The 139,795-nt window shown below is 50.1% G+C and overlaps 5 protein-coding genes across 5 annotated transcripts; 2 read left to right on the top strand and 3 right to left on the bottom strand.

Moving 5' to 3' along the window:
• Positions 1–39,540: 39,540 nt before the first annotated feature.
• LOC131561380 (C-type lectin domain family 2 member B-like) lies at positions 39,541–42,015 on the bottom strand. Its single transcript, XM_058810662.1, has 5 exons — positions 41,910–42,015; positions 40,995–41,093; positions 40,711–40,892; positions 40,410–40,510; positions 39,541–39,655 (listed from the first exon to the last, which is right to left on the bottom strand). The coding sequence occupies exons 1-5, from the start codon at positions 42,013–42,015 to the stop codon at positions 39,541–39,543; spliced, it is 603 nt and encodes a 200-aa protein (XP_058666645.1).
• A 3,918-nt stretch (positions 42,016–45,933) lies between these two features.
• On the top strand, positions 45,934–61,802 carry LOC131561379 (protein ecdysoneless homolog). The gene is made up of 19 exons (XM_058810661.1): positions 45,934–46,239; positions 46,332–46,516; positions 47,469–47,561; positions 48,154–48,276; positions 49,479–49,500; positions 50,188–50,291; positions 51,626–51,677; positions 52,825–52,888; positions 52,972–53,036; positions 53,209–53,330; positions 55,917–56,061; positions 56,971–57,098; positions 57,245–57,371; positions 58,105–58,190; positions 58,888–58,994; positions 59,413–59,590; positions 60,036–60,103; positions 60,181–60,406; positions 60,941–61,802. The coding sequence occupies exons 1-19, from the start codon at positions 45,934–45,936 to the stop codon at positions 61,146–61,148; spliced, it is 2,409 nt and encodes an 802-aa protein (XP_058666644.1). The 3' UTR covers positions 61,149–61,802.
• A 5,212-nt stretch (positions 61,803–67,014) lies between these two features.
• Positions 67,015–68,941, bottom strand: LOC131561378 (C-type lectin domain family 2 member D2-like). Its single transcript, XM_058810660.1, has 5 exons — positions 68,828–68,941; positions 68,284–68,566; positions 67,521–67,702; positions 67,220–67,320; positions 67,015–67,129 (listed from the first exon to the last, which is right to left on the bottom strand). The coding sequence occupies exons 1-5, from the start codon at positions 68,939–68,941 to the stop codon at positions 67,015–67,017; spliced, it is 795 nt and encodes a 264-aa protein (XP_058666643.1).
• Positions 68,942–74,447: 5,506 nt separating this feature from the next.
• LOC131561377 (microsomal triglyceride transfer protein-like) lies at positions 74,448–90,708 on the top strand. The gene is made up of 20 exons (XM_058810659.1): positions 74,448–74,472; positions 76,208–76,301; positions 77,924–77,991; positions 79,956–80,134; positions 81,749–81,892; positions 82,353–82,460; positions 83,004–83,120; positions 83,919–84,058; positions 84,136–84,289; positions 84,457–84,614; positions 84,823–84,988; positions 85,957–86,064; positions 86,177–86,389; positions 86,486–86,700; positions 87,281–87,378; positions 88,022–88,143; positions 88,610–88,837; positions 89,115–89,239; positions 89,449–89,619; positions 90,550–90,708. Exons 1-20 carry the CDS (start codon positions 74,448–74,450, stop codon positions 90,695–90,697), a joined length of 2,781 nt encoding a protein of 926 aa, XP_058666642.1. The 3' UTR covers positions 90,698–90,708.
• A 7,637-nt stretch (positions 90,709–98,345) lies between these two features.
• Positions 98,346–131,246, bottom strand: ADAMTS14 (ADAM metallopeptidase with thrombospondin type 1 motif 14). Its single transcript, XM_058810580.1, has 22 exons — positions 131,174–131,246; positions 130,427–130,839; positions 123,634–123,790; positions 122,756–122,952; positions 113,705–113,788; positions 111,528–111,684; positions 108,553–108,658; positions 108,304–108,447; positions 107,649–107,781; positions 107,414–107,527; positions 107,095–107,243; positions 106,295–106,470; positions 104,945–105,078; positions 103,936–104,059; positions 103,746–103,826; positions 103,432–103,595; positions 102,853–103,018; positions 102,024–102,156; positions 101,686–101,893; positions 100,369–100,495; positions 99,840–99,950; positions 98,346–98,668 (listed from the first exon to the last, which is right to left on the bottom strand). The coding sequence occupies exons 1-22, from the start codon at positions 131,244–131,246 to the stop codon at positions 98,346–98,348; spliced, it is 3,474 nt and encodes a 1,157-aa protein (XP_058666563.1).
• Positions 131,247–139,795: the final 8,549 nt, after the last annotated feature.

Here is a 139,795-nt window from a genome sequence, read left to right as displayed (position 1 = left end):
TTAAAAGCTTTCCTTAACTTCTCAATATCCTAATGTGCTATAGGCTCCCACCGAGGATTAGCATTATTTTCCTTATATCGAACTGGCACAGCCAGGATTTTACTGTATGGTGAATGAAAATTACATGAGTTTAGGTCTAATCTCATCCCAATCAGTCAGTTCCCGTTGTGTGTTCATGGGGCTGGGATGGAACGAGTTAAACTCTTCCTCTGATCCAGAGTCCGTGCCCTGCTTCATTTCCCCATGGAGGAGTTTGCCAATCGCGGGTTTTTCTCTCGTTCCTCTCTCTCCCGCAGTCAGAGCTCGGGTTTTTGCAGCGCTGGCAGAGCAGCCTCGCTCCTTTAGCTGGGCAGAGCTGCCCTCGCTGCCGGCCGGGCAGGGCTGGAAGATGCCGGGCGGGCCGGGGATGGCAGCGGGGGCTGAGCCGGGAGAGCGGCGGGGGCTGCGGGGCAGCGCCGGGGGCAGCGCGGCTCCGCTCGGGCTTGCGGGGCCTCTGGGCAGGGCTGGAGGGAGGGAGGGCTCGGAGACACGGCTGGGGACGCGCAGGGGCTGCACACAAGAGTGGGGAAGGGGAAAGCTTCGCAGGTTCTTCAACAAGTTCATTAAAGTGTTATCTGGAGTTTATAATTTTGTGTTTGCGTGGTTTTGGTTTATGGTAAAAGTTTTGTAGAGTTTGAGTTTAACTGTGTCTCAGAGGGAAGGTGAACATGGCGCTATTATTTATAGTTGGAAACTGCTTTTCGACTTAAGTTAGTACATTTTTAGATTTTGTTTTGAAATATTATAAGAATTAGATCTTTAAGGATCTTTCAGGCTTTTATGAACGTCTTTGGGTTGCTTGGATATTTTGTGCTTGATTATGTTTTTTAAAGCTTGCTTGATTTTGTGTAATAGGAGATAATATTGGTTTCTGTTTGACTTGAACTCATGATGTAGGTAGAAATCTTGACTGTTTTCTGGGTTTTTTGTAGAAGAACTAATTCTTTAGGGTCTTGTTTCTTTGTAGCAGCGCTGAACAAAAAATACTATGAGGTTTTTTTACTGCTTAAAAGATAGTTGAGTTTTTGTTCTTATTCTAATGGAAGTACTGTTCTTTTGGTTTAGTTCCTACAAAGACGGGGTAACTGAGAAGTGTTTTAAAAGATTTTATTATTAGTCTTAATAACGAATGAAACATAACTCAGCGTTATTTTTTTAAAAGCTAACTTCTTTCCTAATTACAATACCTTAAATATGCTTTTCAAGCTACAAGCTTTTACTACACAATACTACTATATTACTTCTAACACCAATCACCTGTATTTTTACGTCACATATTCCTATTACAATGCATCCTTCATGGTTCTAATTCTCTAAAATATCTACTCTTTTTATCAAGCCTCGTTTATATTTATACTCTTTTAAATAAACTTATTGTATTTTAGAACTTGTTTTGAATTCAACCGGACAATAACACCATCTCTATTCCATAGCTTTCCTAAGTCAACACACCTGATCTCAGTATTTCCATACAGATACACAAGACCGTGTGAACTTTCTATCAATGTTTAAAGATTCTGCACAAATCCGTTCCTCGCAGCTCCGGGGCAGCCAAAGCTCGGAGCAGCGCCCGAGGGGCAGCGGGGGCGCGGCAGCGGCAGCCGGGTGTGAGCAGGGCAGGGAGAGGCGAGCTCAGGATCCCGGGCACCCGAGCAGGGGGGACAGGGCCCTGCGGCACTGAGGGGTGACACTGAGGGGCCCGTGCAGGGGCTGCTCTCACCAGCACAGGCTCAGCCCACAGCCCCACAGCAGGAGAAGCAGCTCTGGGCTGGGCTGTGGCGGTGGCAGCGAATTCCCTTCCCCAAGCAGCAGCTCCGACCATCGACCTCTGAACGCGACAGACAAAGAGCCAGCAGCTGACAGACAGACAGATAGACAGACAGACAGAAAGACCCTTCTTCACAGTCAGGTGCCTGATGCCAAAAATGGGATTCCTCCTCAGCATGTGTCAGCGGTTCTTCCTTCTCTTCCAAGGGCACTCCAACAGTGCCACGTTCCGGCCACTTTGTGATGATTTCCGGGAGCCGAGGGAGATCTGGATTTCCCATTGGAGCTCCTTGTGTCAATGCCCTCACTGCAGGCAGCATCGGTGGCAGGATGGATTGCAGAGACTTTTCCTTTGCAGCCCCAGCCCAGCGCTGGCACTGGCGATGAAGAGGCACTGAGGTGACCCTGAGAGGAAGTGCAAGGCACAGGGCGCAGCTGAGGAAGGACAGCGCTGTGCTGGGCTCAGAGGTGAAGCTGGCACTGCCCAGCGTGGAGAAGGTCCTTTCTCGCCAGAACCCCCCGGCCCTCACCGCGGCCCCTCCGCCCGCAGCGAGCCCCGAGCATTGAGCATTGTAAATGCTCAGGCATTTACAATCACTCAAGGTTTAAATTCTACAAGTCAGGAACCACAGGAAATGGATATTTTGGGATCAGTGCCAGGAAATTATTGTTTGTTCTTTGAGTACTACAAAGGTAAAGAGCAGATTAGGGAGAAGTCAGGAAAACCTGGAGATGATAGCGCTTGGATATCTCCTATTTCTTCTTGATATTACAATACCACAGCATACTGTGCCAATTGGACATGGTCTGTGTCCCCAAAACAAAAATCAGCAAGGATGTTACCTCCTGGAGTTTTTCTCATTTGTGGAGATAGAGCTTAGCCTGTGATTCCTCAGAAAGCATGAGGAGGACTGTGCTATATTTTATTTTATATTTTTTGGGAAATTGACACTGTTTGCCCCTAGCATTCAACAGATGCTTGACATCAGGCATAAATTCCAACATCAAAAACAGTGTGCATCTATTAGGCTCAGACTGTAAGGATAATGTAGAATTGTGGAATAGGCCTTTGGTTATGCTGGCATCACTTTTTACACCAGGAGTAGCTTCATCACAGGCCCTTACACAATTCAAAGAATTGGCTTGTTGGACAGGAAAACAAATTAACATGACATCTGCAATACTGAATGAGCTTACCACTGATGTAGGTAGCATACGCCACGCTGTGTTACAGGATAGGTTTGCTATGGACTTTTTGTTGCTAGCACAAGGAGATGGATGTGAATATTTTGAAGGGATGTGTTGCACGAATCTCTCTGACCACTCTGAATCTATTTACAAGAAGCTGTCATTGCTTAAGGAGAATATGAGAAGGCTCACAGTAGAGAATTCTTTTAATGAGTGGCTAAAATCCAGGGGAATAACAGGCTGGCTGAAGGATTTAGTAAGGTTTGGTATTACGATACTTTGTATTCTTTTTTCAATTCTGTTTATAGTGCCTTGCTTACTACACTGTGTAGAGAAAATAATTGACCGTGCATTTAAAACAGTCTAGTTTATGCAAAAACAAAACTGGGAAACTGTTGAGAGTTTTTTGCAGATTGAGGAGTTCTTGCTAGACACTGGCCATATTCAGCCCATGCACAATCCAGCCTGCTTGTACTAATGGAGAATGGACACGTTCACAAACAATGAATAATCGACATATTCAGAAATGAGGTCGGTATATCCTTGAAAAAGATACAAGAAGAAGAGTCATCAGGACTCAGCAAGTTTGTCAGCAGGCTTGGAAAAGTGAGCCATGGGTGGGCCAGACAACCACAGCAAGACATGTGAAAAATTAGGTGATCCTATCAGCATTCTATTTTAGATGTGTGAACAGCCAGGATTAACCAATCATGTATTAGCTAGAGAGACATGGACAGCAGAGATTTATTATAAATAGAGTCTTTTTAGGGATAATGAATTTGGCTTCACTGGATCATATTGGTTATGGTGTGATGTCCCTGAACCTCCACACCCTGCACTCATACACATCCAATCTTTGCACACAAACAGTTCCTGGACTTTTTCTACAACTTTCTGAAGCTCTTCCTCTCAATTTCCTAAGTCATTTAATATGTCCACCATGTCTCCCCAAGATCTAGTACTGGGGTTCATTTCTAAAAGCTAATGCAAACCTCTTAAAAATGTTGCAACAGTTAAAATTCACTACCATCCCCTGGGGACTGTCCTGGAGAATTGCTCCCCACCCTGTTCAGAAATCCCCTTGTTCCTGGGTAACCCTGCGAGCCTCCCTCCTGAGCACTCGCTCCCAGGTACACGATGCCACCTCTCTTGCCCTCGTTTCTGGCAGGTAAATAACCAGGAGTTCCAGGCACCTGGGAAATCCTCACTCACTCTTTTCACTCATGGTTTAATCCCCTCTAATACTTGCTCATCTCTTGCCCCTGCCACTTGCCCCTGCCTGATTCCACTCACCCCAACAAGATCCTGCCTCTCACTCTTTCTGGCTTCAGTCCCCACAATCCTTCTTTCTCACTTACTAAGCCTTGTTTTAATTGCTTTTGCTAAAATTAAACAACACTCACTCACCCTTTATCCATGCACGGCACAGCTGGGTCAGCTCATCTGCTCACCCACTTCTCACAGGAATTACAAAGCCTGGTCAAAACCCTTAACACAACAAAACTGTCACTTCCTTCCTTAGCCAGGACTCTGACATCCTTCTGAGTTACACCCTAAAAATTTAGCTAATGCTGCTCTTGGGGTAATGGTGTTAAGTGTGTAAGAGCAGTTACTGCATATTAGGTTAATAGGCCTAAATTTTTGCTTTTTCCCCTCAAACTACTGCTAAATTACGTTCCTGATTAACTTGTCACCAAGTTTTTAAGTTACACTTTATACAATGAACCTGAAGCCATGGCTTACATGCACAACCATGCAGATAACAAATATATTCTATCTGATTTAGAACTTGTGATGAAAGTGAAGGTAAAAGAAGTCTGTGTATATCTAACCCACGTGTATTAAGCCTATGTGGAGTTGCTCATGCTGCCTCAGCATAGTCCAGCAAACTTGGTAGATATTCCAACCATTGTTCAGCTGTCAGGTGTTGAAGAATCGGATTCAGGGCTGTCTGGAATCGGTGCTTTTGCCAATTCTCAGCCTCTGGACACAGCATGGGTTGATGACGGTGGTTTCAGATAGGGCTTCACCCACGTGGCTGGAATCCAACGAATGCCTTTATCTGTAAGTAAGCACATAGAACTTCCTCCTATTAATTTTACTGTAGCTGGTTCTTCCCACACCCCTGTTTCTTGAGTATTGAACATGACTGGAGTACCATTAGCCAATTTCTCACTTGGGTTACATGTGAGAGCATGATGCACAAGAATAAGTTGATCATCTCTAACTCCTGTTATTCTAAGGTAATTAAGCACAAAAATGGCTTTAGCTGTTTTTTCCTCAGGTATATCCCTGTAGTTCCCCCCTTTTTGTTTTTGCAGCATGCCCTTGAACGTCTGATGGGCACGCTCAATAATTTCCTGACCAGTAGGATTGTGAGAAATACCAGTGTTATGTTGAATACTTCATAAATTACAGAAATGTTTGAATCTTAAGGAAGAGTAAGCAGGGCCATTGTCAGTCTTAATTGCTAAGGGGATACCTAATATAGCAGAGCAATTGTACAAATGTTTCTCAACATGACATGCTGTCTCACCTGTGGAGGGAGTAGCCCATATAACACAAGACTAGGTATCAATGCAAACATGTACAAACTTCTTCTGACCAAGTTCTGCTACATGAGTTACATCCATTTGCCATAATTGCAAGGGTTGAGTACCCCTAGTGTTAACACCATACCTAAACCAATGCCATCTCGTTGACAATCAGGACAGGATCGCACAATACCAGAAGCATCAGCAAGGGGAATTCCAACTTGTTTAACCAATATTTTTGCAGATTGATGAAGAAATGCATGGGAAGTTTCAGCTTGCTGAAATTTATCAGAGTTTGGCATTGACCAGACAATGGCTACCAACCAATGAGCTCGAGTGTTACCTTCAGACAGATCAGGGAGAGCTGGATGACTGCGAACATGAGTAATAAAGTATTCCTGCCATCGTTGATTTAGGTTTCTAAGCAATCAGCTGAAAAGGGAATACAAATGCTCATTACTCACCTCCTTAAGTACTGCTCTTTCAAGGCATTTGACACAGCAACTACATAAAGCGAATCAGAAGCAATGTTAATGGCCACGTTATTCCAATTTTCAAAAGCCCAAATCACAGCTTTTATTTCTAATGTCGCAACGTATCTTTTATCTCTCCAAAAATTACATGCTTTTTCCACATTTTGTCTTGCTGCTGAGTGCAGGCAGCCTTTTTTGATGTTTTACCTGCATCTGTAAATACTGTCTGCCCAGACACCGGACAGTCAGATCTCCAGGGTCTTTCCTCCAGACGCTGATGTTCCAATAAAGATAACACCTGGTGCCGTGGATAAGTATTGTGAACTTTACCATCATATCCAGCCAAAGCTGTCTGTAAAGAAATAGAATGCCTAATTCCCCATTCAAGATACCAGTTAGCCATTTGTGCTACAATTGCATATGGTTCATGTCCCCAGATTTCCAATATTCTCCCTCTGCCCTTCATAATCAACTGAACAAAAAGTTCCAGTTGAGTGATAATAGATATAGATTATTTTACAGGTAAAAATAGCCACTCCAAAACATTTAAAGGATTAGCCCGAGTTTTAACCCATTGACAAATCAAGGCAAAAGGATGCTTGGCATAATTGTCACCCTCCTTGCTCTGATTGATGATCATCAATTGAACTGGAACATCCTCGATCAGACGATGTGCATGCCATGTAGCAACCTTTGTGGCAATGTGATCCTAAAAAGGCTGTGTGACAATGGTAGCTTTGAACTGGCCTAACAGATCCCTGCCAAGCAAACCTAGTAAAGTACCGGGCATTTGCATGACATAAGGCCTTGTAGACACATTCACTCCATCTGGGAAAGTAAAAGTAATTACTGCCCTGCTCATCTGAGTTGCCTGAGTCCCTCCAATACCTGCAATGCCTAAAGCAGGATCTACCAATGCCCAATTTTCTGGCCATATTGTGTTTGAAATGATGGCTACATCTGCTCCAGTGTCAATTATGAGTTTCTTTGAAATAGAATCACCATTAGGATGTGTCAGGCTTACCTGTTTGTCTGGTTTACCTCTTGTGATGTCTGTGGCCCAATATACTTCTGGTCTACCTGTGGAACCAAAGCTTCCTGTTCCCCGTTCCTTGTAGCCTGTACAGGGGACACAAGACTTAAAAGGAACAATTTGTGAACATTTGGGAATAGATACAGGAGGGAAAAATGTTCGAACCATAATTTTAACAACCCCTTGATAGTCTGCAACAATAACCCCAGGAATTACATCCAATCCCTTTTCACTGGCAGATGATCTCCCTCACAGAAAAGCACTAAGCCCATTCCCCCAGGGTCCTTTTACATTGGCATCTATCAGGTGCACAGCAGAGCCCGTGACGGTCACGTCTGCTGCGGTTTCCACGTCCACTCCAGCGCTGCCATTAGTTGATGATCTGAGTGAGTAAAGTCCATCTCCTCCTCCATGGGAGGCTGAGCTCTCCAAGCAGCTCTCTGTACTCGTTTTGTGGCACCTGGAATGAAGGCGCTCTGAGACCCATTTCCCTGGAACCGACATTCTTTAGTATTGTGGTTATCTTTCTTGCAGATAGAAGAATTTGGTTTTTTTCATAGTTGCAGAGTGACACAGACTCCTAACATGTCTGATATTTCCACATCCAAAGCACCTAATGTTCTTTCCTTCAGCTCTTTTACAGTTTAGAAAGCAATGGTTTTACTGCATCCTGTACTGAAGCAGCTACATAGGCAGGCTGCTTTTTCTCTCTCTGTAGTTCTAGCCATAAGTTCCAGCATTTCTGTAACATCAGCTCCCTTCTTTAATGTTCCCAAAATCTGCTGAGTTTTATCATTAGCATTGTCAAAACCAACCATATTAAACAATTGTACCTTTGTGTCTGAATCAAAATCAGGATGATCATAGATAGCTCCATGCAATCTGCCTACAAATTTATCAGAGTCCTCATTCATTCCTTGGCAAATATGTGTAAAAAACTTAGTGTGTAACCCATCTGCAAGTGCAAGGATAGCATTACATGCCAGTTGTTGGCTCATCTGTAAGACTTGATCAATACTCCTAGCTCTTATTAGGATATACACATCAGTGGGAATTAATGTGTTAGATGTAAAAATACACTGCAGAATATACTGCAGAAGTGACTGTGCAAGTTGGGATTATAAACCAAATTGTGAAATTGCAGTTCTTAACCTTTCTAAAGTCTTCCAGTCGAAAGGTTCCCAAACTCTAACAGCAGCATTAGTCACTACAGTAAATGCCTCTACATCATTTGAGAGAAAAGTCCCTTCTACAATAGCTTCTGTAATAACTCCCTTCCACTTCCGTTTCTGAGCTGCTTCTATTTCAGGGCCCCATTCCAACTCTAATTTCACATTTTTTACAGCATGAGAGGGAGGATTTTATTTAACCGGCTCAAATGCTGGCTCAGAGACAAACTGAGAGAGTGGTAACTGCTTTGCTGGTTGTCTATCTGAACCTGCTATCCTTGGCAAATCTGCTTTCTCAAAAGAATAGCCTCTTTTGAGGACAACTGAATCCTTTTGTAGAATCACCAATTTTTGCAAATTGTCCATTAAAATTTCTATATCTTCTTTGATAGAAATATTATTCATAATAACATCTCCTTCCATATCCTTTTCACTTACAGCGTGTTTAGTTTCTAAGTTATGTTATCAACAGTTCCTTCACTCTGAGTACAACTGTCCTTTGGTCCTGCAGGACCAAAGAGGAGTTGTACTCAGAGTGTAATCTCTAAGCTAATCTCCCTGAAGAAGTTTTTTCAGTCTGAGTGCAACTGTCCTTTGGTCTGCAGGCTGACCCCCCCACGGAGGCAGCAGCTTCCTCTTTCTCACTCTGAGCTGGAGGAGCAGTTGGTGTCACGCTCGATTCTGAGCTGAGGGTTTGTTTGCTGTGTAAGGGAATATCTAAGGTGGTAGAAAACAGTTGCTGAACTGAAGTTCCTGGAAATGCCTGCGGCTGTTCTGACTCGGAGGCAAGGGCTGCACAAGCTGCAGCAGCAGCTTTCCTCTCTGCCTTTAAGGCTTGTGACCCCTCAATGATAGTTTTCTACACAGTAGCATATTTAGAAGCCTGTTTTGCCTCACTCCCGCCAGATGCAATGCAGTCCCACAACATCCACCCCACAGCTTCCCATGTTGAAATCTCAAAAGCAACCTGTGCTCCTGCTATGAGATTATGGTCCCAAGCCCAGTGCAATAGTCCCTTCAACTTGGAAGCATCACACTTTAGTTCTCTCTTCGAGAGGATATGTTGGAGGAGTTTCTGAACACCTTCCCTTTCATGTTCAGACCCCATCTCCTCCCCGGCCGCTCACCTTGATCAGGGTGAGATTCAAGTCATCTACGACTGGAGCTCCAGTAACCCTTTCCTCTCCCCGGGGCAGTGAGGATACTTTCGACGGCTTCTCCGCTCCTCGAGGGTTGGCTCTGATCCTCTGCACAGCAGCCAAATTGCCGACCTCGAGTCCCTTTAGTGCTACAGCATTGGGCCTGCCCGCGTTCTCCACCAGAAATGCGGGGTGCAGAGGTTCAGGGACATCACACCATGACCAATATGATCCAGTGAAGCCAAATTCATTATCGCTAAAAAGACTCTATTTATAATAAATCTCTACTGTCCAAGGGTCTCTAGCTAATACATGATTGGTTAATCCTGGCTGTTCTTGCGCGTAAATTAGAATGCTGATTGGATCATCTAAGTTTGAACACATCTTGCTGTGGTCATCTGGCCCACCCATGACTCGCTTTTTTCTTACTTTGCCAAAGTTGCTGACAAACTAGCTGAGCCCTAATGACTCTTCTTTTTTTGTCTTTTTCAAGAATATACCGACCCCATTTCTGAATATGTCCATTATTCATTGTTTGTGAACGTGTCCATTGTCCATTAGTACAGGCAGGCTGGGTTGTGCATTGGCTGAATATGGCCACTGTCTAGCAAGAAGTCCTCAATCTGCAAAAAACTCTCAACATATGAGGGTCAAGCATAGGGGAAGGGAAAGGAGTAGAGAGAGAGAACGTTTTAAAACAATGAGGAAAATGCAGAAGGGTTCATAAAAGGATTGAGACATCAGGGTAATCTAAATTCTACCCCTAATGACTCGAGACCCACCTGTTTTTATTGCCATGACAAGGGACACCTGTGGAAATTTTACAGGAAAAGGAAGCAGGATACAAAGAGGTTTCAGGCGGAGTAGGGGTGTCATGGGCTCTATTTAATGAGGACTGAAACACCACAAGAGCCCTGGATAAAATGAGGAAGTGGTCCTCACAAGGACAAGCACTTTGTGATCATTTTTTTAAAATATTATGGGTATATAGGAATATTTGAAATCAGCAAACAAATTACTCAGGGATGTTTCACATGTTTAAAAGTGAACAAAAAGTGTGGAGGACTCATCCCTCTGGGGGCTGCTATATAGTGGCTGCTATAGGCCACTTCAAAGGATGCAAATTCATTTTGCCAATTACCCAGAGTAGGCAGGTGGAAATATCTATTAATTGACTCAGTGGGTAAAAGCATTCCCTGCAGCTTGGGGTCCAGCTCAAGCAGCAGCCAAAATTTTGTTGAAACCCATTATTCCAAGATTTGGATTAGAATTTGAAATGATAAAAGCAAATAATTTGGGGTAAAAGTTTTTATAGTAATGAATGTATGTTTTATGTAGTTTGGCCAAACTAAGTGTGTGAGTGTTTGATATGTGTGATTTGTTTGTTTGTAATTATGTGTTATAGCAAAGAAAAAATGTGCAATGTGTACCAAAACGTATGGTATATGTCATTCAGATTTTTTTTTTTATACAAGCTACTTATTGTAAGCTTGCAACTACTTGCTTACACTTGTTACTTGAATATGACTATTGTAAGGAGATGTTGTATAAACATTGCCACAGGTGTTATCCACCATCAGGGTTGTGTCTGGAGCATAAACACACTGGTAAGTCATACAGTAGTGAGCTCAGTTGGAACATACAAACAGCTTGACTACAGATGAAAAACTTGGTAATTTTGTAAATGAAATTTTAACCTTTGCTCAAACACCAGCTTGCCATCAATTCTGGAATCATTGGGTTGAGTAACCCTGCTGTGTTTGGAGGCCAAACAACATCACAAAGAACGAATTCAGCATCTCCTGAGACACTGGGATCAGGGACTGATGCCAGCAGCAGAGGTCCAGAAAGAAAGAGAGCACTGGACGTGTGCTGGGCATGGCCTAGGCTGTGCCCCGTGGGCTTGTATTGTCTGTACAGTTTAACTCATGGTGGAAGGTAACCAAAATAGAAGAAGGGGAAATCAACTGCTTTGTTTAACCTGCTTAAATGGCTTATGTGACCAGCTTACAATAGCATGCCTTTTCAGGGAATTTATAGGAACACCTTTAAGTAATAGAGATAGAACCTTTCATGGAGCTGTTCAATGAATAGAAGACAGAGACCAACGAGTTTTATCTGTAACAGCCTATGAACAGGCAAGAGAGCAAGTGTGCCATTCTGTGATAGACAGTTGTGTTATTGCCGATAGCTGTTGGGGGAAGGAAATCTGTGAGTCACACCATAGATTTGTTTCTGCTACAGATAGATGGGCATTGCAGGTGTGTTTACAGGTGGCAAAGATGATTTAGTAATTACACCCAATGTCAAAGTAAATAGCAACCAGTAAGATAGATCTTATAACAATTTTTTTAAATTGCTTAGCGAAATCATATTAGTATTTGTTTTATAGAAAAGAGTGCTAAAACATTCCATGTGGTTGCCACATCTCCGAAGCCCCTTATATTTAATAAAAAAAGAACTGTCAATTAACCCAGGGAAAGTGATAGGACTGTGCCTCCAGGGTGTAAGGATCCTGCACCATCATCCTTGCACTCAGGTGGGCTACAGAGAAATAGTATCCTGTGCTATAATCATTGCATTGAGGGGTGCACACAGCAATAGTATCCTGTGTTATAGTCACTGTATCCAAGGGGTAAGAGTGGAGATTGGCTCAGCAGAAATGGTACCAGCAATGAGGTTCCAGGACACAAACTCTGCTCCCGAGAAGACAATCTCAGCCCTTGGCTGCAGCCCAAGGGGCCGTGAGAGAGGTGGAGAGTCCAGACTCCTGAGGTACCTGCTCCTGACATGGATCCTGGTACCCTGTGCATCTGCAACCCCTGCAATAAATGCTGCCAACTCTTGTGGGATAGCCACAATTCAATGACTGTTTTTGCCGTGCATCACTCTGTTGATGCTGAATGTTACAACCAGACAAGTTTACAAACTTTCCACCAAAATGGCTGAGCCTATTGGGGGGGAGTTAATCTAGGATTGGGCCAATGGACGCCTTCCAGCCCAGACTGCCCCACAGAGGGAGAATTCCTTTGTTTCCCAAAAAGAGAAGAGTGGGGAAATTCAGAGCAAAACCAGCAAGGTAAGAATAAAGAGAAAAATCCAAGGGTGTTGTATAAGCAATGAAGGCAGCAAAATAGTGACTGGGATTTGCCAACTTCAGGTAGAAATCTTTTTGTAGACTTAATGCAAAAAAGGACAGCTGAGTTGGATTTATTAAGATTGGATTTGTGGGAGAACTCAAATGGCTGAAAGATGGTCATGGAGGGGTGAAGGTCTAGCTCCAGAACACTTTTAAAAAGGAAAATGCACCCAAATTTCTGAGAAAGTAAAATGGCCTGAAGGGTGAACTTTAAGTCACCAGGTAATTGGAGCAGTTTGTATAACTTGAGAAGGAAAGAACTATACCAAGAACTATACCAAAGAGGTGGGACATACTCCCTGTGAATCTGCCTTAATTGTAAATTCAGATAATAGAACTATGACCTGGTGGCCAAACAAAACCAATGGGTATTGCAGAACAACAAAGAGAAACGATTGCAAATGGGACAATCAAATTAATCTGCACTGGTATAATCATTCTGTAGCTGGCCCTTACCATTCCATAGAAAATATAGATCCCTATTGGAATCAACCAGACAATATAAGTAGAACATGGAAGGCCCCTGATGGGCTGTATTGGATTTGTGGACAGTGAGTGTGCAGTCAGTTACCCCGGAGATGGAAAGGGACCTGTAGGTTAGGAGTTATCCAACCCTCCTCCTGCACCCTGCCCTGGTCCAAGGGAAATCTACTGGAGAAAGCCCCACTTGATAAAGCCATGGGCAAAAACAAGGCAAACATAAACCTTTTGATAAGGGGCAGCTATAAATGCAGTGAAAATGAAAGGCACTCAGAAAGGATCATAAACATTTCTGATCCAGCTGTTTGGGCTCAAAACAGATCTGGGGAATAGAGAACTCCAAACTATACATTAAATTGCTTGATAAGACTGCAAAAGATAATTGAGGTCAGTTTGAACAAAACAGCTACCCAACAAAGCATGCGCCTGCTACTAACAGTCTATCAGAGCAGATTGGTCTTGGGCTATCTAATGGCTGAAAAAGGAGGAGTTTGTGAAAAACATAACACATCTAAATGCTATCTAAAAATAAATGGCAATGGAAAAACATTGATCAAAAGAAGCTAATTGTACCTGTTAAAAATTGGAACCCCTCCAGGGGGAAATCTGGTGGTTTATACTAGCTGGACTCATTATTGGAATTGTTGCCTACACCATTTTTTTATATCCTGTGTTATGTAAGTGAAAATACCACATATTAAATTTGATCAAAAAGAGAAATGAGGGAATGTGAAAACTTGGATTTTTGGGGATGTAGAAGATACTGAGATTCAGTCTTTTAATAGAAAGCATGAATCAATATGATCAAAACTGATAATGGGAGAAATTGTGCTAAATGGATATGATTCGTGCTAACAATTGTAACTATATTGATATTTTAGAAAATATTTGTTAAAAAGTAATAGAAGAAAAGGATATATAATTAGTGTCATGAAACAGATGTTTTCAGATGTTCATGAGAAAGTAGGATACAGGATGGAGTATTGAGATAAACAATATCCTATAACAGAATTGGTCTTGGGATGAGCAAAGTTGGGATAATTCCAAGTATGGAATCTGAAATACCAATCTTATCTATTAAATAATAAGGCTTAGTTGGAACATAATCCTGACTGATCAAGCACAAAGCTTAATGCACATGCCCAATCTGGCAGGTTATTCAGAGGACAGTGAGGAAGACAGTGAGCCTTCCTCTGAAGAGACCCCCGAAAGGCCAAAAGACCCCTCAGCAACAGGCAGAGCATGCACTGTGCAGTGCAGTGACACAGATTTCAATAATCAAAAACAGGAGGGAATTTATAGGAAATTACAAGTATGTGTTAGCATACAGTATATAAATTGTGTTTGGATCCTTTTGCCTTTTGTACGTGAGGCAGGGTGAGAAAAACCCTCCCCGTACCCTGGGTGATTGGTTTTGCTTATGCTTTATCCAAACCACTGCCAAATTATTTTATATCTGCTTGATTATATTTGATTGTATTATTTTATATAAAATTGCTGTTCAATTAAAATTGGTGCTAAATTCTAATTTTGTGCTGTATAAAATTAGACATATAGAGACCTCATTCATAACAGTGTAGTCACTTTTGTTTTATTCTCTGTGAGAGGACACAAAGTTGGCAAAGCTTTGGCAAGATTCTGCTCCTCCCTCCTCTCCCAGAAAAATCCAAGTCTTACAGTGCCCTGTGTAGTGGTTTTGGTGTGGGTCAATCACTTGTGCACTCATTTCCTGCTGTGAGATAGGGTTAGGACAAAGTTAAAGCAGGCTTAAAACTTTAAAAGGGTATAAAGAAACTTTTATTAATAGCAACTAAAAAAAAAAATACCAAGAATTACAGCAAACCTTTTAGAACACTTCTAAAAGTTTTCCTCCCACAACTTTTTCTTTTACACGGACAATGTAAAGAAACAAAACCAAAAATTTCCACTTAGTTTACTACCTCTATGATAGTCTTTCTTCAGTTCATTTAGGGAGAGAAGTCCCTCTTGGTAATGTTATGGAGACATCTCCATGAGAGGAAAAAGTTTTCTGCTGGTTCTTAATTTCATCACAAATCGCAGCTGCCCGGGAGAAATTTATCATGAAGCTTCTGTCATTTTCTACATCCTTCCTACAGATGACTGGGCTCTCTCAGGGTCCAGAAGTCACTTTTCCTTTTGGATGGATGGCCTGAAGGCACCCAGGGGCTGCAGGCTGGGACTGCTTCAGAAATCCCTTTGGCTTGGAAGGATCCTTCTACCTGAGAGCTGAATGGGCTGTGCCAACCCCAGAGCGAGAGGGACTCACAGCAACAGAATTAAAGGCTGGTGAGAGAACCCAAAGAATAGACTGTAACATGCAGACCAGGTGAGAGAGAACCAAAGACTGAAGATGTCTGAAAAGTGGAGTCAAGCTTCCACCAGCTTGAAGGTTGTTTAACTAACATTTTGGGCAGGGAGTTTGAACTTTATCATTTATTGATGTAGTTGTCCTGTTTTAATAGATGAGAATCAAAAGCATCTGTTGAGGGGAAGTACACAGGGAACCATCAGAGGTGTTGGGGCAGTTCCCTTAAAGACCAACAAGTAGAGTGAAACAAGAAATAGAGGGCAAGACCAGGTTGGCCCCTGTGCTCACCACCGAGATGATTCCATAGCCCTGCTGTGGGCAGCAATCCCATAGGCATGGCAAGGTGGGGGCAAGAAAGGCACCCCAGACCTCTGTCACTGCTCAGCTGTCTTTTAATACAACAGGGAGTAGAAGGCAAGAGTGAGTTGGCCTCTGTACTCACCACTAAGATCCACCTGCTATGAGTAGCAACCCCATGGGCACTGTAGATGGGAGTAAAAAAGCCAAACCAGACCTCTGTGATCCCATTTTGTCCATTCCAAATAAGTGTGGCTAAAGAAAACCAGAGATTTTTTCCTTCTATTCCCACTGTCCTTGCCCACATCAACAGATGCTGGTATGATTCATAAAAAAATGTTTTTGAGAAGAGGAGATTATCAGAATCAAAAATAAGAGCTAACTGTTTGAGAGAAATGACTCATAGGAAAAGAAAAGGGTCATGTGTCATACATGAATGATGAAGTGGTTGGCTCTCACAATTAGGAGGTTATTACATGTATGTGAGGAGAAGTTTTGTAGATGAATATGCTAATAGACATATTAGCACTGCAATATGTCCCCCCCTATTCCCCTTTCCCTCCCCCTTGCAGCAGCCTCAGTTCCCAGGGCATTTGGGGAGGGCCGGCTCATTGCCAGGAGGGGCCACAGGACAACACCTGAGCTCCAGTCAAGGTGTGAGGAAGTGATCTCCACCTGTGGAGGGCAGAGAAGGAGCTGACTGACAAAACTCTGTGAGGGGCTGAGGGTATAAAAGGCAGAGCATCCATTCTGTAAATGAGCATGTGGCTGACAGTCACAGAGACATCCTATTCTGTAACTTTTCCTTATTCAGTCTGTTGTTTTGGTTTTTTTTAAGGTTAAATAAACCTTGAAAAATTTACATGTGAGGGTCCTTTCTCACATGTTCAAAGGACAGTCTCACCTTCAGGCCAGTTCGTGATGATTTCCAAGACTCCAGGGCAATTTGAATTTCCCAACTGAGCCTGTTGCATAATGTAATAAATGATAAATATAGGTATTGGATTTTGCATTTCCATAATAACTTTTGTTTTGCAAGCTATTACTGATCACAAAAACCTTGATATAGTACCATTTCTAATTACTGCATTTGATATTGTATAATCTGTCAGTTTATGTATTTACTCTATAGCTTTAATAAATAGAGGTGTAATAGATACTCTCTTAGACTATAGCATAATAGAGACTGTGAAATGTTGAAATGATTTTTTCATTTGTAAGTAACATAGAAAATGGTGTAAAATAATTAAGTGATTTCCCACATTCAGGGACATCCATATCAAAAAGACAAGATAACAGAAACAAGGGCATGGAAAACAAAATTATTTATTGACCCTCAATTTCAGGGAGTTAAAATAAAAAAATATAGATCAACAAGGAAACATGAAATATACTTGTTGAAAGTACAAAATGTCTTGAAGACAATTCAAAAGTTATAAAAACCCAAAACAATATGTAACTTAAATTAACATGGCAATTCTTAAGAACTCGTATAAATGTTCAAGTAGATCTATAAAGAAACACTACATAGAGATATAAAAAAGTTTCACTTGACCACCCATCACAGGACAGGATTTTAACTCTTAATAAACTCTTAGAAAAAGTGTAAATAGTGAGCCATGTTTCTCACGCGTATTGAGGGCAATGCCCTCACTGCAGGCAGCATCGGTGGCAGGATGGATTGCAGAGACTTTTCCTTTGCAGCCCCAGCCCAGCGCTGGCACTGGGGATGAAGAGGCACTGAGGTGCCCTGAGAGGAAGTGCAAGGCACAGGGCGCAGCTGAGGAAGGACAGCGCTGTGCTGGGCTCAGAGGTGAAGCTGGCACTGCCCAGCGTGGAGAAGGTCCTTTGTGCAGCCCCTGTTACAGGGGAGCTTGGGCCTTGCTGCAGACATACGGCCGCTCATTGGAGCAGTTCTCACTCCTGAATCTCTCATCAGACAGGTACACACACTCAGAATTGCCAAAGACAGGAACCCTGTGCCTTAGGTTCGAAGTAGGGGTATTTTATTCCCATCTGTTAGAGGAGGACCCCCATTATCTTCTGTTAACTGGGCAGCTTTCTTTATGTCCTCCACAATCAATCCTCCCTCCAGGAGAGATATTCTGTTCATGGGCAAGTGAATATCGCTGCATGGCTGATAAAATTCCATCATCCCATTGTGAGATGCTCCACCCAGGGGGAGGAGCCAAGCATTCCTTCCTGGATAGAATCTGAGGTTTGGAACACCACAGCAGCCTTTTCAACTGGATTCCCAGAGGAGAAGCTGTCTTCACTGGATTCCCCTAGAAAGACCAGGCCCATCTACACCATGACTGGACCTTCTGAGGAAAACTCCAACCTTCTACAGGATCACTGATCCAACACAACCACACCTGTCAGTGCAGGAGGGCTGCAGCCACCATTGAATGGGACTGCTACCACCACCCTGACCCAGAGGGTGTCAGGGCATTTTCTGACCCAGGCAGTAGGCCTTTTTTTTGTTCCTATGATTACATTTGTATTTTTAGTTCTCCTAGTCAACAAGTGCTTTTCCTACTCCCATATCTTTGCCAGAGACCCTTTTCATTTCAAAATTATAATACCTCAGAGGGAGGGGGTTTACATTTTCCATTTCAGGGATGGCTTCTGCCTTTCTTAACAGACACCTATCTTGCCAAACCAAGACACCAGGAAAAAGCCTTGTGCCCCTGTGCCCCCAGGCCCTGCCCGGCTCCCCGGCACTCACCGGGAGCTGTAGCTGCTGCCGTCCCCCCAGTGCAGGCGCTCGCCCCGTCTGTGCAGCCCGAGCCAGAAATCGCCGTTCCCGCGGAGGCGGAAGAGCAAATCCTGCCCAGGAGAGAGGAGTGGGAGCTGCCCCGGCCCCTCGGGGGGACACGTGCCCGGGGCTGCCCCCGCACGCCGGGGCTCCTTCCCTGCAAGGCCCCGGCCCAGGGCTGCAGCCCCGGCCCTGCGAGCACCGAGCCCGGCCCAGGAGGGCCCCCAGGCTGCCCTCAGCCACCCCACAGCGCCCGCAGCCCCTCACTCACCATGGCCTCCTCATCCTGGGCAATGGCCAGGGAGGCATTGAGCTCGGAGCACCGTTCCTGACCCTGCTCCCACGTGCTGTAATCCCGTGAGAAGTAGTAGCAGACCCCCTTGTACCCAACCCAGCCATGGGGACAGCCCAGAAGCCAAGAGCCTGGCCACAGGCAGGGACACAGCTGTGGCCACAGGCAGGGACACAGCTATGGGCACAGGCTGCAGCAGGAGAACTGCACAGCCTTGGGGGCAGCTGGGGCTCTTGCTTCCAGCCACGGATGGGGCCCAGCAGAGCACGAGGCCTCTTCCAGACATCGGGAAACAGCCACACACCTGCCAGCCCTGCCCTTGGGAGGGGACACGGGCCCCTGTCTAGAGGGCACAGGGGTGGCCCTGTACTCACCCAGGAGTCTTCTGAGGTTCCTTCTCTGTTCATTGCCCGTTGCTCCTGTGCCCTGGGGAGCCAGGGTCTCCCTCACACTCCCGTCACTGGTGCAGAATCCATTCTCCACATCTGCACTCACTGCACGCTCACAAGTGGCTTATGTCACTTATGCCAAAAGGATTCTTGGGCCCCAGGCAAGTGTGGAACGGCGGCTGCTGGTCCCTCCTGGGGATGCTGGGGCTCATTCGCAACTCTACTCATGGAGTAGAATTCACTCTTCTCCTGCTCACAGGCGCCATCTCTCTGCCCAGAACAAACAGCACCGTGGTGCGGAGACATCAGGAGTGCTGCTGGCAGATCCTTTGGGAGCTCAGCCTCGGGAACAGCTTTGCAGCCGCGCTGATGGCGCCCTGAAAGGGACACGGTGAGAGGTCGCTGCTGGTGCCGGCCGTGCGGGGGCTCAGGAGGGCGGTGGCAGCTGTGGCTGCGCTGTCGCCGCTGCCCAGAGGTGCGGCAGCAGGTGCGGAGACAAGCGCAGCCTCCGGGAGCTCTGCGGTGGCCGCAGCCGCGGCCCCTGTGGCTCTGCAGCCGCTGCAGCCCAGCTCCGTGCCGGGCCGGGCGCTGAGAGCGCCTGCGAGCTGCCGGCTGCTGCTGGCCCGGGGCAGCTGCGGCTCGGAGTCCGCCTGCCGAGGGGCGAGAAGCAGCAGCCCCGGGCTGCTCACCATTGTGCCCCGCATGATTCCCTGCCCCGGCGCCTCGGAGCCCGGGCACACCGAGCGTCGGCACGGCCGCTCTGGGTCTCTGCCTGGGCACATGGAGCGGCCCCCGGCACAGAGGTGTTATAATTATATATTGTCCTTTTTTTGCAAATATTAATAATATATTGTTAAAATAACCTTGCTTTTATTTCTGGTCTTAACAAAAACTTAAACATTTTAGTAATGGTAGCTGATATAATTATGAGTGAAATGTCTGTTTGGTCGGGATAAAATCCCGTGTACATGTAATGCGGACGGTGCTATTGATATGCCTCTTAACAGCATCTGCCGTCTGAAGTAAGCCAAGGTACAAACTGAAAGTGAAATAGACCAATTCAAGAAATATGAAAGCCTTATAAAAGCAGACCCCAAGGAGAGGCTATATAAAATACTTCCTGGATTATGCAGAGAAGTTTATCAGAAAATATGAATATGTGTAAGATCTATGAATATACAACAGGTTGATGTACCGGCAAAAGGTGTATCTCCAAAGGGAAAAGTGTGCTGTTAGCTGAATGCCAAGAACTCGACCTTTTTCAACCCTTTATTTCTGTCTCCTACAGTCTTTTCATTAAACCTTCTAAGTTTTAGCAGCAAAGTGAATCTCGTTTTTCAGAGAGGGCAGCGCTGAGAAGCCTCGGCCCCCGGAGCAGGCAGAATTTCTGCCCACATTCGGCGCCTGCAGCGCTTTGGGCTCTGAGGCACTGGGTTCAAGTTCATGCCGTGCCAGCCCCGAGCCGGGCACGGACACCTCCCGCCCGAGCAGCGGCCCCGAGCCCGGTGCCGCACGGGCGGGAACGGTGCCGGGCACGGAGCAGCCGCCTCCGTCCTAGCGAGAGCAGCCGCGATGAGCCATCGCTGCCGCGGCACCGGCTCCGTGCCGGCCATCCGGGCAAGGAGGAGAGCGCGGGCAGCCGCTCCCTCGGCTGCGATCCCAGCGCAGGGGGCACACGGGGGAAGCCGGCACCAGGAACTCGGCAGAACCCCCCGGCCCTCACCGCGGCCCCTCCGCCCGCAGCGAGCCCCGAGCTGGGGCAGCACCGACCGCGGTCCCACCTGGGCTGCAGCCGCCTCCGAGCTCCGCCGCCGCTGCTCCGGAATGACCCGAACGCGCCGCTGCCGCTCTGGTCCCGGCTTCTGACCAATCAGCGCGCGGGGCAGCAGCGAGGGGCGGTGACGAGAGGGAGACACGGGAGCGTCCAGCGGGGGGGCGGGCATTGCCGGGGGCATCGTTCGGTGCCTGGCGGCGTTTGCCATCCCCAGGGAGAAACTGAGCCCGGCCCGCAGCGCCAGCTCATCCTCACCCTTCTATTGCAATTGCTTTGTTTTGAGTAGAAAAGTTGCCCATTTTTTTAAAAAGTTGCAGAGTTCACAGGTTTGTACAGTTGCTGCCAGGGTGGAGCTCTAACTGTTTGTTGTTATAATCACTTGTGGTTAATAGTTTTTCGCTAACTCCCTGTCGCTGTTGGTTGGGAATTCCCCTTTTAGTTGAGTGGCACTCTGCTGCTTCCTGGAGATGGTGCCCAGGATGGTGAAGAGGAGGGAACATCGGGGTTGGCATGCAAATGAAGAAACCCAGCAGCAAACCCAACAAAAACCCCTAAAAACAACGAGCCAACTGGGAATTGAGGGATCGAAGTGATGTCTAGACGTGAGGAACAGATTCCAGTGTTTGCTAAAGCCTTTTTACCCCTCACCCTAACCTGAGAGACGTTGGCTGGACAGACGACCGCGAATGTCAAACCCAAAATCGGGAATCTCCTGGTGCTCTCCGGAGGACAGAAGCCCCAGCTCCGCCTGCAGACCAGCAGACAAAGCTGCGCTTTTCCTCCTCCTCCTCCTCCTGGCCATTCCCGGGAGCAGCAGCGGCGGCGTGAGTGCGATCCCATCGGTTCTTCCCACCTGAGCTGATTTTTAATAAAGGTATTAAAAAAGGAGAGAGATCTCCTGCCCTATTTACTTCAGCTTCATTAATTAAAACAAGGGAAAACTCCCTCTTGTCGCCAGTTCTAAGCCTTGAATCAAGGGGAGAATGGAGATTCCCTCTTGATTTAGATCCCTAATTTATGCATAAGGAGGGTCTCCTCTCAGTTTAACCCCAAATAAAATGTGAATCAGGGGATTTTCCTCAATTTAGTCTCCTATAACGAGGGGAAATGCAGTTTCCCCTTCAATTTCCCTCCACAAAGATCATTCTGGAGGCTTTTGGACATCTTCGAATGTGAAGGTCCCTTCAAATGAAGGGTCTACCTCGATGGAACTCTTACAGTTGCACATCCAGAGGTTCCTCTCAAGGGAAGCCCTTTCAGACCAGGGACAGCCGTGTTTGCTCCATTTGAACCTGAAGATGATGAAAATGGGGCTCTTTCCCGCAAATCAAACAGCAAAATAAAAGTTTTCTCTTTCCATTTCAACATGAAAATCAAGGGAAACGGTGATTGCCTGCCTAGTGAGACACCCAAAATGATGAAAAAGGTGTGTTTTCCTAAATTGAGACCCTTCAAATCACAGGTGAATCCTCCCCAGTTCAAACACAATTACAGAAAAGCTTTCCCCCCTCCATTTCAATCCCATTTTTGGGGGCACTGGGGAGGGACTGGGGGCACTTCCCCATCCTCACTGCTCACCCCTGGGGCTGCTGCCCCTCGCACAGTGCTGAGCAGTTCCCTCCCAGTTCCCTGCCAGTTTCCATCTTCCTGGCGAGCCCTGGCAGGGATGGGGAGAGCACTGGGCAGGAGCTGGGAGCGCTGTTCCTTCCCAGGGCTTCTGATATCCCTGCCAGTGCTCCTTCCTGCTCACTGCCGCTGCTCCCACTCTCCCTCCCAGTTCCCTCCTGGCATTCCCTGTGCTCCCAGTTCCCTCCCAGTGTTCCAGGATCTCTCCCAATGCTGCCAGCGGCAAAGCCCTGGGGGCACAGCGTGCTCTGCTCTTGCAGAGGCGAGACTGGAGCTGTCAGGAGAGCAAACCCGGCTGGAGAAACTACACACTGTCACACAGGAACAAAACCCTTAACGAGGATGGGTTTCTCTTGCTGGCACAAGACGAGAAGCAGAAATCTGACAGGAATATTCTTCATCCTACTGCCGAGGCTTTGTGAAACCCTCCAGCTCCTGCACTTTAGGAAATAACAAGTGGCTTCTAAGCAGTGACTTTGATGTCAGTGAACAGGTTATTATGGATTAATCTGACACAGGAAAGCAGCCTTCACAACCTACTGCTCTTGGCATCACCCAAAGAGTTTGGAGGCTGCTGCCCAGGGAGCTCCTGAGTTGTATCTTCCTTGTCAATCTTATCAGCCCCTGGTTTAATTGTAAAAACATAAATAAAATGCAGGGAGCATTGGCCCAGGGTCTCAGGACATGCATATCTCTTCCAAAGAAAGGGAAAAAAAGAGTGGTTTTTTTTCCCAAACCACAGAGTTTAAAAGTTTGTGTTATGTGCATATATTTTGAAAAGAAAAAGAGGAAGAGGAAAATATTGATTACTGTGCCAGTGGTGCTCCAGCCTAATTCTGTTCTCTTCTTTCAATTCTGGCATCTCTATGAATACTTAATAAAACCCCATAACTAAAAGAATATTTAATTCTAGCCAAAGGTGAAGCAATCTGGCTGCAGGTTTGTGGCACTGCCCTGCCTGGGTTCTAGTAAGGGAGCTCATCCCCTCTGCAGTTCTAAGCCCAATCCCAAAGTCCTGAGCATCAGCTTTCAGCTTTTTGAACACTGAACTGTAAGCAAAGCTGCTGGGGAGGGCCATGCTCCAGGCACATCTGTGCCATTTCATCTCTCCAGCTCTCTCAGCTCAGCTCGGCTCTTTCCCTCTCCTTGCTGGCTTTGGCTCATGCATTTCTTGAGGGGCTGCCCTGCACTGACCCGAGCATGAACTGACCATCAGACAAACAGCTTCTGGCACTGTGGCTCTATCCTAAATGGACCATTGCCCAAAGGAATTCCAGGGCCTCCATTTCACTGTCTCAAGATGGCTTTTAAAGGAACCTGGTTTGATGCCCTCCATTTCTGAACAAGGAGTGCACAACGCTCCTACACTCCCTGCCAGGGTCATTCTTTGAGCCTTGCAGAAAGGCTTTAAAGCAGCACAGAGCTTGTTAAGCACCAACAACTTCATCCAAAATTCAAATCAACAGCATGGGCAGAGCCTGAATTTAAAACCTGCTTTAAAATTGAATTAAAGAGCAGTTGCATTGCCAATTGGCAAGATGAGAATGGTTTCCTTAGCAGTTGTTGAGATGGCAAAGTAAGGGAGAGGTTGAGATGGCAAAGTAAGGGAGAGGATGGAGCATGGAGTGCGGGAAAGAAGGGGAAAACCTTCATTTGCACAGTGGAGTTTTAACCACCATTGTCACACCTCAAGGACTTGCAGAAACCATTCTAACTCTAGAAAGGGAAAGCTTCCTGGGTATTTTTCATTTCAGCAGGAGCCTAAGGGAGCCCTCAGCAGCAGGAGATGGGAGTAATTTCCAGGAATCAGACATTTTATTGTCTATGACAAACACTGGGGAAGCCTAAGGGCCATTTGTGGGTTTGATGTGATTATTTTGCAATTGTTCATGTATTAATTTTTTTATGGCATTTAGTTTTTTCCCTGCTGGCGGCTCCTGACTCCCTTAGACAGGGTTGCTAGTTTTTGATGATAACTTTGGAGTGGTCAGTGCTGCTCTGGCTCTCATTAAAAACTCCCTTCTGTTTCTGTTCTGCACTGGGCCAGCGAGTCTCCCTTCTCTGCTGGGATGGGTTTGTGCCCCACGAGGGGCCGGGTGATCCTTGGCTCACCCTCAGCACTGGTGGCAGTCCCCATGAGCTCACTGTGCACACTCAGTGTGACTGTTTTGGCTCTTGGGAGAGCCCCCATGGGCGCTGCCAGATTGTAATGGCTGGGCTGAAGCACAGCAGGAATTGCAGTGCCCTCTGTGCCAGTGCCCAGCACAGCTGTGACATTCACTGCTCCACTGCCCTGGCTCAGGCTGCAAGGGGGCTGTGGCTGCTCACTGGGGACACCTCCCACCCAAAGGCCATCAGCTGTGGGCTACAGCTCTCGGTGCTGTTCCTTGGTGCACAGTTGGCTTAGTTAAAAGCACAGGCTCTCCATGGATGTCTTGCTCAGTTACAGTTCCTGGCAATGCAGCAGTGATAGCTCTCAGTGGTTTGGGTTGAATTACTGCTGGAGTGCTGTAAGCAAGAGCTAAAGCTGTCAGCTCTTGGTTACAGTGTACTGAAATAATAGTTGGGAACACTGAAAATCTAAGAATTATGTTTTTGTTTCTGCTTAGAGTTAAAATTCCTGTCTCTGTTGTGAAGTAATAGTAACCCCTGTGGGGAGAAGTTGATGACAAAAGTTTGTTTAGAAGTATGTTAATGTAGAAGTTGTTAATTTGCATCGTGCCCCTGGGGGTAATAAGTCGGGGTTGCTGGGAAGATTTCTGGTGATTTTACAAATTGCATCTGCTCTAAGTTTGTTTGCGATGGAGCCGCCGTTCTTTGTTTTGTGACACGGTGGCGCTGTGAGCCCTTGTTGAAGTTCCCGACAGAGGCTTTTCTGTTTTGTTAAATTTGGAGCGACAGCCATCGGTATAATGCCTCTTTTTTTTTTTTTTTGTACTGAGTGTAAGTATTAGGTAATTTTGTATTTTCCTCTGCTTCAGATCTGTGTTTTTAAAAATGACTGAGTTTTTTTACAGGTAAAACATGACTCTTTAATGGGCTCTGCCTGTAAAGCAGTGAGGGTTTCTTCAATAGTTTTGCCTTGAGCCTCAACAACTCTTTGGAATTAATTTCCCAGCAGATCTTGGGACTTTGTATGTTGCTCTCCCAGGGCAGGAGTTTGTATGGTCACGATGTGCTGTGGAGTGCTGAGCTCACCACAAGCTGAGAGCATTCGTGGCACTGTTGGTGGCTGGGCTGGTAAAAGAACCCTTTTACATTTATTGTTTGTATCAGTAAAGGCAAGGCTTTAATTCAATGAGGATGTGCTGTTCCCTTAGGACACTGCTTTTCAACTGCTTGTGCCAAGCGATCTAAAAAGGCAAGAGAAGGTGTAGTTGTGGCTTGTTGAATCAGAGAATCGGCATTTTCATGGGTTCTTGCAGTTGTACAGTTAAAAGAGTCTTTCTGGCTGCATTTCTAATATCTTTTATTCCTGCTCTAGAAAGGGATTCGGCTTGGTCTTCAGCTTTATGGTTTGGAGGATCTCTATCTAATTGACTGATTGTTAGTTGGGCTTTAGGACTTCTAGTGGAGCTCTCCATTGATCTGTGAAGATGCTTCCACTGTTCCAAGTCCCACAGAATATATTGTGAGTTTGTTAAAATTACAGATGAAATGTTACAGCAGTCTGAAGGTGTGAGGTGACAAGAATCATATCTACTTCTCACCACGTTATTAAAATACTGGGAGTTTAGTTGTTGTCATTAAATCTTTTCTTAACTTCTGAATATCCTAATGTGCTGTAGGCTCCCACCGAGGATTATCATTATTTTCCTTATATCGAACTGGCACAGCAAGGAGTTTTCTGTATGGTGAATGAAAATCTTTATCTGGCATGATTTTAGGTCTAATCTCAGCCCAGTCAGTCAGTTCCCGCTGTGTGTTCATGGGGCTGGGATGGAACGGGTTAAACTCTTCCTCTGATCCAGAGTCCGTGCCCTGCTCCATTTCCCTGTGGAGGACTTTGCCAATCGCGGGTTTTTCTCTCGTTCCTCTCTCTCCCGCAGTCAGAGCTCGGGTTTTTGCAGCGCTGGCAGAGCAGCCTCGCTCCTTTAGCTGGGCAGAGCTGCCCTCGCTGCCGGCCGGGCAGGGCTGGAAGATGCCGGGCGGGCCGGGGATGGCAGCGGGGGCTGAGCCGGGAGAGCGGCGGGGGCTGCGGGGCAGCGCCGGGGGCAGCGCGGCTCCGCTCGGGCTTGCGGGGCCTCTGGGCAGGGCTGGAGGGAGGGAGGGCTCGGAGACACGGCTGGGGACGCGCAGGGGCTGCACACAAGAGTGGGGAAGGGGAAAGTTTCGCAGGTTGTTCAAATAAGTTCATTAAAGTGTAATACGGAGGTAAGAATTTTGTGGTTGTGTGGTTTTGGTTTATGGTAAAAGTATTGTACAGTTTGAGTTTACCTGGGTCTGTCAAAGGGAAAGTGAATGCATAAGTATCATTTATTGTTGGAAACTGCTTTTGGACTTAAGATAGCAAATTTTTTAGTTTGTTTTTTTTTTAATATTATAAGAATTGAGTTTGATTCGAGCTTTAAGGTTTTTATAAACCTCCTTGGGTTCCTTTGATATTTTGTGCATGATTGTGTTTTTTAAAACCTGCTTGGTGTTTTGTAATAGGAGATAATATTGGTTTCTGTTCCAGTTGAGCTAGTGACGAAGGGAGAAGTCCTGACTGTGTTGTTTTTTTGGGGTTTTTTTTGGATTTGTTTTTTTTTTTAGAAGAACTAATTCTTTAGGATTTTGTTTCTTTGTAGTAGCACTGAACCAAAAATATTTTGTGGATTTTTAACTGCCTGAAAGATAGTTGTGTTATTGCAGTTTTTTATAATGGAAGTACTGTTTTGTTGGGGATTTTTGTTTCTATTAAGATGGACTAACTGATCAGTGTTTTAAAATATTTGATTTTATTATCATTCTCAATAAAAATGAAACATGAGAAATATAAAACTCAATGTTATTCTATTAAAAGCTAACTTATTTCCTAATTGCATTACCTTGTAAATGTTTTTCAAGCTATTGGCTTTTAACACACAACACTACTATTACTTCTAACACCAATCACCTCCTTTGTACCTCATATAGTCCTATTACTATGCATCTATCAGAGTTCTAATTCTCTAAAATATCTACTCTTTTTATAAAGCATCTTTTACATATATATATATATATATATATATATATATATATATATACACATTCTTATATACTCTTTTTATATTTTAAAACTTATTTCTAATTCAATCTCTCAACAATATCATCTCTATTCCATAGCTTTCTTAAGTCAACACATCTGATCTGAATATTTGGATACAGATATACAAGACCATGTGAACTTTCTATCAATGTTTAAAGATTCTGCACAAATCCGTTCCTCGCAGCTCCGGAGCAGCCAAAGCTCGGAGCAGCGCCCGAGGGGCAGCGGGGGCGCGGCAGCGGCAGCCGGGTGTGAGCAGGGCAGGGAGAGGCGAGCTCAGGATCCCGGGCACCCGAGCAGGGGGGACAGGGCCCTGCGGCACTGAGGGGTGACACTGAGGGGCCCGTGCAGGGGCTGCTCTCACCAGCACAGGCTCAGCCCACAGCCCCACAGCAGGAGAAGCAGCTCTGGGCTGGGATGTGGCGGTGGCAGCGAATTCCCTTCCCCAAGCAGCAGCTCTGACCATTCTCAGACAAAGGCGAGAGAGAGAAAGAGAGACAGAGAGAGAGAGAGAGAGAGAGAGAGACAGAGAGCAGCTGAGAGACCCTTGTTCACAGTCAGGTGCCTGATGCCTGAAGAGGGATTCCTCCTCAGCACGTGTCAGCGGTTCTTCCTCCTCTTCCACAGACAGTCCAATAGTGTCACCACATTCCGACCAGTTTGTGATTTCCCGGAGCCCAGTGCGATTAGGATTTCCCATTGGAGCTCGTTGTGTCATGAGGGCAATGCCCTCACTGCAGGCAGCATCGGTGGCAGGATGGATTGCAGAGACTTTTCCTTTGCAGCCCCAGCCCAGCGCTGGCACTGGGGATGAAGAGGCACTGAGGTGACCCTGAGAGGAAGTGCAAGGCACAGGGCGCAGCTGAGGAAGGACAGCGCTGTGCTGGGCTCAGAGGTGAAGCTGGCACTGCCCAGTGTGGAGAAGGTCCTTTCTCGCCAGAGCCCCCCGGCCCTCACCGCGGCCCCCTCCGCCCGCAGCGAGCCCCGAGCTGGGGCAGCACCGACCGCGGGTCCCACCCGGGCTGGAGCCGCCTCCGAGCTCCGCCGCCGCCTCGCCGGGCTCCGGTGCCGCCGCCGCTCCGCTCCCGGGCAGACACAGCGGGCACGGCTGCTGCTGTCACCGCATTTCTGCACAGCGGGAAACGGGAGACGCCGCTTTGGCCCATTCAGCGTGCGGGGAAAGCGGCGAGGAGCTCCCTGGCCGCCGCCAGGAGAGGAGATCGCATGGATGTGCCATTAGTGTCAGGAAAGATGTTCTCAGATGTTCATGAGAACGTAGGATGGATTATTGAGATAAGCAATATCCTAAAACAGAATCGATCTCGGGATGAGCAAAGCTGGGACGATTCCAAATATGGAATCTGCAATACCAGTCTTATCTATAAAATAATATCGCTTAGTTCAAACATGATGCTTACTTACATAACACAAAGGTTAATGCACATGCCCAACCTGCCAGGTTATTCAGAGGACAGCGAGGAAGACAGTGAGCCTTCCTCTGAAGAGACCCTCAAAGGCCAAAACACCGCTCAGCAACAGGTGGAACATGCACTTTGCAGTCCAGTGACATAGATTTAAAGAATTAAAAATAGGAGGGGATTTACAGGAAAATATTGATGAATATCTGCTAGCATACAGTATATAAGTTGTGTTTGGATCCTTTTGTCCTTTGTACGTGAGGCAGGGTGAGAAAAACCCTCCCCATACCCCGATCAATTTTGCTTATGCTTTATCTAAACCACTGCCAATTTTTTTCTTTGCATCTGCTTGATTATTTTAAATTGTATTATTTTATATAAAATTGCTGCTCAATTAAAATTGGTGCTAAATTTTATTTTGTGGTTTATTAAATAAGATATATAGGGACTTGATTCATAAAGATTTAGTTGTACCTAGGAGTGAGTGCTCAGGAGAGAGGCTGGCAGGGTTACTCAGAAACAAGGGGATTTCTGAATGGGCGGGGAGAAATTGTCCAGGACAGTCCCCTGGGGATGGTAGTGAAGTTTTAACTGTTCCAACATTTTTAAGAGGTTTGTATTAGCTTTTAGACATGAACTCCAATAATAGATCTTGGGGAGACCTGATGGACATATTAAATGACTTGGGAAATTTAGAGGAAGAGCTACAGAAAGTTGTAGAAAAAGTGCAGGAAGTGTTTGTGTGCAAAGATTGTACATGTATGAGGGTCAAGCACAGGGGAAGGGAAAGGAGGAGAGAGAGAGAAGGTTTTAAAACAGCAAGAAAAATGCAGAAGGGTTCACAAAAGCATTGAGACATCAGGGTAATCTAAATTCTACCCCAATGACTCGAGACCCACCTGTTTCTATTGCCATGAGAAGGGACACCTGTGGAAATTTTGCAGGAAAAGGAAGCAGGATGAAAAGGGGTTTCAGGAGGACTAGGGGTGTCAGGGACTGTATTCAATGAGGATTGAAACACCAAAAGAGCCCTTGATTAAATTAAGAATTGGTCCTCACAAGGACAAGCACTTTGTGATCATTTTTTAAAAAATGTATGGATATATAGGAATATTTGAAATCAGAAAACACATTAATCAGGGGCATTTCACATGTTGAAAAGTGAACAAAAAGGTGTGGAAGACTCATCCCCTTGGGGGTGGCTATATAGTATACAGACCATTTAAAAGGATCCAGGTTCATTTTGCCAAATTATCCAGTGGGCAGGTGGAAATATCTATTCGTTATTAATTGACTCAGTGGATAGAAGCCATCCCTGCAGCTCGGGCTCCAGCTCAAACAGTAGCCAAGATGTTGTTGAAGCCTATTATTCCAAGATTTGGATTACAATTGAAAGGGATAAAAGCAAATAATTTGGGGTAAAAGTTTTTACAGGAATGAATGCATGTTTTATGTAGTTTGGCCAAACTATGTGTGTGAGTGTTTGATACGTGTTATTTGTTTTGTTTCTCAAAGTAATTGTGTTACAGCAGAGGGAAAATGTGCAATGTGTACCAAAGGCTGGCTAAAAAGTATAGTTTATGTCCACTAGAAATTTTTATACAAGCTACTAATTGTAGGCATTGGATGTAACTATTGTAAGGAGCGGTTTAAACATTAACAGGTATTAACATTGCCGCAGGGGTTACCCAACATCAGGGGTGGTGCAGAGTGTGGACACACTGATACAGTAGTGAGCACAGCTGGAACATAAAAAAGGTGTAACTACAGATGGAAAACTTGGTAATGTCGTAAAATTTTAACCTCTGCTCAAACACCAGCTTGCCATCAATTCTGGAATCATTGGGGTGAATAACCCCGCTGTGTTTGGAGACCAAACAACATCACAAAGAACGAATTCAGCATTTCCTGAGACTCTGGGATCAGGGACTGGTGCCAGCAACAGAGGTCCAGAAAGAAACAGAGCACTGGACGTGTGCTGGGCATGGCCTAGGCTGTGCCCTGTGGGCTTGTATTGTCTGTACAGTTTAACTCGTGGTGGAACGTAACCAAAATAGGAACAAGGGGAAAATCAACTGCTTTGTTTAACCTGCTTAAATCGCTTATGTGACCAGCTTACAATAGCATGCCTTTACAGTGATTTTATAGGAACACCTTTAAGTAATAGAGATAGAACCTTTAATGCAGCTGTTCAATGAAGAGAAGACAGATACCAACGAATTTTAGCTGTAACAGCTTATGAACAGGCAAGAGAGCAAGTGTGCCATTGTGTAACAGATAATTGTGTTATCACTGACAGCTGTTGGGGGAAGGAAATCTATGAGTCACACCATAGATTTGTTTCTCCTACAGACAGATGGGCATTGCAGGCGTGTTTACTGGTGGCAAAGATTAGTAAGTAATTAACCGCAACGTCAGAGTGCAAAGCAAACAGTCAGTTAGATCTTGTAAGAATTTTTTTATTGCTTAACTAAAACATTTTAGTATTTGTTTTATAGAAAAGAGTGGTTAAACATTACCTGTGGTTGGCACATCTCCGAAGCCCCTTTTACTTAATTAAAAAGAACTGTCAAATAACCCAGGGAAAGCGATAGGACTGTGCCTCCAGGGTGTAAGGATCCTGTGCTATCATCCTTGCACCCAGGTGGGCTACACAGAAATAGTATCCTGTGCTATAATCATTGCATTGAGGGGTGCACACAGAAATAGTATCCTGTGCTATAATCACTGTATGCAAGGGGTAAGAGTGGAGATTGGCTCAGCAGAAATGGTACCAGCAATGAGGTTCCAGGACACAACTCTGCTCCCGAGAAGACAATCTCAGCCCTTGGCTGCAGCCCAAGGGGCCGTGAGAGAGGTGGAGAGTCCAGACTCCTGAGGTACCTGCTCCTGACATGGATCCTGGTACCCTGTGCGTCTGCAACCCCTGCAATAAATGCTGCCAACTCCTGTGGGACAGCCACAATTCAATGACTGTTTTTGCAGTACATCACTCTGTGGATGCTGAATGTTACAACCAGACAAGTTTACAAACTTGCCACAGGAATGGCTGAGCCTATTGGGGGGGAGTTAATCTAGTATTGGGCCAATGGACGCCTTGCAGCCCATACTGCCCCACAGAGGGAGAATCCTTTGTTTCCCGGAAAGAGAAGAGTGGAGAAATTCAGAGCAAAACCAGCAAGGTAAGAATAAAGGGAAAAATCCAAGAGTGTTGTATAACCAATGAAGGCAGCAAAATAGCGACTGGGATTTGCCAACCTCAGGTAGAAATCTTTTTGTAGACTTAATGCAAAACATAACAACCAAGCTGGATTTATCAAGGGTGGATTTATGGGTGAACTCAAATGGCTGAAAGATGGTCATGGAGGGGTGAAAGTCTTGCTCCAGAACACTTTTAAAAAGGGAAATACATACAAATTTCTGAGAAAATAAAATTGCCTGAAGGGTGTACTTTCAAACACCAGGTAATTGGAGCAGTTTGTATAACTGGAGAAGGAAAGAACTATACCAAGAACTATACCAAAGAGGTGGGACATACCACCTGTGAATCTACCTTAATTGTAAATTCAGATAATAGAACTATGACCTGATGGCCAAACAAAACCAATGGGTATTGGAGAACAACAAAGAGAAACGATTGCAAATGGGACAATCAAATTAATCTGTGCTGGTATGATAGTTCTGCAGCTGGCCCTTACCATTCCATAGAAAATATAGATCCCTATTGGAATCAACCAGACAATATAAGTAGAACATGGAAGGCCCCTGATGGGCTATATTGGATTTGTGGACAGCGAGTGTGCAGTCAGCTACCCCAGAGATGGAAAGGGACCTGTAGGTTAGGAGTTATCCAACCCTCCTCCTGCACCCTGCCCTGGTCCAAGGGAAATCCACTGGAGAAAGCCCCACTTGATAAAGCCATGGGCAATAACAAAGCAAACCTAAACCTTTTGAATAGGGGCAGCTATAAATGGAGTGAAAATGAATGGCACTCAGAAAGGATCATAAACTTTTACGATCTGGCTATTTGGGCTCAAAACAGATCTGGTGAATATAGAACCCCAAACTATACATTAAATCGTTTGATAAGACTGCAAAAGGTAATTGAGGTCAGTTGGAACAACACAGTTCCAACAGTTGGTACCCAACAAAGCATGCATCGTCTAGTAACAGTGTATCAGAGCAGACTGGCCTTGCACTATTACTCAGATTCAGTCTTTTAATAGAAAGCATGAATCAATATTATCAAAAGAGAAAATGGGAGAAATTGTGCTAAATGAATATGATTCATGCTAAGAATTGTAACTATATCCATATTTTAGAAAATATTTGTTAAATGTAATAGAGGAAAAGGATATGTAATTAGTGTCATGAACCAGATGTTCTCAGATGTTCATGGAAAAATAGGATAGAGGATGGAGTACTGAGATAAGCAATATCCTATAACAGAATCAACCTTGGAACAAACAAAGCTGGGACGACTCCCAAAGCAGAATTGGTCTTGGCATGGACAAAATTGGGATGATTCAAGGTACGTATGACATAATAAACCTCATTTTTGGAATATAAAGCTGGCTTCTATAACACAAGACTTGGGGCACATGTGCAGCCTGTGGGGTTTTTCAAAGGACAGTGAAGATGAGGAGAAGCCTTCATCAGAAACAATCCCTGAAAGGCCAAAAGACCCCTCAGCAATAGGCGGAGCATGCACTGGGCAGTGCAGTGACACAGATTTCAATAATCGAAAACAGGAGGGGATTTACATTTGCAGGAAAAGATTGATGAGTATGTGTTAGCATACAGTATATAAGTTGTGTTTGGATCCTTTTGCCTTTTGTACGTGACGCAGGGTGAGAAAAACCCTCCCTGTACCCCAGTCTATCGGTTTTGCTTATGCTTTATCCAAACCACTGCCAAATTATTTTATATCTGCTTGATTATATTTGATTGTATTATCTTATATAAAATTACAACTCAATAAAAATTGGTGCTAAGTTCTAATTTTGTGGTTTATTGAATTAGACATATAGGGACCTCATTCATAACAGTGTAGTCACTTTTATTGTATTCTCTGTGAGAGGACACAAAGTTGCAAAGCTTTGCTAAGCTTTGCTCCTCCCTCCTCTCCCTGAAAAAGCTGAGTCTTACAGTGCCCTGTGCAGTGACTTTGGTGCTGATCAATCACTAGTGCACTCATTTCCTGCTGTGAGATAGGATTAGGAAAAAGTGAAAGCAGGCTTAAAACTTAAAAAAGGTATAAAGAAAATTTTATTAATAGTAACTAAAAGGAATAAATTAGCAAGAATTAAAGCAAACCCTTCAGAAAACTTCTAAAACCTCTATTCCTCCCACAACTTTTTTTTCTCCACTGACAAAGTAAAGAAACAAAACCAAACATTTCCAGTTAGTTTACTACCTCTAAAAAATTTTTCTTCAGTTCATTTAGAGAGAGAAGTTCCTCTTGTTAGTGTTATGGACACTTCTCCACAAGAGGAAAGAGTTCCCTCCTGGTTCCTAATTTGGTCACAAATAGCAGCTGCACAGGTGAAATTTATCATGAAGCTTCTGTCATTTTCTACATCCTTCCTACAGCTTGTTTATGGGTCATGATGACTTATGGGGTATTGTTTTAGTATGAGCTGGTTAAAGGCAAAAGTGATTATTATTTGTTTCCAAAATAATTTTCTTCCCTGGAAACAGAGATTTTTCTCCTGGCATTATGGGATTACTCTTCTCTTTCGCTGTTCAATCTTCTCATGGGATTACAGCTACTTTAACATCTGCTTACTTTAGTGTGGAGGCCTTTGTTGGATATCAATTTGAACCCTTCATCTCCCCATTGTTTTATGCATTATAGGAAAAAAGTGTCATCTCCATAGCTTATAACAGGATTTCAGCTTTAAAATCAAAGCATCTCCTCGTCCCTCCAGTTTCGGACTTAACTTCCCCTCACTGACCTTGATGCTTTCATGTTGTTCTTTTACACGTTTGTATCTTGTTCTTTTCTCTCACTCGAGTTAGTACTGAAGCACTGAAAGGGTTTGTGTGCTGCTTGGAGCCTGCAGGTGTTTGCCCTGACCCCGTTCCAGACCCGGAGCTGCGGCTGGGGAGCGGCTCCGATCTGATCAGCCCGGCCGGAGCTCAGCACCAGCACCAGCAGCAGCACCACCAGCAGCAGCAGCAGCAGCAGCAGCAGCACCAGCACCAGCAGCAGCACCAGCAGCAGCGCCAGCAGCACCAGCAGCAGCAGCAGCAGCAGCAGCAGCACCAGCACCAGCACCAGCACCAGCACCAGCACCAGCAGCAGCACCAGCACCAGCACCAGCACTAGCAGCAGCACCAGCACCAGCAGCACCAGCAGCAGCAGCAGCAGCAGCAGCAGCACCAGCAGCAGCAGCACCAGCAGCAGCACCAGCAGCACCAGCAGCAGCACCAGCAGCAGCACCAGCAGCAGCAGCAGCAGCAGCAGCAGCGCTCGGGGCTGGGCTGGCTGGGACAGGGGCGGCTTCTCCTTGCCCTGCCCGATGGCTGCGGCCGCTTCTCTGCGGTAAAATCCCGATGCTGGCCTGGGGCTGCTCCCGGGGCTCGGCTGGGCCGGGCTGGGGCCGTAACAAGCAGTGAGATGAGAGCAAGGCCGGCTCCATCCGGCCCGCAGCATCCCCCTCTCCCTGCCCTGTGGTACCTCACTGCCGGACAGACGGGGAAGGGGAAATTCACGGGTTCCTTTGGTCTTTATCAGGGTCTTTAACAGAGATGTGATAGTGTGATAGCTTCTTAGTGGTTCAACAGAGCACTACGTTTCTGTAGTTAGAAAAAGAGCTTTTGTTTCACTTCCCTAAATTCTTCCCATGTCAAACTGTGACTCATTGTAATGCTCTGTTACTGCCTCAGACAGTCTCATTTTCAAGATGCCCTGGTCACCCTAAAAACGTGACTGAGAAAATACCTGAAATACAGTGGAAAAACCACTGTTCCCTCTCCTAGTAAAATGTAGAAGCTTAATAAAGGACTTTAATAGGAGACAAAGCCAACAAAGCAGAGGTTATAGCTGGGTGTGTCTTGGCCCTCAGCAGGGAGCACACCTGTTAGTTTGGAAACACAAATTATATAGCATTTCTATTGCATCAGCCTGGTGCATATGTAAATTTTTTCCCAAACTAGTTTACATGCCCCAAGAACTGTTTTGCATGGCTCCTCCTTGGGTCCTACTTTTTAGAGCACGCATGTTTCTTGGTTGTGGTTTTTGTTAATTTTATCATCACCTTCAGTTCTTGGGCCTGGGTCCACACTGCCTTCAGAAGATGAGTGTTGATAGTTGGCATCATATATTCCTTGGATATTATCTCAACCAAGCAGGCATTTTAACACAAGCATATCTAGATCAGCTACTTCCAAGTTTTAGTTAGCCACAGAAATAGAAACTATGTACTTTTAGCAAAGTCACTTCAACACCACACTTATAGAATCCATTTTAATATAGGCAAAAGGCCAACACCATAATATATATCCATAACACAGTGTTCATTTTTTACACTTTACCTGAAATTATTGTTTTCCAATTGATTTTGATGTCAAAACCATTCAGTGTAACTGTTCTCCATACAAGGAAACCTTCAGACATGTTGACTCTTGCTGCCAGTAGAAGAGACTTTTCAGTAATTTCTGCAGTTTGCAGTAGGAGTCTTAGTGTTTGTGTGCTTCAGTAGTGTTCATCCAGCCACACTTCATGTAAAAACAGAATTGCCAAAAAGCAAATATTTCAAGTTGCACCTAAAGTGTTTCTGTATTTTATGTCCCTTTGTATGTCAGAGAAGAGTTGAGCTAAATAGATGAAAATCTGCCACTATTAAAAACAAAGAGAAATTTTACTTTTATGGGACCCTCATTTTACCTCAGATGTCTGTGATTCTTTATTGGTTTTGCCCCCTGAATGTGAATGCAATTTTCAGCACCAGCTGGGCTTTGTTGGAAATGGTATTGGGGACCCACAAGAAAAGTTCCTCATTTCAGTGGCTGAGACCATGGTGAGGTTTTTAGCATTTCCTTCTCTCAGGTGGGATCTGATGGCCTGAGGTGGCCTTGTCTCCTCAGGGATTTCATGCCCTGAGGAAGCAAAGGCTGATGGAATGTGCTTGATCCTCTCCTGTCTAATGGGGAGGAGCAGCACCCAGCAGAGCTGGAATCACCTTCTCCATTCCTGATTTCTGCTGCAAACAGATCACTGGGCTCTCTCAGGGTCCAGAAGTCACTTTTCCTTTTGGATGGATGGCCTGAAGGCACCCAGGGGCTGCAGGTTAGGACAGAAATCCCTTTGGCTTGGAAGGATCCTTCTACCTGAGAGCTGAATGGGCTGTGCCAACCCCAGAGCGAGAGGGACTCACAGCAACAGAATTAAAGGCTGGTGAGAGAACCCAAAGAAGAGACTGTAACATGCAGAGCAGGTGAGAGAGAACCAAGGAAGATTGAAGACATCTGAAAAGTGTAGCCAAGCTGCCGCCAGCTTAAAGATTGCTTAACTGACACTTTGGGCAGGGAGTTTGAACTGTATCAATTATTGATGTAATTGTCCTGTTTTAATAGATGAGAATCACAAGCATCTGTTGAGGGGAAGTACACAGGGAACTATCAGATGTATTGGGGCAGTTTCCTTAAGGACCAACAAGCAGAGTGAAACAAGAAATAGAGGGCAAGACCAGGTTGGCCCCTGTGTTCATCACCATGAAGATTCCATAGCCCTGCTGTGGGCAGCAATCCCACAGGCATGGCAAGGTGGGGGCAAGAAAGGCACCCCAGACCTCTGTCATTGCTCAGCTGTCTTTTAATACAACAGGGACCAGAAGGCAAGACTGAGTTGGCCTCTGTACTCACCACTAAGATTCCCCTGCTATGAGCAGCAACCCCATGAGTACGGTAGATGGGGTTAAAAAGCCAAACCAGACCTCTATGATCCCGTTTTGTCCATTCCAAATAAGTCTGTCTAAAGAAAACCTGAGATTTTTTTCTTCTGTTCTCACTGTCCTCATCCTCATAAACAGATTCTAGTATGACTCATTAAAATTTTATTTGAGAGATTATCAGAATTGAAAATGGCAGTTAATTCTTCAAGCCAAATGAGTCAGGAAAAGATGGTTTTCTTTAAGAGATGAATATTGTGATGGTTGACTCTCACAATTGAGAGACAGATATTAGGGGTATGTTTGGACAAGTTTTGTAGATGTAGAGTGCCGTTACTATAATATATTCCCTCACAGACCCCCTTTCCCTCCCCCTTGCAGCAGCCTCAGTTCCCAGGGCATTTGGGGAGGGCCGGCTCATTGCCAGGAGGGGCCACAGGACAACACCTGAGCTCCAGTCAAGGTGTGAGGAAGTGATCTCCACCTGTGGAGGGCAGAGAAAGAGCTGGCTGACAAAACACTGGGAGGGGCTGAGGGTATAAAAGGCAGAGCATCCATTTTATAAATGAGCACATGGCTGCTAGTCCCAGAGACCACCAGCACTGTAATTTTTCCTTATTCAGTCTGTAGTATTTTTTTTAAGGTTAAAAAAACCTTTAAGATTTTAAAAGTGAGGGTGGCTTCTCACTTCTTGTCAAGGACAGTCCAAAATTCTCACCTTCGTGCCAGGTTGTGATGATTTCCAGGAGCCCAGGGCAATTTGGATTATCCAATCAAGCTTGTTGTAAAATGTTATAAATAACAAATATGGGTATTGGCTTTTGCATTTATGTATTAAGCCAATACCCATATTTGTTATTTTTGTTTTGCAAGTTAGTATTGATCACAAAAATCCTGATATAGCGCAGTTTGTAATTACTGCTTTTGATACAGTACCACCTGTCAGTTTATCTATGCACCCTATAGCTTTTATAGATGGAGGCGTAATAGATACTATCTTAGATCATAGCATAACAAAGACTGTGATATTGTGGAATGATTGTTTCATGTAACTAACTCAGAAAATGGTGTAAAATTTCCCACACTCAGGGACTTTCTTATCAGAAAGACAAGATAACAGAAACCAGAGCATGGAAAAAAAAAAGACTCCAGTGACCCTCGTTATCAGGAAGTGAAAATACAAGAAGATAAAACCATAAGAAAACATAAAATATATTAGTTTAAGGCACAAGATGGCCTGAAGAGAAGTCAAAAGTTAAAAACAAACAAAACAACATGTAAATTGAAAGTAAAGTTTGTGCACACAGCTCACATATGTAACAGTACATATGTTTCTCATGTGTATTGAGGGCAATGCCCTCACTGCAGGCAGCATCGGTGGCAGGATGGATTGCAGAGACTTTTCCTTTGCAGCCCCAGGCCAGCGCTGGCACTGGCGATGAAGAGGCACTGAGGTGACCCTGAGAGGAAGTGCAAGGCACAGGGCACAGCTGAGGAAGGACAGCGCTGTGCTGGGCTCAGAGGTGAAGCTGGCACTGCCCAGCGTGGAGAAGGTCCTTTGTGCAGCCCCTGTTACAGGGGAGCTTGGGCCTTGCTGCAAAGATATGGCCGCGAATTTGAGCAGTTGTCACTCTTCAATCTCTCATCAGACAGGTACACACACTCCGAATTGCCAAAGACAGGAACCCTGCAGGGAGGAGCAGAGCCAGAGCTGGTTTCTCAGTGCCTTAGGTTGGAAACCACGATTTTTTCTTACCATCTGTTAGAGGAAGAGCAGTTATTTTGTGTTAACTGGGCAGTTTTCTTCATCTCCTCTACAATCAATCCTCCCTCCAGCAGATATATTCTGTAAATGGCCAAGTGAATGTCACTGCATGGCTGATAAAATTCTATCATCCCATTGTGAGATGCTCTGCCCAGGGAGTGGAGCCAAGCATTCCAACCTGGATATAGCATGATGTTTGGAACACCATAGCAGCATTTGCCCACTGGATTCCCAGAGGAAGACCAGGCCCATCTACACCACAACTGGACCTTCCGAAGAAAACTCCAACCTTCTACAGGATCACTGATCCAACACAACCACACCTGTCACTGCAGGAGAGCTGCATCCACCACTGAATGGGACTGCTACCACCACCCTGACCCACAGAGTGTCAGGGCATGTTCTGACACAGTCAGTAGGGGGTTTTTTTGTTTCTATGATTACATTTGTGTATTTAGTTCTCCTAGTCAAAAAGTGTTATTCCTACTCTCACATCTTTGCCTGAGAGCCTTTTAAGCTCAAAAACATAATAATTCAGAGGGAGGGGGTTTACGTTTTCCATTTCAGGAAAGGCTCCCGCCTTTCTTAACAGACACCTATCTTGCCAAACCAAGACACCAGGGGAAGCCCTTGTGCCCCTGTGCCCGCAGGCCCTGCCCGGCTCCCCGGCACTCACCGGGAGCTGTAGCTGCTGCCGTCCCCCCAGTGCAGGCGCTCGCCCCGTCTGCGCAGCCCGAGCCAGAAATCGCCGTTCCCGCGGAGGCGGAAGAGCAAATCCTGCCCAGGAGAGAGGAGTGGGAGCTGCCCCGGCCCCTCGGGGGGACACGTGCCCGGGGCTGCCCCCGCACGCCGGGGCTCCTTCCCTGCAAGGCCCCGGCCCAGGGCTGCAGCCCCGGCCCTGCGAGCACCGAGCCCGGCCCAGGAGCGCCCCCAGGCTGCCCTCAGCCACCCCACAGCGCCCGCAGCCCCTCACTCACCACGGCCTCCTCATCCTGGGCAATGGCCAGGGAGGCATTGAGCTCGGAGCACCGCTCCTGACCCTGCTCCCACGTGCTGTAATCCCGTGAGAAGTAGTAGCAGACCCCCTTGTGCCCAACCCAGTCAAAGGCACAACCCAGAACACACTGTGGAGTGGCAGGTGTGACTGGAACCTGTGGTGCTGCAGGGGGAAGAGGAGAAGGTCTGAGGATCCCCCTGTGCAGAGAGCAGGGAGCCCGCTCTGCCCCGAGGGGCTGGGCCCACGCTGCTGCCCCTCCCTTACCTGGCTGCACTGCCAAGGCCGCCCCCAAAGCCAGCACCAGCACCAGGAGCAGCAGAATCAGCACCGCCGTGCCCACGGGATGGCACCTGAACCGTTCACCTGGAGCAGGAAAGAGCTGCTGGCTGCCAGAAGCAGAGCCGGCCCTGCAATCTGCTCAGCCCACGGCCAGGGAGCAGAGCAGGGAGCCCTGAGGCAGTGTGGGCCTCCCTCAGCTGGCAGCCAGAGAGCCAAGAGCCTGGCCACAGGCAGGGACACAGCTGTGGGCACAGGCAGGGACACAGCTGTGGGCACAGGCTGCAGCAGGAGAACTGCACAGCCTTGGGGGCAGCTGGGGCTCTTGCTTCCAGCCACGGATGGGGCCCGGCAGAGCACGAGGCCTCTTCCAGACATCGGGAAACAGCCACACACCTGCCAGCCCTGGCCTTGGGAGGGGACACGGGCCCCTGTCTAGAGCCCACAGGGGTGGCCCTGCACTCACCTAGTAATATTCTGAGTCTATTCCCTGCTGCTGATCTGTTCTTCACGGGATCCTTCACAGCTCCAGAAATGGAGCAAATTTCACTCTCCTCCTGCTCACAGCCAGTATCTCTCTGCGTGGAATAAACGGCACCTTGCTCTCGAGACATCAGGAGTGCTGGCAAAGCCTTTGGGAGTTCGGCCTCGGGAACAGCTTTGCAGCCGTGCTGATGGCACCCTGAAAGGGACACGGTGAGAGGTCGCTGCTGGTGCCGGCCGTGCGGGGGCTCAGGAGGGCGGCGGCAGCTGTGGCTGCGCTGTCGCCGCTGCCCAGAGGTGCGGCAGCAGGTGCGGAGACAAGCGCAGCCTCCGGGAGCTCTGCGGTGGCCGCAGCCGCGGCCCCTGTGGCTCTGCAGCCGCTGCAGCCCAGCTCCGTGCCGGGCCGGGCGCTGAGAGCGCCTGCGAGCTGCCGGCTGCTGCTGGCCCGGGGCAGCTGCGGCTCGGAGTCCGCCTGCCGAGGGGCGAGAAGCAGCAGCCCCGGGCTGCTCACCATTGTGCCCCGCATGATTCCCTGCCCCGGCGCCTCGGAGCCCGGGCACACCGAGCGCCGGCACGGCCGCTGCGGCTCCTGCCTGGGCACACGGAGCGGCTCCCGGCACAGAGCGCAGCGCCGAGAAGCCTCGGCCCTCGAGCAGGCAGGATGCGCCGCTTTGTGCCCGCACTCGGCGCCTGCAGCGCTTTGGGCTCTGAGGCACTGGGTTCAAGTTCATGCCGTGCCAGCCCCGAGCCGGGCACGGACACCTCCCGCCCGAGCAGCGGCCCCGAGCCCGGTGCCCACGGCCGGGAACGGTGCCGGGCACGGAGCAGCCGCCTCCGTCCTAGCGAGAGCAGCCGCGATGAGCCATCGCTGCCGCGGCACCGGCTCCATGCCGGCCATCCGGGCAAGGAGGAGAGCGCGGGCAGCCGCTCCCTCGGCTGCGATCCCAGCGCAGGGGGCACACGGGGGAAGCCGGCACCAGGAACTCGCCAGAACCCCCCGGCCCTCAGCGCGGCCCCCTCCGCCCGCAGCGAGCCCCGAGCTGGGGCAGCACCGACCGCGGTCCCACCTGGGCTGGAGCGGCCTCCGAGCTCCGCCGCCGCCTCGCCGGGCTCCGGGCGCTGCCGCCACTGCTCCCATCCCGGCCAGACACAACGAGCACGGCCGGTACCGCCGCAGATTTGAGCCGATTTGACCAATCAAATGCAGGAACGCGGCCAATTATGGCGCGGCCCTTTTGCTCCCCGGCCCCGCCCCGGCCCCTCTCCCCAGCGCTCCCCGCTGCATTTTCCAGGATCGGTTCCTTCACCTTTCTGGCGCCTCCCGTCGCTCCCGACCCGGATTTGGGGACCTGAACATTTTGGCTCGGCTGAGCGCATTGGAAAATCCGGGGGCTGCCCCGCATCATCCTGAGCCCACGCTACGTCCCCGCTCGGCTTTGCCCTCGCTGCCGCCGGCGCTTTCCCCGCTCCCGGGGCTCGGCTTTGCCCGGCGGCTCCGCTTGGCCCCGGGCGAACTCACTCCCCCCGTGGCTCCCCAGCCCTGCGATGGGGCGAACCCCCGGCATTTGCCGAAGGGCTCTGACTGCCCCTGGTACTGAAGCCTCATAGAACGTGTGAAGAATGCCTTAAAAATGTGTTGAAATGGTTTTTTAAAGTTAATCTTGAGTTTTTCGTGAATTCTGATTTCTCTGAGGATTGTTACTGGAGATATTCAAAGCGGTAAATGCAGTGCCTTGTCATTATTATCATGTCCAGTACAACACAATCGAATTTCTTTAACAGAAATGCTGATAACATTTACCATATGCTATTACACTAACTACAATCTCGAGAAGCTCCCGGCTTGTTAGACAGTTTGCCAAATTCTACATTGTTGTTTCTTTCGGTACAATTGCACTTTAAAAAGTCTTAGTAAATCTCTGGTTCCTTAAAATTTGTGGCTACCATGAGTTTTCCTCGATCTTAAATTACATAGGGTCAAAGTATTTGTCACACTTTTCTAATCCCTCCAGTAAATCCATCAGGCCACTATTTCAGCATGCTTGGTTCACATTTTCAGCACCTTTTGATATTAATAGCAGCAGACTAAGCTACATATTGTAGTACCCAGAACTTTTATGGATATTGATTGTTAGTTTGGTTCTGTTTTTTTTTTTAATTTGATTTTAGTGTTCGTAAGACTAGGCAAAGCTATGTCTGAGTAATGTTAAACTATGTTTTGTAACTCAATTGAGTTAATTTTGTTAAGAGTCATTTACGTTGAGGTGGATTTCTGTCAGGTTTGAGTGTTGCTGAGTTGGGATGAGATCAAGTTTCAGTCTCCTTCATTTTAAGCCATTTCATGTTCTATTCCAGTTTTATTAAGATCAGCTTTTACTCGGTATTAGAGATGTAACTTAAATTCTCTTAAGTGTACCTCTAATTCTACTGCGGTGACATTGAATTACATTGCAATTAATTTTAGGCCCTAAGTTCATTTTGTTTAAATATGTTTCTTCACATTGCAAGATGTGGTTATTTTCTTCGAGAGATAAGACAGATCCCAGTGAGGCAGCTGTGATGAAACACTGATAAATACCTGCTTTTGGGTAGAAGAAGATAGAGTTTGTTGGGCCCTTGATCCTCTCACAGATTGCACAGGTGTCAGTGCTGCACTGCCTGACAGCATCATTGATTGTGATCTCTTCTGGTTTATCTCCCACAGATAACACAGGAGAGTGGGTGGTTGTTCCACGTTATGGCTGTTATCCATTGTAAGCTGTTCAGTGTTTCATTGTATGGATACAGGAATGCTGGAAGAATATTGTCTCCAATTCCTGAGACAGTCACTGCTGATAGATTGGTTCCATCATGTGAATTCACTCATTTTTATAACAGGCATTATTCATAAGACACCCTTACCTTATTTATAACTGGCTTTTCATGACCTTTGACATATCTTTGTGTGACTATCCCCAAGACATGGTGTCACTTTGGGCTCTCTCTGTTTTGTTCTCCAGCTGCAGGTGCATCTCTTTGAACAGGTGTTACAGGGCTTGCAAGGGTTGCAGGGTGAAGAGAGACGAGGATGTTGAATCCATGTTCAGAAGGCTTGATTTATTATTTTATGAGATATATTACATTATTTCTATACTAAAAAGAATAGAGAGAAAAGTTCTCCAAAGCTAGCTAAGCTAAGAATAGAAAAGGAATGAATAACAAAGTTCTGTGTGCAGGCAGAAAGCAAGAACAGCTCTGCTGTGAGTGATCAGTAAATCCAAACATCCACAGGAGACCAATCACGAATCCACCTGTTACATTCCACAGCAGCAAATAACCATTGTTTACATTTGTTGCTGAGGCCACAGCTTATCAGAAGGGAGAAAAATCCTAAAGAAAGGATTTTTCACAAAAGATGTCTATGAGAAACAGGCTGTCTGCAGCCGTTCCCTGCACTGCCTGCTCAGCCTTTAGTCCCTTCTCTTGTTCCAGCAGGGTTGCTGTGCCCTGACCCAGGGCTGTCTCGTGGTTTTCCTGTGTTTTCATAGTTCCAGGATGAGATCTCTGGACTCTGTCAAAAGTCTCATCTGAGCTGAGGGTCCTGTGGTCTTTCCCGACCCTTTTGTGCCACATCCTCATGGCACAGGGCTGTGACCTGCTGAGGGCAAGGCTGCTCCTGCTCTGTGGCAATCAGACACAGCCCCAGTTATTCTCACAGGAGCACTCCAGCAGTTTGCTGTGCTTGGGGCATCTCATAGCTGCTATTATTGAGAGATTTGTTTTTGAGGTATGTGAGGGAGACCCTCCCACTGAGGGACTGGGCTCTGGCCAGGCCCTGGCTCTACCTGGTCGAAAAATTGCCAACAAGCCCAGATGTTTTCTGCCTCAAAACTCTATTCAAGTCTCTTGGACTTGGCAATTTGACCCTATACCAATAGCTGGATCAAAATCAGTTGAACTTAAACCTAAGATGCTGCGAATTGAGGTACAGCTCCCTAAAAGCAGAGAGGACGCTGTTATCCCTGTAGATTAATTACACTGAATAAAATTAAACAGAACAAGAGTAAACGAGCCGAGTAAGTCAGAACTGACCCAACTCTTGGGTCAGGGGATAAGAGCAGGTTACAGGGATTTAATCGCGTTCTGTCCCACCAGTGTCGGGCCAGGACCGGTGCTCAGGAATGCCGGGAATATTCTCCCATAGGGGACAGGGGGTGACCGGGCCGTCCCGGGGCCCTGCTCGGTGCTGGGGGCAGCGCGGGCGGCAGGCCCGGGAGCGGGGCCGGGGGGATCGCGACCGGGACCGCGCTGGGGCTCGGGGCCGCGCCGGGCACCGGGGCAGCGGCGGCCACTCACGGCTGCACCGGTTTCCGCGCGTATCGCGATATCACCCTCAGCGCCGCCGCCCCGCCGCCGCCATCGCGCCGCTTCTCCCCGGGGGCGGAGCGCTTTGGGCCCCGGCGCGATGGAGGCGTTGCGGCGGCCGGCGCTGCCCGAGGACGCGGTGCGCTCCCGCCTGTTCGCGGCGGCGGCGGGCCCGGGCGGCGAGGCGCTGCTGCGGCGCTGCGCTGAGCTGGCCCTGGTGCGCTTGGCCCCGCTCCTGGCCGTATACGTGTGGCAGCGGCAGCCGTTCCGCCTGCGCTACGTGCCGGGCCGCGGTGAGCCGGGAGCGGGCCGGGAGGCGCGGCGGGAGGAGCGCCCTGAGCGGGGAGACTGGGAGGGGGATCCGGCGGCGGGGAAGCGGGAGAGTGTGAGGGGGATCCGGGAGCGTGTGAGGGGAAAGCGGGGGTGTGTGAGGGGGATCTGGAGGTCGTAATCGAGGAGCATCTGAAGGGGAACCCGGGAGCGTGTGAGGGGGACTAGGCGGCCGGGAACCGAGGGCATGTGAGGGAGAATCGCAATCGTTTGAAGGAACCGGCGGCCGGGAACCGGGAGCTTGTGAGGGCGAATCGGGAGAGTGTGAGGGACACCTGGCGGCCGGAACCGGAATCTTTTGAGGGTAATCCGGCGTCCGGGAACCGGCAGTGTGTGAGGGGGAGCTGGGCGGTGTGAGGAAGACCCGGTGGCCGGGAACCCGGAGCCTGTGAGGGGGACCCGGCGGGCTCGAACCGGGAACGAGTGAGGGAGTGCAGCGATGACTGGCCGGAGACCCTGTGACCTGGCTAGCTGAGAAGGTGGCCAACAGTCCCACTGCAGCAGGGGGTGTCAGCCCCGGTGGCAAGGCCCCAGGACTGGCAGCTTCAAGCACCCCTCGGCGGTAATAGCCTTGGGCTATGCCTGCAGGACGAGGTCTCGGGGTAGAGCTGCTGAATAGGGCGGAGCAGAAAAGAGCCGGACACTCTCTGGGGTCAAACGAGTTTAATGTCCCGGGGGGCGACCAGCAGGGAGTGACCGCGAGAGAAAAAAAAAGTTGGGCATGGGATTATTAAGGGAGGTGGTAACTGGAGGTGGGATTTACAAAAAACCAATCAGGGGAAGTCAGGGGACGTGCTTAACATAATAGACTGTAAGGGAGAACTAATCGATACATTATAAAGGAGGGGCCCCGGGACCTCAGCCAATCACTACTCCCACTGAGAGGAACATTCTGGAAGACTGGGAGTGGTGGGGAGTGATTGACTGGGCCCAGGGAGGAGGGAAAATAATACATATTAGGAGATACAGGGTGGGGAAATTACATGACATGGGGGCAACCATAGCAACTAAGTAATAGACAGAAACTAGGGTGGGGAAAACTGGGAGGACAGAACCATCGTAACAAAGGGGGGGAAAAACAGAACATACCAACACACCACAACATCTCCCCGTTTTTTGTTAAATAAAATTGAAAAGAACGGAAAAATCTGTACTAAAAGGTTCAAAAGGCTGGATTCCGGGGCTGATCAGTCCAGGCGTCTTCTTCTTCGAAACACAGCTCCTGGTGGTATAAGGGAGGCGCAGCGAGCTCTTCTTCATCTGCGGTTTCCTCTGCCTCCGAAGGATAGGTGTCTCCCTCTGCAGATTCTCCCGCTACCACCTGGTTGACACTTGGAGCTGTGATCTTATTAACAAGTCTTTGGACCAGCCCACGGACCAGCGAAAAGCAAATCAAAAGTAAAAATAAAACTAAAACAACTTTCATAACCGATTCTAGAACAGAACTGGCCCAACTGCCCAAGCCCCAGCCCTTAAAAATGTCCCTCAGCCAATCTGATGTTTCTTGCTCCATCCGATGGACTTGGTCTTTCATCTTCAGGATGGTGTGTCTGACGTTCTCAGCTCTTGATGACAAATTCATGCAGCAGAGGCCCTCAAACTCCTCACATTGATGATGATGGAGCAGCAATAGGAAATCTATTGCTGCCCTATTCTGGAGTGTCGCCTTCCTTGTTATTTCCTCGTCTGTGAGAAGGTCGTATATAGCAGCCGAAGTCAAATTGGCTTGCTTAACAACCCAACACTCTAGGCGGCCCAATTCACCTAGAGACTTCGCCACTGATACCCACGGCAACAGAATGGTAAAAGCGACGGTTTTGGAATGGGACCAATGTGTAATTTCATCATCACAGTCTTCTGGGAGATCTTTAAGATCTCTTTTGGACCTGGCCAATTCTGCTGTGATGTTAGTCTTCTTCCAATTCACAATTTGAGTCATGTTGGGGGTAAACAGTGTCAGCTTGCCTAATGTGCACGGCCCTCCGATCAGACTAGAGGGGATGCCTGCCCACGCTCGGTCGCCACAAATTAAGAATGCTCCCCTGGGAAGGGCGTATGGGGTGCGGCCCGTGGTGGTGGGGCCGCTGATCTTTAAAACGGCCTTGCACCACTGGTAGGCTTGATATTCAGCTTTATTCTGTTGCACCACCTCACTGCCCTTCTCAATAGAGGAAAAGGTATACTCAAATTGAAAACAAATAGAGGAATTGGCGGAACCGAGCAGGTGGAGTTCAGTGGGCTCGGAGGGCAAAGGATCCAGCTTTACCACTCCGTCTCTCCAAGCATTGCTGGAATCAAAACTAGGAAGGATAGTAAGACTCCGTGCCAAAATCGGGGAAAGGGCTGACTGAAAAGCGGAGGGGAATTCACCTGGAGAGAAAGGGATCCCCACAAGGCACAACGACATCGGGTCCTCTGCTGATGCTGCGTCGAGGCAGATATGATCTTGCCCTAACGCCTGAGCCAAGGTACGCCAGACATTCACCTTTGGCTGAGGGACGATCCACGCTGCCCAGGGTGGAAGGAGGAGGCAGAAGATCAGGAGATGTAAAGGAGCGCTTGGGCGCTGCCACAGTTGAGGGCTGAGCTGGGCCATTCTGGCGTGGTGTGGGCCAGGCAAAGGGAGACAAACTGAAAAAACAAAACAAGCATGGTTATAACTTAAATATTTTCTTAAAGAGATGATTCTGTCTCAAAAAGTAAATTAAGTTCGGGGGAAGAATCTGAGACAGGGGAGGAAGGTCGGGACTCAAGAACGACTCGAAAAGGGGCGCGGATCAATGGTGGAGAGGAAGGGGACCCGGTCGGAGGGAACCTGTGGAGAAAATAAAGGTGAGAGAAAGTGAGAGGTTTCCTCCTCCGCCGCCAACATGCCTCCTGCACCTGTGGCACAGTCTCGGATGTTTTTGCCTGCTTGGGGAGGAAGGGCTTGACCCATTTTGATGGTATCCATTTCGGCCCTGAGGGAGTGGACACGCAAGCGTATCCCCTCCCCCAGGTAACCAGGTCATATGGCCCTTCCATCCGCCAGGTCTCCGGATCCCTTATCAGAACCGGAGGCCTGGCCTTCGGCTGCAGCTGTTGGTGACTGCCGAAGTGCCGGACAACTGGAGGATTCAGGTTGTCAAAAGAACAGTTTAGGAAGTTTAAGGTGTACAAAGCTCTCGACAACCGGACGTGGGGGGTCTCCACCTTCACTGCCGCACGTTGTTTCTCCAAGATCCTTTTCAGGCTCTGGTGGGCCCTCTCCACCATGGCTTGGCCTGTCGGGGAATAGGGGATGCCGGTCTTATGCTCTATTCCCCATTGTTGCAGGAAGCTCCGCAGCTCCTTGGAGGTATACGCTGGGCCGTTGTCAGTTTTTAAAGCCCTAGGGATGCCCAGGACAGCGAATGCCAGAAGCAAGTGCTTCTGGACATCCGCCACCCTCTCACCTGTGTGGGCAGAGGCAAAGATAGCTCCTGAGAAGGTATCGATGGAGACATGGACGTAACACAACCTCCCAAAGGATGGGATGTGTGTCACGTCCATCTGCCACACTTCACAGCTCGCCAAGCCCCTGGGGTTTGCCCCAGCTGCGATGGTAGGCATTTGATGGGCTTGGCATTGGGGACATGTGGCCACAATCGCCTTGGCCTGATCCTGCGTGAGATGGAATTGCCTGACCAGGCCTGGTGCATTTTGGTGAAAGAGCTGATGGCTGATCTTAGCCTGGCCAAACACATCTGGGAGCGGGCCCACCGTGACAGCAGCCGCAGCCAAAGAATCAGCCCGACGGTTGCCCTCAGCGATGAACCCTGGCAGATCAGTGTGTGATCTTACATGCATTATAAAAAACGGATGCTCTCGTGGGAGACTAATTCTACGAGTTTTGAGAGCAAATTAAACAATTTTTGGTTAGAGACCTCCTGCAGAACTGCTGATTCCGCTCTAGATACTACACCAGCCACATATGCGGAATCTGTGACCAAATTGAAGGGACCAGGAAACCTCTCAAATGCTCGGACGACTGCGTCTAATTCAGCTACTTGTGGAGAGGCCTCCACAATGGCAACATCAGCCTTCCACCGCTGAGTCTGAGGATCCCTCCAAGTCATTACAGACTTGTGGGATGCCCCGGACGCGTCGGTAAATATTGTCAGAGCATCTAGAGGCTTCTTACTCTGAATTCCCTTGATTGATAATTTAAACTCCGAATTAAAAAGTTTATGGGCTGGCCGATCGACCGCAACGCGGCCAGTGTAGCTGTCTAATGCGAATTGAAGCATTTCATTGGTTTCCAGCAGTTCATTGAAGGTCTTTAATTTGAGTTGGCCCAAAACCAATTGAATTGGAAGGTGAATGCATGCAAAATCACAGCCTGCCAGCTCCCTGATCCGAGATCTCGCCTTTCGGATCAGTTCGGCCATCAGCTCTTGTGGCCTTGTCATCCTTTTGGACCTGTGGTGGCTGAGGAACACCCACTCTATGATTAAGAGGGGGTCGCCCAGACCCTGGTCCTTTAAACTCTTGTCCCACTGATGGATCAAGCCGTGAAGATGTGGCAGCTTCCCCAGAATAATGAATTTAAATGGCAGGCCCGGATGGTAGCGGTGGGCCTGCCTGGCCGAAATGATTTTCTGAACCTTCTCCAGGGCTACCTGAGCCTCTGGGGTGAGTTCCCTAGGAGAACTCAGCTCCTCTCCCCCTTTCAATAAATTGAAAAGGGGGGCTAGGTCTTCTGTTGGTATACCTAACCAGGGTCTCACCCAATTTAAAGACCCACACAGTTGGTGAACATCCGCTAGGGTCTGGACTTTCGTCCGGATGGCCAATTTCTGCGGAACAATGGTCCGCTTGGTGATTTCAAGGCCCAGGTACCTCCAAGGTGGCATCCTTTGAATTTTTTCTGCTTGGAGCTCGAACCCTGCAGCAACCAACGCACTGGTTGTCAGGTCAAGCGCATGGGCAAGTAGATCATCTGTTGGGGCACAGACGAGGATGTCATCCATATAGTGATGTAACAGGACGACATCCCCGAGGGCTGTACGGACAGGAGACAGCAGCGAAGCAACATACCACTGGCAGATCACAGGACTATTCTTTAATCCTTGCGGAAGAACTCGCCAGTGATAGCGCTTGGCCGGGGACTCACGGTTGATGGAGGGAACCGTGAACGCAAAACGCGGGGCATCATCAGGATGCAGAGGAATTTGGAAAAAACAATCTTTTATGTCGATTATAGCCAAATTCCAATTTTGGGGGAGCATTGTAGGGGATGGCATCCCTGGTTGGAGGGGACCCATGTCAATTATTTGTTCATTAATTTGGCGGAGATCGGTCAGGAGCCGCCACTTGTCTTTATTAGGTTTTTTGATGACAAACACTGGGGAGTTCCAAGGTGACATGGTCTCCACCAGGTTGCCTTTGAGCAGCTGCTCCTGAACGAGCTCGTTGAGCGCCTTCAATTTTTGTTTATTAAGTGGCCACTGCACTACCTGTACTGGCTCATCTGATCGCCAGTCCAGCTTCCAGGTAGGGCGTTCCTCAGTGGCCACTGCCCGAAAAACCTGGGGAGCCTTTGGGAGGTCAATTCTGGCTCCCCATTGGGCTAGCAGGTCCCTTCCCCACAGGGGCTTGGTGTAATCTAAAACAAATGGGCGTACAGAAGCCAATTGCCCATCTGGCCCCGTAATTTGTACAATGCTCTTTGACTGCTTCGCCAATTTTAGACCCCCTACACCTTGTATGTGTCCGGCTGCGTTTTGCAAATCCCAATGTGACGGCCAATCCCTAGAGGGAATGATCGTCACATCTGCCCCTGTGTCCAGTAACCCCCGCACGATTTTACGGTCTGAGCCCAGGGACAGTTGACATGTCAGCCTGGGCTTTTCTCTTCCCACAACTTGGGCCCAAGCAACCGTTGGAGGTGAGGACCCCTTAGATGACTGGGAATCCTGTACCTCCTCCGGCACTGGAATGGCTTGGGCGATGATTTGGCCCTTGGGGAGAGAAAGCGGGGGCTGGACGCAGTACAGCCCTAATGCAAATCTGTCCCGGTCAGTTGTTACTAACCCCGGGACTATGTGAAGATTGAATGGTGTGTGTTTGGTGTCCCCAACAATGATCCACCTGCTACGTCCAAGTCTCCTCCAGCTGCTGGGATGTTGAATGTCGGCAGTCACCAGGTGGAAATCAGTGTCCGGGAGATGTATTTCGCGGGTCAGCTGCAGCCTAAAGGGAGAAAACGAAGAGGTGGTGGTTAAAGCAGGTTGAGGCTGAAGCCAACAGGTACAGTAAGTCAAGTCCGGTAAGGAAAAGTCAAGTCCAGTAGAAGCATGTGGCGGGCTTCTCCCTGTTCCCTCCTCCCTGCCTGGTGCAACCTTGCCCGCCTTATTTGTATCATGGTGCAGGGAGGGGCTGCGCTCGCTTTCTAGTTTTTTTGTTGTTTTACTTCCTGCTTCCCAGCAGGACACTCCTTCCTTTTAAATGTTAAAAATTCTTGCCGCAGTGGGCAGTCAGGCATCCAGTGCCCCGTTTTTCCACATAGATGACACGGGTGGGTCTCTGGATGTCTCCTTGCAGCTCCTGGGGTAGACGTTCCAGCTGCTGCCGCGCTGTAATCCTCCTCATCGGCGCTGGAGGTCGACGCGAACGCCACTGAGTTCCTCTTGTTCTTCAGCTTGGAGTCAGGCGCTCCTGGCAGTGGGACTTCTCGTGCCACGACCTCCATCATTTGCTCGATGGTAGGTCGTGGACTACGGGGGAGGGTTCGGATGGCTCTCCGGCATTCAGAGTTTGCGTTCTTGAACGCCATCCGCCGCAACAGGTTTTCTCTTTCTCCCTCCTCGGAAGCTTGAGTCTCCACATATCTGTAAAGTCTTTCTAAAAAACGTAAATAGGACTCGTGTGGCCCCTGCTGGGGCTCTTCCTCGTCTTGCTGAGAGAAGACCACTGGGAGCTTGAAAAAGGCCCTCTCTGCAGCCCGACAGGACTCGGTCATCTGCGTCGGGAAGAGCACCCGCGCCTGAATCACCCCACTGGCCCATGCCCCTGTACCCACCAGATGATTCGTGGATATCAGTTGGCCATCTGCGTCATGTGCAGTCGCTTGGTTCTCCCAGAGAGCTGGGAGAACTTCCGCGACTTCCCTCCCCCACTCTACCGCCCAGGCCCTAAACTCCATAGGTCCTAAAAGGCTGGAAAAGAGAGCTCTCAGGTCAGCAGGGATCAGATCTCCTGGTGCAAGGGCCGAACAGAGAAGTCCCCGGAAATACTCCGATTCCCGGGAGTACTCTCTCTGGGCCTTGCACAGATCTTTGATCCGATCTTGTGCAATTGGCACCCACTGAGCCTGGGAGCTCCCCTCCCCGCTCAGGCGGTAGGTAACCGGGGCGGCTTCAAAAACAGGGGCTCGCCCTGGCTTTCAGTTACCCACACCCCCCCCCCCCCCCCGGAACACAAAGCGTGGGAACCGGAAGGGAAGGCGTGGGAACCGGAAAGGAGGGAGGCAGAGGCGGGGCCTGGCATCTGGGAGGGGCCAGCTGATGGGCATGGTGGAACTGGAGGTGGCGGCTGGGTTTTCTCCGCCTCCAAGGTGGAGTCCGGAGGCGGGGCGGAGACAGGAGGCAGGGTGAAGGAGGGGCTATTGAGGGGTGGAGCGCAGGGAGGAACAGAGGGTGGAGGCAGGGGAGGAAAGGGTGGATCTTGGGATATGAAAGGATTTGACTGAGGGGTGAAGGGATTATGGGAAGGAGAAGAAAAATCGGCGGGAAAATGCACGTGGCCGCCCCCATCTTGGGCTCCATAGGAGCCATCTTGTGGAGGCGGTGGGACATTAACCGGGGGGACATTAAACAGAACACTCTTGGGAATGTCAACCGGGTACTGGGGAGGTTGGGAAAAGGGGTAGGAAAACCTGCTCCGAGGAGTCTGGCCAGGATCTCCTCGGAGTCCTCCTTTTGGAGGGCCAGGTCGGACCGATCGAGAGGGGGCAGAGGGAAGATGGAGCCTCTGCTGTGGGTTGGCCTTGAGGACCCCCCTCAAGGGCTCCGACCGAGGGACACGGGGTGAGGTAGACGGGGTAGGGACAACAGAACCGGGGGAACTGGGATTCAACCGCGACACTGATGAATTTTTTCGCAGTTCCCTCTGCTGAGACAACAATTGCAAAACTTTACCCGCCCAGTAAGCGGCCGGGTAAAGCTTTGCCTCCCCAGAGCTGACCTCTTGATCTAATTTTGCTAAAACAGCTTTCCAATAGAGAGGGTCTCTAATTTGCTCTGGGGTAGTGTTGGGGAACTGAGAAAAAATCCACTTTACTAAACTCTTTAAAGCAACCTTCGGGGGATCTAAACCTCCCCCAAGCAACAAACTTCTAACCTGGTGAAAGGCTCTTTTTAGAGGGGAGCTCTGACGCGCACCCATCGCGTAAATTAAAAGAAAACAACAGAGAAAGTAAAGAAAAGAGCACTCCTCTGACGACACTGACCGCCTGAACCGAAGTAAAAAAAAAACAACTAAAACAAGAACTGCTCGTCCGCCCGCTCCCACGCTGCCGCTTGCCTAGAAGACCGGTCCCAGAGCAGGCATGAGCCCCCAACAGCAAGACAGCAGGAAAGTGAAGGAAAAGAGGGGTTGGGAGCTGTCCCCAAAGCAGGGCTCAGGTCCCGGGAAGATTAAAAAGGTGGGAGGGAAGACCCCCAAGGCAGGGGCTTACCAATCAGACGAACGGCGAAAAGAAGATCCGGTAGAGGCAGAACTCCGCCCTCAGAGCTCTCCTTGGGTGAGAGGAGTTATAGCTCCGGGTCCACCGGGAGCGCTGCTCCTATAATGGAGCCTGCTGCGACTGGTGGTAGATTAGTGTCCAGAGGTCCAATGACCTCGTCCACGGGGTCCGAGCAAGGGCCACGCGGTGGGCGCCAATCTGCAGCGATGACTGGCCGGAGACCCTGTGACCTGGCTAGCTGAGAAGGTGGCCAACAGTCCCACTGCAGCAGGGGGTGTCAGCCCCGGTGGCAAGGCCCCAGGACTGGCAGCTTCAAGCACCCCTCGGCGGTAATAGCCTTGGGCTGTGCCTGCAGGACGAGGTCTCGGGGTAGAGCTGCTGAATAGGGCGGAGCAGAAAAGAGCCGGACACTCTCTGGGGTCAAACGAGTTTAATGTCCCGGGGGGCGACCAGCAGGGAGTGACCGCGAGAGAAAAAAAAAGTTGGGCATGGGATTATAAAGGGAGGTGGTAACTGGAGGTGGGATTTACAAAAAACCAATCAGGGGAAGTCAGGGGACGTGCTTAACATAATAGACTGTAAGGGAGAACTAATCGATACATTATAAAGGAGGGGCCCCGGGACCTCAGCCAATCACTACTCCCACTGAGAGGAACATTCTGGAAGACTGGGAGTGGTGGGGAGTGATTGACTGGGCCCAGGGAGGAGGGAAAATAATACATATTAGGAGATACAGGGTGGGGAAATTACATGACATGGGGGCAACCATAGCAACTAAGTAATAGACAGAAACTAGGGTGGGGAAAACTGGGAGGACAGAACCATCGTAACAAAGGGGGGGAAAAACAGAACATACCAACACACCACAACAAGGGAGAACCGAGGCCATGTGAGGGGCACACGGCGCCGAGAATTGGGATCTTTGGAGGAGAGACCGGCGGCCGGGAACCGAGGGCGTGTGAGGGGGACCCAGCGGCTTCCCCGACTCTCGGTGTCACAGCACGGGTTAACCCAGTGAGGCATCTGGTGCCGCCTCCCTGCTGCAGCCGGGCCGTCCCCGAGCACAGGACACAAGATTCTGTCAGCAGGGTCTGGGATATCCGCAGTGAGGGAGACTCCGCAGCCCGTGTGGACAATCTGTTCCCGGGCACGGCGTTGCTGAGGCGCCTCTCCTCTCTGTGCCCCGTGCAGGTGTGCCTGGCTGTGGCAAGTGTGTTGGAACCAGGTGTTGATCCATAATGTCCCATCTAACCTAAGCCTTTCTATGGGTTTATGAATATTAAAAAAACCCCAGCAGACATGGATTCAGAAGTGTCCCTGAGGGTAGGGAATGCTCAGGGCTGGAGTGCTGCTGTCTGTGTAAGGACACAGGCTTTGTCTAGTACAGGTGAAATAATGAGCAGACACCTTCACCCGAATATGGATGGCTGCTAATGGCAATGAATTAAAATGGAAATAATTTATTTGGTCATTAGCAAAAAATTGTTCAATTATTTTCCCCTACTCCAAGATTCTTTAAAGGGCTGGAACACAACACTAAAATGGATTGCAAGTGTGTACTTGGAGCGGCAGCCTCATACTTTGTTATTGTTTGAGGGAAAAGAGTGAGGGAGTTGAGAACGTTGCATTCAGGGCTTTTCTTAGGATCAGGAACCAGCAGAGGTCGCCTGTAGCACCTGAAATGCTGCTTTTTAATATCTGGGATGTTCTGAGGCACTTAGGATATCTTGATTCTCCTGAAGCACTTCTCTAGTTGAAGAGAAGCGTGGTGTTATTGTTGTTAAGGAAACAAGATATATTTGATGAAACGTGTTGCAATTCAAATGGGGATTTTCCAGAATATCAAGGATTTTTCCTAATGTATTTAGAATGACCAAAGTTTATATTTGCTTGGGGATTTCAATTTGGAACAAACGTTGTAAAGCCTGAAAAGCAATTTATCAGAAAAATCTTTCTAAGATGTATTTTGAATGCAGTCTCAGGCACCGCCTGTAATATGGGTGCCTTCAAAGGCACTCTGGTGACCTGGAGGGAGTTTGCTGGCTGTCCCCAGCCCAGTCCCGCTGCAGGGAGTGTTTGTTTCTGCTCTGGCTTTTGCAGGTGACTTTCACTCGGTGTTTGTATGCACAGCTGGTGCAGCAGCAGTTTGTTCCAGACAGACGCAGTGGATACACCCTGCCCGCCCCAGCTCATCCTCAGTACAGAGCCTGCGAGCTGGGCATGAAGCTGGGAATGATTCCTGGGGCATTTTGGCCTTGGCTCATGCATGTGCAGGGAATGGGTCCTTGTCTGGAGGTTGCCTGTTTGTCCAGAGAAATGTGAGCAAAGTCTGTCCCACCTTGAGAACCTCTTGTTGTTGCATCTTTTGTCTGCAGGCTCATGGCTTTGAAATGTTGTGCTCCAAGAGCAGCAAAGTGGCTCCTGATGCCAAGAGAAATGTGTTAAGGGGTCCTCTGTGGGAGAGATTGCTCAGGAGCTTGAAGGAGAATGATTATTTCAAGGTCTGTGGCTTTTAAACATTGCAGGGAAAATACATAAAATACATTTTAACCCTTGAACTTGTGTGAGGAGATGCAGTGGGGCCAGAGCTTGAATCCTTATCTCTGTGTGAAATGAATTAATGTGTTTAAAGGGAACATGTGCAGTTTGTTCCCCTTTGAAAGGAATTTATTTTGGAAATTAAAAAGGAAAAAGCAAGATGTGGGGATTGATTCATTCATCTAAAGCAAGGGGAGAAATACACTTGAGTGAAGAAAACCCCCACATGTGATTGTGTGAGGTGTAACTGATTTCACTGGTTTCCATTTCATTTCTACCCCTCTAGAATTGAATATTCTTCAAGATCCATACATAACACCATAGACCTATCTGGGCCCATGCAAGTGTAATTTTCGTGTGTGTGTGGTTTTTGTGGGTTCTGGGGGTTCTGGTGTGGTTCTGTGGGGTTTTATTTTAAAAGATGCCTTTGACTACTTCTTTGAAGTTAATAAATTTGACATAAATTGACTACCTACTTGAAGGTTATAATATTGGACAACTTTATTGAGATTCTTAGGTTAATATCCTTTAATATGCTTCAAATACAGGAGTGCCCCTTTGCTGTATTGAGTTCCAAGTGCCCATGGCCAAGAGTTTTTAGTTGTTCTGGTTCTCTCAGCATTTCTGTGTGACCAACAGTCACCCTTAGGAAGCCTGGAATTGTTTGGGTTCATGGCTGTGACTTGCATTCAATAGGGAGAAATGGAAGGATCAGCCAAGTACATGGAGCTGTTGCACATGGCAGAAGATCACTTCCAGCAATCTGTTGCAGTGCCAGAAAGGTGAGAGCTGCTTGAAAATCATGAGTGTCATATAGCCTACAAATCCTGTAAGTGACCTTTGAAATCCTTGTCACAAACACCTGAACCCTTTTCTCCACTGCACATTGAACATGGGAGCTGTGGCCAGGACATACAAGTACTAATTCCTCTGGAATGCTCCAGTGGGAGAAGTTCTGGCTTGAGTAACTCTTTTATCTTGGTTTTGTGAAATGCTGAGCTCTTCCAAGTGGATTCCAAGTGGTGACTGCAAAGCAATTTTTGCTTGGTTGACTGCAGAAAGTGTAGAAAAGTTTCATTGAAAAGCAGCGCCAGTGAATAATGAATACAGGGTAATCTGTCTCCTTTGCTCAAGGGGCTGGCTGTGGATTTCTCTGGAAGATAAAATCCAAAAACTAAATCACTACAGAAATATCTGAGGCTTTGCCAGCCCATAATATCTTGACTGTTATTTTTTTGAGTTTCCAGTCTGTGGTGTTTGGGATCTGGTAATCTTAATATTTACCAAGGCAAATGAAATGTAAAGGAAAAGAGCCTTGGCCAATGCTCTTTGTAGTGCTCTGGTACTTCCCCACATTAATTTCCCTTTTTGATGTGTTTGCACAGAAGGAAAAATGAAGAATTCAAGTGAAAACCTGAATGCAGAGCATGTGATCCCATTGAATCCATTTCAGTAAATTGATGTTGGTTTTTCTTCCAGCTGTGATGAAGTGAGCCCAGGTGATGAAATCCTGGCACTACTACAGACAACCCCCATTGATCTGAAGGAATTGGAGAGAGAAGCAGCTTGTCTTCCTGCAGAGGATGGTGAGCTGGATGGGGAATTATTCCTATTACAGATGGTTATTTGTGGGGGGAGAGGGGCAATGCTGACAGCTGTGAAGGGAGAGCAAATCCAGCCTTCCTCAAGACTAAACACTGGATTGGCTCTCCCAGTTTAGAGTGAGCCTTTCTTCCTCCACTGAGTGGCCAAAGGCTTCCCAGTGACTGAATGGTCTCTCTGAGTTTGAGCTCTGCAAAGCAGAGTTTGTAAGTAGTGACAAGAAATCTGCACTCAGTTCTTCTCGGCCTCTCTGTGCCTTTGCTGTGTGTGAGCCAGGACCAGCACAAGAGCTGAACTGCAGAACTGAGCTGCAGGATGGTTGCAGCCCTGTCAGTCAGCTGGTTTGGGCCTGTGGGCCAGCAGGCTTGTGCAGAGTAACAGATCTGTGCTGTGTCCTTGCAGATGACAGCTGGCTGGATATGACACCAGGTGCTCTGGATCAGATGCTGAAGGAGACAAGAAATGAGTCCCTTCCTTCCCCAAATGAGGAGGAGCAAAACTATGGCTTGGAAACAGTTGCTGAGAGCATGAAGGCTTTTGTGTCCAAAGTGTCCACGCAGGAAGGAGCAGAAATGCCATGGTAGTAGCACCTGGAGTTTGGCTCTGGTGTGGAATGTTGCACTGTGCTGCAGCCCTGTGCTTGGTTCTGTGATGCAGAGAATCAGAGTTTGAAGGTGCTGTGCTGAGCAGGGCCTGGAGCAAAGGCAGAGCAGTGACCCTGTACTTGCTTTAAATCAGCTTGGTGCCACTCTGGCACTGGTGCAGGTTCAAGTGCTGCAAGCTGAGCTGCTCTCTGTCCCTCAGGTGGATTTTGTGGTCTTCACAATTTTTCTCTTTTTATACCAAGAATTCTTCCACTCACTGTTTGATGTCTAATGCACACAGGCTTCAAACTTCTGAGGACTTTTAAATTCAAATGTCCCAACTTCAGTCCTGGCTTGATAGAAATCAATATGCCTTGTGCCTGTGTCAGGCTTAGGCAAGCATAGAAGCTTTATTTCTTTAAAAATCCTTCTATATTTCAGGTCATCTGATGAATCCCAAGTTACCTTTGATGTGGATTCTTTTACCAAAGCCCTGGACAGAATTTTAGGTGAGATTGCTTCTTTCTTTGAAACAAAAGCCAGCACTGATTTCTTTGCTGTTGTACTGACACCAAATCATGTGCAGGGGCAGACTTGGAGGAGCTGGATTCTGATGATGTGGATGAAGAGGAGGAGTTTGGTTTCTCAGCTGAGGATGATGAAGAGCTGGATGCTGGGAATGGAAGGCAGGAGCAGAAGGTGTCTCCTGAGGAGCTCGTGGGCAGTCTCAAGGCGTACATGGAGGAGATGGACCGTGAGCTGGCACAGAGCAACGTTGGGAAAAGTTTCAGCAGCCACAAGAGAGGGGGTGAGTGTGCCTTGAGCTCTGATTGGCAGCAGTAATTTCCAAGCAGGAAATGTGCTGCAAGTGGCCATTCTGAGTAATGGGACTGGAACCTTCCCACGTGCAAGCAAAGTGTGCTGGACCTGCACCATCGTACGTTTTTTATAAACTGAAACTTAGCTAAGCTTGGAATTTGCCCATCTTTTCCAAGGCTTAGTTTTAGTTTGTTCATCTTTTCCCGGGTTTTAGTAGTAGGGCAAGCAGCTGCAGCTTCCCTTGTGAGTTCCTGTAGTAGTTCTCTCCCATAGGAAGCTGAGCCAGGACTCAGCAACACTTTGTGTCCTTCTCTTGGAACCTAATTTGGGTAATGGACAGCGGTGATTTTCAGCTGGCACGAGCATTTGGTGTCTGAATTCCTGTCTGTCAGGACTCAGGAGTGTACTGGACTTTGTTGGCTGCACAATTGCTGTTTCTTTTCTCCTGTGGTTTGCCTTTTTATTTTCCCCTTAAATCTGCTCATGCAATTTGATAAAGCTTTCTCTTTGTACTCCCTGCAGGCAAGTTCTGTTGGAGCAGCCCCATGTGAGAGTGCTGGCCCTGACTGTGGAGCTGAGGCTGCTGAGCTGGCAGCCCTGGATGTGGACATGAACCTGGTGGCAAAGCTGCTCGAGTCCTACAGTGCCCAGGCTGGCCTGGCAGGACCCACCTCGAGCATTTTACAGAGCCTGGGGGTGAATTTACCTGAGAGCACAGAGCTCACTGGCAGCTGAGCAAGGCAGGGAGAGCCTTGGCACCAGACATGGCTGCTGGGGAGATGGAGCACAGACACACGAGCAGGATGGGGGAGAAGAGGCCAAAGGTTTGAATTTGGAGCATTCTGTTCATTCTGTGTCACTTCAGCAGAATGAATTTACCTGCAAAAGCTTCTGTTTGCACACTGTCTTGGGTGGAAATGAGATTTTCCCAGTGCTAGTACAATTCCAGAAAACTGGAAAATGATGTTGAATGCATGACTCAAATGATGTTTTCTTTTATTACAAAACCTCTCTCCCATTTTACCATTCAGTGATCCAATTTGCCACATTTCTAAAATGTCCTTTTACCCATTGCTGAGTGGGTTCAATATGTGGGGAGCAGTTCTTGTTCTGAAAATGCTGCTGCCTTCAGGGGCAGGTGGGGAAATACCACACTGCAGGAAGAGTAATTGGATCAAATGTGTAAATATTGGCCAGAAGTATTTTTAAATTTTATTTCAATAAAATCAAAAATAAAACGTGATTACTGAAATTTTTTGAAGATATGCATAACTTCCTCAGTTCTTGGAGTAAAAGTATTTTTGTAATTGTTCATTTTCTGAATGAATTCCATTACTGCTGAATGTTGATATACAGCTACTGCTGGCATGATGTGAGCCCAGGCTGAGCAGTTTGGGGTTTTTTTCAGTGAAAATGTGGCTGGAAGGCATGCAGCATGTTGCTTGCATCTGGAATGAAAAATCTATTTTAAATATGACTACTTTAGTTTCAACAAGTTAAATTTGCAATAAAATAGATAGAAATTCTTGATACACAAACACCAGCAATGCAGTCCTCCTGGGTCCAAATCAGCTTCTTAATTTCTCTTTATTTCATTTTCATTCAGCAATTAATGAGTTGTCCTGCACTGATGTTGTGTAATTCACTTTGTCAGCAGTTCAGGGAGAGCACTGGCAGGTTGGACAGGGATTAGAGATGGACACCAAGAGCTGGGAAGTGTGAAGAAGGTTCTGCTAAATTTCAAGGAATTTGGACTGCTGAGAGGTGAGAGAGACTGAGACAAATCTGCGGTGGAAAAATGGGGTTAAGAGAGGTTTTTTAATTGAGACAAGGCTAATGAGCAGTTAGTGGTGGAAAACAGAGGTACTTGAACCTTGGGAAGGGTTGGTGTTTGACCAGGGAAGGTGATTTACTCTGAAAATACATAAAATTCTCTACTGATGAGTAGCTAGATCAAGTTTAGATACTTTAAAACATAATTGAGTTGAAGAACATGATCACATTGAGCTGCTGTGTGGCCTGTGCTATAGAAAAGGTCCAAATAGATGGAGGGACTCCCTTAGTGCATGAGGAGAACTCCTAAGCTGGGTTCAGAACAAAGCTGCTCTTTTGCAAACACTCCAGCTGCTGTTGCTGCTTGGATAATCTGACTTTTCCATCAGTGGGGCTGGGATTTCTCTGGGGCTCTGCTCATCCCAACTCTTTCCATTTGTTCAGCAGCTTCCCAGGGGAGCCCTGCAAGGCTCTGGGAGTGCTCCCAGGAGAGTTTGCCATGGCAGAAGAAGCATTTCCATGCTGCCTCTTCCTCTGCTTTGAGGTAACACACCAGGCATCTCCACTTTTAATTCTGAGAGAGTTTTTAGTGAAGGAAGCCCGATGGAATTAATTAGGGAAGACAAGTGGTGTGTGGTTCCCTTTCAATGGATTTCTGTCCAAGTGTATTCTGGAGTTGTTTAACTGGTTAATTTTCCCTTATTGTCTGCGTTTCACCTGGGGGAATCCCCATTCACCTGCAATGCTGAGGGCATCAATGGAAAGGAACCCTGCCTTGGCCATTATTTCAGGGCTATCAATGGATGGGGAATCCCCATTTTCTTGCTGAAATAGATCAGGGAACACCCTTTGTGATGGGATTTTATCAGTAGGGCTGGAAAAAAAAGGTGGCACTGAAGGGCAAGAAAAAAACAAGTGGAAAATGTTTGCAGAAAAGGGTAGGAAATGAAGGTCGGAAAAAGAGGTTGCAAAAAAGGGCAGAATAAAAAATGAGAGGGAAAAAAGTGGCAAAAAAGTGGGGGAAAACGGCATCAATAAAAGGGGGGAGAAAGGACAGAAAAAAGTAGGGAAAAATAGCACAAATAATGGGAGAAAAAAAGGGCAGCAGAAAAAGGGAGGAAGAGTTAAAAACTGAGATGGCATAATGGTGAAAACGTGGTATTTAAGAAGCAGGAAAGGTGAAGAGAAAAGGGTGCGAAACATGCGAGGAAAAAGAATGGGAAATATGAGGGGAAAAGAGCAGGAGCCCCAGAGACACCCCCAGAGCTCAGACCCCCTCCCCAATGCCACAGACACCCCCAGGTACCCCCAAGAGAGCCTCTGCAAACCCCACAGACCCCTGGGCCTGGGTTCCTGCAGGAACACTGGGGAACAACTGGGCTCCTTGCAGCGGGATGGAAACAACGGCCAGGACTGGGAATGTGTGCCCACTGTGCTGCCAGGCTGGCAATCAGCTGGGTGGGGCCGTGCCATGGCAAAGGCTCCTGAACAGCTGCCAGGTTTGTGGGCTGCAGCTGGAGCTGAGAAGCAAAGGGATTAGTCCAGGCAGGAGAACATCCCATCGTGGGGCACTGCTGCAAAGTGGGCATGTTTGGAACAGAGCCTCTCCTTCAGCAGGCCAACGCTGCCAGATGGAAATTGCCAAGGGCACGAGGCTGGCAAGTGAAGAGCAGAGCTGCTGTGAAGGGAAAGCTCAGTTCATTCAGAGAGATCACACAGGTCACTTGAGTGCAGGTAGGAAGCAGAAAATGAGAGATTTCCAGGAAAACCTTTGTAGTTTGGTGGGGCCAAGGAGTTGTGATACCCAGTGGCTGCAGGGAGGGTGATCCAAATTAGTTCTGAGCAGATTTTATTTTTATTTTAATTGGTGAGGGTCATTAACCTTAGCTGCAGTTTTAAGGCCAAACAGTTTTGGAATCTATTCTAGTTTAATCTAGCTGTCCTCCAGGCTGCATACTCACAGCAGCCATATTGAACTGTCATATGATGTGTGAATTTGCTTGTGTCCCTATTCAAATGTCATCCTTCCTGGGTTTTCAGCTTCTTTTTTACATGCTAGTAAATCTTCTGTGACCCTCTGCAGTATTTCCATGGGGAAAACCACTGAAGAGCACAAGCTAAAGGATGCCACCTCCAGCTGAGCAGAGGGAGCAGTGGGAAAGGATGTTACATTAGCATTTTCTGTGCCTGTGCTGATACTGTTCTCCCTGGGAGGGAGCTGGGAAATCCCTATTTCTGCTCCTGTGCTCTTCCTGATGTTTGTCACAGCAAATGCCAACCCCAGTTTTCCCCCTGTAACGATGATTCTGGACATCTCTGAGTGTACCTGCTGGCCTTGGAAATGCCACTGATGGTTATTGAGGAGAAGGCAAGTCCCAGCATTTCTGTGTGGGAACAGAAACGTGTGGCCGTCCCTCAGTGCAGCTCTTTTAGTGACAGCAGTCGGTGGCCATTCCTGGTGCAGTTCTGTTATCATTTTTTCTTATGCCATTCTATTTTATTCCCTTCACACTTCCCACCCTTTTATGTGCTTTACTTTTTAACCAGCACTGCCCCGATGGTCCCTGGGTGCAGCTCCTTTAGAGAACAGGGCCCGTCCCAGCGGCTGCTGCAGCCAGGGCAGGGGCAGGGCAAGGCACATCACAGTGCTGGTGGTGCTCAGAGAGTGTTGGCTTTTGCAGTTCAGGCAGATCAAATGAATCCCAATTGTCAGAGATGTCCACCACCTGCTACTTGGCCCCTCTTTTCCTGCATGGATTTGACAGCTCTTTTGTTTCCTCCCATAGAGCTGGAAAGCAAAATGCCCACCTGCCCCATGGCCATCCCCACCCCCTTGTCTCTCTTTCTCTTCCCGTTACTTTGCAGCACTTTCTCCCTCCTCCTCCTGTCCCTGCCAGCTCCAGCAAAGCCATTTCCCCCACTGGCACCAGCTGCCTCCTGTCCCTCGCTCCCATTTTGCCCACTCTGAACTCCTGGAGCCGCCTGCCCGCGGAGCCGCAGCCGCCGTGGGGCCGGGCAATGGTGCAGGGAATGCTGGCAGGGATTCTTGGGCTGGGCTGGGCCAGGCCAGGTGCCCGGGGCCAGCAAAAGCGCTCTGAGCCTCTGCTCCTGCCCCTGGGCAGGCAACAGAACACAGCAGGAAAGGCTCGGGGCTCTCAAGAAAGGCAGCCAGAGATCTCTCACCCAACATGGGCATAAGAAGCTTGCAGTGGGGCCATTAATTTCCATTGAATGTATTATGAAAGAAATCCCAGCAAGGGAGTGAGTAGGCTGCCAAATCCTAAAAATGCACCTTCTCTACACTGTTCTCTCCTTCCTGGGAGAACTTTATCCACAATTCCCTCCCTCTCTCCTTCCCACACAGTGACACAGGGGGGCAGGGGCTACAGACACATCATGTCACTGCTTCCCCCTCAGGGAGACAAATCTGCCGTACTTTGTTATCATCTTATGACAGGGGTTCCACACTGTTGTCTCCTTATCGCAGATGTTTCACACTTTCTTGGTGTTTTCTCCTGGGCAGCTCCTCAGAGCACTGACTCTTCATTGTTGACAAAGCAGCAAACTGACTCCAGTTCCCTTCTCAACCTGCCAGCCCACTCTTTTATAGCACTCTTCTTTTCATTGGTTACAGCTGTGGCCTGTTAAAATCAGGCCTGTTCCTAATCTTTGCTAATTGGCCCAGCTGCAACTCCTTAGGGGCAAGATTACTTTCTACACCATCTTTATTTTCTTATGTTCTATCCCCCTACACTGCTCCAGCCTGGGATTCCTCCCACAGGAGGACAGTCAGATCCTTTGTGACAGTGTCCTGGTTCAGGGCAAATTTGGGCTGCACTAGGAAAGCAGATTATTTGGCCCCTCCCTGCAACCAATTTGGGAGGAAATACCTCTTTGGAGAAAAGTGGAATAAAACTATTTATTAAACAATAAAACCCCTTGCTGCTCCAAAAGAGATGACAAACTGAGAAAGTCCTCCTCCAGGCTGCAGTTCAGCTCACTGAGTCTCCCATCAGTCCCTCTGGTGCTGGAAATGTTGTGCCCCAGGCCCAGCCCGGCAGGCTGCAGGTGTGAGCTGCTGCTGCTCTTCTGGGTGTTCAGTCCAGAGCAGGTTCAAACAGGTCCAAAAAAAGGGAAAAAGGAAAAAAACCAGAGTCCAGGGAACTTCCTTGCCTCAGCTAGCTAAACTAACTAAAAGCCAAGGAGAGCTCAATCCCGTTGTCTGTCCATCTGCAGAAAATACAGTCCCGGAGCAGGAATGTGGAGGAGTGAGAGCAGTATCTGAAAACAAAATGTGCACTTCTTCTCTCCCCTCTTCACTCTCTGGAAGACGTCTTAAACACGCAAAACTTATTATTCAGCATAAACAGAACAAGACGATTGGGGCTAAAAGCATCATATAGTCAACTTGGACAGACAGACAGACCATTCCCCACAGTCAGGTGCCGGATGCCAAAAGTGGGGTTCCTGTTCAGCATGCGTCAGCAATTCTTCCTCCTCTTCCGAAGACAGTCCAAAAGTGTCCCATTCTGGCCACTAGTTTACGATGAATTCCAAGACCACAGGGGGATTTGAATTTCCCATTGGAGCTGATTGTGTCATGAGGGCAATGCCCTCACTGCAGGCAGCATCGGTGCCAGGATGGATTGCAGAGACTTTTCCTTTGCAGCCCCAGCCCAGCGCTGGCACCGGGGATGAAGAGGCACTGAGGTGACCCTGAGAGGAAGTGCAAGGCACAGGGCGCAGCTGAGGAAGGACAGCGCTGTGCTGGGCTCAGAGGTGAAGCTGGCACTGCCCAGCGTGGAGAAGGTCCTTTGTGCAGCCCCTGTTACAGGGGAGCTTGGGCCTTGCTGCAGACATATGGCCGCTCGTTGGAGCAGTTCTCACTCCGCAATCTCCTGTCAGCCAGGTACACACACTGGGAACTGCCGAGGACAGGAACCCTGCAGGGAGGAGCAGAGGCAGCGCTGGCTGCCAGGGGAAGCCCTTGTGCCCCTGTGCCCGCAGGCCCTGCCCGGCTCCCCGGCACTCACCGGGAGCTGTAGCTGCTGCCGTCCCCCCAGTGCAGGCGCTCGCCCCGTCTGCGCAGCCCGAGCCAGTAACCGAAATTCCCACAGAGGCGGGAGAGCAAATCCTGCCCAGGAGAGAGGAGTGGGAGCTGCCCCGGCCCCTCGGGGGGACACGTGCCCGGGGCTGCCCCCGCACGCCGGGGCTCCTTCCCTGCAAGGCCCCGGCCCAGGGCTGCAGCCCCGGCCCTGCGAGCACCGAGCCCGGCCCAGGAGCGCCCCCAGGCTGCCCTCAGCCACCCCACAGCGCCCGCAGCCCCTCACTCACCATGGCCTCCTCATCCTGGGCAATGGCCAGGGAGGCATTGAGCTCGGAGCACCGTTCCTGACCCTGCTCCCACGTGCTGTAATCCCGTGAGAAGTAGTAGCAGACCCCCTTGTACCCAACCCAGCCATGGGGACAGCCCAGAAGAGACGGCGGAGTGGCAGGTGTGACTGGAACCTGTGGTGCTGCAGGGGGAAGAGGAGAAGGTTTTGAGGATTCCCCTGTGCAGGGAGCAGGGAGCCCGCTCTGCCCCGAGGGGCTGGGCCCACGCTGCTGCCCCTCCCTTACCTGCCAGCACAGCCAAGGCCGCCCCCAAAGCCAGCACCAGCACCAGGAGCAGCAGAATCAGCACCGCCGTGCCCACGGGATGGCACCTGAACCGTTCACCTGGAGCAGGAAAGAGCTGCTGGCTGCCAGAAGCAGAGCCGGCCCTGCAATCTGCTCAGCCCATGGCCAGGGAGCAGAGCAGGGAGCCCTGAGGCAGTGTGGGCCTCCCTCAGCTGGCAGCCAGAGAGCCAAGAGCCTGGCCACAGGCAGGGACACAGCTGTGGGCACAGGCAGGGACACAGCTGTGGGCACAGGCTGCAGCAGGAGAACTGCACAGCCTTGGGGGCAGCTGGGGCTCTTGCTTCCAGCCACGGATGGGGCCCAGCAGAGCACGAGGCCTCTTCCAGACATCGGGAAACAGCCACACACCTGCCAGCCCTGGCCTTGGGAGGGGACACTCTCCCCAGCCTGGAGGGCACAGGGGTGGCCCTGCACTCACCCAGGAATCTTCTGAGGTTCCTTTTGCATTCATTGTTGGTTGCTGGTGTTCCCTGGGGAGCCAGGGGCTCCCTCACACTCCCATTTTTGGTGCAGAATCCATTCTCCACATCTGCACTCACTGCACGCTCACAAGTGGCATCCCCCTGCTTATGGCAAGAGGCTTCTTGGGCCCCAGGCAAGTCTGGAAGTGCGGCTGCTGGTCCCTCCTGGAGATGCTGGGGCCCATTCACAACTCCACAAATGGAGCAGAATTCACTCTTCTGCTCACAGCCGGCATCTCTCTGCCCAGAACAAACAGCACCTTGCTGCGGAGACATCAGGAGTGCTGCAAGCAGATCCTTTGGGAGCTCGGCCTCGGGAACAGCTTTCCAGCCGCGCTGATGGCACCCTGAAAGGGACACGATGAGAGGTCACTGCTGATGCCGGCCATGCGGGGTCTCAGGAAGGCGGTGGCAGCTGTGGCTGCGCTGTCGCCGCTGCCCAGAGGTGTGGCAGCAGGTGCGGAGACAAGCGCAGCCTCCGGGAGCTGGGGCAGCACCGACCGCGGTTCGCAGCTGGGCTGGAGCCGCCCCCGAGCTCCGCCGCCGCCTCGCCGGGCTCCGGGTGCCACCACCGCTGCTGAAGGAAACGAGCGCTCCGCCCGCCGCCCCTCCCATCCCGGTCAGACCCGCGGGCACTCGGGCTGGTGCCGCTCTGCGCTCACACTCCGCGGGCACTCGGGCTGGTGCCGCCCTGCGCTCACACTCCGTGGGCACTCGGGCTGGTGCCGCTGTGAGCTCAGACTCCGCGGGCACTCGGGCTGGTGCAAAAGCCTTGCTAAGAAAAAGGGCCCCACTCTGTTGAAGCCGGTCGAGTACCGTAGCCCCTTGGAAGCCCCTTCTGGGGCTCTCAAGAGTGAATTACGGCAGGAATTTTCGGAGTGAGCCTGGCCAGGTGCCCGGTGCCAGCAATTCCCACGAGTTCCTTGTGCCGGCTTCCCACATGTCCCCCCCGGCCCTCACCGCGGCCCCCCCCACAGCGAGCCCCGAGCTGGGGCAGCACCGACCGCGGTCCCACCTGGGCTGGAGCCGCCTCCGGGCTCCGCCGCCGCCTCTGCTCCCCGGGCACTCGAGATGGTGCCACTTGGTGCCGAGGGAGGTGTTTGAGCAGCGTTTAGCCGATTTCACAAATCAGCACGCGGGAAAGCAGCGAGGGACGGTGACGACAGCCCGAAGGGGAACAGCAAGCGAGAGGGCAGAACGGCAGAGCAGGGCCGGGCAGGATGAGTCACGGAAATTACCCGACAGTTCTTTTATTTACTCAGACTCCGCGGGCACTGCGGCTGGTGCCGCTCTGCGATCAGGCGCCGGGGGCACTCGGGCTGGTGCCTCAGCACAGAGCCGATGCGGGAGCTGCTTTTGGCCGTTTTGACCGATGTGCGTGCAGGAAAGCAGCGAGGGGCAGCGACGAGTGGGGGAGAGGAGCAGCGAGCTGGGGGGGAAGGGCAGAGCAGGGTGTCTCATGGAAATCACCGGAGTGATTTGTTTTCTTTCACCAAAGTGACTCCTGGCGCCACATTGGGAGTCAGAGTCAGGGGCATATTCGGAAGCAGGAGCCACACGAGGGGAGCAGTCAGGTCACTCCTGTCCTGCAAAAACCTTGCTAAGGAAAAGGGCCCCATGCTGTTGCCGCTGGTCGAGAACGGGAGCGCCAGGAAATCCGCTTCTGGGGCTCTCAAAAGTGAATTCAGGCAGGAATTTTTGCAGTGAGCCTGGCCAGGTGCCCGGTGCCAGCCCCGAGCCGGGCTCCGGGTGCCGCCACCGCTGTGGAGTGACCCGAACGCGGCGCCGGCCGCCCTTCCCATCCCGGCCGGACCCCGCGGGCACTCGGGCTGGTGCCGCCCTGCGCTCACACTCCGCGGGCACTCGGGCTGGTGCAAAACCCTTGCTAAGGAAAAGGGCCCCACTCTGTTGAAGCTGGTCGAGAACCGTAGCTCCTTGGAAGCCCCTTCTGGGATTCTTAACAGTGAATTACGGCAGGCATTTTCGGAGTGAGCCTGGCCAGGTGCCCGGTGCCAGCCCCGAGCCGGGCTCCGGGTGCCGCCACCGCTGTGTGAATGACCCGAACGCGGCGCCGGCCGCCCTTCCCATCCCGGCCGGACCCCGCGGGCACTCGGGCTGGTGCCGCCCTGCGCTCACACTCCGTGGGCACTCGGGCTGGTGCCGCCCTGTGGTCAGACTCCGCGGGCACTCGGGCTGGTGCAAAACACTTGCTAAGGAAAAGGGCCCCACTCTGTTGAAGCTGGTCGAGAACCGTAGCCCCTTGGAAGCCCCTTCTGGGGTTCTTAACAGTGAATTGCGGCAGGGATTTTCGGAGTGAGCCTGGCCAGGTGCCCGGTACCAGCAATTCCCACGAGTTCCTTGTGCCGGCTTCCCACATGTCCCCCTCGCCCCTCACCGCGGCCCCCCCCCACAGCGAGCCGCGAGCTGGGGCAGCACCGACCGCGGGTCCCACCTGGTCTGGAGCCGCCTCCGAGCTCCGCCGCTCCCTCGCCGGGCTCCGGGTGCCGCCACCGCTGCGGAATGAAACCGGCGCTCCGCCCGCCGCTCTTCCCCTTCTGGCCAGACTCCGCGGGCACTCGGGCTGGTGCCGCTGTGCGCTCACACTCCGCGGGCACTCGGGCTGGTGCCGCTGTGCGCTCACACCCCGCGGGCACTCGGGCTGGTGCCGCCCTGCGCTCACACTCCGCGGGCACTCGGGCTGGTGCCGCCGCAGCTCGGGGCTCTCGCTGTGGGAGGGTTTTGGCTCCTCAGAGTGCGGCAGCGATGCCGAGCAGTAGGGGAGCAGCGAGCGGGGCGGCCAAGCGAGTAGCGCGCCGCGGGGACACGGACGTTCCTGTCCCGAAAAAGGAGTGCTAAGAAAAAGGGCCCCACTCTGTTGGAGCTGGGGAAGAAGCGCAGCCCCGGGGAAGCCGCTTCTGGGGCTCTCAACAGTGAATTCTCGCAGGGATTCTTGGGCTGGGCTGGGCCAGGCCAGGTGCCCGGGGCCAGCAAAAGCGCTCTGAGCCTCTGCTCCTGCCCCTGGGCAGGCAACAGAACACAGCAGGAAAGGCTCGAGGATCGGCAAAGGCCAGGCAGAGATCTCTCACCTGTCACTGGTATAAAGGGACACGACTGGGGGGAATTCTTTGACTTCATTATGACACAAATCGTGGCAAGAGAAGGAGCGGTGAAGCAGCAGGGTTCAGCCTCGGAAGCAGGACTGTGCCCTCGGCCCCCGGCAGCCGCAGCAGGGGATAAAGGATCCCCGGGCCGAGCAGCGGCTCTGCCCCAGCACGGGGATGTGTCCGGAGCCCCCGCTCCGGGCCGGGCTCGCAGGGCCGAGCGCGGAGCAGGCGCTGAGCTGCTCCTGGAGCTTCCAGCGCTGCTGGATCCGGCGGGCGCGGCACAGGCACTGCCGGGGGCATCGCTCGGTGCCTGGCGGCGTTTGCCGTCCCCAGGGAGAAACTGAGCCCGGCCCGCAGCGCCAGCTCCTCCTCACCCTTCTATTGCAATTGCTCCATGGTTAAACCAAGGGGAAACTCCCTCTTGTCGCCAATTCAAAGCCTTGAATCAAGGGGAGAACGGAGGGTCCCTCTCCATTTAGATCCCTAAATCATAAGGAGGGTTTCCCCTCAATTTAATCCTGAATAAAAAGTGAACGAAGGGGGATTTTTCCTCAATTTAGGCTCCTAAAATGAGGGGAAATTCATTTTCCCTCTTCAATTTACCTCAAGAAAGACCTTTCTGGGGGCTTTTGGACAAATATTTTGTCAGTGAAGGTCCCTTCAAATGGAGGGACCCCTTTGATGGAACTCTTACAGTGGCACATCAGGAGGTTCCTCTCAAGAGAAGCCTTTTCAGACCAGGGACAGCCGTGTTTGCTCTCAGTTTGAACCAGGAGATGATGAAAATGGGGCTCTTTTCCTCAATTCCAACAGCACCATGAAGATATTCTCCTTACATTTCAACATGAAAATCAAGGAAAACGGTAATTGCCTGCCTAGTGAGACACCCAAAATGACGAAAAAGGTGTGTTTTCCTAAATTGAGACCCTTCAAATGACAGGTGAATGGGTATCCTCCCCAGTTCAAACACAATTACAGAAAAGCTTTCCCCCCTCCATTTCAATCCCATTTTTGGGGCACTGGGGATGGACTGGGGGCACTTCCCCCTCCTCACTGCTCACCCCTGGGGCTGCTGCCCCTCGCACAGTGCTGAGCAGTTCCCTCCCAGTTCCCTGCCAGTTTCCCTCTTCCTGGCGAGCCCCGGCAGGGATGGGGAGAGCACTGGGCAGGAGCTGGGAGCGCTGTTCCTTCCCAGGGCTCCTGATATCCCTGCCAGTGCTCCTTCCTGCTCACTCCCGCTGCTCCCACTCTCCCTCCCAGTTCCCTCCTGGCATTCCCTGTGCTCCCAGTTCCCTCCCAGTGTTCCCAGGATCTCTCCCAGTGCTGCCAGCGGCAAAGCCCTGGGGGCACAGCGTGCTCTGCTCTTGGAGAGGCGAGACTGGAGCTGTCAGGAGAGCAAACCCGGCTGGAGAAACTACACACTGTCACACAGGAACAAAACCCTTAACGAGGATGGGTTCCTCTTGCTGGCACAAGGAGAGAAGCAGAAATCTGACAGGAATATTCTTCATCATTCTGCCCAGGCTCTGTCAAATACTCCAGCTCCCGCACCTCGGGAAAAAACTAGTGGCTTCTAAGCAGTGACTTTGATGTCAGTGAGCAGGTTATTCTGGATTAATCTCACACTGGAAAGCAGCCTTCACAGCCTACTGCTCTTGGCATCACCCAGAGTTTGGAGGCTGCTGCCCAGGGAGCTCCTGAGTTGTATCTTCCTTGACAATGTTATCTGCCCCTTGTTTAATTGTGAAAACATAAATAAAATGCAGGGAACATTGGCCCAGGGTCTCAGGACTTGCATAAGTCTTCCAAAGAAAGGGAAAAAGAGCGTTTCTCCCAAACAACAGTGTTTAAAAGTTCGTGTTGTCTACATATATTTTGAAAAGGAAAAGAGGAAGAGTAAAATATCAATTACTGTGCCAGTGGTGCTCCAGCCTATTTCTGTTATCTTCTTTCACTTGTAGCATCTCTAGGAATACTGAATAAAAGCCCAAAACTAATAGAACACTGAATTCAAGCTGAATGAGAAGCAATCTGGCTGCAGGTTTGTGGCACTCCAGTGCCTGGGTTCCAGTAAGGGAGCTCATCCCCTCTGCAGTTCCAAGCCAGATCCCAAAGTCCTGAGCATCAGCTTTCAGCTTTTTGAACACTGAACTGTAAGCAAAGCTGCTGGGGAGGGCCATGCTCCAGGCACATCTGTGCCATTTCATCTCTCCAGCTCTCTCAGCTCAGCTCGGCTCTTTCCCTCTCCTTGCTGGCTTTGGCTCATGCATTTCTTGAGGGGCTGCCCTGCACTGACCAGAGCATGAACTGACCATCAGACAAACAGCTTCTGGCACTGTGGCTCTATCCTAAATGCACCATTGCCCAAAGGAATTCCAGGGCCTTAATTTCACTTAAAATGCCTTTTAAAGGAACCTGGTTTGATGCCCTCCATTTCTAAACAAGGAGTGCACAACGCTCCTGCACTTCCTGCCAGGGGCATTCTTTGAGCCTTGCAGAAAGGCTTTAAAGCAGCACAGAGCTTGTTAAGCACCAACAACTTCATCCAAAATGCAAATCAATAGCATGGGCAAAGCATGACTTAAAGCCTATTTTACAACTGAATTAAAGAGCAGTTGCATTGCCAATTGACAAGATGAGAAAGGTTTCCTTAGCAGTTGTTGAGATGACAAAGTAAGGGAGAGGATGGAGCATGGAGAGGGGGAAAGGAGGGGAAAACCTTCATTTGCGCAGTGGAGTTTTAACCATCATGGTCACACCTCAAGGACTTGCAGAAACCATTCTAATCTCAAGAAAGGAAAAGCTTCCTTGATATTTTTCATTTCAGCAAGAGCCTAAGGGAGCCCTCAGCAGCAGGACATTGGGATAACTGCAAGGCTGGTGTCTGGAGCAGAGAGAGCAGGGTGTGCTCCTCAAAGGCAGACCTTCACCCCCAGCAGCCAGAAAGCAGAAAAACAAGGAGCCAACAAAGCCTTAAGTGAGGAGTGGGTTATCAAGGGTTTTATAAGGAAAGAGCAATGTGTGGGAAACAGGACCTGGAAGGTGAGAGAGGAAGGAAAAAGGGAGACACCTGAGACCTCTTGAAATTGAAAATGAGAAAAGAAGGGAGGAGGAAAGAAAAGGCTGTGACTACATTCTCACTCAGCTGGGGCTGACTGTAAAGGTAATAGAGGGAAGCTGTAGAAAGAGGAGATTTCTTTATTGTAGCAAAGTACTGGGATAAATTCACAGGAGAAACTGTGAAATCTCTATCAGCAGCAGCTCTCTGCAAAGAGGTCAGGCATCCATTCCCCATGCCAAAACCAGGCTCGGGGAACTGGGCCAGACAACATCCCCAGGTTGATCCCAGCCTCATTTTCCAAAAATTGCTCAAAATTATCATTGTGCATTAACACAGGAAAGTCTTTCTTTCAGCTTATCAGGCTTTGAGATGCCTCAGATTGAGATGCAAACCCAGCTCCTGTCCCTTTGTTGTGCTCAGACTTTCCCCCTTTCCCTGACCCCATCTCTTTAGCAAGCAACAGCTCATCGGGAGCCAGCCAGGCCAGGGGCTTTTCCACAGCTTGTTCCAGGCAGAGGGAAGGAGAAAAATAAAGAAAAAGGAGGACAAAAGGGAGGCTGTCCTGGAAAGTGCAGCCTGGCAACCTCCAGACAATGAAACACAAAGCACTCAGACAGCTCCTTGCAAGTGGGGGGCTCACAGGGCTGGGTGGGAGTAGCTCTTTTTATACATCTCAGCACAGCCTCATCCCCAGTGTGGGCTGCTTTCCTCCACAAAATCCATAGCTGTGTGCTTGCATAGGAAATTGCTGAACAACTGCCTAAAAACATACAGGTGGGAAAGAAAGGGCATTTCTGCCTTACAGACCAGCTCAGGTGGGCTGGCTTAAAAATTACATATATAGATATACACACACACATACATGTGTGTATATATATATATACATGCATACACACACATATATATATGCATATAGATATAGATAGATAGATAGATAGATAGATAGATAGATAGATAGATAGATGTGTATGTGTGTGTGTCTGGTCCAAAACCAGGCCTGTAAATATATATTTATATACCACCAAACCTTTCAAACTCCAAAATTAACTGAGCAGAATTGATTTTTTTCCTAAAATTGTGTGGGTTTTAACCAGTTCACACAAGCACCAGTCATATTTTCCCCTTGCTCACAGGGCAGGGGATTGGCTGCTTTGCAGGAGTAGAAATCATCTCCTAAGGAGACCCCAGCTGAGGCTCATTAGGGTCATTAAAGCTCATTAGGGCCCTCAGGTGCTCACTGGTCACACCTGGGGCCTCTTGACCCACACAGCCCCAGGAAATCTCTCTGTTCAGGGATTTTGGAGACCTTTGAGTGCCACCAGTACAATCATGTGGGAGCTGCTCATCCCCCTTCAGTTTTTCTCTTCGAGGGAAGGATTGATGGAGCTTGTTGGTAGAGTCAGGGCTTTCCCTGCCACTGCAATGGCAAAAAGGGAGGTGGCAAGGCAGGAGAAGGTGCTGGGGATGGGGTGGGGGGACTTTTGGAGCTGAAGGTCATTTGGAAGAGGAGGAAATTGGGGTTTGCAGGCTGTGATGCAGCAGCCCCTGTGGCTTCCATCCAGGCGAGTGCAGCCTGGCCACCCTTTGCCAAAGTCCAGCCTGATGTCACAGCTCAGGGTGGTGAGGTCCCTGTGTGCCTCTCTGGCCTGGGCACGCTGACCTGGGCACTCTGAGTGCCCCTGCTCTGCTCTGCCCTGCTCTGCCCGTGGGTTTCAGAGCTGCCACACCAGGCCCTGCAGCCAGGATCCCCCCTGGTGGCCCAGCAGCCAGGGCCCTTCACTGGACAGAAGTGGGAGCTCACACTGGAGTGGTACACGAGGGGCTGGGGGAGCACCCAGGATTCCAGCAGCACTGACTTTAGAACCATCCATCTGAACACCCACAGGTGTCCAAAGTTCCATAAGGCACCTTTCCAAGAGCATGGCAACCCCAGAGGGATTTGAGAAGAATGCTTCACAAAGCTTTTACCTCCCTCTGGCTTCTTCTGCTTTATTCTTTTTCACAGATTGTCTCAGTGACAGAAGGAAGAAGCAGGTTTGGAGAAAAAAAACCCAGGTTTTCTCTCAGTTTTTTACATCCTAACCCTGGAAATTCTTGGCAGCCAGACCTAAACAACCAACCTGCCAAAGTTCAGCTCCCCTTTGAGGCCTCCTTATCAGCAGGTTTTTTTCACAGACTATTTCTGTTTGCCTTTCCTCTCCAGGTATTTTGTTGAGCTGCAGCCAGCAAACATTCTGGGACCTCACCTTCAGGGCTCAGACCCTCCACAACCACCTCACCCTGAAATATTTCCTTTTCCCCCATGCTGGATAAACAACTAAGGCTTCCTGTGTTCAGCAGGAAGTTTTCATGCTCTGAGAAGTGTGCTTTGCTCTCACTGCACTGCAGAGCACAGATCCCCCAGAGCCACAACATGGTTTGTGTTGGAAGAAACCTTAAAAATCACCCAATTCCAACCCCCTGCCATGGGCAGGGACAATTTCCACTATCCCAGGCTGCTCCAAGCCCTGTCCAGCCTGGCCTTGGACACTTGCAGGGATCCAGGGGCAGCCACAGCTGCTCTGGGCCATGGGCTTCTCTGCCCTTGCCAGGGGGTTGAGAGAAAATGGTCTTTAAGGTCCCTTCCACCTCAAACCATTCCATGAGTCTAGAAAAGCTAAATGAAAATACTGAAGAGAAGGATATTTTTCAAATTAAATATGGGGCATTTGTCCATAAACACCACAAAAGACCAAGTGAAGACACCACAAATGGGAAAGCTATAACTGGAATTTTCCCAGGTTTCTCTCAGCTGGATCTGCTTTCATTTTCTGATCACAGTAGAAGCCCAAAAGCCCAGTGGTGATGCAGAGCTGGGAGATTTGCCCTTGAAAATGCCAACACAGCAAAGTCCTGGGGTTCTGATCCCACTGCAATGTGCAGATCACTTCCAGAATGACACATGTGAAGTGCCCCCCTCTTCCACCCCCCCCCCCCATTCTTTTTAGCAAAAAGCCTTCCCAGGACCCTGATCTGCATCAGCAGCCCTTACTGTGGTGTCTTTAGAAAACAATTAAACTCAGCAATCAGAAGGTTCATGCACTAATAAAAACACTCTATGGTGAGTGGGCCAAGGGGTTTAGAGATGGATTTCCCAAGCCTTTCCCATTTCTTTCTGGGGGTAGCAGTGCTCCCCGTCCCCTCCAGCCTGGCCCTTTAAGTAACTTGGGCCTCCAGGCTGCAAATCCCAGTCTCCAGCTAAAAGGATGGAAAAGCTGTTTCCCCCTTCCCCCTTCTGGGGCTTTTCTTTTGAAAAGAACTGTTTTCTATCCTGTGATGGGAAGAGACAGATCTCCAAAAGACAGAGCAGCTTTCTGAGCATCCCCCTCCCGTATCAGGAGAACTGACAATTCCTCCTCCCCTCAATGCTTCTGGCTGCTCTTTTTCTCCCAGCTTTCCTCCCCTCCCGCCGGCCTTTGGCGAGCCTCAGCTGATTTCCAAACCCTCCGCGGCTGCTGGGGGTTGGTACAAAGGTTTAATTATTTCCCTTTCCTTGGGTGAGGCGGGGACAGGAGAAGGTCGGGCCCCATCGCCCGGCTCTGCTGATCTTGGCACTTTTGCTGTGCGGTTCCTCTCTCCCGGCCCCCTCCCTTCCCTGCTCCTGCCCTCTGGATGGGCCCTGGAGCCCACCATGGACCCACAGGCACTGTGGGGATGCTTGTGCCTGCTTTGCTTTTCCCTCCTGAGAGCAGCAAAAGGTAAGAGAGGCTTTGGGCTGGTTGGGGACCAGGGACTCGATGGGGTCCGGATGCCCGGAGAGGTGAGATGCTCATCCCAGCATTTATCCTCCCAGGCTGCAGCCAAGCAGGGAACAGGGACTGGCAAACTGCACACAGTGTGAGCATCTCCTGAGGCTGGGAAATTCTGGGGATTGTGGAAGTCCTTTCCATAATGGGATGGGGAAAATCAGAGAGCTGGAGCTTTTTAAACTGCACAGAGTGCAGAACCGTGAAAATTCCTCAGTCTGTCTGACAGAGGAAAGCCCCAGGGACTGAGCTGGACTTCCATTGATTCATTTGTTGTTAAAAGAAGCAAAGCTGTAAAACATTTCAGAAGTCCAGCAAGTGCATCAAATTTGCAAGAGAATTTCCAGTGACTTCAGAAAACAGATTTGACTGCTTTTGTCATGGCAAAGGCAACCACCCCCCCTTCAATCACACTTGTATATGAGCAAGAGAAGGGACTTCAAATAAGTCTAGAAAAAAAAGATTAAAGCAGAGAGTTTTGAACTAAAGCTATCCCACCAACTTCCTTTTGCCTTAGCACGGAGACAGTGATTTAATTAAAAGTTAGAAGTTCTGATGGAAAACTCATAATATGAAGGATTCTGCTTCTTTTCTCCCCTAAAAGTGTTGATTGTACCCCATTTAATGCCCAGTGCTGAAAAGGCACTGGAGATATCCCTCCTGCCCATGGGCAAGCTAAGGAAACCTCCCTTCAGGATTAAAGTGTGTTTCTTGGGCATTTCTACAAGTGCCCAGGCAGAGCTGCTGCTCCAGCCATCATTTCTGAGGCAGGGCTGGAAACACAAGCAGGAATCAGCTGTCAGCCTGGAGATCACCCAAATATCCAAACCACAGGCACAAATATTTGCCCAGGAAAACCTTCCCATCAGCTAGCCTGCCCTCCCAGGGGGTGCAGTGACCCAGGTCATCAGCACCTGCGAGTCCAGGTGCCCTCTGGGATGGAGGTGATCCATTGTCACCATCGAGTCAGGAACAGCAGTGGAAGTGACACAACTCCATACTGACCAGAAGACCAAACACTTACTTTATTACAGTCTCGTGATATTTATAACCAACATAATTCATCCAGAACCTGACTGATTTTTAATAACACCTGTCACCCAATAGGTTAATTAAGGAACTGCTGTTGTAGGGGTTTCTCTCGTGTGGGTGTAATTAGTATTGACTCTAGGATGCAGAAGGTTAAACTATTGTTTTATTTTTTTATACGATAAAATTATTATATTTTTAAGCAACTCATAACTTTCTTTAGTTTGTTTGATACAGCTTTGACCTTGTTGGCTAACTAATTAAAACACTATTACTCTTTGGTAAATAAATCTCTATAACACATTCTATATATGCTTAGTAACAGGTGTAGCAGGTGGAGATAAGAATTGTTTCAATTCTTTCTCTGAGCTTTTTCACAGCCTTCCCCAGGGATAAATGCCTGGGAAAGCCTGTGCCTGCTCTCTGTGGCCAGAGAGCTGCTGCCACAAGGGACCTCCATTCTAAACACCTCATGAAAAACAACTGCTCAAAACACCAGCTGCAAAACCTGAAGATAAGAATTGTTTTGATTCCTTTCTCTGAGCTTCTCACAGCTTTTCCCAGGACGATGCCTGGGGAACTCTCTGTTTCTCTCTCTCAGCATCCACAATCCATGACTGCTTCCCTCCAACACTTCCATCTTTCCCCAGGGAATCTGCTGCCTTCTTTCCATCCCAGGAGCCTGTATCAGTACCAGTACTCCCTGGCTGTCCAGCTGCAGCACACCTCCACACCATCCCCGTGGGGAGCCTGGCTGCAGGCTGAGGCACTGATCTGTCTGCAGCAGCTCTGGAGGGACCCAGGCGGGGAGGAGCTGCTCCAGCTGCAGGTGGGTACAGGGGGGTAGAGCCATCCCAGCTAGGAATTCCTGCTGGGAACACCCCAGGAGCTGCAGGTGTGTACAGGGGTGTACAGCCATCCCAGCCAGGTGTTCCTGTACAGGGGTGTACAGCCATCCCAGCCAGGGGTTCCTGTACAGGGGTGCTACAGCCATCCCAGCCAGGGGTTCCTGTACAGGGGTGTACAGCCATCCCAGCCAGGGGTTCCTGTACAGGGGTGTACAGCCATCCCAGCCAGGGGTTCCTGTACAGGGGTGCTACAGCCATCCCAGCCAGGTGTTCCTGTACAGGGGTGTACAGCCATCCCAGCCAGGGGTTCCTGTACAGGGGTGTACAGCCATCCCAGCCAGGGGTTCCTGTACAGGGGTGTACAGCCATCCCAGCCAGGGGTTCCTGTACAGGGGTGCTACAGCCATCCCAGCCAGGGGTTCCTGCTGGGAACACCCCAGGAGCTGAAACCCTGTTGGTTTTTCTGGGTCTGGATTGAAGGCATTTGAGACAGTAGCTCATGTTCAGACTCAGGGGTCTATTATTGCTTATCAGTAAAACAGTCTCACTGCTGTGAGTTTGGCTGCTGTGGTCACCAATTGTTGTGGTGTTGTGGGTCCCCAGGCTGAGGTGAGAGATGAGAATCTGACTCCAAGTTCTTCGAAGACTGATATTGTACCTCTTTGTCTCTCGCTCTTTGTCTCTCTTCTTCTTCCACACCTTCCTTATTTCACATCCTCTTACACAATACTAAAGAAAGAGAGAAAGGAGACATCAGGAGGATAGACAAGAATGAATAGTAAAACTCATAACAGACTCAGAGAGTCCAACACGGCTGGCTGGGATTGGTCATTAAGTAAAAACAATTCACATGGAACCAATCCAAGATGCACCTGTTGGTCAGCAACCTCCAGACCACATTCCAAGCAATCAGATAATTATTGTTTACATTTCTTTTCTGAGGCTTCTCAGGAGAAAAATCCTGAAGGGATTTTTCAGAAAATATCACAGTGACAGGCAGCTTTTCATTAGAAGGCAGCAAATGGCCAACAATCTCTTGTTCCAAGGGCTTTTAAGACTCAACTATCCAATGAAGAACTGACACCTGGATTATTTTCCCTTTTAACCCAATAGCTGATCCCAAAGAGCTGCAATGGGGACTTTTCCACCCAATTACAAAATGCCACCCAAACCCATGGAGAAGGAGGAAGAAGCAGTATGAAGAAGAAACCCAGGATGACACCCTGTGCCCTCCATCTTTCTTCCATCCACAACACACTAAAAATTCCAAAACCTCAATTTCTCACCAAGTGACACACCTACACTGCTCTCTATAATCTATTGCACACTTTTGTGGGTTCTGGTCTATTCTGGAGCTTAGGAAACTTTCTCCATGGATGAGGGTCGGAGTCAGTGCTCCCCTGGGGGTCAAGACACCCCAGAGCACACAGAGAAATATTCCCACTGCTCTGGGTTTCCACACAACCCCTTCTGTTTCTAGCCCACGCCAGCTGAAAAATGACCTCTCTGACCAAATTCACTGCCTGCAGGGGAAATGCACACCAGCTTCAGAGCAGACACTTGGTCACTGCTTTCTGCATCTTCTGCTGTTGTAGATCCATGACCTGAAGGCCCAACACCAGCCAGAGGAGCAGAGGAGCCAGGACAGCAGCGGAGGCTCCCCTGTAGAGATTGCTCTGAGCCCAGAGGCACAGGCAGAGCTCCAGCAGCCAGTGTTCATCTCCTGGAGCAGTGGCAAGGTCAGCTGGACACCTCCTGGGCCTGTTCATGCCCTCTGCAAAGCATTCCTGTCCTCATCCTAGATTTTCTGGGCTATGAGGCCCATGGGAGCTCCATCTCCACCTCTGATTTCAGAGCACTGGCCAATGTTGGACCCTACAAGGAGTCCCGTGCTCCAGAAGGACTCAGCTGGAGCTGCAGAATCCCATGTTAAAGCTCTTCAGCCCTAACCATGGGATATAAGCTCCTTTCTGGCCTTCTCCTCTGAGGCTGTGGGACCCCAGGGTGGGAAGGAAAGGGAAATTTTGTGTTCCTGCATTCACAGACCTCACGCTATTGAGGGATAAGGGCCTCCTTGAGAAAATTCCTCGGGGGTCTGCAGGGTGTTCTCAGGTTCCCTTTTGTCAGGGAAGGCAGCAGGGAGCCTGCAGGGACCCCAGAGATGTCCCCTCAGCCAGGCACCCCCTCCTGCCCTCCCAGGTCACAGCTTTCTACGGGAATGAAGCAGAAAACATCCTGATCTCCAACCTGAAACGAGGCATCACCAGTCTGTTCCAGCTTCAGCCCCATGCCGGCACCACAGTGGAGGTAGGTCCAGAGCTGGGACCAAAACCCAGAGATGGACCAGGAGAGCTGGCCCTGGAGCCCAGCCAGCCCACGAGCTTCAGCAGAGGGGGCAAAATTCAGGGTAAATAACATTGCGTCTGCTGCTCCAACCGGGCTGTGAGCAAGGGTGACTCTTGGAAAGGCAGAAGAGTTAAAATAAAATAACCTAATTTTCAGCAATTGGCACCCCTTACAAAATCACAGCTTTTCCCTGGACAGTAGGAACAGCAGAGAAAAAACTCCACAAGCATTCCTGCCAACAGGATTTGCTTTGCCAGCAGCCAGCTGGAATGACCTGTGAACAACATGAAATAACCTCAGAATCCCAAATGCAGTCACAGGGGTGCTTAATTAAATCTTAATTTAGAGCCTGAATTTACAAAGATGGACTTGGAGCTGTCCAACCACCCTCTGATTTGTCCCACATTCTGGATTTTAGCTGCTGTTCTCTTTGCTGGGTTGGCCTTTGTGTCTGTCCCCTCCACAGAGTGTTTAACACTCGTGGTCACTCCTGTTTGTTTTCAGGAAGATGCCTCTGGAAGCTGCCAGGTCACCTACACCGTGTCCAACCATTCCATCACCAAGACCAAAGATCTCCTCAGCTGCTCGAAGCCAAAGTCTGGATTCACCTCCATGAACAAAGCAAGTCCATTGCTCTCACTGTGGGGGGCTCAGCAGGGCCACCCCTAAAATCCTTTGGCAGGTGGGCTTGGATTCCCATTCCCAGCTGGCTTCAGCCTTCGGCAGCAGCTTGGGATGGGACTCTTAGACCCATCCCCAAAGTGGGATGCACCAGCATCCCTCAGGAGGGTCTCGAGGTGGGAAGGAGCAGCAAAGGTGCTCTGGGTCACCCCATCCCCGCTCCTGTTATCAGTTCTGAGCTGTCAGCTGATCTTGCTTGGGAAGCTGCAGATGCAGGGATGGTTTCTGGGTCTCATTGCATGGGGGATTATTTTGACAGGATTCTGTTTTGCTGAAAGCAGTAGCCTGTGCTCAACCCTGACATGAACAGAGGAAATCCTGTGGGTCTTGATGCAGTCATACCTGCCATAACCAAAATTTACGAGTTTTTTTGAAAATATACTAATTCTACTGAATTCAGTATAAAAGTGGACATTCCCATGGAGATCCCAGGGGCCCTGGCAGGGGTCTCAAGACCTCCTTGTTGTGCAAGTCCCTGTGGTGTCACCCCTCTGTCTGCCTGCATCAGCCATGGCTGGGGGCATCCCCTTGCTGCTCCTCACCTGGTGGTGCCTTCTCCCACACCTGGGAAGAAGGTGGGCTCTGATGGATTTTCCTTTCCTACATTTTGCAAGTGAAGTAGGTGACTTGGTGGACTGGAAAGTTCTTTTCCTGCTAATGTAAAGAGATAAATCTCCTGGGGAGAGGCCAAGGGGAACAAAAGGTTGCTTTTTTCCTCATTGCCTTTCCTTTCCCAAGATTTTTGGAGTGGAGTGGCAGCCCTCCAGCAGAAGCCAGTACGTGGTGAGGGACAGCCTGCTGCAGTCAGTCCTGGCAGAGGAAAGCCACGTGGTGGCTCCAGCCCTGAGATCCCGCTCTGGCATCAAAATCAGCTCAAGGTGAGGGATGATCCCAACCCCTGGCCATGGAGGGTGGGAATCACAAAACTTCCCACTGACTGTTTCTGCCTTCCCAGGCAGCAGCTCCAGCTGGTGTCTCCTGCAGTGCCTGGGCTGGCAGAGGTGTCTGGACAGAGCTTTGAGGATGTGCTGGCTGGCACGGGGGCACGGCCCCAGCCCCTGGGCACGGCCAGCCTGCCCTTCAGGAGGGTCTGCACCCACTGCCCGTCGGTCAGTGATGCTGCTGAGCCCCAAAACTCCCCCTCAGGCTGGGCACTCGTGGGGTTTGGGGTTAAACCCCGGTGGTGCTTTTGGAGGGGCTGCTTTGGTGCAAATGTTACCCTGTGATAACGTGGGAAAAGAGGCTAAATCCCCCCTAACAAACCTCACCTTTGCAGCTGAGAGCCTTCCTGAAGGCGTTTGACAGGCAGAGAGTCAGAACAGACACCTCGAGGGTGGCGACAGCCTGGCAGTTCCAGAGGTTCATCCAGATGCTGCGCAGTGCCAAGAAGAGGGATGTGCTGCAGCTGCTGAGGAGAGCCCCCGAGGAGGCACGGTGAGAACCCCTGGAGCTGTGGCTCCAAAATTCCGAGCGCTGGGCAAGACAGATGGGGATGGTTGGTGCTGCTCCATGGCAGCTTCTCCATGCTCCTCCATCCTGGCTAGTGGCAGTGTTCTCTGGCTTCTCCTAATGCCTGTCCTGTCCAAGCACTGCAGGGTTTTTGTGGGCTGTGCCTCTGCTGATTTCCCTCCTCCTGCTCCAGCCCCTTCCTGGTGGAGGCAGCGGTGGCCACACAGTCGGTGGCTTCCTTGGCAGCGCTCTCAGAGTTCCTGGATTTCAGCCAGGAGCCCAAATCCCTCCTGGAGAAGTTCCTCTATGCAGCAGCTTTCTCTCCCCGGCCTTCAGGAGAGCTTCTCCAGCTCGTCCTGGTGAGTATGGACATCTCCCTCTCTTCCCCATCCTGGGATGGATCCACACACACCATGGAACAAGGGAAACCTTTCTGTAGAAATTGATTTTCCTGCTCATGGGTTTGGTTCATGTGCATTTAGTGGGATGGGAGTAGATGATTTCCAGAGCAAAAGAATCCAGCAGAAGATGCTTTGTATCAGTGCATTAAAGATAATAAAATCTCAATTTAGAGCCCGAGCATTTTATCCAATTAAATCATGCATGGCCTCCTTCAAGGCAGGTAAGAACTAGTTTTCCCTGACTGTGGGAATCCACAAAATCAGAGGGTTTTGGGGAAGCTGCAAAAGGCAGGCCCCAGAGACAGCAGAACTGTGATTAGAGCTAAGCAGCAACCATGAGAATGGTCAGCAGAAAAATTATTGAAAAAGTAGAAAAGGAAGGACAAATAGAACAATGCTCTGTGTATTAACACTTGTCTAGAATAACTCCCTAAGCTACAGAAAAGTTTATCTAGTGAGACATTAGGAAGGTTGAAGTTTAATAATGGAGCTCTGTGCATTGTGTTTTAAGGCTTACAAGCAGGTATTGTATTTGAAATAAGCAAGCATTGTGTTAACCAAAGGTACCTGTGCTTATAGTGGTTGGATGGAACTACTGTCAATGTGCTTTTGCTTTTTGTGATTGGTCAAGAAGCTTATAAGTAAGTTGTAACACTAAGTTTTTTGGCCTGCTGCCTGGGATGTGAGCTGGTGGCCTCTTCCCATTGTCATAACCATGTAATGAGACTGATGCTGGAAAACAAAACAGCTCAAAGCACATTTCACAGCAGCCCTGTCCTGTTTGTGATTTGTACACAGCCCCCAGCCAGTGACACCTGACTTGCTTGAGATAACAGGTAAAGCAAACTCCTTCTCTTTTTTTCCTTTTATTTTTCTCCCTAATTTCTTTTTTTCCTGCTTCCTGTTACCCCTTTCCTGATGCCCAGGACAAGCTGGATGGGAAGCAGCTGGCACCTGAGATCTGGGAGACAGGAGTAGTTGCTGTGGGCTCTCTGGTGGGCAAGCTGTGCCAGCAGAAGCTCTGTGGGCTGCAGGTGGGTCCTCTGCAGTCCTTCACACTTGGCTTTTTGGGACACCCCCCAATTCCAGGGTGCCCAGGATATCTCCTGTCCCTCACTCCCCTCTCCTCCTGCAAATCCCGAGCAGGTGGTGGAGCGTGGGGTGGAAACCATCCTCGGGGGGCTCAGAGGTGCCCAGGAGGAGCCCAGGGTGGTCATTTCCCTGCTGGCCCTGGGCAATGCAAGGCTCCCTGAGACCATCCCCACCCTTCTGGAGCACGCTGAGGGCGGTCCCACGGCTGTCACCACCGCTGCCACCTCTGCCCTGCAGCGATTCCCCGCTCCCCACATCTCCAGCAAGGTAGGAGAGCAGGTTGTGTGAGGCTTGGTGCTCCCCTCCCCACTCAAAGCCAAGCTGCTGGGGTGCCCTTCACTCTCAATTACCCCTTCCCATCAGGTGAAGCAAGTGATGAGGAGGATTTTCCACCAGAAGAGGAAGAGTTATGACAAAACCTGTCGCCTGGCAGCTGCAGAAATCCTCCTGGATAACCACCCCCTGCCCATGGATGTCATCAACATCCTGCTGGCCACCACGGAGATGGAGACAGAGGTGGCCACGTTCCTGCTGCTGAAGGTGCAGAACAGCCTGCGTGACCACCACCACCTGGCAAGGTGGGGCTTGAGGGCACAGGGACATTTTCCCTCTGCTCTGCATCCCCTTTTTCTCCTCCTCCTCCTCAATCCAGCTCGGGGGTTTGGACCAATATATCTTTAAACTGTGCTGACATCACTTCATGGGGGCTGCCTGGATATCCCTGGAGTAAAAACAGGGATGCAGATGTCACACAGCCAGGCAGAACCTGATTTTGTCATCCTGCTCCATGGCAGCAGGACCCAGGCTTGTGGGTTCAGCAGAGTCCTTGGAGGCTGAAGCTCTGGCTCCCAGGGCAGTGCACAATTTGTGCCTGCAATAATCTTTCTGTCTGCACAGAACAAACCAAGCACTCACATTTTTCAGAGCTAAGCAAAAGCTGCACAAAAATATCTGCCTGGTTTATCCTAGTAATCCAGAGGAAAAGGAAACTCCAGGGTAGCCCACGTCTAATGCTTTCATTTTTTTACTCACACTTTTCTGGGCAGTCAGCAACCATGAGAAACGCTTTGGCAAATTATATTTCCTTCTGTGGTGACCACTGACCCCTTGCCTTCCCCCCCTCCCAGTGCTGACACATCCTTTCCCTCTCTTTTCCAGGAAGATACTGAAAGACATCATGGCAGACCCACGGATCAACAATTACAACTTCTTCTCCAAAGTTGGCATCTCCTCTTCTTTCTCAGCACCTCTGGCAGGTGACAGCACAGAGGACACCTTGGTCCCCTCAGAGGGTTAAAGGAGGGGTTGGTGGGAAAAGGCAGCTCCAGAGGAGGATCCAGGTCTGTAGAATGCCCCAAAATCTCAGGGAGGTTTCTGAGAACGTCCCCCAGTACCAGAGATATGAACATGCCCTTCTCTAACACAAACTTTTGCCAAATCTTGCTGGTTTGGAAGAGGGACTTCAGCTGGAAATGAAACCAACAGCAGGTTGCTGGTGGGAGTTTCCATGCTTTCCCTGACAAGTTCCTTTGGTATTTTTAATAAGATCTCCAGAGAGGAGGATTCTTGCCCTGAGATTTAAAAGAAAGAATCAAAATTCAGAGACTGCAAAAGGCAGCGCTTGCTAAATATCTGCTGAATTCTTCACCCCTCATTTCTGCCCCTCTTCAAATTAGCTCAGTCTGGCCTTGCAGAGGGTCAGTGAAGGTGGAATATCCAGGGAGAAAAAAAAAAAAAACCAACCTTGCAATGCTGAATCATTTGAGTATTGCCAGAATGAAAGGAGTGGATGCAGAGTGGTACCACAGGTTTGGGTTGGAGGGACCTTAAAGATCATCCTGTTAGCACCCCTTCCAGCAGACACCCAGGGGTGCTCATGGGCATCTCTCTGCCCTTCAGTCACCCAGGACCTGACCTCCACTTTTGGGCTGGACCTGCTGTTTGTGGAGGGTGGATTCCTGAGGAAGAGCGTCTCCGACTTCTCCCTGCTCAGCCACGGCCAGCGGCTCCGTGCAGCTCAGGTGCCACTGAGAGAGGGGCTGGGGGCTGCAGGGGGGTGACAGCACAACCCAGGGGTGCCACTGCTGTCCCTGTGTCCCCTCTTCACCTCCTCGTGGTGCTTCACCTCTGTGCTCAGCACGTCCTGTGTCAGAAAAAGGCAAATTCCCAAATCGCTGGTGTGAAACCAGACTCCTGCTCTGGAGAGGGGAGCCTCCTGCTCCCCAAAAACCAGAGGATGGAACACTGGTACCTCAGGGTGCTCAGGGAAGGTTTGGATGCCTCAGTGGCACCTCCGGGTGCTCAGGGACGGCTTGGATGTCACACGGGTACCTTGGAGTGCTCGGGGATGGCTTGGATGTCACACTGGTACCTCAGGGTGCTCAGGGATGGCTTGGATGCCTCAGTGGTACCTCAGGGATGGCTTGGATGCCTCACCCAAGTCACTCCATCACTGATGTCCTGCTCCTGTCCACTTCTGTCTTCCAGGTGACCTTTGAAGCACAAGGGATGGAGTTGATGATGGGAGAAAACCTTTCAGACGGAGAAGAGGAGCCAGAGCTCAGGGCTGGGATGGCAGCCACCTTCTTTGACGTCCAGCTGCGGCCAATTGTCTTCTTCCAGGGATACACAGACCTGATGGGCAAGGTCCTGCTGAGCAGTGCAGAGCCCACCAGTGTGGTCAGGGGGAACCTCCTGCTGATGGACCATCACCAGGTACTGGCTGGGGAGGAAGCAGTGGCCTGTCTGCACATCCCAACTGAGCCTGTGGATGTTGCACACCACAGACACAGATCTGAGAGTGAGGTGGCACTGCCAGATGTGTCTTGGGGGTTGGTAAAGCGGTGGGATGGCTTGTTCTGCCATGGGAGACCCGTGGCTGAGGTGCAGGGTTGGGATGGACATTCCCAGCAGCCACAAGGCCCTGCTGGTGCCAGCACTCATCCAGGAGCAGGGCCTGGCCACAGGGAGCTCTGCCTTTTCCATCTTCCAGGTCATTCCTCTGCAGTCTGGCCTCCAAGTGACCGTCAGACTCCAGGGTGGGCTGGGGCTGGACATCTCAGCTGACATGGACGTGAGCATTTGGGAGCAGGAGCTGAAAACCAGCGTCAGTGCCAGGTCAGCCTGGCTCTGGGAATGGGAATACCTGGGGGGCAAGGGTGGATTTCCACTGCTCCCTGCTCTTCTCCTGGTGGGTCCAGCCTTTCCTGGTGCTTACACAGACATTTTCCATGGCCAGACCTCTAACTGAGGTGTTTATGGAGTTGTTTGGTGCCCAGCTCAGGCCATTGCTCCATGACCAGACCCTACGTGCTTCTCTCTCCCAGGGGAAGCCTTGCCATGGATTTCCAGGCTGAACTGGATTCCCCTTTGCTCCAAGCCACCCTGAGGAGCCAGACAGAGGTGGAGACCTCCATCCACTTTGACACCAAGCTGAGGTTTTCCAGCAGCCCCGTGCTCATGTGCCTGCAGCTGAGAGAGGAGCAGGTCCCATACAGGTAGCACCAGATCCTGCAGAAACATCCTGGTGGGCTTGAGAGAAAGGAGGGAAGAGGAGAGGATTAATGGTTGCACTTATTGGGTGGGAATTGATAGGGATGAGGGAAGGGCACCACAAGTTCCTGATATGGGTGGAAGCATCATCTGTGACTGTGTTCACAGGGGTTCTTGCGTATGGGAAGAGATGAGGATCTGACTCCATGTTTCAGAAGGCTTGATTTATCAGTTTATGATATATATTAAAACGATACTAAAAGGGTAGAAGCAAAGGATTTCATCAGAAGGCTAGCTAAGAATAGAAAAAGAAAGAATGATAACAAAGGCAGCTGTTTAGGACTCTGTGTCTGAGCCAGCTGGGCTGTGATTGGCCATTAATTACAAACATCCAACATGAGCCAATCACAGATGCACCTGTTGCATTTCACAGCAGCAGATAATAAATGTTTACATTTTGTTCCTGACCCCTCAGCTTCTCAAGAGGAAAAATCCTAAGGAAAGGATTTTTCATGAAAAGATATCTGCGACAATCATCCATAAGTGTTGCTCTGATTTTTTAAGATTCTCTAAGCCTTCTGATGTTGACATTCTTGTAGCAAACTTTCTCACACACTTTCTGTAAATAATTGATTGTTTTACATTCTTTTATAGAAGAGGAGAAATTTGATAGACTCTTGGTTTGTGCAATGTCATTGGAGAGGTGGCACTGTCACCCTCCAATCCACTGTCACTTTTAGAAATCTATAAATGATGGAGTCAGAAAATAAATTTCCCTTTTCCTCACCTTGAGAGCAGCAGTGTGTGCGCTCGTGTTGTTCCGTGTCCTATAGTGACACATGAGACCATCAGGAGATGGTGACTGGGAGCAGAAGGGTGAGATCCACCACCCCCACCAGAGCTCCTGACCGTGCTGCTGTCCCTCTGTCCCACAGGGAAGTGCTCTCAGTGTCCCAGTCTGCCGGGAGCCGGAGCAGCACCGCTCGGAGGGGCCGGCGCGGCGCCGTGCCCGGCAGGGAATTTGCCCTGCACCAAACCAACTCCAGGGTCTGCAACCTCCTGCTGGCTGCAGAAAAGGAATAGGGAGCCAGAGCACCTCGGGATTCTCCTCCACAACCACCTTTGAATGAGGAGAATGCTGCAATAAGGGCACCAGAAGGATGATGAGGAAGGACAAGAGGAGCTGCTGAAGAACAGACACACCCCAAGCCCCCAAACCTGCCCTCACACCCCAAAGGCTGAGATTTCCCCCTCCTGGACTCCTCCCTTTCTTGGGGCAGGGCCTTGCTGGTAGCCAAGCTTTTCCTCACGAAAAACAGCCTTGTTTTGAAAGTGGATGAGTTCCTGAGAGCCCAAGAAACCCTCCTGGAGGACTGCACCCCAAAATGCTGAGTTTTCTCCCTGTTTACCAAAGCTGTCAGGAGGGGACACATCTGCAGCCAGCTGCAAGTCCCCAGTGGGGGGAATAAATGACCTTCCCTGCCCAAGCTGAATTGTTGTCATCCACCACCACCCAACACCTCCAGGATCAGAGGGCTGGTGAGGAAAAAGCAGCATTTCTACAATTCCTTCCTGATAATAATGTGCCTTGGAAGTATTTTTAGCCCTTTTTTTTGTGGTGTGTGTGCTACAAAACAAGCTTTTTAGGAAAGAAAAGAGGGATATGGAGTATATATTCTTTTGTAATTATGAGCCTGAAATATTAGCACTGAGTCTCCTGGTTCAGGGGAGGAGACTTGCCTGGTTTCCCATCTGGAGACACTAATTACAAGTGCTTTAGTTATGTACAGAAATAAATGTCCTGTATTTTCATATTGTCTCTGTTTGACTCATAGCTGTCCTGGACATATGGAAAGGCAGAAGGAGGAGGCACTTCCAGCAAGAACCTGCTTTATAGCTCTGCATTTAGGGTGCTCCCTTTCCTCTTCCTCCTCCTCTAGAGACTGACAAAGGCAGATTTGCCATCCAGCTGATATTTACCCCAAATCAGCTGAACTCCTAGTCCCAAAGGATACCTGTCCTGCCAGAACGACCAGGTCCTGTAGCTGGGATTGGAGTTGGGAATGTGTTTCCAGACCCTTTGCAAGGGGGAGGACATCTGAATACAGATTTCACCAGTTTGCATTGCTGCTGGCAGCTTTGCTGTCCTGCTGAATCCTGATGTTTTCCAAGCCCTCCCAAGGATTTTATTTTTCCCCCAGTCCTGTTTAGATGCTCAAACACAATGAAGGACCATGGGCCTTTTGGTGAAGTCACCCATTTCCTTGGCAATGGCTCCAAACCCTCCCAGAAGGGACCTCTCAGCCCCAGGTGCCCAGTAAAGGTGACACTGTGCCCACAGAGCTGGAATGGAGTCCCCTCAGTTTGGATGGGCAGAAAGGGCCCTGGATGTGAATTTATTTTACCCAGCCTGTTCCAGTGCTTGCCAGCCCTCTCTGTGAAGGAATTTCCCCTCATTTCCAGCCTCCCCTGGCCCAGCCTGAGGCCCTTTCCCCTTGTCCTGTCCCTGTTCCCTGGCAGCACAGCCCGACCCCCCCTGGCTGTCCCCTCCTGTCAGGAGTTGTGCAGAGCCACAGGGGCCCCCTGAGCCTCCTTTGCTCCAGGCTGAGCCCCTTGCCAGCTCCCTCAGCCTCCCAGAGAGTCCCTCCATCCAGCAGCGAGGGACAGGGACAATCGGGCGGGGTTGGAGTGCCAGGTGTGACTGCTGGTGAGGATCCCCAGGGCAGCCTCTGTCCATCCATCTCCCAGGGATGTCGCAGCGCTCCTGTGGCGCCTCCAGGAGCCGCGTTCCGTGCGGAGCTGCAGAGCAGCAGTGACCTCCAGCGGCTGCAGCCGCATCCCAAACCCTCGCTCCGGCTCCCAGGGATGTCCCACGAGCGGCACAGGAGCTCCAGGGACCTCTGCGATGGACCAGGGCTGGCCCTGGGCAGCCCTCACCCCCTGAGCCGGGTTTGGGGTGGCAATGCCGTCCCCTCCTGTCTCCAGGTGTCACCTCTAGGTCGGACGTGACAAACATGTCATTAAGGTCTTAAAAGAAATAGGTTTTTTATTCTGCGTGTTCTCCAGCTTATATACTCTTAACAAAGTGTGATATTAAGTCATTAACTCCATCACAGAAACTTATTGTATTCATTGGTGCAAAGCAATTCACATCAATATAATTGATAAAAGTTTTACAGAAATTGAATAAGGCACATACACATCTACTTATGCTCATAGTCTAGCTTGCAAAAATTGTCATGTATCTTTTCTAAGATACACGCTGACAGCTTTGTCTTCTTCCTTGCTATGGATACACTCGAAAATCATTAATTGTTATTTTTTCTATTAACTCAGCTTTGCTTGCAGGCCAGCTGTCAAGCCCCTCCATATCCAGGCTTGCCAGCACAAGCAGTTTTGTGTTTTCTTTCCCCCTGCAAGTCACTCCTACTGCCAGGACATCCCCTCCAGCCTTCAGGAGAGCACATGGACACCGCCCTCCAAATGGGACAATAAAACATTGTCTGCCTGTCTGTCTGTCTGCTCCAGCTGCTGCAGAGACAAAACTACCACGAGGAAGAGTGAGAGAATGCAGCTGAAAGAATGGCGAGGATCAGCTCTCCTTGGGAATTTAATGGAGGGGCGGCTCTGAAGTGCTGGACAGAGCTCTCTCTGATCAGCCACTGCTCTCTCCTTCCTAGGCAGCCTGAAACACAAAGAATTGTATTTCCTGACTGCTGGCCCCCGGAGAGTCCTCAAACTCCACAAAAAACAACAAAAAATTTTAAAACATCAGTTTATAACTCACCAAAGCAGCGGTGGAAATCCCAGCACTGAACTGTGGCAACAGCAAACCTCACATGAAGCTGCACATCCCAAACCTCCACTGCAGGGCTGGCAGCTGCCTTGGGGCATGCACATCACAGCAGGATCCCTGCAGGGCATTCCTGGGACATGACAGCCACAGGGGAATCAGTCTGGAGCATCCCAGGAGCAGCAGCTGGCAGGGTGCTGTTATAACCTGCCCAGCTGTCAGGAGTGCAGGGACACAGCTGGGAAGCTGCACAGGACACAGCAGCAAAGCACAGCAGCTGTGCCATGAGCAGATCCCTGCAGGAAAAGCTGGGGGGAAAGCTCAGGGCCAGGGCTGGTGAGTCAGGCAGGGAAGTGGCTGAGCTGAGCCAGCAAGGCTGAGATTAAATCCTTTGGCAAAAGCCATGGGAAAGAAAGCTGAAGCTTTCCTAGAAAACTGTTCCACCCACTCCAGTCCTGGCCAAGAGTGTGTGTATTGAAGGGATGCAGTGGTTGCTGTAGGAAAATGAGCAGTGAAGAAGGTGAGACACAGCCATAATTCCAAGCACCTGCTCTGCCCCATCTCACAGAACCCAAATCCTTGACTGGTTTGGGTTGGAAGGGACTTTAAATCTCATCTCATTCCACCTCCTGCCATGAGCAGGGCATCCTCCACCAGACCAAGTTGCTCCAAGACCCACCCAGCCTGGCCTGGCCATGCCAGCAAGAAAAGCCACAACCACACCAGCTGCAAGCCTCTCCTGTCCCTTACAAGCACCAAAATCCCTCCTTGCCCAAATATTGTGGCTGCTGCAGCCTAAAGAGCTGAGGGTGTGATGAGTTGTAGTGATGCTGTGTGGAAGGGAAGCCCCAAAGAGAGGTGGAAGAGTTTTTCCATGGCAAAATCCAGGCAGGGTTTGCAAAGCACTTGTAAAAGCAGGCACTGCAAAGATCCAGAGGAATCCAGTGTGGCTGGGATTTAAGGAATGACCTGGTGGGGTCTGGGTTTCAGCTTTTGGGAGGGGCCATGAAAAACACAAGGGGAAGGATAGAGTGACTTCATTACACCAAAAGAGGCAGTGGTTCCACCATCACTCTGAGAACCAGAGGGCTGCAGGAGACATTTCAAAGGGTGTAAAGCAGGAAAGAGGAAAATAAAGGCTTTTTTGAGGGATTGCAGCAGCACCAATGGCCACCAATGAGGTAAACTGTCAATCACAGTGAAGTCAATCACCAACACCTGAAGTTTCCACAGGAAGCCCCAATTTGAGTGAGGTGACTTTAGAGCAGCTCCCACACCCCTGAGGGCAAAGCCACGTTGTTCTCACCTCCCTCCCATGCAGGTGCCACCAGCTGGGCATTGCCACCATGGTCCTTGATAAAAAGTGGCCCTGGGGACCACCCAAGTGTCCCCTCCCAGCCCTGCCCTGTGTGCAAAGGGCAGGAAGCAAGGCAGGAGTGGTCCTTGAGGGGGAATTTCTGCTCTGAGGATGGAGTGGAGCATCCATGAGCTGGGACAACTGAGGCAGCACCAAACCTTTCAGAGAGTTTCCCTAAAAACCCCAGCAACAGGAACTGGGTTTTGGCATCAAACAGGAAAAGGGGGGCTGCCAAAACACACCCTGACACTTCCCTCTGGCCTCATCCCCACCCTGGTTTCACCTCTCTACATTTTCTACCTGTCTGTGGCATCAGGGGCTCTTTTTGGCCTGAACCAGTGACAAATCAATATTTATTTTTGCACTGGTTTAACTGTTTATGTGTGTGTATCTATATATGACAGTGTTCACAGGGGTCTTGGGATGAGGGAAGAGACGAGGATCTGACTCCATGTTTTAGAAGGCTGATTTATTATTTTATGATATATATTACATTAAAACTATACTAAAAGAATGGAAGGAAGGATTTCATCAGAAGGCTAGCTAAGAATAGAAAAATAAAGAATGATAAAGGTTTGTAGCTCGGACTCTCTGTCTGAGCCAGCTGACTGTGATTGGCCATTAATTACAAACATCCAACATGGGCCAATCCCAGATGCACCTGTTGCACTCCACAGCAGCAGATAATCAATGTTTACATTTTGTTCCTGAGGCCTCCAGCTTCTCAGGAGGAAAAATCCTAAAGAAAGGATTTTTCATAAAAGATGTCTGCGATATCTATATATATGTACCTCTAGAGATGTTCTTCCTCCTCAAATCAGCAATGTGAAATTCTGGCTGATAAAGAGGAGGAACTGGGTTGAAGTAACACAAAGTAAATCCATTTCAACAACCATATATGGGTCACGCTCTTACTTCCACCTCCACACACACATCCCCAAAACAGATCAACAGCAAGAGATTTTTATGTGGATTTATTTTTATTTTTTTACATTATGTTAGAGTTAAAAAAAAAAAAAGAACCCAACAAAATTAATAAATATTAAAAGTTAAAAAGCTCTGAATCTCATATGTACAAAACTTTATACATCAAGGTAACACTGGACAAGGTTACAGCACAGGAATGACTCCATGCACCCCCCTGCCTTAGGAGGGTGCAGGGACCAGAGTCATCCTCTCCTCCTGGAGGCAGAACCAGAGACAGGGCAAAGCCACCCAAGCTCAGCCTGCCTTCAGCTGGAATAAATCCCCCTGGATCCCTGGGAGTGTCCAAGGCCAGGATGGAGCAGCCTGGGTAGTGGAAGGTGAGGAGGACTGGAACCAGATGAGCTTTACGGCTCCTTCCAGCCCAAAGTACTCCAGGATTCCGTGAGACACACAGAGCTGGGTGCCAGCCCTGCAGCACCACCACCCCAGAGCACCCCCAGCTGCTGGGGGGGTTATCCCAGCCTGCTTTAGATCTCCCCCAGCTCTCAGGTGATCCTGAGGTCAGGATCAGCACCCGCAGTGCAGCCCGCTGCCCAGACACCCCCAGGGACTGGGCCAGTGCCCAGCCCCAGCTCTGCCCTGAGGGGTAGGGAGGGACCACTGCAAATATTCCTAAAGCAATAAAGCACCAAAGCCTAGGCCAGCAAGGAAGGGAGGGGAGCAGTGGGAATTTCGGAGGAAGGCCATCACAGCCCATTTTTTGGGGGAAAGAAGGTCTTTTTGTTATGCTCCTTGCAGAGCAAACAAAGCGTTATCTTTGGCACAATAAATAAATGCTGCCACTCCCGTGGAGGGGCTGGCAAGGGGCATGGCAGGGGTGGAGGCATCCCAAGGGATGAACCCCACCCTGGTATCCCACAGGATCCCCTGTGGATGCCAATCCCTGCCTGTCCTGGGTCTGGGCACTCCATGTGCCCACTCCTGGGAGGTGTGCCAGCTGTGTGGCTCAGACAGATGGGGGGCTTTGTTCAGGTTTTGGGATGCCCACCTAAGGCCAAAGGGCAGCACCCAGGAGGCCAAGGACCTCCAGCCTGAGGTGCTTCAAGAGGAGTTGGAAAAAAGCTCATCCAGCTGTGCCTCAGCAGCAGGAGAGTGTGGGGAAACTCTGGGGGAGCAATGAAGAGTCCAATACTTGAAACATCCAGAATGCAGAGGGGCCTCCATCCATTTCAGGCAAAGCAAGCACCTCAACCCTGTCACAATCCATGGGAAAATCACCCAGGCCACCTCACCAGCCAGGCCTGGCTACCTGCAGAGCTCACACTGTCCCTAGGGATGCCCCATCCTACTCCTGGGACACCAGGGAAGCAGCAGCCTCAGGGCCAGCACCCACACCATGCACGTGCTCCCAAGGACATCCCTCTTTGCAATGCCAAACTGGTCTGGCTGCCAAGCCTTGCCTTCCTGGGGCTCCACCTCCCCATTCCCAAAACTTCCTCCCCCACCTTCCCCTGCCACTGCACCCAGAGGTACCAAAGTACCAAAACCATGGAAGCCCCTCAGGGACACCATTTGTGGGATGTTTCTGAGGACTGAAACTTGTCAAGGCAAACCCTGTGCCCAGAGCTGGCCCAACACCCAGCAAGGAGAGGGCAGCCCAAGGCTCCTAAAGTGCTGTGCAAACGTTTAGTACTTGGCACAATAATGTGTAACAGCATTAATCACCCCCTCTCCACCCCTTCCCAAGCAATGAGAGATGCAGATGAATCCTTGGCTCCCTCCTCTCTTTGTGACTGCCCCTAAAATCCACTCCTGGCTTCCCAGTCACTCCCATTCCCCCCTGGAAGCTGTTGCTGCCCCAGAGGCACTGGGCCCAAGGTGATCCTGGTGATCCTGGGCATTAATAACAGCTCAAGGCTGGCCAAGGGCAGTACTGGCTAAAAAAAAAAAAGTCACCCCCAGGTGACAGGCATTTTTGACACCAATTTTTGGTCTTTGACCTGTGGCTCTTATTGCTCACTTTGGAATCTCCTGGACCATCTCCTGCCTCCAGGACAGAAGCAGCTCTGTGCTTGGCACGTTCCACCTTCCCCCAGACACATTTCCCAAACTCTCTACCCCACCAGGGACAGCCCAAAGCAGCAGTTTGGGATTTCCCCACATTTCCCCTCTCCTCACCTCAGCACCTCCCCTCCACTTTTCCCCACCAGATTCCCAGGATCCTCCCATTGCTCTCCCCAAGCTCCAGGGCTGAACCACCAAGCCAGGACACTCCTGTCCAGCACATCCTGTGCTGCTGCTTGGAGCAGGGGGAAGGAAAATGCAACATTAAAGCCATGTCCCTCCCACATCTTTTTAGCACCTTGGGAGGAAGCAGCCTGTGTACCCACAGCTTTTTTTGCTCTTTTCCACCTTTTTTTTCCCCACAGCACTGTCTAAAAGCACCATGGCACGACTGGGAGGGCAAGCAGGACCATGGGAAATGAGTGGTTTTCCCAGGAATTTCTGGGTATGGAGCCAGGTCATTCCCAAACCTGGCAGTGCCACCCATGAAAACCATCACTGGAAGTTGGGGGAGAGGACAAAGGTGGAGAGAACAGGAGGGAAGGGGAGAAAGGCTTAGCCAGCCTCACAGGGAGGTGGTTCTGAGCAGGTTACCTGGCCCCCTGGCCCCTTCCCTGCTCCCTGGGGGCTGGCAGCTCCCCTGGGAAAGCGCTGCTGGATAGCCCAGGCGCCACAGTGGGGTCCCCAGCAGGCTCCCCCCGAGCTGGGGTGGTGGGGTAGGGGAGGAGAGGCAGAGCAGGGCTGGGAGTGGTGGATCCCGGGGGAATGCTGGTGGCAGGGGGTGAGCCAGTGGTGGAGGAGGCTTTCTTCCCACAGGATTCACAGCAGAGCTTGTTGTATCCAGGGATGGAGCAGTAGCGAGCCAGCACCTCCATCTGGCAGAAGATGGACTTGTCCCCGAGGCAAGGCTCCCCTGGAGAGGGACAGAGCAGCACAAAATAAGGTGGCATTGGGCTCCCAGCCCTGCACTCCTCCCATGGGATTCCCAAAGGGAAATTGCAATGCAAGTTGTTTTCAGTTACCATCTGTATGGCAGATTACCTTTGTCAAGTGGGCAGTTTGCCTTATCTCTCTCTCTGAGTGACCACATTCACACCTCCCTGGGGAGGGGACATCTGCTGATAACAGATTATTGAATGTCACTGCATGGCTGATAAGAACTATAACATCCCATTGGGAGATGCTCTGCCCAGAGGGAGGAGCCAAACATTGCTACCCAGATATAATCCAGAGGTTTTTGAGACACCAGCATGGCTTCTCCACTGGATTCCCCAGAGGAACAGCAGCTGAGTCTCCTTCCACTGGATCTTCAGAGCAAGAATACATCCTTCTCTACAGATATCCCTTGCTCCAACAGAATGACCCCTGACACTGCAGGAGGGCTGCAGCCACATTTCCAATTGGACTGCTACCAACACCCCACAGGGTGTCAGCTTGGGTTCTGACTCTGTCAGTGCTGTTCTAGTGTACTGCATTGTTTAACTTTATCCTTTTTTTTTTCCTTTTTCCTGTTAAAGAACTGTTATTTCTTGCTCCCTTATTTTTGCCTGAGAGCCCCTTAATTTAAAATTTATAGCAATTCGGAGGGGTGGGGAGGGTTTACATCCTCCATTTCAGGGGAGGCTCCTTCCTTCCTTAGCAGAATCCTGTCTTTCCAAACCAAGACAAGGGTGCTGCCTATCCACATAGGAAGCAGGCAAGAGGGACCTGGAAAATGAAGCCAAAGCACTGAGGGATTCTGTGCATGGAGAAAAAACAGAGAGCAAGGGATGCTCCAAACCAAGATGCACTGAGCCCCAGCTGCGAAGGACTCCAAGGAGGAAAAACCAGAAGACATTTACCTTGCTTAAAAAATTCCAAAGTAAAAAGGAAAGGGCATAAACACCGGGAGGCAAAAGGAGCTCAGCACTGCAGGACCTCGCAGGCCACGAGATGGCAATGGAGCACTGTGCTCTGGAGCAGAGGCAGCGGCGGCGGCTGGAGCTCCCCGGGAGCGGCGCTGGGTGCGCTCCCAGCTCTGCCCTGCCTGCACAACTCCTCGGGAGGGGTATCCTGGGCAGCACCGCCCTTACACGAGCACTTACTGGAGGAGATCTTGCTCACGGGGTTTTTGGCTCCCTCCTGGGGCACCCGCTGCCCTTTGGTCGTGCTGTGGTCACCGGCATTGGCACCGGTGGTGATGCCAGAGAGCTTCCCTGCAGAGAGAGCAGCACAATGCCCAGCAGTCACAGCAGGCTGAAGGCACTCAAAATACCTTGGAAGGGTGTTTGGTTCATTTTGCAGGATCTCCTTAAAAATTAAATCCCTTAAGCACCCAGCATTTAAGCAAGTCAAACCCCACCCAAGATAAACTCCAGGGTGCCCATCTCCACCAGCTCATCGCGAGTTCAAACTGCCAGAAAACCCAAAACCAGCCAATGCCAGGGCTAAGAGCAGAGAAGAGAAATATTTTGGTTGGTGTTTAACTTTTTTTTACTGCCAGCCACATCAGGGATGTTCAATCCAACCTCGTCCACTGGCATCTCCTGAAGCCACAGCAGGCTGGAGGCATTCATGGGCGTTGATCCCCACCAGCACATGCCCCATCCCAGTGCCACCTCCTCCTCCTCTCACCTGGGCAGACGGCCACGTGGCAGCCCTGGATGGCCTCTGGCTTGTCACCCTCGCAGCGTGCGCTGCTGTCACTGCCCTTGCACACCACCTGCCGCTGCTGGACGCCTTCCCCGCAGGTCACCGAGCACTGCGCCCAGACAGACAGACAGGCAGTGACAGCCCCCACAGCCCCCCAGGATGTGCTGCTGACTGTTCCTCAGGTGGATTTTGTTTTCTGATGTGGGGTTTCCCTCCCTGTCTCCCAAACTCCCACACTCTCTGCACAGGGATGCTCTCCCCTGTCACTTTTCCTTGTACCCTCATCCATGGAAGTTTTCAAAGCCAGGCTTGGAGCAACCTGGCCTAGTAGAAGGTGACCTGACCAAGGGGTCGGAATAAGATGGGCTTTAAGGTCCCTTCCGACCCAAACCATTCCAGCATTCTGTGAAAACATCACTGTCTCTTGTACCCTTATCCAAGGCCAGGCTGGGTGGGACTCTGAGCAACCTGGTCTGATGGAAACTGTTCCTGTCCATGGCAGGGGGGTTGGACTGGGTGACCTTTACAGCTCCCTTTGAACCAAACCAGTCTAGGATTCTACTCCATGATCCCTACAAGCCCCTTCACACCCACCTGTTGAAGATTGTAATGCAAGATGTTTTCAATCACCACCTGTATGGCTGATTATCTTTTGTCAAGCGGGCAGTTTGCCTTATCTCTCTCTTTGAGTGACCACATTCACACCCTCCTTGGGAGGGGACATCTGCTGATAACAGACTATTGAATGTCACTGCATGGCTGATAAGAACTATAACATCCCATTGGGAGAGGTTCTGCCCAGAGGGAGGAGCCAAGCATTGCTACCCAGATATAATCCAGAGGTTTTGAGACACCAGCACGGCTTCTCCACTGGATTCCCCAGAGGAACAGCAGCTGCCTCTCCTTCCACTGGATCTTCAGAGCAAGCATACATCCTTCTCTACAGGACTCCCTGCTCCAACAGAATGACCCCTGACACTGCAGGCAGGCTGCAGCCACATTTCCAATTGGACTGCCACCAACATCCCACAGGGTGTCAGGTTGAGTTCTGACTCTGTCAGTGTTGTTCTAGTATACTGCATTGTTTACTTTATCCTTTTTTTTTTTTCCTTTTTCCTGTTAAAGAACTGTTATTTCTTGCTCCCATATTATTGCCTGAGAGCCCCTTAATTTAAAATTTATAGCAATTCGGAGGGGTGGGGAGGGTTTACATTCTCCATTTCAGGGGAGGCTCCTGCCTTCCTTAGCAGACTCCTGTCTTTCCAAACCCAGACAGCACCCTCCTACCCTCCTCCTCACCTCGGACCAGGCTCCTGTCCTCCACTGTGCGGGGCAGGGCAGGCGGCCGCAGGGCCGGCGCGTCTCGGGGCGCTGCCCGGGGCAGTTCTTGCTGTGCAGGGTGCGGTTGGTGCCGTCCTGCAGGCGCTGCATGCACTGCACTGCCCGCGCCTGCACCCCAAGCTTCCCGCAGGAGCGGCTGCAGGCACCCCACTCCTCAGCCACCCACCTGCCAGTGGGGGGAGATGGACAAGGAGAAGGGGTTTCAGGCGATGCTTATGCTGGAAACGCTCCCAATCCAACCCTGAACTGCCCCCATCACGAGTGGGAACACCTTGGGCCACACAGAGAGGACTTACATGGGCTGGGAGCATTCCTGGAGGTTACAGCGCCTCCGGATGGGCTTTGGCTTCTTGCTGTTGTCACAGAAGTTCCTATGCACCATCCGGTTGTCGCTTTTCCGACGGCAGCCGTACTTGGTGTACTGGATACCTGAGGGGGCAGAGCGTGGGCAGTGAGGGGATGGGTGTGGGAGACCCTCCAGAATCCCCCAGATCTTTCTCCTGCATCATATCCTGCTGGGATATCCTGCATATTCCACATATCCTGCTGGGATATGTGCTCTGAGATGTCACCGCTCAGGTGGGACCCAAGGTTTGTAAGGATGCTCGTGTGGCTGCTGGACTCACCCTCAGGGTCCCCCAGGCTCTTGTATAGTGCACACAGCTTGTGGAAAATGTCCCAGCCCGTGGCAGGGGTTTGGACTAGGTGGGCTTTAAAGCTTCCTTCCAACCCAAACTACTCTGATTCCCAGAGCACAAGGTGCCCCCCACAATCTGAGGGTCAGATCCCAGTATGGAAATGAGGCTTTCACCAGCAAACCTCACGCCTACTTCTGTGCAAACTTTAGTAGTGATCATCTTCAAAAATCACTGTTTCTTGGCTCTAATCCAGCTAAAAACAGCCAAGGAATTTAAAAATCCTAGCAGGTCTATGGACAGACAGACAAAGGTACACACACACAATCATGCAAGCCTGTTTCTCTAAGAAATCTGGCTAAAATGCTCACTTGAACTGCTTTGCAACAACTTCTCCACGCCAGAGATGCTCCAAGGGGCTCACACACCCTCTACCATATCCAAGCACCCCCCAAGCATTCCCTGTAGGCTGCTATGAAGAGGAAGGTACCTCCTCCACACGCCTTGGAGCACTGGGACCAGCTCTTGAGGGCCCACTCGTAGGAATCCATCTCCTCCAGCAGGACATTGTTATTTCCAATCATGGGCAGCAGGTCTTCATGGATGATGTACCTGTACATGAGGCTGCTCCTCGCCTCCTCCTCCTGAGGGATGACCTGCAGGCACAGAGGGAGCAGTCAGAGAGGGGGAAGAATAACGCCATGGGAAAGGGACCACATGGCAAGCTGGCCTCTGCCCGGAACTGGGACACAGGGATGGATGGGAGTGCAGAGCTGCCATTCCCTGCATGTCCAGGGAACCCAACCTCTAATTCCCCACATACCAGCATAACCAAAATGGGATTTGGAGTCATAAGCAATTGCTGCAGAGCAAAATGCAGCAACATATCCTTGTGCCATTACCTCGCACATCTCATCACCCCTTGCCTTTCGTTGGCTCATTCCCTGGATTTAATGACATGGCCTCTTCCTCCACCCACATCCTTCCATCACCTGCCACATCACACCTCAAACCAGCTCCCCTGTCTGTGACAGCTGTCCCCAAGCCCCCCAGTGCCAGCCAGGCTTACCAGAACACTGATGGCCTCGTGCAGGGGACCGCTGGTTTTCAGGCTCTCCTTGCCTTGTTCCACAGTGTATTCCCACTCCAAGCCCATCTCAATGAACACTTGGCTTTTGGCTTCTTGGCCCTTGGCATTCAGGATGAAGTTCCCCGTGGCTTGATTCTTAACAGCTGGAGGAGAAAGGGGATATGTTCAATATCATTCCCTCTGGTCACTCGCTTTGGAGGATGGGAATGACCTAAACAAGACCCTTTTTGGTGGGAATTATGAGAAAAGGGTTGAGAAAGGGTGAAGGGAGAGGTGCATTAGGGCATGCTCACCGATGCTGTGGGATGCTGGCTCCATCTCCTCTATCTGAAGGTGCCTTGCTCCAGCTGGGATCTCAAACATCTTCAAAACACCTGAAAGGGAGAGAAGAAGGATGGAGGGAAGAAAAAGAGCAGGTTTCCTCCAACTGGACATACGAATCCAGCTGGTGAATCTGCTTCCAAGCCCACCCACCCCTCTCACCTGGCTGCTTGGGGGTCTTGGCCAATGTCCCCTTCACCGTCCGGCAGTGGGAATTGTCCCCCCCGCAGACCCCACACTTGTCATCCTGCTTCAGGGAGCCAACCTCCTTGTCACAGCCGACGTGCTGGCACCCAGGGGACGAGAGGACAAGCCTGGGGTTACGTGCCTGAGGCCCAGCCAGGGATTACAGCCCTGCAGCCCAGCCCAGGGTTACAGCCCTGTGGCCTGTGGAAACCCACAGCAAAGGAATATTTCCCTGTCTGCTCTGGGGTGCCCTGACTCCCAGGGGAGCACTGACTCTGACCCTCATTCATGGAGAAAGTTTCCTAAACTCCAGAATAGACTATAATCCACTAGGGTGTGAAGTAGATTGTAGAGAGCAGTGTAGGTGTATCACTGAGGTGGGTAATTTAGGTTATAGGATTTTTTGTATGTTGTGGATGGAAGCAAGATGGAGGGCACAGGGTGTCATCCTGGGTTTCTTCTGCCTTCTTCATGGGTTTGGGTGGCATTTTGTAATTGGGTGGAAAAGTCCGCATTGCAGGCTTTTGGGGATCAGTTATTTGGCTAAAAAGGGAAATAATCTAGGTGTTAGTTCTTAATTGGACAATTTAGCTTTGAAAGACCTTGTAACAAGAGATTGTTGGCCATTTTTGTGGCGCTTTTCCAATGCGCTGAGCCTGGTGTGGACAGCATGCAAAACTTTAGATAAGACAACAATAAACAAGAACCCGAAGACCTAAAAGATCCAGTGGGTTTCTCCTTCCTGACACAAGACCACTCCAGGAGGGTCTCCCCCAACAGGAGAGCTCCCAGGGATGGCCCAGCCAGAATCCCAGAATTTGAGAAATCAGCAACAGGTACCCAACAGCAGCCCAGCCCATCGCTCTGCCATCCCCCTTTGCTGCACACGGGCTTGGTCCTCAGGGACAAAAACCCGTGCCCTCATGGGGCTGAGCTCCCTCCTGTCCAGGGAAAGGACAGAGACAGCCCCACAGGAGCTCCTCACCAGGCACTCGCCCCGGACACAGACGCTGTAGGGGTCTCGGTAGCTGCAGCGGGTCCCGTCATGAACCACCTGGTTCATGAACACCACGTCCCCCGTGCCCTCAGACTGGCAGATCAGCTCACACTTCTGAGCATCTGTGGCACAGGGAAAAGGAAGGGGGAGAAAAAGAGAGGGTGGGGGGGAAAGGAGTTGTGGAAAGGGGGAGAAAAAGAGAGGTGGGGAAAAAAAGGAGTTGTGGAAATTCATTAGGGTGAGTGAAGGCAGAAACTCATCTCAGCCTGTACCCCTGAGCACAGCCACAATTCCAAAGGCCAGGACATTCATGTGGCTGATCTCCATTTGCAGCTTTAGAGCCTACATGTTTGCCTGGTACACTCAAGAAATTAAGGGAAGGACAGGACATGCTACATGAGGCTGCAATGCAAGTAGGCAGCTCTGCTCTGGAAACAGGCTGGGAGAGCTGGGAGCGTTCAGCCTGGAGAACAGAAGGCTCCAGAGAGAACTTAGAGCTCCTTTCAGTACCTGAAGGGGCTCCAAGAAAGCTGGAGAGGGACTTTGGACAAGGAGAAAGGTGTGACACATTAAACCCCATAATGGGGTTTAACCATAGAGTACAAAATCAAGCCCTGGATAAATAATTTGAAAAGGTTTTTCTTTTAACCCCATGAAACTTTCCACAAGAAAGAATAAAGTTGTGGGAAACTTTCTCTACAAGGGGAAGGCAAATTCATTTTGTCTAGGATGAAAATTGGATAAATTCCCAACCAAAGAAGCTGTGGATGGGAGATGGGACAAAGGAATATGAAAAGGCAGGTTTTTGTAAGGGAGACTCCAGTAAGAATTGGAAGGAGCACAAAAGGTTCTCCACAGGAGAATGATGGTGAGAAGCAACAACCTGGAAAATATTTAATTCTGAGCACAAGCACCCTTCAGCTTGTGAAGACTGGGAATGACTTCAAACTGTCAGAAGGCAGGGTTAGGTGGGGTATTGGGAAGAAATTCTGTATTGTGCAGGTGGGGAGGCCCTGGCACAGGTTGCCCAGAGAAGTGTTCTTCCAACTGTGAGTAACCTGGTCTAGTGGAAGGTGTCCCTGTCTACGGCTGCAGGGTGGGAATGAGAATATCTTTAAGGTCCCTTCCAACCCAAACCACTCTGTGATTCCGTGATTTTAAAAAGCTGCCTGCCTGATGTCGGCTTATTGCACAACGGTTTCCAGCTCAGGAGCTTCCCACAGCCCAACATCTGTGCAGCTGGCACAGTCTCCACCCCAGGGTGATGGCCACCACGCAGAGGAATTCCTCTGGAGGAGTCTGGCTGCTGCTCCTTTGCCAGGACCCACCACCACTCACCGTCATGGTGCTCATAGGGAAGCCAGGAGTGTTTGCTGTTCTGGTGGGTGTAGTAGGAGTTGCGCTTGGAGCACTGCTGGGCACGGAAATCCTGGAAGGGCCCCGGGCACTCCTCGGCATTGCACACCTGGTACTCGTAGGTGGCTCCTGGGCACGGGCGCCCTCCATATGCTGGGCTGGAAAAAAAACCCAGTGGCTGGTGAGAGTGCTGGAGAGGGAATGGTGCTCAACCCCAGCACGGCTCAGTGCCCCAACACATGGCACAGTGTGGCGTTCGTGTTCTCTGGAAAAATCCCTTTGCCAAGGATTTTTCTCCTGGGAAGCTGAGAAGCCTCAGAGAAAAAGGAAAACAATAATTATCTCATTTGCTTCTCCTGTGTTTTGCTGCTTTGGAATGTGTTTGGAGATTGTTTATCCAACAGGTGCTTGTTTCATTGGATTCATGTGAATTGTTTTGACTTATTGGCCAGTCTGGGTCAAGTGGAGTCAGGACTCTGGAAAGAGTCACGAATTTTCATAATTATCTTTGTAGTCTTCTGTAAATATCCTTTCTGTATTCTTTAGTATAGTATAGCATTCTTTAATATAATATAGTATCTTAAAATAACAAATTAGCCTTCTGAGAACATGGAGCCAGATTCATCATTCCTGCTTTCATCGTGACACCCCGTAAATACAATGGCACAGCTCCCGCAGGAACTGATGTCCCCACCCCTGCCAACAAGGGGAGGAGCCAGGAACCCCTGGCTCACGGCCCCCTTCCAGCTGGGCAAAGGGAGGGAGGCAGAGCCCAGACGTACGGTGGGTTGTCGCAGCTCCGGCTGCGGGACCGCACGCCTCCCCCGCAGGTCCTGGAGCACGAGCCGAACTTGGACCAGGAGCTCCAGCTGCCATCCTGGCTGTAAGGCTGCTCCGACGTCTTCCAGATGCAGTGGCCCTTGAAGCACCACTGGAAGGGAGGAGAAGGAATGAGTTCCAGGCCTCTTCCAAAGCAATCAGCACCAGTGGAGAGCCCTCCTGCACCCACAGCACTACAGAAAGGGCACAGCACGGGAGGAAGGTGCTCTTCATCGTGCCCTCAGACACATCCCTCCCATAGGAAGCAGGACCAGCCCCTACCTTGCCAGGAGAGCACTCAGTGCCGTCCAAGGGCGGCCCCTTCTTGGTCTTGCAGAAGTAGGGGTTGTCCGGATGGCTGCACCACAGCTGCTTGCAGGGGTCGAAGGTGCGGAACTGGGGAGCACAGAGGAGCTGGGCTGGGACAGCAGCGGTGAGTGCCAGCAGGCTGCTGGCAGCCAGGCTGGCTGGGGACCCGGGGGAGGGGGGACAGCGTGGCCATGCAGCCCCTACTCACCGCCGTGCAGGTCTTGTAGCCCACACCAAAGTCAAAGCGGCACTGCTCATCCATGGAATAATTAATTCCTGGCAGCTCAGGTAGTGTGGGCCACTGGTGCTCAAAAGGGTCATCCAGGAGGCAGTCGTAGGAGCTGCAGAGTCAGACAGAGGATTTCTTGTGATCACCCCATCCCTCAGCTCCAGGCCACTCTCCAAATTCAGCTACCGAGAATTTGAATTATCATGGAATCCCAGAATGGCTTGGGTTGGAATGGTCCTTCAAGGCCATGGAGTCCTTCCACTAGACTAGGTTGCCCCAAGCCCCAGTGTCCAGCCTGGCCTTGGACACTTCCAGGCATCCAGGGGCAGCCACAGCTTCTCTTGGCAGCCTGTGCCAGGGCCTCACCTCTCTCACAGGTGATATCCCATCTAACCCTACTCTCTGTCAGTGGGAAGCCATTCCCCCTTGTCCAAAGTCCCTCTCTGGAGCCTTTAGGCACTGCAAGAGGCTCCAAGGCCTCCCTGGAGCCTTCTATCCTCCAGGCCGAACACCCCCCTCTCTTCCAGCCTGTCTCCAGAGGCCCTCCAGCCCTGGGAGCACCTTTGGGTACCAAAAGCCACCAAAAGTGTGGGTCTGAGGGGAGGCCATGCCCCCCCAGCTGGAAGGGGCGTACTGGATGTAGCGGTTGAGCTCCTGCTTGCTGCAGCGGGACCAGTGGTAGCGGTGGAAGGCGGCCTGCACCAGCGGTGCCATGATGCTCCCCATGCTGGTCTCGTCGGCGCAGCGGTTGCCCTGCCCGTCGTGCTCCATGCCCAACCTGGAAGGGAAGATCCCAAGGGATTCACAGCTGCAGCAGCAGAAGGAAAGCCCCCTTTTTAAAGGGAGGGGCACCACCCCAGCCAGTTCTGCCCCCAGAACTTACACGTGCCCGGTCTCGTGGGCCACCACGAAGGCCGAGGAGAAGCCATCCTCGTGGTTGAGTGTGCAGCTGCGGAGAGGGTGGCACATCCCTGTCACCGGGGCATAGCCTGGGGCAAAGACAGGAGGGAAGGACAGAGGAGAGGAGAGAGAAAACCTTTGAGAGAGGAGGGGAAAAAATGAAAAATTAAGAAAAAAAAAAAAAAGAAACCCACAAATGCATAACCTGGCTTCACTGCAACAGGAGAGTAAACAGAGGTGAAGGCACTGGAGAGGAGGAGCTGCCCAGGTCACTTGGGCGGCAGCCCAAGGACAGGCTCACCAGTGTGTGCCAAAAGCCAGCAGAGGTTGCTGTGGGGCTTGCTGGCACCACTGTGCCCTTGTGCCAACACACCTGGGCAGGCAGGAGGGCAGGAACAGCCCCCACAACACCCTGCCAGCAAGGGCAGCCATGGCCTCCCAGCCCAGGAATGGCCTCCCCCGCATTCTTCTTCATTTAAAACAAATAAAGAAGGAAAATGAGAGAGGAGAAAAGGCACGAGGCTCTCCCCAGAGCCCTGCCTAAACCACAGCCCTGCTCCCCACGGGGCGCACCCGCACATGCACCCGCCCCGGCCCCAGGACCCAGCCCTCGATCAAGTGCAGTGCAGTGGGGCAGCTGTGGGCAGAGGAATCTTCCCGTGTCCAGGCAGCAACACATCACCTCCATTTTGGTCACTTTTCCTTTCTTTTTCACCTTATTTCTGCCCAATTCAATTAGCTTGTTGGCACACTCCAGAATTAACTCCCGAAGTTTTTTTTTTTACGTGTGTTGAGGCTGACCCTTTTTGGCATCAAGGGAGTTAGTGAAGGAAGGACTGAAAGGTCAGAGAGGCAAAAGCAGGGCAGGACCATGCTGGATAACTGTGCCCTGGGGACTGGGATGCTGCAAGGGCAGAGTTCAGTCAGCCAGGAATGGGCAGCAGCAGGAGAAGGGTGCTGATGAGCTGAGGGAGATGCACATCCCCTACACCCACCCTGGCCAAACCACGGGGTCCACACAGCCCCCATCCTTGTGGGATACTTGATCCACACCAAGTCACTCCCATAATAGGGTTTAACCATAGAGTACAAAATCAAGCCCTGGATAAATCATTTGAAAAGATTTTTTTTACCCCCATGAAGCTTTCCACAAGAAAGAATAAAGTCGTGGGAAGCTTTCTCTACAAGGGGAAGGCAAATTTATTTTGCCTAAGATGAAAATTGGATAAATTCCAACCAAAGAAGCTGCGGATGGGAGATGGGACAAAGGAATATGAAAAGGTGGATGCTCACAAAGGCAGGTTTTTGTAAGGGAGACTCCAGTAAGAATTGGAAGGAGTACAAAACGTTCTCCATAGGAGAATGATGATGAGAAGTAACTACCTGGAAAATATTTAATTCTGAGCACAAGCATCCTTCAGCCCAGGCCAGAAAACCCCTCTGTGCCACCCACTGCAGAGGGACAAGACCTCTACAGCAGCAATTAAAATTTACAGCCCATCTGTCCACTGCTCTTCTCTTCAAAGGGCATATTTGGGATCGTTTGGTGCCACACTCTGGTCCTTCATTCCACACGTCCCTGAGCTTAACAGTGTTGGGGGTCCACAAGGACTTTGTTTTGGGGAAAAGAGGCAAGAGCAAGCACGGTGTTACTATTCCAGCAGTCCAGTCAGAGGGAGATTCCCAGTGGAGGAGGAGCTCCTTGTGCCATGCAGCACAGCCAGGCAAGGACATGGGGATTCTGCATAAAGTCCTGGAGGTGTGTGCCAAGCAGAGAGCCAGATCCACAGGGAAAAGGGGAAGGAGCTGCTGGAAGGAGCACCCCTGGAGCAGGGCTGCTCCATGGATCTCGCAACTCCTTCCCACCATGGGGCAGCCTAGGGAGCCTCCCCCTTCTGCCAAAAAAGGTCCTCTCACCTATGCCTTGGGACACAGTCACTTTGCCAGGAAGGGTCTAGAAAAACAGAACAAAAGCTGGTATTGCACCCGTGTGACTCTGGACAAGGAGACCAGGGCAGGACGCCAGCTTGGCACAACCCAAGGTCTGCTACTCGGTGGCCACAGGACCACTGGCACACTCAGGAGGGCTTCCAGCTGGATATCTCCTGAGGTTCATCTCCTGCCGAGGGGGATCCTTCTCAGGGAGGTCATCCAAGTTAGGACAGGTTTCCTTCTCCACCTTTTCCTCCTCCTGTGCACACCAGGAGGACCTGTGCTACAGATCAGGGTGACAATACCAACCCCATCCACGGCATCAGTGGAGCCTCCTGATGGAAATCCAGACCTGGCCACCAGCGTGGAAAGGAGGAGATGGGAATTTGGAAGCAGCAGGCTCAGAACAGGGGAAGTCACCTCTCCTGGTAACACCAAAGCACCTGTTTTCCTAATGAAGTCATGAAACATCAGAATGTTTTCCTGAAAACTTTTATTAGCAAGGCCTCCAACTTCTCAGAGCACACCAGCACAATCTCTGCACTAAGAGGGTGAGAGATTCCTGCAGTAGAACTTCCTCTTTGGCCCAGGATTTATTGAATGCTCCCATGTTCAAGAAATAAATCCATATAAAAACAGGTTTTAAAGGTCCTCCAAGGGACAGAATAAATTGATTGTCCCCATGGGGCTTCCTGCAGTATTTCATCTTTTTTTATCTTATTTTTATATTTTTAAGGCATTTTGGACCAAGGAGACGACTGGTAAATGAAAACAAAGGATAAATAAAGATATTTAATCCATTGGATATGGATAAATAAAGATATTTTATCCATTCAGGCTGATGCTCTGGATTAATTCTCTGTCATTCTCTTCCTCATCAAGTGAATTTAAAAAAATACCGATCTTTATAACCTTTTTCTGAACCTCACTGGCCAAGAAACTGTGCTCACAAGAAAATCCTCTCACCCCTCGCTGGCTTTTCCCCCCGGGCAGACTGCACATACCTGATCGAGACAAATACAGTACCTTGCATACCTGCGGGCCCAAAATCTTGCCTGGTGAGGAAGACGGCGTGGTCGTGGTGCTCGGCGTGCGCGGGGTCGGGGCGCTGCTGCGAGTGCGCCCAGCGGCACACCTGCTCCAGGCTGCGCGAGGGATTGCCCCGCTCGATCAGGCTCACCGACTGCAGGGAGAACAACGGGAAATCCACTGCTGGGCAGGACAGGAGCAGCTGCTGCCCTTCCCCTGCAAGCCAAGGAGGCGCTGTCCCAAGTGGGGTGGTTTGGGGAAGAAGTCAGGAAATGCAAGCATTTCCTTCACTCTCCCAAATGTTCATGCATTCTTCACCCCCGGCAGCTGTCAGGAGCTAGAGCTCCAAATTGAGAGAGGGTAAGGGTATCTTCCTCTCCTTCTCTCTTCTTCTCCTCCCTCTCCTTCTTGTCTCCCAAGAGGGTAGAATAAGCTTGTCCTGGATCGCCAAGCAAATTGTATTCTATTTGCCATCTGTATGGCAGTTGTCTTCTGTCAAGTGGGCAGCTTTCCTTGTCTCTTCTACAACCACACCTCTCTCTGGGAAGTCACCTGCTGATAATAGGCTATTGAATGTCCCTGCTTGACTGATAAGAACTATAACATCCCATTGTGAGATGTGAGCCCAGAGGGAGGAGCCAAGCATTCCTACCCAGATATAATCTGGAGATTCTGGAACACCAGCACAGCTTCTCCACTGGATTTCCCAGAGGAACAGCAGCTGCCTCTCCCACTGGATCTTCAGAGAAAGAACACACCTTTCTACAGGATCACTGCTCCAACAGAACCACCCCTCACACTGCAGGAGGGCTCCAGCCACATTTCCAATTGGACTGCTGCCAACACCCTGACCAAGAGGGTGTCAGGTCACGTTCTGACTCTGTCACTGTTGTTTTGGTTTACTGCATTGTTTATTTTATCCTTTTATTTTCTTCCCTAGTAAAGAACAGTTATTCCTGCTCCCATATCTTTGTCTGAGAGCCCCTTAATTTAAAATTTATAGCAATTCAGAGTTGGGGGGGGGGGTTACATTTTCCAATTCAGGGGAGGCTCCTGCCTTCCTTAGCAGACACCTGGCTTTCAAACTAAGACAAAGCTGCAGGAGGATTCGCTCAGGAAGCATCAGATCCAAACAGTGAGCTGAGATCTCTCCTGGATTCAAAAAAGATTCATCCATTCCTTCTTTTCTACATCATCCCCTGAACCTGAGAAGTGACGTAGCTGGACAAAGAAGCTGCCTCCAGAGCTGGCTTTGGGGAGGAAAAATCATCCCTAACAGAACCTGGCAGTTCCCACGCCACTGTATCACCACAGCTCCAAATCCCTTCCCCTCCTCAGATCAACCTCCAGCCCAGAGCACAAACGTCACTGGGATGAAGCCAAATGGATTGTTGGTTTTCTCAGCTAGACATTATGTCCCTGGTTCCATGGAAGCCTCCAAAAATGGGCCAGCCTCCATCCTTATCCCTGCTCGTCAGAACCATCTCTGGATCTCCAGGATCCAGAGATGTATTTGGGTTTCTGCCAGCCAAGCATATTTCTATAATAAGGAAGTTTTTTCCAATACCTAACTGGTCTTATTTGCAGATCACACACAGAGAAATCACTGCGGTGAGTCATTAACACCCTTGCTAGAACATTTCCTGTGAGACAGGGGCTTGCCCCAAAAAAGTACAGAAAATCACATTGTTTTAAAGAAGAATCTGGCTGCTGTGCTCAAACAAGCATTAAAAAGTAAGTGCAGCCTGAGAAACCACAGGAAAACTTCTCAGGAAACCTTCCCACGCTTTTCCTGGCCATGCCCAAGCCACACGAGAGCTACAGGACAGCCAGGGAGATGAGTCAAGGAGATCCCAACCTCAACTTCTCCTCTCAGTGTGGGAAGCCACCTCTACCCCATCACCTCAGAGCTCTGAGGAAGCCTCTGTGGTTGTCCCCACATCCCAGAGCAAGCAGGTACCAGCAGATCACATCCACCCACCCACCACCTCCCTTGGGGGCTGTCCAGGCCCTCAGCCCCCAAAATCCAGGCTAAGGAAGGTTCAAATTCACCCCTGCCCAGCACAGTTGTCACCTGGGCTCTGAGAACTGCCACATTTTCCCAAGGTTGGGCTTACCTAAGTACTAAATAAACATCAGAGCACATCCTGCTCTAACCTGAGCGCCGGATTTACCTGGCGGTATCCCACCATGATCATCCTGACCAGCACGATGTTGATGTGCACGCCCAGCGACTCGTCGTGGTAAATCTCATCCACCTGAGGGAGGGAGCGTGAGAAACAGCCGCTCACTTTTCACAGTTCAGGAAGGTTTATTAAACCTTGTCAAAAATACAACAGAAGACTAAATAAAGAAAAAAGGTTATGGTGCTGAGAGCAAAAGGTTTTCCCCACCATGTGCTCAGCCCCCTCACAATGGAGGTTTCACCCTTTTTAACCCTTTAACCCCTCCCAAAGCTCTGTCCTTCTTCACTGTCCAGTAGAGATCTCTTCCTCAAATGATGATTGGAGGTCTGTGTTCCATAGTGACAAGCCAGCCCTCCCAGATGTCCCAACTCCAGTTGTCCCTTGATAACCACGTGAGGGGGTACAGGGTAGCTATAAACCTATAAACATTTCTTAACCTGTATACATGATATTTGTCCATTAATTGTGGGAATCAATCATGGCATCGCTCATCTATCCCAGGAGGGAAATCCAACAGGGAAGGAGTTAAGGCCATCCCAGCTCTCAAGCCCCTCCTGTCCTCCACGCTCCCATGTTCCACACCCTCCCAGGCTATCCAAGGCCAGGTGCAAAGATGTCATCCTCCTCCTCCCACTGTGGGGAGGGGTTTTTTTCCCATTTTCCCACGTGTAACAAGCACAAAGCCAAAAAGCCAAGCTGGAATAAGCCAAAATTTCCACAGGAATGGCTCAGATGGTCAATGACATCACCCATTCCCATCAAGGGCTGCGTTCCCTCCACCACATTTCTCAATGAGCCGTTGGAATATGAATCCCTCAGAGGGATGGAAATGCTCCAGACTCCAGCACCCAAAGGAAAAATGGCTTTTTGATACAATCCTTTGCCTCTCCCCAAAGCCAGGGCTTTCCTCAGTTGAGTCAAACCTGACCTATTGCTTCAGAAATCCCAGGAGAAAGCAACACAATGGAGAGAACAGGGAGGGCTCATGAGTCAATGAGATTTGTACCATCCTCAGCTATTAAAAATGACCTTGCAAAGGAAATAACCAGCTACAACCTCTTCCTTCTGCGTTTCCAGGATGAATAAACAAATTCTACTCCCAAATGCTACCAAGAGAGTAGGACACACAGATGGGAAATGTCCCTGAGAGCTGAGCCCAGTGACATGGAGAGAGGCATGGAGTGGGCAGCCACAGACCCATGTGAGACCCTGCACCTCCTGCAAAGCATGTGGGAAAACACAGCCCAGGGAAGAGGAACACCCTGATTTTTGAGAATGGGGCTTTCTTTTTCCCAAAAGGCCTCTTGTTGCAGTGTGTTATAATAGCCTCTTTTAAACTTCCGGGTCCCTTCCCAGGTGTGCCTATACCTCTCTCCCTTCCCCCTTGCCCCCATGCTGAGTGAGTCCTGTCAATCAGGCTTAACATTCCAGCAAGGCGTCGTGTGGTTGGTCAAGTTCAAAGGATGCCCCTATGCCCAGGGGTCATTGGCCTGTCTGGGTGTCATCTTCCCCTGAGACCCTGCCCCTCCCACCTGGTTGGTGGCTCACCTGTCCCCTCCCCTCCCCCTGCCCCGGGAGGTTAAAAAGGTGATCAGACCACGCGGCCGGGATTCTGTTGGAGCAGTTGCTCACGTTCAGACCTCTGTAACCATGGAATAAACCTCTGGATATTAAACCCTCCAGCAGAATCCATCTCCTTTTCCTCCTCACCATTCGCCTGAGGCCATTCCTCCTGAGGTAAACGGAGTTCCTAACAAGCCTGGACTTGTTCAGTGCCCAGCTGCAATCTCCAGCAAGCCAAAGTATCTCTGGGGTGATACACCACAGTTGCTGCCTTTGGCCCGGCAGCGAGGGTCAGACTGGCCCAGGCACAATCTAACTGATAATATTGGGATTCCTATTCCAATAGCCTCTCAAATGAACAGTTCCACAAATGAGGATTCACTGCAGAAGTCAAAGAAACTGAATTAAGACAATTTTTAATACTGACTAGAATTCATGTTTTAATTAAAATATACTTTTTCGGCTTTGCCCATGGGTGGACTAATTTGCCTCAGCTCTACCATAGCCTTCCAGACTAGATGAAGGTTATGAAGTCAGATTTATGGATATTTTCTGTTTTTTCCTCTATTCCTTTGGGGTTTTGCAATTTTACATCAAGGGTTGGGTGACAATTACCCTTTTACTGCTGCCCAAGTCCATGTCAGCCACTCCCCAGTGTTTTACAAGCCTCCCATTCTCCAGCCTGGGATTCCATTTGAAATACCCACTCAAGCCATTTTTAAACCCAAAAACCCAGTGTTAACCTTTTCCCTATGACAACCAATACTACCATGGGGTGCCTCCGAGCCATGCAGAGAGGTAATGCAGATCCTGAGCCTTGAATGCAGCAAAATTGATTATAAAAAATTAAAATTAATCAATGAACTGCCAGCCCATCCCCATTAATGCCTCCCTTTGGATGCAGAAGCTGCAAGAGCCGCCGGGTATTTTATCCATCAGTGTGGAAAGATGATGCTGGTCAACCCACCCTCAGCTCATCCCTGCTTTCTGTGGGTGGAATGCCCCTTCACCCTCCCCCTTTTGTAAGAATAATGAGGATATGATGGATTTTTTCTGATGCCAACCCTATTTTTTTGGGGACGTGCACGTAAGGGTGGAAGGTCACACAGTACTGCAGCTGCAAACATTGCTCAGGCTCCAGACCCACTGAGATGTGAAGGATCCAGCCCAGCAAGGAGCTGCAGCTCCCCAGGGATGTCAGGCTGGGTTTTAGCATGTAGGAGGCTTTGGCATCTCAGAAAAATCCCCCATTCTAAGTTTGATCCCTTACAAAAATATTGGTAATGTGGCAGAATGGGAAAGCAGGCAGAGAGGGATAAATTAAAGCCATGCTTGAAGAGGTGCAGAGCTGGAGCTGGGGGGTGGTGTGGGGAACAGGACAGGAAACACAACCATTTCCTTCATTTTCCCAAATCTTCACACCTTTTCCTTCAGCCCCAGCAGCTGCCAGGAGTTGGAGCTCCAAACTGAGAGGGGAGGGTTAGATGGGATATTGGGAAGGAACTGAGGGATGGGTTAGATGGGATATTGGGAAGGAACTGAGGGATGGGTTAGATGGGATATTGGGAAGGAACTGAGGGATGGGTTAGATGGGATATTGGGAAGGAACTGAGGGATGGGTTAGATGGGATATTGGGAAGGACCTGAGGGAGGTGAGGTCCTGGCAGAGGCTGCCCAGAGAAGCTGTGGCTGCCCCATCCCTGGAAGTGTTCAAGGTCAGGTTTGATTGGCCTTGGACCAGCCTGGGATGGTGGAAGGTGTCCCTGCCCATGGCAGAGGGTAGGAATGGAATGAACTTTCATCTCCCTTCCAAACCTCTCCATGATTTCAGGATTCTGTGGTTGTCCACCAGCGCTCTGCTGCTTGCTGCCTGCTCCTGAGGACCCCTCAATCCATCAGGATGAGCCACATTCCTGCCTTAGGGACCCCTCTACCAACCACAACCTGACCTTGCTGTGGCTGGGAGCACCACGTGGAGCAGCACAGACCTCTCCTTCCCAGCTGCACAGGATATTCTGGCAGGATGCTCAGTAGATCCTGCTGTATTATTCCAAGATGGGATTTAATTCCATAAATCTTCCTTATAAAGCAGGGCTAAATCCCACTCTGCTCCAGCTCACAGGGGCCTGGTGCTCCCTCAGTATGGTGCTCCATTTCAGCCTTCCCTGGTGCTCCATTTCAGCCTCTGACATGAAGAGTTAACCTAAAGCCCAGCCCCTGTTTAGTCCAGGGTTTAGGCAGGGATCTGCACCTAACAGATACCAGCTCAGCAGTGACCTTTAGGGTTAATTCAGAAAGCAGATGTGGAACCACACTGCCCAAGGCTACAGACCTCCCTTCACAGCCAGATATAAACAATTGATTGAGGGGGGGGAAAGAATCATATCAAAAGGGCTTGGTGCTGGCTGCTGCCAGGGCTGCAACCCTGCAGGCCCCAAATTTTGGGGCAGGGGGGGAACATCAGCAGGGCCAGATTCTCCCAAGTGCTGCAGGGCTTGTGGAAGAAGTGGGGATGGAGCTGGAGGGGTTGATCATCGCCTTGGAAATGGGAATTCACCTGGAGAGAAACGGGAATTTGCCTGTGCAGGCTTGGCACAGCTCCCACTGCCCCCTGCAGATGCCAGTGTCTTCAGAGAAACCCCTTCCCCCAAAAACAGCTGCTCAGCAAAGGGCTCCAGTAAAAAAATACCAATTTTTATAACCCACATCCCTGAAGCCATGGAATAAAGATCTTCTTATCCCTCTCATCCAAGCTCAGCCTGTTTCACACTGTCACCTGGCAATAAATGCTTTCCTCTTTCATTTAGAATGGAATTTTCCCACCTATAGACAGCCAGCCCTTAAGGCTCGCTGTGAGTTAAGGGCAAACCAGCAGGAACATCCACCCCACAGAGTGCCCCCAATCCCTGCAACACCAAGGAGGCAGTGGCACTGCTTTCCAGTGACAGGAACATTCCACCCTGAGAGCAGGGCAGGCTGCCTCCCCAAATCCCTGCAAAGCCCGGCCAGCCCCGAGCCGGCAGCCCCAGACGCGAGATCCCGACAGCAAAACCACACTGGCAACGAGGTCTAGACCTCGCTGTTCTTCAGGGAAGGAAAACAAAGGGAGAGACACGAGAAGAATTTGCCAAAGCAGCAGAATAGCTGACATTTCAAAATGCCGGGATTGCTTACTCGGAACAGCCAAGTCATCTTTAAACTCCTTTCTTTTATTCCCTCGCTCGGTTTTTACGCTGGTGGATTCACCCTGAGCCTCTCTGCTGGGGCTGGGGGGTTAGGAAGGGAGGGGAAAGTCTCCCTTAGCACATTTTTGCACTTGTATAATGCATAATGTCACCTCTGTGAGGGCTGACCCACATTATCTGTGGGGAGGAAGAGAGGAAGGGGAGAATTGTTCTGCAGGGTAAGACTAGATTTGATCAGAGCTCCCTACAGAACAAGGAATGTTGTCCCAGAAAAATACCAACAAACATGTAAGCCTATACAGAGGGTAGGGAAAAGTGCATGGACACATGAGAGACATCAGAGGTATTTTTGTTATTATCAGTTACCAAGGAAGTGGCTCATAAACCCCTCACCTAAGGAAAACAACATCCACAGGTTAAAATTAAAGCTGAAGGTTTAATTTTTGTTCCCAAACCTCCTCTTCTGTGGGGTCTCAGTAGCACTCTTTGTTGCTCTGCCCTTGGGAACAATAATTTCAGCTGGAGCCAGGCAAGTCCCAGCCTGGAGAGGGCTCTGACTCATGGGGTTTCCCTAGTAACCCGAAACAATGGGAAAACACCAAAAACCTTTGCATCCTTAACCAAATCATGGGCAACATCAGACAAAAGCCCAGGAGCCCACTTGAGGCCAGGGCCAGGTTTAACACAGCCACAGTTTGGCTTCTCCCCTCCAAGTGGAGCCACCCCAGACCTGAACGGACCAGGAATGAGCAGTGGGAAGTTTGGTGGAGAAAACCAAGAAGCCCAACTCCCTGAAGGCAAGAGACTGGAAAGCAGAACTCAGCACTGAGTATTTCCTCTCCTCCTTTTTTCCAAGGTGCTGGATCCCCTTCTGGTTCACAGAATCACAGAATCACAGAATCACAGAATTTTCAAGACTGGAAGAGACCTATAAGATCATCTAGTCCAGCCGATGTTCTAACTGTTCAGCTAGATCATGGCAGCAAGTGCCACATCCAGTCTTTTTTTAAATTCTTCAAGGGATGATGCCTCTACCACCTCACTGGGTAAATGATTCCAGTTTCTGATCACTCTTTCTGTGAAGTATTTCCTTCTTACTTCTAACTTACATCTAGCTTGACGCAACTTGAGACTGTGTCCTCTTGTTCTATCCGTTGTCGCCCGGAGAAAGAGGCCGACCCCCAGCTCACTACAGCCGCCCTTCAGGAAGTTGTAGAGAGTGATGAGGTCACCCCTGAGTCTCCTTTTCTCCAGACTGAACAACCCCAGCTCCCTCAGTCGCTCTTCATATGGCTTATGTTCCAAGCCCCTTATTAATTTCGTTGCTCTCCTCTGGACACGCTCAAGTAACTCAACGTCCCTCTTAAAGTGAGGGGCCCAGAACTGGATACAGTACTCCAAGTGAGGCCTCACCAGTGCCGAGTACAGGGGAAGAATGACCTCTCTGTTCCTGCTGGCCATACCATTTCTGATACTGGCCAGGATGGCATTGGCCCTCCTGGCTACCTGGGCACATTGCTGGCTCATGTTCAATCGACTGTCAACCAGCACCCCCAGGTCCCTTTCCACCTGGGCACTATCCAGCCATTCCGTCCCCAGCTTGTATTGGTACAGGGGATTATTATGGCCGAAGTGCAATACTCGGCACTTGGACTTATTGAAGTTCATCCCATTTGATTCTGTCCATTTGTCCAGCCGTTCCAAGTCTCTCTGCCCTTGATCTCAGCAGCCACCACGGCTGGGGGATCCCAATTTTCCTTCTGTAACATCACAACCCCTGCCACAGGCAGCAAGGCAAGAGAGGGGAATGGCTTCCCAGAGGCACCACATCACCCAACATTCATCCCAAGAGCCCAACAGACCAGTTTTGGTTAGGTGGACAGAGCAAAGCTCAGCTCAGAGCAGAGATAAGCTCAGCTACTGATGGCAGAGGGGGAGCTATGCCTTTCCCACTCACTCCAACCTGACCCCAAATTCCTGGGCAGCATCTGAGCCAAGAAGGGAAGGGCAGGCTGGGAATGCAGGCTGGAAGCTAGCAGGGAAGGCAGCCTGCCTGCAGGGAAGCTCTTAGGTGCACAAAAGGAGCAGTCATCCTCATGTCAGCCTCCCGGGATGGACACAGCGCCCTTCACTGAAAAGCATCCACATTTCTGGCAATGAAATAAGGGCTGTGGGGTTTGTTTCTTTTCATAAAAAACCTCCTCCGTGACAAATCATTTATCACCAAGCTTCAGCCGACACAGAGTTCCTAATAATGGGTTTTGTGTCTTGGGAAGAGCCCCGGGACCCTACCTACAGCAGCGCTGGGAAGGGATCCGCGTCCCACTGCTCCCTCGGCACTCAGCGGAGACCTCAGGGAAAGCCAGGAGAGTTTATCATTTCTCCCAAACCCATTGCCCCCGTTCCTTGGGATATATCTTGATAGGAGAGCTCCTAGACAGGAAAGCTTTCCCAGTTGGCTCCCTGACATACTCCAGGCCAGCTCGTTAAGTCCTTTCCTCGTTAGAGGGCTGGCCAAGCCTCTCATCCTTCTTCCCTTTGCCTCCAACTAATGGGATTAATGTTCAGCTGTGTGGTCCCAGCAGGCTCCTCCTCTCTCTCCCTCCCTCTGCCACACAGGCCAGAAAGCAGGACTCTCTTTTTTCTGCTGAATCGGGTGTTTCAAGGCAATCTGAGCCGGTAAGGAAACGAGGTGGTGCCAAGGGAAGAGGAGGCGGACGGAGGTCACGGCAAAGCTGGAAAGAGAACGCACTAAAAACCAGAAAGAAAGAAGGGGAAGGGGGTGGAGGGAGAGAATATGTAGAAGGAAATAATAGTTGGGGGGAAGTATTTGTTGCCTGTATTATCCTGGGGCTTTCCCCCCCTCATTAAAGTCTCCAGCGCCGCCTTTAATTGAATAGGCAGCGGGTCCTCCCTTCTCCCAGCGCAGCATCCCGCGCATTCACTCCCTGAAAAGTCCTGCCCGCGGGGTAGGAACCATGAAATGCGCCTGAAAACCGACCTTTTGATTAGAGCTGACAATCCCCGGGGCTCAAACTGGCCATCCCGAGCCCCCTTCCCCCCCGGGATCCGAAAGGAAAAATGACATCATCTCCGACCCCCAAAACGTGGGAAGAGCTGGAGGGCAGAGCAGGGAACACGGTGGCTTCCCTTTAATTTAATGTTCGGAAAGTGAATTTTAGTGATGCTGAGAACATCGGGATAACGTGCCAGAGAATAAAACATTGTGATGAAGGTGTTTGCTTCTTCAACACTTTCCCTATTCAGGACCAGCCACTTCACTCATCCTTCACCTCATCACCCTTTAATCACACAAATCCTCCCCCCACCTGTGTTGATAATTCCCCCTTCGTTGCTGGCCATGTGGCAGAAATAATGTCCAAAGCAACAACCAAGTACCCAAGAGCATCTTTATAACTTGGCCATTCCAGAGCTGGTTGAGCCTTTTGAACATTTTCCACCACTATGTCAAGGAACACTTATAGAAAAGTTAATAAATAGAGGTGAGAATCAAACAAAAACAAAACAAAACAAAACTGGGACAGAGCAAGAGATCCTTGAGCATAGATCTTATTTGCAGACATTCAGATGCTGGAGGAGCAAACCTCCCTCAAGATGACTGGATGAATAAATATCGATCCTTCCACATCTCTCAGGACTCAGGGAATATGGATGTTTTTATCTTAGAAAGGATTGAAAAGGGGTGTAAGGAACCACCACAGGCTGCCCCGTGCCTCAGAGTGAGGAAGGGTGCAGGAACTGTAAAGTTGCTTTAAACTCCTTTTCAAACATATCCTGAATGGTTATCCAGGTGCAAAAAGCTCCTGAAAACCTATAAAAATATTTCCTCTACCAACAAATAGTATTCAGAATAAATCATGAACATCATCACTGCAAAACAAATCACAGATATTGTAATTTCTAACTAAGTAAGCCATGACCATTCTCTTTTCTAGCATTTGCTGAGACTTCAGTGACAAGGAGGAAATGTTCTCAGCTAGGATAAACTTTTGGACTCAGGTGACAGAGAGTGACAGCACTGACACGCCAAACCCTGCCATTGGCAAGGGGAAGGTGATGGACATGGCCATCAAAGGGCTCTGCTTTCCATGCCTCCAATTCCCACAGCTGTTAAACACCAGAGCCGGCGGTGTGAAGGCACAGCCCTTCCTGCAGCACTGCTCCCCTTCCCAAACCCATTTCTCTTCCCAGGATAACAGATCTGCAGCACCAGAAGAACACTGAAACCCAGGGCAGGGTGGGATCCACATCCCCCAGAGCCGAGCCTTACTATGTTCATGAGGGTGAGGACGTAGTTCTGGACGTGCTCCTTGCCATGGAAGCGCACCACGGAGTCATCCACGGCCAGCAGCACCTCGATGTTGTAGTCGTCCTTCCTGGCGTGGCGCCGCTTGCGCTCCGCGTCCCCCAGCCGCTCCGCCAGCAGCTCCAGGGAATTGGGCAGCTCACCCACCTGCACCCCGGGCCCTGGGCAGGAAAAGAAAGAGCCCTTGAGGTGGCCTGACACCATGGTGAGGCTCCACAGAAGTAGGAATTCAGCAGGGAAAGCAGATATGAGATTTAACTCTAATGGGATATTGAGGTCCAGCTGGTTGCTGGTCCAGCTCGCCCAATGGCAGGTGAGCTCAGAATGGCTCTGAATTGTGAAGACCAGCACTAAAAGATATGTTAATGATTGGACTTGAGAACCTTAAATGTTTTTTCCACACTAAATGATTCTATGATCTGTGAAAAAGTCAAATCCAGGCCACATTTTGTAGAACCATCACAGAATGGTTTGGGTTGGAAGGGACCTTAGAGCTCATCCTGTTCCAGCCCCTGCCATGGACAGGGACACCTTCCACTATTCCAGGCTGCTCCAAGCCCTATTCAGCCTGGCCTTGGACAATTCCAGGGATTCAGGGGCAGCCACAGCTTCTCTGGACAACAACTTCCAGTACCCCAACACTCTCACAACACAGGTGATCAAAGCAAGGCTGCAGCACCTCCAGCCCAGTATTCCCTTTCCTTCTTCTTGACTTTAGCAGTAAAACTGAGCCTAAAGCCACAGGGTGAGATATACAAGGGCTCATAGAAGGAGACGTCCTCTCCCCAGGTGAAATATTGACTACCAGTTTCTGGGATAGACTGGATTCCAGCAGCCCCTACCTTCAGGGTGGAGGTCGTGGGGCGGCTTGGCGCCGTCCTGCCGGATGGCCGAGCGCCGATAGACAACGTGGGCCCTGCCGTGCTCCTCCGTGTCCTGCTGGCCCCTCTCCAGGGGCTCGATGAAAAACTCGTTGCTGTCTGTCCGAATCAGGCCAGCCTGGACTCCACAAAGAAACAAGGAAAAGGGGGGGGGAAATGGTGTGGTTTTATATAACTGTAGGGGGACATACACACTCACTATGCTCATTAAAGATTAATACAGAGCACACACAAATGGGAAAGGCATCCCAAATAATCTTGTTTTGATCCTACTCCATGACACCAGGATGGTTCTAATACCATGTTCATCTATGACAACCCTTAATTTCTCATGTAGATGGGGAAAAAAAAAATCAAGGAAAACACAAGCAACAAAAAAAATCCCCTAACCTGGCTGCAATTCAATTTGTATCTTTATATGGCTACAAAAGTCGGTTCTGCCTCATCTAGGAGTTGTGTTGGACCCTGAACTCAGGGATACAAGGCTGAAGGGGCTCCCAAGGCACTCCTGAGCCTCCCTGAACCCTCCCCATTCCATTCCCACAGTGCCTTTAGGATATCTGCTATTTCACTGACACAACGAGCCGCAACAAGAAGAAGGAAAGAGAAACCATTCTCTCTGCCCCACAAAGTACTTGAGAATTAACAGAGGGGAATCCCGTTGGGGCAGAAGCTGGAAAGCATTACAACTCCACCTCCCAAACACAGGGAAGATGAATGACAGGGCAAACATCGCTGGAAATGTTGTCCTGGCTACCGACCTGCTCCTAATTAACACCAAGCTCCCATCAAATCCCCCTTACATCAGCCTGAGTGCTCACACCCCGCAGCGCCGGCCAGCTCAGACCTCGGGCAAGGAAAAGGATCACCAGGATTTGGCTTCTCTCCCAGGGCAGCCCCCCCAGCTCGGCATTTTTCCCAGCTCCCTCCGTGGCGCACGCGCGCGTTCCTTCCCCTGCTGCTGAAGGGCTGCCTGGAAAGCACCAGCAGAACTTTTGGATCTGTTCTTGGAGCAAAGCCTCCAGCAGCACGGGCCTACTGGAGTCCTCAAAAGGGTATTGGGGTGTTGGAATGGTCCTCATCAAATCAAATAAAATAAAAGTAAAATGTATACAGAGATGTACTTTGGACAGAAGCTGGGGCTCTTCCAAACCCGCCTGGCTCTTTGGGTCCCCTTCATGTTTGCATCCCATTGGATTCATCAGGCAATGGCCAACCTGGCTCTCTTGGATTACACCAAATTTCCTTCTCTACTTGGGTTTCATTAACTGCTTAACTCCACTGCAAAGTGGGGTTTTGGCAGGTTTTGCTTCACCTCCTTCCCGAGGAATCCAAGTCCTTGCCTGACACCTGACATATCTCAGGTTCTTCCCACAGGAGACATCCAGGTCAAACCAGGGAGCCAGGGATTGTGCCCCCAGCCTCAGCCAAGGAGATGAAGAACACAGCCAGGTTTAACCAGGGCACCAGGCAGGGTGGTGGTGATGAGGCAGGGAACAAGCCAGGGAGTTAAACCAGGTTCAGTGATGGCTGGGTGAGGCCATGATGATGGGGCAGGGCACAGAATCATGGAATTCCTTAGGTTGGAAAAGCTCTCCAAGATCATTGAGCCCAACCATTGACCCAGCACTGCCAAAGCCACCACTAAAACACATCCCCAAGTGCCACATTTATACATCTTTCCAGTCCCTCCAGGGATGGGAAACACAAGCCTGTGCCTGGACCTCACAACTCCTTCCATGAAGAAATTCTCCTAATTTCCAGCTCCAAAACATTGCCCTTCATTATACAATAAGAGAAGGAGCAGAAGCAGCCCCTGCCCCAGGAGGAGCTCTTCTGGGACACCACCACCCCCTCCCAGCCCTGCCACGGGGCGTTTCACTCGGGGCCAGGCACCCCAAAGCCGCTTTATGGGTTTAGGGCCAAAGCCGGGACTTGCTGAGTCAGGCGGCCGGACGAAAGCCGTGCTGCAAGGCTGGATTAAAACCTGAAAGAGCCTGGTCCCAAGGCACAGCCCACTTGGGTTTGAGCTGCTCTACAGCTCGTGACTAATTATATCTGGCTCAAGGAATAAAGCAGCCCAGACTTTCTCCCAAAGGCGGGATGCAGCGTGCCGCCGACTCCTGGGATGACTGAGGGCAAAGGGGACAATGCTGGGATTTTGTGTCCATCTGATCAGAGCAGTCCAATAAATGAAACAGAAGCTGCAGTGGTCACCCTGGCACTCACAAAAATAAATTAAAAAACTAAACCAACCCAAAAAACACCATTGCAAGAGGCACGCACCAACCTGCCTGCTCACAAAGAGGAGCAGCTCAGGCTGTATTTCAGCATTTTGGGAGGGTTGTAACAGTAGAGAGGCAGCAGAAAAGGTCAGATGCCACCCAAAAAGTCCCACTTAGCTTTTCTTGGGCTTTTTCCAAGAGCTCAATCCCATCCTCGGTGATCAATTAGCCATATGCTTCCTAGCCTTGATTTTAATTTGGTTTAATAATACCAAATCAAATTAAATCAATTGGCGGGACTATTACCACTGCTTTTCCTAACATGAGATGCTGTCTGCAGCTCTCAGTGAAGGCACTCCCCAACCAGAAAATGGCTCTTTAAAGACAATTCCGCTGGAAAGAGGGAACACATACACCAAACTCACCCTCACAGAGGGTGAAGTGTCTTCTCCAGCTCTCCTGTGCTTCCTCAGGCTAAGGGAGAGATGAACTCCTGCTTCACTAAGGGGACCCCCCAGGACCCTGAGTAAGAAACTCCTCCTCTGCTGCTGGGTAAAAAGCTCCAACTCCCACAGGAATTCAGGAAATTCTGACACTTTACCCAGCTGAGATGTGGAAAAATTAATAAAGCTGCTGCACTCAATCAGGGAAGCTTACAGCAGGGGGAAATCCAGCTGCATGTACAGTATGTATTTTTCCTCTAAGATTCACACATAATTGGGACAAAAAGTCCTAGAAAACCAGGCAGTGTGAACACAGACACCATGGATAACAGCACTCCCCTTCCATCCAGAGGGCATCAGGCATGGTCCAGAGATGCTCCATCATTATTTTCATGCCTCTCTGCAGCACAGGCTTTGCAACCCATCAAACACAACACTTTGCCTTCCTTGACTTCTTTTCCTTGTTCTTTGTGCCCAGGTGAGAAGTTTTTGGGGTGGCTACAGACCAGGCTTTGCCAGGTGAGCTCAAATGTAGCTCCTGGTGGAGTGAGGGCATGAAGACACGCTCGGCACTAATTAATTAAATGGGTTTTCAGCCCCAACAGGGCCTGGTTTGCATCTCACTGCCAGAACTTGGGATTATCACCTGGGAGAAAAGCCCTCATATCCATATAACACCCACACCAGCTGAAGCCAGAGGGATCTATGTGACCAAAGAGACATCTCGCACCCTCTTCCTCCCCAAAATTAACTCTACACCTCAGGAACTGCAAGGAAAATCCTGGAAGACCAAGCCACCCTTTTTTCAGTGGGGCATCATTTTGGGGGCTGTTTCTCCCTCCCTTCCCTATTAATTACTGTTTCTGAGGGCTTCTTATCTGCTGCCACCCATCTGAAGCAAGCCAGGACCACGGGGATGGAAAACGCTGGCTCCACAGTTTGCAGCACTATGGCAAATCACCCCAGGGCAAAGCCAGGCACACAAATATGGTGTCTGTGGGTGATAATCCTCCACCCATCCCTGCAAACCAGCACAGCAGGAAGGAAGCAAGGTCGGCCACACGCTGCTGAAGCCAGCGGGGAATAATCTGGGATGCCTCCACTGCAGCGAGACGTGTCTGCCGGCGGAGATTCCTGCCTAACGCTGCTTTACCAGTCAGGAATTTGGTGGCTTAGATCGGCTTTGAAATTACATTATGGGCCACAGCACCTTCCCACCCTGGTACGACACACGCCTGCAAAGCATGCAAGGCCAGATTCTCACGCATGGGTGCCTGCAGGGAACGACAGCCATGGAAGGTGCCACGGCTTTGGCATCTGGGAAAAGCATCAGCTCACTTACGCAGCTAAATGTGGATTTAGGAAAGACTTTGGGTGGACTCTCTTTTTCACGAGCTGGGTTCAGGTTTTGGGGTTTTTTTCTTCCTCTCCTGCACTCCCCCCCCTGTTATTTATAATCTCAGTCTCCGTTTATACACGGCCTAATCTCTCTGTGTACACAGCCCTCATCCGCAGCATCCCGGAGCGCTTCCTCTGCCCAGGAAGTGGCGGCCCCGCGCCTCCCACGCGCGCTATCCTGGGATGCAGGAACCACAGCCCCCTCCCAAAGGTCATGGACACCTCCAAGCTAAAGTCCACAGCAATTCCAGGGTCCTTGCTCATGGAAGAGTTTCCTCCAGCCCATCAGCATCATTCCTAACTACGTGCATCCCTCCCAGGTGCTCTGCTGCTTCTCCAACAGGTCATCAGCATCATCTTCCCATCCCATCCACTCCTAGAACCAGGATTCGGTTCTGTTTCTTGCTCTGTTTCCTAAATCAAGCTCTTTTCACTGCTTTTAGGGAATCCTCTTGATCTCCTCACTCCTCCAAAGCTGAGATCCTGAGCAGATTGAAGATGTCAGACTCACTTAAGCCAGAGGGCCAAACAGCAGAAAGCCCATGGAAAAGAGAAACTAACTGTGATGTTGGATGTATCATGAGGGCAAGGGAGCTGAGCACCTGCTTGTCCCCTCAGCCTTGTGTCCCTCACCAGACCAGCTCTGGAAACTCCTGGTGGAAGCCAGGATATTGATTCGGTGGCCACCCAGCAATAAATTTATTGTGGGAAATAGAAAAAAAAATCCTTATCATGGCGGAAAAGCCACTTCTTCCTTTACACAGGCTTAAAAGGGTGGGCTTATTCATGGGTGGCAGGATATGGCTGCATAAATCCACATGGAAAATCATCCTATGGTACAAGCTACACCCTAACCCAGCTGGAACAAGGGCAAAAAGAATGACAACCAACAAGGTGTGCCAGGGGCTGCGAGGGGAAAACGTGGGGCTAAAGCCTAGGAAAGCCTGGAAAAGTTAAATTAAAGCCTGCTTGGGATTGACACTAACAATAGAGTGGGCTCTGGGGAAGAAAACTCCCAGAGCTGTGCCACAGCAGGACACAGATCAGCTGCCAGTGGCCTCCAGCATCCTTCAGCTCATGATGCCAAAGGGAGTGAGATCTGCCAGGGAACCGGCACACTCCAAACCCTGCTCTCTGCTCCAAACCCTGCTCTCTGCTCCAGACTCGGCACTCTTTGCTGGGTCTGTAGGAAATGCTTTTAAAGCTTCCAAGCCTGCCCACACTGGCCAGCCCCAGCACAATCCGTGCCACAGAGAAATGTCTGCAAGTCCACAGCCTCAGCTCATTCCCAAAAGGATGCTTCAAAAGGTGTGGATTACGTGCTAAAAAAATGTGATTCCTGTACGTAGGCGAAATACGTATTTCTAGCTGTGCTGCTCTATCATTTCTGCTTGTACAGTAGCATCAGGCACTGTATAAAAAGAAAGGAATGCCAAATTGCTTGTGCTGGTGGCCAAAATTGGCTTAAGGAGCTCCCAGAATAAAGCAACTAAAAAAGAAATATATACAAAAAATATTTTTAAAAAGGCACAAAAAAAGGCATTTCTTCCAACCCAGCAGTAAGTCTAAGTGGCACCAGGAGAAAACAGCAAACTCTGGCATCTAAAACAAGATTTAAATTGGCTCAAAGGAAATCTGAAGGGCAACAGGCCAAGGGTATTAAAAAATAAGCGCTTCCCCAAGCGTATCAAAGGTAGGGAACCCACAGGCAGAGCAGATGCTGGGAATAATGAGGTAACAAAGCCATTTAAAGGAATTAAAGCGCTGTGGCAGCAAGTTACTGATGCTGAACTGTGCTCAGAAAGCCAAGAGCCTCCCAGCCCCTGAGTGATTAGGGAGAAAAAAAAAAGAAAGAGACATCCTCCTGCAAAAAGATGCTTGGTGGGAGCCAGACTGCAGCTAGCAGTGATTTCAGGAGGTGTTGCAGCTCACACAGCACCATTTAAGAGGTGGGAAATGCAGAGGAAAAGTTCCTGGAGCATTCTCAAGGTAAAACACGGGTGGGCAAGGATGGAACAGCATCACCATGAGTGTGGGTCCCTGTCCCAGAGGCTGGGCACAGCCCGTGGGGGCAACAGCATCTGGGCAGCAGGCACTTCAGGCACAGGGCTGGCAAGTTTTCCAAGCCTTTAAAATAAATACTGGTGCACAAACCACCCTGATGGAGCAGGCAGGTAACACCCAGGGGAAAGGGAACCTGCTGCTGTCAAGGCCTAAAGGGCAACATATGGCTCAGACACCTAAAGCATCACCAAAAATTCAGATTTCAGGACATCAGGATTCATCTCTTTGGAGGAAAGGGCACCAAAACACAGGCAGCACACAGAAAGCACCTGTGGTGGTTCTGCATGGGAGGCATTTAGGGAAGTGACAATTTTACATTTTGGTTCTTTACACTGTCAGCGAGAAGAAAATGTTGCGAGAAGTAGAGAAGTATTCTGAAGGTTTTGTTCGGATTTTTATTACTCCTTCTTCTAGTTACTGCTAATAATTTCTTCTTTATACTCTAAAAAAGTTTCGAGCTTACTTCACCTTTCTCCTAATCCTACCTCACAGCAAAAAGGTAAGTGATTATCCAGCACTAAAACCCACCACACCCATTAGCACACTAACCGGAAAATCTCGAAATTAACAAAATCTGGAAATTAACAAAATCTCAAACTAACAAACCACCAGCCCCCATTTTACCAGCCCATCGCAGTTGCTGATGGCCACGGCAGCTCCGGGCATGCCGGAGATGTCGCCGGTGAAGAGGCAGCGCTGCTGGAGGGGCTCCCGGAACAGCACCTGGAAATCCTCCTGCCACTCGGCCACGGCTCCCGGCGGCACCAGGCGCTGGTTGGGGCTCAGCCGGAGGTGCAGCTCCGTCCCGAACACGGTGACGTTGAAATAGAGCAGGCGGCGCTGGGGGGGCTCCTCCGGGGGGCTGCGCCGGGGCCGGGGCCGGGCCGGGAGCGGGGCTGGCCCCGGGGCACAGGCGGGCTGCCCGAGCCCCGCCGCCGCCTCGCCGGACACCACGTGCGACAGGAAGCGGCCCCGGCAGTCGGTGCTGAAGGGGACGATCACTCCATACTCGCTGAGCTTGCCGGACAGGAGGAGCTCTGCGGGGACAGCGGCGAGCAAAGGGCCGTGGGCACGCACGGAGCATCCCGCGGGGCCACCCCAGCCGGGGGAGCCTCTCGGGGCCCGACGGACCCCACAGCAGCTCCTCCGTCCCGACCCGGCTCCGCTTTGTAGTTTTAAGCGGGTGCGTCCAGCGTAGCAGAAGGAACTCGGGCTGACGTCCCCTCGCACGCCAAGCACGCCAACTATTTCTCGCCCAGCCTCCATCTCCCCCAATTCCCACTGAAGCCTCCCCCCAGCAGCAGCGGGATCCCTCTCCCTTCTCCCCATCCGCAGCCACCTGTCAGCCCCCAGCCCCCCGTGCCCCCGTACCTGGGGCGCTGCCGGCGGCCAGGCAGCCGTGCAGGGGGACGAGGCAGGAGAGCACCAGCCGCAGATAATCCATTTGGGGCCGGCGGCGGGATGCGGGCCCGGCGGGATGCGGGATGCGGGGCGGGCGGCGCCCGGCGACCGCCTCCCCCCGCCGCCGCCGCCGCCGGGGCCACCGGCGCTCCCGCCGCCGCCGCCGCCGCTTCTGCCGCCTCCCGGGCGGCGTGGGGCGGGCCGGGGGCCGGGTCTGGGCCAGGGGGTGGGAGGTCGGGCTCGTTTTAATTTAATTTCTTTGAATTTTTAAAATTTTTTTTAAACATAGTTTTCTTATTAAAGACGCGGAGCGGGGGGGTTGGGGGAGTTTGGGGGGGGAAAGTTCTCGCGTTGCCTGTGGATCGTTCTTTTCTTGGAGATTTAAAAAAAAAAAAAAAAAAAGCCTTTTCGGGCAGCCCTCCCTCCCTCTTCTTTCCTCCCTCCCACCATCCCGCCTCCCCATCGCTCCCCGCCCCGCGGCCGCCCGGCTCCAGCGCTGCCCGAACAAAGGCGAGACGCGCCGGGAGCCGGGGAGCGCCCCCGGCCCTGCCCCGGTCCCCAAATCGCACCCCCGGCCCCGCACGGAGGGAGATGCTCCACAGGGAGAGCCGAATCCTCCCCCAGCTCAGGGCGCTGCCGCCGTGAGAGCTCTGGAGGTAAACATCCCGTTTGGAAACAGCTGGGATATCTTCCAGATGTGGAAACATCCCTAAGAGAGAAACTGAAGATGCCTCATCCCTGGCAGTGCCCAAGGCCAGGTTGGATGGGGCTTGGAGCAACCTGGAGTAGTGGAAGGTGTCCCTGCCCATCAGTAAGTTTTAAGGTTCTTTTCAACCCAAACCATTCCATGATCCCATTTAATTTTTCTTTCTTCCCTCTCCTCCTGTTTTTGGGGGGCAAACAGGCAGAAGGAGGTGCTGGCCTTGCTCCTGGATGCCCTCTTGCTGGCTCTCCAAGGAAAACCCACACTCCTTGGGTTTTCCAAAGGGCACTACCACAGCTCCAGAGCTGGGAGCCCACAGCTCAATACGTGCACTGCTTCCTCAGGCTCCTCCTCCTCACCACCCTGACAAGGGGCAAATAAACCCAGTACTCTCCTAAAAAAGCTCAGCAGAACTCAACAAACCCAGCACCGTGCTGAAAGGGCTTCCCACATCATGGAACCATGGAATGGTTTGGGTTGGAAGATCAAGATCATCGTGCTTCACCCCTTTGCCATAGGCAGGGACACCTTCCCCTATTCCAGGGTGCTCCAAGCCCTGTCCAACCTGGCCCTGGACACTTCCAGAGATCCAGGGGCATCCATCAGCACAGAGCAACAAACCTCCTGGCACTGTTTCCATTTGCTGTGTCCAGCTAATTTGTTCTTCTGGACAGGACTCCAGAAGGGAAGGGACTGTGCTGGACACCAGTAACGCCAGTTGTGCTGCTTGTGCTGGGATTTTACTGCTGTGGGGCCCAGCGGTGCTTGAGGTTACACTGAGCAAGCCAAAACCTTTCCCAAGAGGTGATTCCTGCCTTGAGGGACTTTCATCCAAGCTGCCACACAGGCCAGAGCACAAGGCAAGCAGGGAAAACAACGTGCCAGCCTGCAAGCTTCCCATCAGGAATTGGGATTCGGTTTTGGACATCTTTGGTAGGACCCCAGCTGGAGCTTTGTTCCATCAGCACAGCAATGCCCAGAATGGTAGGAAAGGATCAGTATTTGGGAAAATGCTCACCCCCCCTGCAGGTGTGGGAGGATGGTGGGGCTGCTGGTGCCAGGAGGAGGATCCAGAGGTGGAGATGGGGAACCCCTTGGAGATGGTCCTGCTGCAGCCATTTCTGGAGAGACACCACTCTCCTGTGTCCTGCTGCCAGAACATCCCTCCAGAGGAGGGGAGAGCTTTGCCTTCCAGCTGGGTGACTGGGTTGGGTTTGGGGGCAAAGAGGAGAAGCTGAGGCTGCAGTGATCAAAATCCAGTCCAGAATTCCCAGTAGCTACACAGGATTTCCCCAAAAGGAGAGAGGAATGCACTCACTTCAAGTAGAGAATTTCAAGCTGGAAAAAAAACAGATTTTAATTCCCACTCTAAGTGTTTTCATGCTTCTGTTGCTTTGTACAATCTATAATTAAAGAGGAGAAATGATCTGCAAGAGATTCTTTGCAGAAGAGATAGAAAAAGAATTTGTGCTCCGAGCATTTAGGATGATTTTGGAAGATACGCACCCGCTGGAGCATCAAAGCTGGAATGAGCCCTTAGTTTGGCTGAAAAGATTTATGAGGAAACATGCAATAAAGGGCATGCTTTACTTGTGAAGAACAGCTCTGGAAAGCATAATTTAATTACTGTTTTTCAGAGGCAAAAACTATTTCTTCATCCACAAGATCTGTGAATTCATCCAGTCCCTCTATGCCTCCCCTGATGTTACCAAATCCCTGGCTTTGGCAGCAAAAGCTTGGCTGAATGACAATGGCAATGACCTGACACACAGTTTGCCTCATTTATTACCTTCTCAAGGTAATAATTAAACACATTTGGGTACCTGGGACATGCTGGACCTGGTGAAAAGACAAGTTCCAAGGGGATCTCTCAGACTCACAGATGAGATGATGTTCATTTGTCACCCACACTGTGACACTAAGTGTTGATCTTACCTGCCTGAAATATTCATATAATAATATTAGTGTGGATTTTGGTGTTATCTCTATCAATACACCATCATTTAAGTCAGAAAAAATTGTTTATTCCAGCCTTTTTCCTTCCCAGTTCTTGTCATAGAGGATGGAAAGAGGAGCAGCAAGGCAAGTTCCCCTTGTCCTTTCCTTCTGCTTTGGCCCCTCCATTCTCCTCTTTGTCTCCTGGCTTTGCCTTTCCCAGCCTTTAACTCTGTCCCACCCTTCTCCTTGACTTTTGGCTTAACCTTTTCCTTTCCATTTTGGAGTCCAAATTGTTCCTTTTCCTGTTTTTCCCCTCCTTGGGTGCTATTTTATCTCGTACCCCCGTTTCCTCCATGGATAATGCACTCTGGGATCCTTTATGATTCAAGGCTTCCCTCTGCAGCTTGGAGATTCACCAGTGATGTGGGTTTGGGCACTTTCCCATTATTTAGGTGACCTCTAGGCCTGGGGAGGAACAGGTTTTCCTTCCAGCTCCCAGAGAAGAAAGCTGACAACAGCTGCTGTTTCCAAAACCCCAAATCAGGCTCCTTTTCCCGCAGGAGGCTCCAGCCAGTATTCCCAAAGCCTGATTTCCATCTGGCAGTGCCAATTTCTGGCCATCCTGGAGTGCTGCAGTGTCCAAGCCCTGCCTGTCCCACCAGGTACCACTCAGAGCCAGGGCCCAGGTGAAATGTTCCAAATCCCCTCCACCAGCAGTGGATGCAGCTATTGGCCCCCAAATACAATTAATCTTGATTTTGAGGGCTGGAAAAACTTTTACAAAAGGCTGGAAGGATTTCTTACAAGAAAATAAATCAAACAAAAAAAAAAAAAAAACAAAAAAACCCCTAACAAACCCACTTATTTGAGTCTATTTTTGTGCTTTTATGGGCACTGGTTCCTTTGCTCAGTCATGCAAACCTCCTGGAGGGAAGGGCATTAGGGCTAATAAAATTGTAGCAATCTCCACCAATTACCTAAATTGGCTTTTCTGCCCATAATATCATGGGTTTGGGAGCCAGGAGCTGGGGGTGTATCAGAGTGAGGAGACAGGGCTGTATTTCCAGCCCTAGCTCACCACATGTCTCTTCCCAGAGATGCAAACCTTCTGTTTGTTAATCCAAAAGGCTCTGAAACAGCTGCCCCTGCACTCAGGTTGCGCAATCACCTCCTCACCACGGGCTGATTTCTGGTAAGAAGTGGTCAAATCACCAAAAAAAAAAGAAAATTTAAAAGAGAAGAAGGGAGGAAAAGTGTTTTGCAGCTGTTTGGGTTAGTCTGAGGTTTTAAAAGCAGCTGGAAGAAGGAAGAAGCACAGGGAGGGATGGCCCAGCATCCCAGGGACAGGTAAGATGGGCAGAGGCACAGCCAGGGATTTTACTTGATGCTTATCCCCACCCAGGTGCAACACATTGATCATTGTCACTGCTGGAAATGAAAGGATGGGGCTCTTTTCAGGCTCAGAAGGATTTATTGCTCAGATAAACATCAGTCTCAGAGGCACTGAGGTTTTAGAGGAGCAAGCACTCGGCCATAGCTCAAAGTAGTCCCAAATTCTTTGTTACAAGGCAATACAGAACTTTCTAACCCAATGGACAGATTCCACAAGGTTCATTTTGCTTTTCTAACCTACCACCTTTACTAACTTCTACTGCACTGCGGGTATTTTTATCCAATGGGCTTCTAACTCACATGCACATGTATGCTTCTATTATAACTTCTAAACTCTCAGCTTATTCCATAAAACCACACCCCTACATTATAAACCCTTCACCATCTTATCAGTGCAGTTTTCTACAATATAAACCCTTCACCTTCTTATCAATACAGTTTTCTACATTGTAAACCCTTCACCTTCTTATCAATACAGTTTTCTACATTATAAACCCTTCACCTTCTTATCAGTGCAGTTTCTCACTTAAGGCATATTCTTAGTTACAACTATAGAAACACAAGTTTATTATTTTTCTGCTTAATGTCTGTGTGTTTTATTTTTACATCAATCCAAGCTTCTCCCAAGCTGCAGATCAAACCCTTCACTGTGGAAGTTTCTGTTTTCCCGATTCCCAGTCGCACCCACGCTCAGAGCAAGGCATTTTTTGCTCAGGGAAGCATCCCCAAGGCGCCGTGCGGGAACCGGGAGCCCCAGCAGGCTCCAATCGCCCCCTGCCCTGCGGAGGGAGGGAGGGATGGAGGGATGGAGCTCGACGGGCTGTGGGTGAGCGAGCATGACCTCATCCCTCAGCCACGCCGGGATCAGAGCCGGGAGCAGCGGCTGCCGCAGCGCCGGGGCAGGAGGGGAGCGAGAAACCCCCGAGCATCCTCCCCTCCCTCTGCACAGCTGCCCCGGCCCGGAAAGCGCCCCTTCTCCAGGATTTCAGCTCTTTTCGGGGGGATTTTAGGAGTCCAAGAGCTCGAAGGGGAGTCACGGAGATGTTGTGCTGGCCCAGGAGAGGAGCAGGAGAAGCGGGAGCCCGGATTTTGGAGGCAGGCAGGCAGGGAGGGAGGGAGCTGACAGACAGACACATCATCTGGTCTCCGGCTGCCCCGAGGCACGATCATTCCTGGCAGATCTCTCCCTAATCCCTACTTTAAGACCTCCAAAGATGGAGGGAGCCTCCACAGGCCAACATTTCTTTTCCTTTTTTTTTTTTTTTTTTTGGCCATGTCTTGATTTTCTTATCCTGTAAAGTTTTCCCACTGGTTAATCTGTATATGTGCAAGTTTGGCCTGGGTAAAACACTAATCCTGGTATATCCTGCTACCAAACTCTTCCTGCCAGCATGCCGAAGATTCTGGATGCTGTCACAGAACCAAGTGACAATGGCAGCCACTGGCAAAGCTCTTCCACGACACCACAAACCCGCTGGAATCAGCGCAACCCTTTAAAGGTGAGGCTTCACTGGAGCTGGAAAATGAAGGGTTTGTATGGATTTAGCACACAGTGCTGTGGATTCCTGAGAGGACCCAAGCTCCCCATGCCTTTTTCCAGGACCCAGAAGAGAGAGCTGGGTGTGCCAAGCAGCTGATCCAGCCAGGGTGGAAAACCATCCCTTCCAACCCTCTCGCCATGGCCAGCTGCTCTGCATCCCACATCTCCAAAGGCTGCCATCCTCCCTGCTTCCCCAGTGAGCCCAGCATCCCACAGCTGAGACAGGAGGCCATTCCCCTGCAGCCAAACCCCTGGAAGCAACGGGACAGCAAAGATGACACCGTGTTACCACAGGAGTGTGACAGCAAGAAACCTTGGAGAGGAGCAAACTCCTGTTTAGGCACATCATGGCAGGAGCAGAGCTCAAATCTTACTAAGGCTCATCTCCTGATGGCACCTAGGCAGTGTTTTTTGGGATCAGAGCCCAGTGTTCAGCCCAATCCAAACAGAAGCATCTTTCCCTCATCCCACCAAACTGCATCAGGCTGCACCTCCGAGCATCACTTCTCCTCAGCTACAGCTGCATCTGCAAATTCCTGCCAGATGTTGGCCTTGGCAGCCCTGCTGGGAGGTTTTCTAGGGGCTGGGAGTCCCCCCTCACTGCCTTGCCCACCCAGGGATGAGCAGACAAGCTCAGGAACCCAAACTGTAAAGCTGGAAAAGGGATAAATGAGCCAGAAAGTGGAAGCCGACGCCAGTCCCGGCTGAGCTGCGAGTTAAGGGATGGTGAAACAAGGTCAGTGAGATTTATACCGACAGCCTTGGATGGCTTCCAGCCCCTACTGTCAGCAGCAGAGTCTTGGAAAAGAGTAGGGAAAAACTTGCTCTCCTTCTAGGAACCGCGCCGCAGGGAGAGCTGCGCCGGCGTGGCCACATCCCCACCGTGGGGAAACAGAAAATATCCCCAAAATCTCTGTTTTTCTAAGCACAGCTGCAGCAGATGCTGAGCTCCAGGTCAGCAGCACTGAGGTGGTCACTGGGGTGAGGGGCTCCTGCTGCCATGGGTGGGAAGCCATGGAACCCTCCTTGCCAAAAGCACAGAGCCTTAAAGCTCCCTGGTGGCCGTGGCACCCAAGGGAAATGTTATTGTGTTTGTGGCAGGAAAGGCTGATGAACCTGATTTCAAGTTCTCAGAAGGCTAATTTATTATTTTATGATACTATATTATATTAAAGAATGTTATACTAAACTATACTAAGGAATACAGAAAGGATACAGACAGAAAGTTAAAAAGATAATAATGAAAACTTGTGACTCTCTCCAGAGTCCCAACACAGCTGATTGGCCAATAAGTCCAAATAATTCACACCAGAATCCAATGAAACAACCACCTGTTGGATAAACAATCTCCAAACCCATTCCAGATGATCACAACACAGGAGAAGCAAATGAGATAAGAATAGTTTTCCTTTTTTCTCTGAGGCTTCTCAGCTTCCCAGGAGAAAAATCCTGGGCAAAAGGATTTTTCAGAAAATGTGAATGTGACAAAACCTGTGCACCCTGTCCATGGGATCCAGCAGGGTGTCAAAGCCTCTCTTTAGGACCAAAGTCCCACCAGCATCCCTTCAGCTCTGGGGATGGCAGCTGGATTCATCCATCCCTGCTACCTCGGCATTCCCAGCCCTTCCCTTTGTCTTCTCCCTGCTGATGCTCAGTACAAACTAGATACAAACTAGGTTACCCTTGCCCAGCATCCCCCCAGATCAGCCTTTCCCTCTCCACACATTGACCACCTCATTAATTTTTTATCATCTTCCTGCCAGAATTAAGCTTACTGCCATGTAAACCCCAAATCCTTCTTTTTCTTTTTTTCTTTTTGACCTCTTAAATCGAACTTCTGAGCATTTCCCAGTCCCCAGGGCCTTGCTCATCCCCTCAACCCACAGATATTTTTCCAGCATGACCCCCCACCAGCCAGAGAGTGCTTTCATTGAGCCCCATCTCCTCTTTTAGCTCGAGCTGGGGAAAATTAATTTTTCATTTGCTTGGGGCCAGAAGCACCCTGAGGTGGTGGAGGGCTGGAAAACAGCTGCTTTTTTTCCCCTTCCCCTGCAATATTCATGTAAGAAAAGTGAGAAATAGAAGGAGAAAGTCATTCCAAGCCTGGGCTCCATGGTTTATGCACATTTTGCTGCAATAAAAAAAGCCAAGCCTGATTCTTTGCACGATGTCCATAGGTTTTAGAGCTTTGGAAATCCTCCCCTTGCTGCCACCCTCTGCACAGGTCAGCATTGCCATTGCTCTTCTGGGTTTTTAGCCAAAAATCCCATTTCTCTGCACCATCCCCTTTCAGCCCATGATTTATTCCTGCTCCCCAGAACAGGGGCTTGGCCATGCCCAGGGTCCAGTGGAGCTGGGAGGGGGAAAACGGGGGAAAAAAGGGAATTTCTGGTGCTTGGAGGTCTGGTATTGTGCCTAGATGGCTTTTATTTTTAGTTTTTCAAGCCCTGGCTCTGCAAAAGCATCTTAATGACTGTTCTTCAGCTGTAAAAATGAAACCCAGATGTGCTCCATCTGCAGAGGTTTCATCGGGGGGGTTCTGCCGGAGGGGGACATCCCAGCAAGCAAAACATGGAAATTATTATTATTATTAATATTATTTTAGGATCTCTCATGTCCAGAGCTATTTGTGGTGGCCCCAAGCCAGGACATGCTTCTTCCCTACTGCTGCAAATAGAAATCATATCACCCCAGCCCCAAACACCTTCAATTTTCACCAAAATGAAAGGGAAACACTCCTGAGCTGGGCCTTGAAAAGCTGATGGCTCTGGGACTTGGGTGCAGCTGGCAGAGCTGCCACGGCTGGGCAGAAAAACAGGAAAAAATGGGAATTTTTGGGGGGAAAACCACAGCCCTGAAGGCTCTGATAGCTGCAGTGATTTGGCTGGGGCTGCGGCAGGTTTCCCCTTGCAGCCCCATGTGCCAGTGGAACATTGGCTCCTCGGCACATTTTCCCTTTTGGATGGATAAAAAACACAAAGACACGTGAAGTTCAGCTTCCAGGGATTGCTGCTCACCC

Source organism: Ammospiza caudacuta, chromosome 9 (assembly GCF_027887145.1).
Source record: "Ammospiza caudacuta isolate bAmmCau1 chromosome 9, bAmmCau1.pri, whole genome shotgun sequence".
Lineage (NCBI taxonomy): Eukaryota > Metazoa > Chordata > Aves > Passeriformes > Passerellidae > Ammospiza > Ammospiza caudacuta.
Note: the sequence above shows the minus strand (reverse complement) of the source record. Positions and strands in the feature narration are given on the sequence as shown.

Excerpts from the sequence above, each read along its gene's own strand:
- LOC131561380 (XM_058810662.1), bottom strand. The coding sequence starts at position 42,015 with ATGCGGGGCACAATGGTGAGCAGCCCGGGGCTGCTGCTTCTCGCCCCT. Across the intron at positions 40,511-40,710 it reads CCCAGGATGAGGAGGCCGTG|GATTTGCTCTTCCGCCTCCG; the intron begins GTGAGTGAGGGG and ends TCTCCTGGGCAG. Across the intron at positions 39,656-40,409 it reads GGCAGCAGCTACAGCTCCCG|GGTTCCTGTCTTTGGCAATT; the intron begins GTGAGTGCCGGG and ends TCCTCCCTGCAG.
- LOC131561379 (XM_058810661.1), top strand. The coding sequence starts at position 45,934 with ATGGAGGCGTTGCGGCGGCCGGCGCTGCCCGAGGACGCGGTGCGCTCC. Across the intron at positions 46,517-47,468 it reads GTGAGGGGGAGCTGGGCGGT|ATTCTCCCGCTACCACCTGG; the intron begins GTGAGGAAGACC and ends CTCCCTCTGCAG. Across the intron at positions 51,678-52,824 it reads ATCGCCAGTCCAGCTTCCAG|CTTGGAGTCAGGCGCTCCTG; the intron begins GTAGGGCGTTCC and ends CTTGTTCTTCAG.
- LOC131561378 (XM_058810660.1), bottom strand. The coding sequence starts at position 68,941 with ATGGGAGGGGCGGCGGGCGGAGCGCTCGTTTCCTTCAGCAGCGGTGGT. Across the intron at positions 68,567-68,827 it reads CAGCCCAGCTGCGAACCGCG|AGAGATGCCGGCTGTGAGCA; the intron begins GTCGGTGCTGCC and ends TGTTCTGGGCAG. Across the intron at positions 67,703-68,283 it reads GAACCTCAGAAGATTCCTGG|CACCACAGGTTCCAGTCACA; the intron begins GTGAGTGCAGGG and ends TTCCCCCTGCAG.
- LOC131561377 (XM_058810659.1), top strand. The coding sequence starts at position 74,448 with ATGTGTGGGAAACAGGACCTGGAAG. Across the intron at positions 80,135-81,748 it reads AGGAGCTGCTCCAGCTGCAG|ATCCATGACCTGAAGGCCCA; the intron begins GTGGGTACAGGG and ends CTGCTGTTGTAG. Across the intron at positions 84,059-84,135 it reads GGCATCAAAATCAGCTCAAG|GCAGCAGCTCCAGCTGGTGT; the intron begins GTGAGGGATGAT and ends CTGCCTTCCCAG.
- ADAMTS14 (XM_058810580.1), bottom strand. The coding sequence starts at position 131,246 with ATGGATTATCTGCGGCTGGTGCTCTCCTGCCTCGTCCCCCTGCACGGC. Across the intron at positions 130,840-131,173 it reads GGCCGCCGGCAGCGCCCCAG|AGCTCCTCCTGTCCGGCAAG; the intron begins GTACGGGGGCAC and ends CTGTCCCCGCAG. Across the intron at positions 102,157-102,852 it reads CTCCAAGGCGTGTGGAGGAG|GTATCCAGTACACCAAGTAC; the intron begins GTACCTTCCTCT and ends CTGCCCCCTCAG.